Source organism: Lithobates pipiens, unplaced genomic scaffold (genome assembly GCF_037356315.1).
Source record: "Lithobates pipiens isolate NorthernLeopardFrog02 unplaced genomic scaffold, aLitPip1_a1.2 Scaffold_3, whole genome shotgun sequence".
NCBI lineage: Eukaryota > Metazoa > Chordata > Amphibia > Anura > Ranidae > Lithobates > Lithobates pipiens.
In genome coordinates, this window is record NW_027507790.1 from 276,354,748 (window position 1) to 276,498,926 (window position 144,179).

At 44.3% G+C, this 144,179-nt stretch overlaps 1 protein-coding gene across 1 annotated transcript; it reads left to right on the top strand.

The window, feature by feature from the left end:
* The first annotated feature begins 13,160 nt into the window (after nucleotides 1-13,160).
* Nucleotides 13,161-105,352, top strand: LOC143940047 (vomeronasal type-2 receptor 26-like). The gene is made up of 6 exons (XM_077461095.1): nucleotides 13,161-13,446; nucleotides 25,832-26,120; nucleotides 56,539-57,321; nucleotides 79,128-79,346; nucleotides 92,430-92,553; nucleotides 103,969-105,352. The coding sequence occupies exons 1-6, from the start codon at nucleotides 13,190-13,192 to the stop codon at nucleotides 104,859-104,861; spliced, it is 2,565 nt and encodes an 854-aa protein (XP_077317221.1). The 5' UTR covers nucleotides 13,161-13,189; the 3' UTR covers nucleotides 104,862-105,352.
* The last annotated feature ends 38,827 nt before the right edge of the window (nucleotides 105,353-144,179 follow it).

The following is a 144,179-nucleotide window of genomic DNA, read 5'->3' on the forward strand; positions in this document are numbered from 1 at the left end:
GTATGATGATTGACAGAGTTCTAAAAAGGTACAGTACCTGGGGTAGGTGGAGCAATTTGAAGGCTGCAAGGCGGCCCAACCACGACAGTTCAAAGGTCGCTAGTTTGCGGAGGTCTATTTGTAGCTTGTTGCGAAGGGGAATGTAGTTGTGATAGAATAGATCAGTGGTAGTTTTGGTTAGTTGAACCCCTAGGTAGGTGATGCTCTCATCTGCCCACGGATACGGGAGTTGGCTTTGAAGCAGGGAGCTGGTGGGGGCATCAAGACCCAGGTTCAAAACATAAGATTTTGTATCATTTACTTTGTAGTATGACACCCTGCTGAACCTCGCTAGGGTTCTCTGAACTGCCGGGAGGGAGGTGGTGGGGTTAGATAACATGAGTATTACATTATCCACAAACAGACTTATTTTATGTACGCTCTCGCCTACGAATATGCCGGTGATTTGATCATTCGCTCGGATAGACTGTGCGAGAGGCTCCATTCCTAGGTTGAATATTAGGGGGGATAGGGGACATCCCTGCCTAGTGCCATTAGAGATGCCAAACTGAGATGAGAGCGTTTCTGCTGAGTACAGTCGGGCAGAGGGGGAAGAGTACAGGGCCATGATAGCACTATGAATGGGACCCGCAAATCCGAATTTCCCCAGAACTTCTGAGAGGTACCCCCAATGTACTCTGTCAAACGCTTTTTCAGCATCCAGGGACAGGAGTACAGAGGGGGTACCAGTGTGTGTTGCATGGTGAATGATGTCCACCATACGTCTGGTGGCATCAGAGGCTTGACGGCCCTTTGTGAACCCTGATTGGTCTTTATGTATGAGTTCTGGGAGAATGTCCAATAATCTATTGGCGATCAGTTTTGCGTAGATTTTGATGTCAACATTGAGTAAGGAAATGGGGCGAAAGTTTTGAGGTGAGTTTGGCGGGTTTTGGAAGAGTTATCACTATTGCGCTAAGCATTTCATGGGAGAAGGTAGAGGATTTTGTTGCCGAATTGTAAACATTGCATAGTGTAGGGGATAGAATTTTATGGAATTTTTTGTAATATTCCCCATTGAATCCATCTGGGCCTGGGGATTTAGCAATTGGGGAGTTTATTTATCGTGTATTCTATCTCAGGAACCGTAAAGGGTTCATTGAGGCTATCTAGTTGCGTAGGTGATAGGACGGGAAGGTCTATTTGTGCAAGGAACTCAAGTATTTCTGCTTGGGTAGGTTGGATGGTGTCGTTATCTTTCCATATGATGTAAAGGTCGCTGTAGTATGCGCTAAATGCATCTGCTATTTCAGTAGGTTTTAGTACTTTCTCCTTAGTGTGAGGGTGGTAGATATAGGGTATTTTGGATTTGGTTCTGTGGCCTTTTACTCTCAAGGCCATTAGTCTGCCCGCTTTGTTACTCGTGGAGTAAGTAGTCGCTTTTAATTTAGTGTGTGATTTTTCAAATGTCTCTAGTTACAAGGACCTTAGCTCGTGGCGGAGTTTAAATACTGCTGTTTGGGTAGCAGGGGAAGGGTTGTGTTTGTTGAGGGACTCAGCGGCTGCAATATCGGCCGTGAGTCTATCTAGGTGCTGAGATCTCTTTTTTTTTTCTCTGGCTCCTGCCTGAATGAGGATACCTCTAATAACAGCCTTGTGGGCATTCCACACTACCTCTGGATCAGACACTGATTGCGAATTGATAGAAAGAAATGATTCTATGTGTTGTTGAATATGTTTGGCTGTGGATGGATTGTGAAGAAGGTAGCTATTAAGCCTCCATAGATTGGAGTTAGGATGGTGTGATCTAGTGTTAATAGTGATACTAATAGGAGCGTGATCTGACAAGGTGGTAGTGTGGATCGCCGAGGCTGAGATTTTTTGAAGCAAACATTTATCAGTTAAAAACAAGTCAATACGTGAGTAGGTGTTGTGACGCGGTGATAGATAAGTATAATCACGTTCATTCGCATGACAACACCTCCATACATCAAACAAGTCGTTTGATAGTAGAAATCCATTCAGTGGTGATGCATGTCTCTTACAACCTGCTGTAGAGTCCATGTGGGAGTTTGGGACAAGATTAAAGTCTCCACACCAGAGTATATGTCCTTGTTGGAAGGTCTTAACTTTTTTCCATAGGGTCTTGATGAAGGACATTTGGCGATGGTTAGGAGCATACAGGGACACTAAGGTATACACTGTATTGTTAAGCTTGCAAATAAAGATGATGTAACGACCTTCAGTGTCCGTGATGCATTGCTGAAGTTGAAAGTCAACAGTGTCACATATCGCAATTAATACTTCTCTTTGTTTCTTTGTGAAGGATGATTTAAAAACATGGGGGAATAGCCTATGCTGGCATGGGGGGGGGGGGGGGGGGGGAGATTCTTGGATAAAGTGTGTTTCTTCCACACAGAGCACATGGCTCTTGAGCGACAGGGCTGTTTTCCATAGGGATGAGCGTTTAGCTGGGTGGTTCAAACCCTTTGCGATTAGGGACAGTACTGTGAAAGACATGGTAGTGTTTGTCTATGAGTGGAATGCTTGTTGCACTTACAGTTGGGAGATGTCGGGACCAGCGTCCACTAGATGTTGTTGTACCGTGCTCGTAGATGAAGTTGCAATGTGTTTGCAGTGGCGAGACTCACAGTGGGTTCGTCAGGCTTCTGAGGGCCGGTGCTGGAAGGATGGAGGATCACGAGAATTCGTGCCGCTCCTGGGACCGATGATAATGAGATAAAGAAACAAAAGGTATAACCTGGAAAAAAAAAGACAAATGAAGCCAGCAAACAGTGGCTGGGTAACGGGGTGAAAACAGGTCAGCAATTATCCACCGTGGTTGGAAGCTAACTAAACTGGGGGTAAAGTCTAGGCTCGAATTGAAGTAAGCCTGAGGCCGGACCGGATTACATGTGGTAGCTCATACTGAGAACGGGCAAGGGCTCTCACTTCGCTTTAGGTTGAAGATGACCCCTGTGGTGGCCATGGGGTGGGGAGGTAAATCCGTTAGAGGCCGGCGGGTTGTTCTGCGGTGGGTCAGGTTATGCCTCAGGAGTGTAGCAACTTCATTCCCCCTTCCAGAGTGGATATCATATGCGGGATTCTGTTGTATGTTACCATTATAGTGGCCGGATGTCGTCATCTGTAAATCACTTTATGAATTGTGAGGGCTTTAGTGATCGATTTCAGTTGTCTCCTCAGTTGCAGCATGTATTGCGATAAGTCGGAAAATAATTGGATATCTGCATAGGGTGCAGGGAGTGTGACTAGCGCCCTTGCCTTTGAAAGGATCTGCTCCTTTGCTTGATAAAAATGGACCCTCAGTAGCACATCTCGTGGAACCGAATCCGCTAGGTGCTTTGGTTTGGAGATCCTGTGTATGCGGTCTATAGTCGGCTCTATAGGAGAAAGTTCAGGCAGCATGTTAGCAAACATGGTGCTGGCGAAGTTGTGGAGATCTGCGGGGGGCGCCATTTCTGGTATTACGCTTATTTTTACATTATTGCGGCAGGAGCGGCCCTCGAGGTCCGCTATTTTGGATTAGATCCATTCAGCATCCTCTTTTTGGGCCATACATGCATCAACTAGGTCATTGACTGTCTCTGTACATTCCTCCATTTTGTCCTCCATATACTGCACCCTTTCTCCCATATGTCTCATATCAGCTGAAAATTTGTGAATCAGGGAGGACAGGTTGGACATGAGGGATGATTGGAGGGACAACAGCATATCCTTCATGGTTGTGTCCAGTACCGGTTGCCCTGATGTGGGAAAGGCCACCATAGAGGACTGTAGTGAGGATATGGCATGAGCATTATGGAGGTCAGTACTCACTGTGCTTCCGGCCTGGTAAGCTGCATCCAGGCACATCCACGCTTTGGCTGGGCTCTGGGAGTTCGGGGTGAGCGGAGGTGAGTCTGCCCAGGGTGAGGATGGACAATCTCTGGCTAGTTCTCCTGGATCACTGTCCGGAAGATCGGTATAGGCGGACGAGTTCCGTGCTGTTGCTCAAGCGGCGCCATCTTGCCTGAGCCCTCCACGCTGAAAGGAGAGGGCCGTGAGCTTTTGTAGATTCCGTTCTTCCTTGCGCTTGCGGGACGACATACCGGCGTGTTCCGCGGGTCGTCCGGATGGCGGTTAGGGTGTCGATGGGGCTTAAACTTGCCCGTTTAGCGGTGGATGTCCGGTCGGCGTGAGGGAGCTTCAGGCACAAGCTGTCATCTAGATTGCGCGCAAGCCACGCCCATTTACTTCATTTTGTTGTTTCTCCATTAGTCAGTAAAGTTCAGGTTGTTCATACTGCACCAGGTTGGACATTGTTTTCTCAAAAAATATAAATAAAAGGAAAAATTGTAAAAAATAACTTTTCTAAAAAAAAACACAAAAAGTTCTTTAAAAAAACACACACATCAATCAGGGAGATAAGTCACATGTGAGGGGTGGGTCAGGATTTATTCCATACCAGATTAAAACCTGGACTCCTCTGTCACCTTTTCTACAGATTCTCGGTTGACTAGGTTTCTCGGCCTCAACCAGAACAACTAGGATCTTGAGTCAGGTGTGTGGTACATGGGTTCTACCCTCACATCACTCTGTAGCATCCTTTCACCATGTTCACTTTACATATGCATTTTGGGCTGCTCATCAGGTGCCAGCTACTGTCACATGTTTCTTTGTACTACATTCTAGTTTCCCTTCACCTATGAAGACAAGGCTAAACATCAAGCTTATAGACAGTACAAGCATTGGCATTCTACTTAGGCCGTATCAGACTTCAGCTTCTCGCCCCAGTACACCCTAGAGCTCTGGTCCCCAGGTTTGTGCTTAGTGCAGACAAGCACCCGAGTATTGGTTACCTAGCCAGTCACCTCCTGGCTCACCTCAGTTGCCACACATTCTTTTGAGTTTTCTAAATTTCCACTCAACAGTGTTTGACAATTCAGAACGCAATACGGCTTCTTCGCTGTGCCTGTTGTTCCTTTGTTATTTTTCTTCACCTTTTTCCCATCTATGTTTATGTACTCCATCTCTCCTCTTTTGTTCTTACCTTTCCAACTCTTCTTAAACATACAAGCTCCGCCCAGGCTCGGCAGACAGGGTGTACCAATATGGCCGCCGTCACACAGACACACGCGGCCAGCGAGGAAAGGAGTCCTGAGCAGAGGCAAGTGATCCTCCCAGCCACCCTAACCTATTCACAAGTGATCCAGGGCACTCCACATCCCCCTCCGGCTCCTTCTCCGGCCTCCACGGAGTCTCTCTTAGGCCACAGGATGGAGGATTACTCCCTCTCCCCCATGGGGCCTGACCTCTCCCGTCAGCACGCTACTCCATCCCCAGGCTTTCAGGCCCAAGACCAGGCCGCTCCGCAGCAGGAGTTATTCCTCAAACTTTCCGAGTTACTGGAAAAGGGGCTAGCCACTACTGCTGACAAAATCACCAGCAAACTCAAGTCTGATTTTTCCAACTTAGGCTCCAGAATGGAGGCCATAGAACATAAACTGGACTTAATGGTCTCTTTGACCAACCAAAATGCAGCACACATCCAAGTACTCCAGGACCAGCTAGACATGGCTCTTTCAAGGATAGATGACCTTGAGAACCGTTCCAGGAGATACAACTTTAGAATATGCGGCCTCCCTGAATCAGTCACCGACACCCATCAGGCAGCACAGGGGCTGCTCAAGGAACTAATACCCAACATAACCCCCCATCGCCTGGAGCTGGATAGAGCCCATAGAGCCCTTGGGCTCCCCAGGAAGGACGGTTCCCCAAGAGACGTTATCGTCAAACCACATTTCTACAATGTAAAAGAGGAAGTCATGCGACAAGCATGCTCCAAATCGAAAGTACTGTGCCTGGGTCACCAGATTTAAATTTTCACTGACCTTTCACCCACTACCATCCAGAAAAGGAGATCTCTAAAACTGCTTCTCTCAGCCCTAACGCAACAAGACATCAAGTACAGATGGGCTTTCCCATTCGCGGTCAAATTCTCCATTCAAGGAAAACCACACTCCTTTTCCAGTTTACCGGAGAGTGAAAAGCTTCTCTTGCGTTTCAAATTGATATCCCAAGAAGCCCCCATGGACTGCGCCAACGTTCCACCGATTTCTTCCAAACACCTGACCCGACAAGCCCGGTCTCTCCCCTCTGGGACAATGGAAGGTTCAAAAAATCCAAGGATGGAATACCACCCTAAAATAAGGCCCTTCTCCATGTCATCCTTTACCACTTTCTGGGCGACATCCTCGCCAAATAATAGAAACGGCGATCCACCCTGTTGAAGGAACTTTTTGCTCCTAATCCCTGTTGCCATTTTGTTTTCTGGCCTTTTACAGTTGATCTTCAATACTACACCACTCCGGAGGACACCGACGAGATGGAGAATATGTTTTGGGGACTCCTAAACAACCGCACTCCCACGACTGGGGACATCCCTGGCAATATTCCCCCCCAAACGCTAACTCTTCTTAACCTGCCCAGATGCTAGGCCCGAGCTCTGTGGGCATTCTGGGACACTAAGGAATCATGAGCAGCTCCATTTCCCCACCGCACTGGAAGCGGAGGTCTCCCCTTGACGTTGTCTGGGGTGTTGTCCCGGGCGACTTGCCCGGGAAAAGACCCCACACCACACAGAGGCGGACATGGCTGATTGTTTGCTGTGGTTGTTCTCTACTATGTGTTATCCAGTTATGCAAGTTTGAATTTTCTTACATTTGAAAATGCTGTGTTTAATCACGTTTTTTTTTATACGAGTAAGCTAGGCCCTGGGGACACACTGCGCCTCCTCCCCTCCCTTGGATCCTGGTTTCGGCATCTGAGAGATGGGACGTCAGCCCCCTCATAGTGGCGGCGGACGGAAAGTGTTAGGAGTCCGGCAGACCAAGTCTGCGCAGGACCCGACAGGTCTTCTTAGAAGACTCTTGGTATTACTTCCCCCCCTTCCCCTCTCTTCTTTCTAACTCTCTTCTTTTCTCAAGCCACTCAGTGGATCGGAAGGACCCGGAACTTCCGTTTTCTCCTGGGACGGCATTCCTCCTCTCTGTTCCTATGGCTAATCCACACCAAGTAGGTTCTGAGCTTAGAATTGCATCTCACAACATACAGGTATTGAACTCCCCAAATAAACGGAGGAAAGCGCTTGACAATTACTGATCCCTCAAACTAGATATCATTTTGCTGCAGGAAACACACTTTGCGGCCCGGTACAGCCCTAAATTCCTTACACTTCCCAACCTTCTTCTTGGCCAACGCGGAGGGTAAGACCAAAGGGGTAGCTATTTTAATCTCCAAGCACAGTCAATTTACTCTGAAATCCGAGTATAAAGACCCAGAGGGCAGATTTATTCTGGTTAAGGGCACTGTGGCAGGCAAACTGTATTCCCTCCTCTCTTATTAAACTCCTAACAAGGGACAATATAATTTTTTCCAACAACTGTTTCGAACTGTAAACCCCTTACTGGAGGGCTCGGTCATCTTGGGGAGCGATTCTAATCTAGCCTTTGACCAAGGGCTAGATAAATCCAGACCCACAGCATCTCAACTCACTCGTCCCACTAGGACCAGCCTGAACGTAGCGAGACTGATAAACTCTCACGGTCTTACGGATATCTGGAGGGAACTCAATCCCTCCAAAAGGGATTACACCCACTACTTCTTCCCCCACCAACTTTATGCCAGGATAGACCACATTCTGGTAGCACCATCCACCATACCCTTAGCTCGAAAAGCAGCCATAATTGACATTGCATGGTCGGACCACTCTCTGGTTCTACTAACCTTACAGAACTCCAACACCAAATCACCCCTATCACACTGGCGCCTTAACGAATCTCTCCTCAGCATCCCCACTATAACCAAAGACATAGAGGACGCTCTCAAGGAATACTTTTTACTGAATGACCAAGGAGACATTTCCTCTGAAACTCTCTGGGCATCCCACAAAGCCACCATTAGAGGTACTTTAAACAAAAAGGCATCCCAAATTAAAAAGGAGCGGCAGATAGACATACTGAATTTGGAAAAAAACATACACATCCTTGAAAGCAACTCACAAGAAAAACCCCTCGAAGGCCCTTCTAGATAAAGTTGATGCGGCCAGACTGAAGCTCAATCTGGCCCTGACCGCCAAGGCGGAAAAACATTAGATGGAGTGGAGCTAAATTTTACTCACATAGGGACAGGGTGGGCTCTATGCTGGCTGCTAGGCTTGGTCCCAAACAGCGGACCTACACCCTACCCAGAATCAAGAGGCCTGGCCTTCCCCGCACTTCAAATCCTGAGAAAATACTTGCTACGTTTCACGACTTCTATTCTAAACTCTACACCTTGTCCCACAAGGAAGAGGGGTCACCGATAACAGACTTCCTGCCAGACCTACCTATACTGACTCTTTTCACAGAACACAAAAACATAATGGAAGAGACCTTCTCTGCCCAAAAAATTAAAGACGTGATTTAGAAATCTCAAAAATGGCTCCACACCAGGCCCGGGCGGCTTGTCTGTTCCTTATTATAAAGCCTTTGCGGATACCCTAGCCCCACACATGGCCAAATTCTTTAACGCAATGACAGCAGGCTCCCCCCTTGACTCCAAACTTAACACCTCTTACATCACAGTGATCCCCAAACCATACAAAAATCCAGAGGAAGTTGAAAACTACAGACCCATATCCCTCATAAATAAAATTTAAAGATTTTTACTAAGATATTAGCCAATCGTCTCTCCTCCTTTATAAGCAGATACATCCACAAGGACCAGGTAGGGTTTATCCCTGGTAGACAGGGACCAGGCCAAACTAGAAGGGCCATAGACATCATATCTATTCTTAAATCCAACTGGAACGGAGGTCCTAAACAGGAGGGGATGCTTTTGTCCTTAGACTTGCACAAAGCTTTCGACTCTGTAGAATGGAGGTACATATTTTCTATCATGGAACATTGGGGATTTGACCAACGCTTTATGGGACTGCTTCGATCCCTTTATTCGTCCCCGAGGGCTTTGATGCGATTACAAGGACAATACGCACATCCTCTGAGGATCGAGAAAGGCACCAGGCAGGGCTGTCTCCTCTCCCCGATAATTTTCGCAATTGCCATTGAAATTCTAGCGATACGCTCTAACCCTAATATCCAAGGAGTCTCTTGTGGTTCTCAAAGACATAAATGTGGTCTCTTCGCAGATGAAATGTTACTATTTATCACCTCCCCGACCACCTCCCTTCCCAACCTTTGCAAACTACTATCTGAATTCTCGGCGATGTCAGGCCTCAGGGTGAATTACACCAAATCTCATGCCCTTAACACTTCCCTAAAGCCAGAGATGGTTTCCTCCGTACAAAGTGCCTTTGATTTTAAATGGAGCAACTCTTCCATAGAATATTTGGGAATAGCCCCCTCGTCAAAAATTGAACTATTATATTCATGCAATTTTATCCCAGCATATGAAAAGCCCGAAGCCGACTTGCTACTCTGGGCCAGGGGGGATCTCTCCTGGATCGGGAGAATACACGCCATAAAGATGAACCTCCTTCCTAGGTTGTTGTACCTCTCTCGAGCCTTACCGATTAAAATCAGACACGACCACCTAACGACCTTACAACAAAAGGTCAACAGGTTTGTCTGGGGTGGGTCAGGCCACAGATTGCCGCAAAATACCCTATACAGACTTAGGTCCAGGGGAGGCCTGGGCCTTCCCAGATTACTTTGGTACTACCAAGCTGCCAGAATCTCCCAACTTTCAATAATACACGCTAAAACTGAAAAGCCAGATTGGATACAGATAGAAAGGCAGATGGCCCCATTTAATACGCTAGATTTCCTCCTAGGGTCCTCCCCCAGGACGAGACCCCCGATCCTCTCCCCCATTCTCTCCCAATCTCTGTCTCTCTGGGACAGAATGAGGAATAACCCCACCTTAATTCCGGAATGTCAACCCCTCTCACACATCTTCAACAACCCAAACTTTACCCCGGGTCTAGACATCAAGGCATTCAGTGGTGGCTAGATAAGGGGCTGTAACGGATCGGACACTTTTTCACTGCTACAGGGCCAATCACTCTGCAATTTTGTAAAAAAACTGTTAGAGATTCCCCCTATGGAACTCTTTAAATTCCACCAAATACAACACTTCCTGCACACAATATGGAGATCTAAACCCCCCCCCCCCCCAATTCTACACCCTATGAATATTGGTGTGGTCAGACCTCAGAACAGAGAGGGGGAATTTCCATCGTCTACCAGTCGTTAGCCCTATCAAATCCCAAAACCCTGCATATGGCATTCTGGGAGAACGATCTTCTAATAAACTGGCCTTTGGAGCAATGGAGCCTTTTCTAGGGCATTTAAAGGGATACAAAATATATCACTGATAGAATCCAATGTGAAAGTGATGTCCAGATGGTACCTCACGCCGGCCAAGTTGGCTCTCATATACCCCACAGCCAGCCCTTTGTGCTTCAGGGGTTGCCAACTCACGGGCTCTATGGCTCACACTTGGTGGGAATGCCCTAGAATATGATAGTTTTGGTCTAAGGTGTTTGTCATGCTCCAAAAGGTCATAAATCAACGAATTCCAAAAACCCCGGTATTCGCTCTTTTGAATTCCTCTCTTCCCAGGATGTCTAAAGCCACATGTAAACGTATACATTTTATTCTCCTGGGGGAGAAGCTGACGATAGCTAAGTCCTGGAAACAGCCGAGGGTCTCCCTTCTGGACACCAAACGAAAAATCTCTTGGATTATGTCTCAGGAGAAACTGACAAGCGTTCTAATGGACAGAACCCTGGCATTTGAGGCGGTCTGGGAGCCTTGGGCCAAATATGTGGGCATCTCCCTTATACCTGGAATTCAGGCTTAACAAACTAGTAGTGGTAAATCCACTCCGCTGAGAGGCGTTCCGTCCCTCGGTAGTACTTTAATTTCGCTTACTCGTGCTTTGTGCTGGCTTCCCCCCCTCACAGTGGCTTTTCCTTACTACTCTCCCCTCCTCATCTTCCTCTTTGTTCTTTAATATCCCCTATGTCGCAGGCCTTTTGCGAGCTCTTTCCAACCTCAATTCACATTGGACAACCTCCCCAACTAGGGGGAGTCCCGTTGATTACATGCTGATACATCTGGGCTCTACTTGTACCCCCGCTCATGATGATAGTTTGGGCTACAGGTCCGAAGTATGAGTTTCTTTTATTTCCTTTTATAGCGGCCTTGTGGCCAGGGTTTTTTTGCCTGAATACACTTTTGGGAGGGATTGGGGAGACGGTCTCTGTGCACAGCTAGTTCCCCTAAAGGGGTGCCCAGGCTGTCCTCCAGTCTCTCTCAAGGGGCCCTCCAGGAGATGAGGGGATTAACAGGCTTCTGAAACAAACCAAAGTAGGGCTTATAGCCCATCTATATAAATGCCTCATTTTTGCAATTGTCCTTTGTATAGTGATGCTTCTTCAGTATTCTTTTTTTTTTTTATTATTATTGACTGATACTGTTCTTGTCTCAAAATGTCTGTTTCTCTTTGAAAATACAATAAAAATCTTTGAAAGTAAAAACATACAAACTCCACATCAGTCGATTCATCCCAGTGATTCTAATCTATTGCTCAAGATGACACGTTTTTCTTTTACACACATCCTAAGCTTCCACAGCTTGGCCTCCCCCTCAAGGCACCTGCCACAAGCAACCAGTTACTACTCCTACCACTCACTCGTACGTTCGCACACACTCCCTGCTCATATGATGCTCCGGTTCACAGTTCCACCATGAGCCGGCACGTTCTATTCTCATTGACCAACATATGATCACGATATATGACTAGCATGGTCCTCCCCGCACTTGCTCCCATTTCTCTACTTCCTTTTGTTTTTTGCCCCCACACAAGGTTCAAGGCAGCATGCCATTGAAACTCGTCTACCAGCGGCACCGTTACGGCCACTCATCATCTACAGTGGCACATTTTCACAGCCACTCATTCATATGTCTGTCTTTTCCCTCTGAGATCAGTTGGGTTAAGCTTGACCAGTCCATGTCATGTCATGGGCCTTGGATTCTGAACACGGCATGCTCAGTCTCTGAGGGGTTGGAGGCTTTGCTTTCTACAACTACCATCAGTCATTCGCTGACGAAGCAGCAGCCAAACTCTCACAGTTCCAAGCAGCCCCAATTGGGGCATCTTGGACTCCAAACTTTTCTGCCGCCACTTACAGGCTTATGTCCCCTGCTCTGCCCCATCTGCCAATCCTCCACACATAGGATGAATGGGTGTTCCAATGCAGATTCCAGACATCCCCTGACCATCCCCTCTACCTCCTATACTGCACAAGACATGCCTGCCACCACTCTGCATTTGCAGCTGGACAAATCGGGGCAGCCTGCCCAGTCTCTGGGGGAAGCACAGATTTGCAACAATTTCAACTATGCTCTCCCTCGTACAGCCAATACCATCTGCTCCACATCCGCGACCTAGCCATACAGAGCTTCATCAGCACAGGCATGGGCACATGGCTGTCCAAAGTGGACATTTTACATGCCTTCAAACTGTTATCCATTGAGCTGTCCTTGCCCACAATGCCGCTTCTTAAAGGGAAACGTACAGGTACGTTAATATGACTGTACGTGCCCTTCTGCCGACGTACATCGGCGTGAGCCAGTTGGGAATAGGTTAATCTGCTGGAATATTTGGTAGAGTCACACTGTTTTAGGGACAATTGCAGAGTATGGTCATCAATAGGAGGGTGAAGTTTTGGAGGGGCCAGATTACTTTATAGATTGGTGTAGGAGAGCAGTTCAAAATGTTGAGATGAGTCCAAATTGGTAACTCAGAAGTATCGTGACAAACTGCTATTTAAGCAGCCCTGTAATATTTAGAATTGATAGTGTATTAACTTATTCACCCCAACTGGACATTCACTTTCCATCCTGTGATGTAAAAATATATTAACAATATATATTTTTTTTTTTACAGAAGAATATCTTGAAAATGTATAAATATAATTCTAAACTACTGAAAGTGTACTGAATATGGAATAAAGAATAAACCAACTTTATTAGATCAGTTACACTGATATAGATGTGATATTTTCAGACTGATGTTATTATTATTCTGTTCTTTGTTCTGTAGTGTAAATCGGTGTCAGTCGATGTGTATAAAGCTCCGGTGATTGTGTCTCCCCTGAGCAGAGCTGCCGGTGACTGAGAGGAAATGCTGTGTGACATGAAACATGATGTTCTGTGTCTGTTTTCTGCCGATACTCATCCTTCCTATCACATCTTATGGAGTCGCATTGGCCTGGAGATCAACACTTCGTTGTAGACTTAATCTGATAAAGCCAGTGTTTGAGTATGAATATTACAAGGAGGGAGATGTTATTATCGGAGGATTGGTCTCTGCTCACTTGCACAGCATATTTGATACAACTTTAAATGAGAGAAAGTTTGGTTGGCCTAATTCACCTGTAAGCTTTTCCATTTGTGACTTGTAAGTGCCTTTTTATCTTTTTTGCTCTCTCTGTATGACTCAACAAAGAGAAATATAATTCTTTATTTTCACTGTAATATTTTTTGAAAATGTACAAATGTTTCTACTGTTATGCTACATATGTTCACATTGTTAAATTGTAGTCTGTGTTCCACCAATATACAGTGAATACATGGGGCTTCCATAACATTGGTCTTCAGGTCATGCTGGGATTTCAGATAAATAGTCATGTCAGTACCTGCAAACTGAAAATCCATCTGGTTGTGTTTCTGCCAGGAGAGAGGGAGGGAGGTGTGCTGTCATTTAATAGTTGTGTGTGTGATCTTCTACTATTCATGGCTGTTCACAATAATGACTATTCACAGCATAGCAATAGGTCAGCCTGGTGAAAACGTATGGGTACTGTATATGTAGACAATATGACATTCAACAAATATTAAATGCAATTGAATATTCACTTCAGCTAAATGTATTTTACAGTGCCTTGAAAAAGTATTCATACCCCTTGAAATTTTCCACATTTTGTCATGTTACAACCAAAAACGTAAATGTATTTTATTGGAATTTTATGTGATAGACCAACACAAAGTGGCACATAATTGTGAAGTAGAAAGAAAATGATAAATGATTTAGATTTTTTTTTTTTTTTTTTTTACAAATAAATATTTGAAAAGTGTGGGGGCATTTGTATAGCCCCCCCCCCCCCCCGAGTCAATACTCTGTAGGACCACCTTTCACTGCAATTGCAGCTGCAAGTATTTTTGGGGATGTCTCTACCAGCTTTTCACATCTAGAGAGGGACATTTTTGCCCATTATTCTCTGCAAAATAGCTAAAGCTCTGTCAGATTGGATGGAGAGCATCCGTGAATAGCAATTTTCTCAGTTCTCAATTGGATTTAGGTCTGGACTTTGACTGGGCCATTCTAACACATGAATATGATTTGATCTAACCCATTCCATTGTAGCTCTGGCTGTATGTTTGTTGTTTTGCTGGAAGGTGAACCTCCATCCCAGTCACAAGTCTTTTGCAGACAAGTTTTCTTCTAAGATTGTCCTGTATTTGGCTCCATACATCTTCCCATCAACTCTGACCAGCTTCCCCATCCCTGCTGAAGAAAAGCATCTCCCCAACATGATGCCACCACCATGTTTCACGGTGGGGATGGTGTGTTCAGGGTGATGTGCAGTATTAGATTTCCACCACACATAGCATTTTGCTTTTAGGCCAAGAAGTTTGATTTTGGTCTCATCTGACCAGAGCACCTTCTTCCACATGTTTGCTGTGTCCCCCACATGGCTTCTCGTAAACTGCAAACAGGACTTCTTATGACTTTCTTTCAGCAATGTCTTTCTTCTTGCCACTCTTCCATAAAGGGCAGATTTGTGGAGAGCACAACTAATAGTTGTCCTGTGGACAGATTCTCCCACCTGAGCTGTGGATTTCTACAGCTCCTCCAGATTTACCATGGGCTGCTTCTCTGATGATGCTCTCCTTGCCCGGCCTGTCAGTTTAGGTAGACGGCCATGTCTTGGTAGGTTTGCAGTTGTGCCATACTCTTTCCATTTGTGGATGATGGATTAAGCAGTGCTCCCTGAGATATTCAAAGCTTGGGATATTTTTTAAATGCTTTAATCACTTCAGCCCTGAAAGGATTTGCCCCCTTAATGTCGAGGCCATTTTTTGCGATACAGCACTGCGTCACTTTAACTGACATTGTACCCAAACAAAATTGATGTCCTTTTTTACCCACAAATAGAGCTTTCTTTTGGTGGTATTTCATCACCTCTGTGGTTTTTATTTTTTGTGCTATAAACAAAAAAAAAAAGACAATTTTGAAAAAAAACAACAACAATTTGTTTTACTTTCTGCTATAATACATATCCCAAAAAATATATATATAAAAAAAAAAAAAAATTGTTCATCAGTTTAGGCTGATATATATTCTTTTACATATTTTTGGTAAAAAAAATTGCAATAAGCATATATTGATTGGTTCACGCAAAAGTTATCACATCTACAAACTACGGTATAGATTTCGGGACTTTTTAAATTGTTTTTACTGGTGATGGCGGTGATCTGCAATTTTTAGCTGGACTGCGACATTGCGGTGGACAAATCCGACACCAAATGACAATTTTTGGGGACCAGTGACATTATTACATTGATCAGTGCTATAAAATGCATTGATCAATGTAAAAATTACACTGACAGGGAAGGGGTTAACAGGAGGGTGATCAAGGGGTTAAGTGTGTTCCCTCAGCATGTCATAACTGTAGGGGGGGGGGCTGCCAGGAACATGACAGAGATCACTGTTCCCGATCACTGGGAACAGAAGACCTCTGTCATGTCACTAGGCAGAACAGGGAAATACTCTGTTTACAGTTCCCGGTTCTGCCTGTGTCCAAGGTGATCGTGGACATCGAGTCCCCAGGACCCATGGGTACTCTCCTGCTTATCCTTCTTGTACGTCAGTTCATGCAGGAGAGCCGACCTGCCGCGGTATATCTCCGTGAGTAGGTCGGCAAGTGGTTAAACTTCTCTACAACTTGACCTAGCTGTTGTGTTCCTTGGCCTTCATGACTAAGGTTCTATAACAACCATCCTAAGTGCCCGTTCACACTACCGCGACTTGTCAGGCGACTTAGCCGCCTGACAAGTCGCGCTCCGTTCTGTACTATGGAACCGTTCTAATAGGAGCGACTCAAGTCGCTCCGACTTAGAAAAAGGTTCCTGTACTATTTTTGGGGCGACTTCAGGCGACTTGCATTGACTTCTATACAGAAGTCGTTTTGCAAGTCGGCGCTGAAGTCGTGTGCAGGTCGTGTCTGTGAGTCGCGCTGCAAGTCCCTGTGTGAATGGGCACTTAGGGCTTCACAGAACAGCTGTATTCATAGTGAGATTACTCACAGGTGGACTCTATTTGCTAATTAGGTGACTGAATCATCAACAGTGAACGCTTGTGAAAGTCATACTGCTTTATAAATAGGGCTCTTAGGGTTTCCTCATGATTACCATTTGCTGTCACTAGGGATGAGCTAATGGTTCAGTTGAAATTTAGGTTTGGGCTGAACTTTTTCCTGGTTAGCCCCTCTTCTACTGGAGCCAAGCATCACAAATAGAAGTTATATTTCTACAGCTTCTATATAGGAGAGCTTCAAGCTGTGAATATTTCCTAAAGAAGCAAAGGGTGCTGGCATCTGCCACTTCCCTAGGAATGGTGGACATTACCAGGACATTGTTTTCCATGCCCATGCCATGACCACATTTGTTGAATGATGTAACCACCATCCCCGCTCTTTCACCTATACAGCTGAGGAAAGCTCAGGGAGCTGTTATTTAGTGAAGAGTAGCGCCGGGATCCATGTTATGTGCCAGGTCTGTCGGGTTTTCTTTCCATTGTCAGCGAGGATCATGATTAATGATGAATTTACAACAGGGATTTTAATCTTTTTATTAGCCACCTCAATACCGGGCACTTACACCCCCTTCCTGCCCAGGCCAATTTTCTGCTTTCAGCGCTGCCGCTGTTTAAATGACAATTGCGCGGTCATGCTACACTGTACCCAAACAGAATTGTTACAATTTTGTTCCCACAAATAGAGCTTTCTTTTGGTGGTATTTGATCACCTCTGCATTTTTTACTTTTTGCTAAACAAATAAAAAAAGACCTCAAATTTTGAAAAAAAAGTTTTTCTTTTGTTTCTGTTATAAAATTTTGTAAATAAGTACATTTTCTCTTTCACTGATGGGCACTGATAAGGTGACACCAATGAGGTGGCACTGATGGGCACTGAGGAGCACTGACGATGGACACTGATATGCAGCACTGATGGGCACTGGTAGGCAGCACTGATGGGTGGCATTGATATGCAGCATTGATGGGCATTGATAGGCGGCACTGATGGGCACTCATGGGTGGTACTGGTGGGCACTGATAGGCAACACTGATGGACACTGAAAGGCTGCACTTATGGGTACTTATGGGTGGCACTGATAGGTGGCACTGCTGGGCACTGATGGGCACTGATATGTGGCACTGATATGCAACACTGATAGATGGAATTGTTAGGCATCACTGATGGCACTGGCAGGCATTGGGGATGTGGACTGATTAGCAGCTGCCTGGGCACTGATTGACATTTCCATGGTGGTCTAGGGTGGCATACCTGGTGGTCCAGTGTGGTGGCCATCCCTGGTGATCTGGCAGCATCCGGGTGGTCCTGGGTGAGCATCCAAGGGGGGCTGTGATGATAAACAGCACAGACCCCCCCCCTCTCATGAGAGCCTTCCTGTTTACATCGTGATCAGCCATGATTGGATGTGGCTGATCATGTGGCAAAGAGCCTCAGTCAGATGCTTTTTTCCGAGATCAGTGTAGCGGTGTGTCAGATTGACACATCGCACCACCGATCGCTGCGGTGCACGCCCCCATGAGCGTGCAAGAGTGGATGTTCTGGAGGGCCGTCATATGACATCCACCCAAAATGAGAGCCGTGCAGCCCAGCCGTCATCTGACAACCGGCGGGCGGGAAGTGGTTAAAGAAATTGTATAATAATAATGTTTACCTGTTTTTATTTCCTGATTACATTTTCCTTTATTGTGAATGACTGGGGGAGCTATGTACCCCATATTCATTCAGATGGGGGGGTACAGCATCTTGGGGCCCCTTATTAACCTCCGTAGCGGTGATTCCATGAGCGGTAACCCCGAGCCAGACTCGGGATCGTATCGCTGGATGCAGGGGAGGACACAGGGAGACTTACTTACCTTGTCCCCTGGATCCAGCGATGTCCCCCAGCGCTGTGTGTGCGAGCCGTCCTCCACTCGATTCATAGTGCCGAATGCCGCCGAGCTCTGTTCCCTGCGGCGTTACGGCGCACGGGAGCGGAGAACGGCGCCAAATTCAAAAAAGTAAAAAGACACAAAACACACACAGCACTGTAATCTTACAGATTACAGTACTGTATAAAAAAAATACACACCCTCTTTGTCCCTAGTGGTCTGTGCAGGGCCCTGCATGCACTTTTATATTATAAATACTGTTTTTTCTGCCTGGAATTTGGAGATTGTCCATAGCAACCAAAAAGTGTCCCTTTTTCCAGTGTTTTAGGATTTGATTATATTATTGAATAATTTTTATTATTATTTATTATATTATAAACTTTATCATACCCGGGATGTCTGCTAGACTCTGGTTTGAACAGATTTAAGAGAGTTATTCCTAAGAATTACAGGACTACAATATAAAACGCCAAATTTCCATGCAAAATAATTGTACCGCTTTCAGCACCTAAAACCAGAACTAATTATACCGCCAGGGAGGTTAATGGTGGTGGCTAGATAATACCCCACTTCACAAACCCCTAAAACCACCAGGCAAAGATTGTGGGGAAGAGACTCTTCTCCTCATCAACATCAGGACAAATGTTTTGCAGGGGGGGGGGGGGGGGTCCTGGTATGGTAGTTATGGTATAGTTTAGATATAATAACAAGTTTAGGCGCACAATTCAAAAACATCTCTGTGGACGTCTCCCAATGCAATCGTATGTACAAATATGTATACAATTATTAAAATAAAAATATTAAAAACAATATATCTAAAATAAGGATAAAGTTCATAGATCAAATAATCTATATAAGAGGCCAGTCCAATAGATGTAAGAACTCAATCCAGGAATATGCACAACAGGGCAGCCGTCAGGATAGAAATGAAACCGTATTCTGAGACTGTAGAGAAAACAAATGGAGAGGAGCCTCTGGGTGCAATAGTTTTATACAAAGAATTTAATAAGCATCAATATATGCACTCACATGTAGAAGTAAGCAAATAAGCATGGTATGTATATCTCGAATTACGTTTTCCCCAGCGCTGTATTCAGTCCATCTATACAGGCTAATAGACACTTCCGTGTGATGGTAACGCCGGCTTCTGAAGGCGGCCTCAGAGTGAGGATTGAAGCGCAGAATACAGGTGGCTCAGGGGGATGTCGTCATCGGCAGTGGATGCGTTTCGTGAGCATGCGCACTTGGTTGATATCTCAAGTCGCGCTCCTTTTTCAACAATATGAGTTTAGGAGAGAGGTCCATCCCTTTCCTGGCCAACCAATCTGCATACTCAGATTACATATGCTATGCATTTTTTTTTTTGCCTCAGAGTAAAAAGAAAAAAAAATCACGTTCCCTGTGGGATGTGTACTGCATTTATACAAAGAAAAAATGATAAAAATAAATAAATAAAATTGTGGGCAAATTACATTTAATTACCAGCTTTTATTTAAAGCGGGGTTCCACCCTAAAGTGGAACCTCCGCTGATCGGATCCCTCCCCCCCCCTCCGGTGTCACAATTGGCACCTTTCAGGGGGGAGGGGGGTGGAGATACCTGTCAAAGACAGGTATTTACACCCACTTCCGGGCATAGACTCCCACGGGAGTCTATGCCTCTTCCTGTCCTGCCGCGCTGTCTGCTGGGACACACACGGGTCCCAGAGACAGCGCGGACAATTCCTATTGCGCTGCGCGACTCGCGCATGCGCAGTAGGGAACCAGGAAGTGAAGCCGATTCGCTTCACTTCCTGATTCCCTCACCTAGAATGGTGGCGGCAGCAGCCGAGAGCCGAGCGATCGATCGGCCTCGGCATCGCTGGAACCCGGGACAGGTGAGTGTCCATTTATTAAAAGTCAGCAGCTGCAGTATTTATAGCTGCTGGCTTTTAATATTTTTTTTCCCCAGTACAGTCCCGCTTTAAATTAAAACAGCACACAGATCTCTGTGGGTCTGTGTTTTTTTTTTTTTTTTTAAAGAAGAAGTTGGAATGAAATGTCGTTTACCAGCAAACTGAAACACTTTTCTTTTGTAAATGTCAGTGTAAAACTTTATAAAAGTGATGTCATTAAAGTGGTTGTTAAGCTACTATATTATAGTTATACCATCCTATCTATTAAATAACACTGTGGGGGTCATTTACTATAGCCGACCAAATAGTGCTAATTAGCCCCCAAATGGTAGGGATGAGCTGAACACCCCCCTGTTCGGTTCGCACCAGAACCTGCGAACAGACCTAAACTTCGTGTGAACTTTAGAACCCTATTAAAGTCTATGGGACTCGAACGTTCAAAAGTGCTAATTTTAAAGGCTAATATGAAAGTTACTGTCCTAAAAAGTGTTTGGGGACCCTAATCCTGCCCCAGGGGACATGTATCAATGCAAAAAATTTTTTTAAAAATGTCAGTTTTTTCAGGAGCAGTGATTTTAATAATAATTAAAGTGAAACAATAAAAGTGTAATATTCCTTTAAATTTTGTATCTGGGGTGTGTCTATAGTATGCCCGTGAAGGGGCACATGTTTCCTGTGCTTAGAACTGTCCCTGGTGTTGGTGCGTTGCTGGACCAAGAAAAACACCAATGTGATACCCAAAAAACTTGCCACCACCCTCATCTATATCTGGCTATCGCACTAAGCGGAATTGGAGGGCTAAAACAGGTAACAACAAAATCCCGGGGAATGCCCAGGAGAAAACCAAAGCCTACTTACCACCAGCTCGCAGACAACCGAATAAACCTGTCTGAGCCCTTGTACACACGGTCAGACATTCCGACGGAAAATGTCTGATCGGACCGTGTTGTCGGATAATCCGACCGTGTGTGGGCTCCATCGGACTGTTTTCTGTTGGAATATCCGACGGACAAAGTTTTAGAGCTGGGCTCTAAAACTTTCCAACAACATGATCCAATCGGACATACTCCGATCATGTGTACAGAATTCCGATCGGACAAAGTGCCACGCATGCTCAGATCAAATTCCTACACCAAAGCTATTGGCTACTAGCCTGAACGTAGTCCCGTCGTAACGAAATAACGTCGTCACGTTACATACGATTGGATTTTCCGCCAACTTCCGGCAACATACATTTCGGACAAAATCAGTCGGACAAAATCCGACGGATTTTGTTGTCGGAATGTCCGACCGTGTGTACAAGGGCTTACAGTATGCGTTAAAAACAGGTTTTTTTTATGGGTTTTCTCCCAGGCATTCCCCAGGCTTTTGGTGTTACCTGTTTTAGCCCTCCAATGCCGCTTACTGCGATAGCCAGCTATAGATGAGGGTGGTGGAAAGTTTTTTGGTATCACAATGTATGTCCATTACCCCTGATTTCTGGGCTATGGGGATTTTCTAAAGGCAAATAGACTGTGCACTTTGAAAGTGCAGTTTCTCCAGAGCTTAGTAAAGGAGGGGAAGCATTACTTTGCAAAGAAAACACAATCACATCCTCTTGGATGTGTACAGAGGTACATCTCAAGCGGAGTTCAGGCCTGTACAAATAAAATTAAAAGTCAGCAGCTACAAATGTGTAAAAGAGAGGGGTAAACGAAGGCGTGGAACCAAAAATATACTACAAATAATAAATAAATACAACGGCTGTAAGGCCGCGTACACACGAGAGGATTGTCCTTCCAACTAAGTCCGTCAGACAATCCGACAGACAGTCCGTCCTACTTTTGAATGAACGGACTTGACCACACACGATGAACAGACAGTCCGCTGAAAACTTGCGTGATGACGTGTACAGCACGTACGACGGGACTAGAAATACGACGTCCAATACACAGCAATGCAACCTTCGGCCGTGTAAATCCTTTCTGAGCATGCGCCATACTTAGTCCGTCCAACTAGCCTACTCACGAGCGGACTGTCCGCTGAAACCAAAGTTGGACGGACTGTATTACGGAAATTTCCGAAAGACTTAGTCCGCCAGACTGTCCGCTGAAAAAGTCCGCTGAAGCCCACACATGAGCGGACTGTCCGCTGAAACACGTTTCAGCGGACTAAGTTGGACGGACAATCCTCTCGTTTGTACGCGGCCTAAGAAGCCGCCAACGTATAAAAGTGTTCCCACACAGTCAAACATATGAAAATAAAATAGTATGTGGCGTGAACTGACATAAAATAAACAAAACAGGGTGAAAGATACCCTGGGTTAATCCAATACGTCCATTGGCTGTGGGTGCAGGTGCCAGCATTGCAAGTAAGGGAAACTGGCAGTGAATCATTCAGGCTCCACAGCCGGTTTCCTACTGCACATGTGCGAGTTGGGCTGCACTTTCTGAATGGTCCCGTCATCTTCTGGGACATACACAGGTCCCAAAAGGCAGTGGGAGGAAGGAGGAGGGATCAGAAATTATGGAGATTGATGATCTTACCAAGAAGTGGGAGCGGGTACCTGTCAAAAAGTGCCAAATGTGGCAGTGGAAGGGGAGGGTGCAAACAAGCGAAGCTTCCACTTTTGGGTGGAGCTCGGCTTTTGGAGCATAGGATATGGATAGATGTGGATAATCAGAGGATTTATTAAAGGCAAATAGACTGTTCACTCTGCAAATGCAGTTTCTCCAGAGCTTAGTAAAGGAGGGGAAGCTCTGCTGACTTCTATCATCCAAACGTGTAAGTAAAAATTTTTTTTTTTTCATTGCAGATGATTGGGTGTTCTTTGCAAATTAAGCTTCACCTCATTTACTAATTATATTGGTATTTGATCAGCCCTGTGGTTTTTCTTTTTTGCGCTATAAACAAAAATAGAGAGACAATTTTGAAAAAAACGCATTATTTTTTACTTTTTGTTAAAATAAATATCCCCCAAAAATATATAAAAAAAAAAAATTTCCCTCAGTTTAGGCCGATACGTATTCTTCTACATATTTTTGGTAAAAAAAATTGCAACAAGCGATTATTGATTGGTTTGCGCAAAAGTTATAGCGTTTACAAAATAGGGGATAGTTTTATGGCATTTTTATTAATTTTTTTTTTTTTTTACTAGTAATGGCGGCGTTCAGTGATTTTTATTGTACAAAAATTAAAACAAAAAAGTGTGCCGCTTAGGTGGCAACAAACCACATGAACCAGTAAGGCACTAATTCAAGCAAAGAAAATTACATACACTTCAAAAAAAAAAGAAAATATGTGTAAATTCCGTTGTATATCAAGAGATCTTACTCCCAGGTGGAAGAGTGCATGAACCTCATGCACACAAAAGGTTAAGGTAAATAAAATTAATTTAACATATACAGTCCATCAAGTGAACGTCTAAAGCCCCGTACAAACGAGCGGACTTTTCAACATCCAAAGTCTGACGGAATGATTCCGGCAGACTATTCGATCGTGTGTGGGCTGCAACGGACTTTTGATTCGCAAAAGTCTGACAGACTTTAGAAATGGAACATGCTTCAAATTTTTCCGCCAGAATTCTGCCGGACCCAGTTCCTACTGAAAAATTTGCTCGTGTGTATGCTATTCCGACGGACTAAAACCGACGCTAGGGCAGCTATTGGCTACTGGCTATGAACTTCCTTATTCGAGTCCAGTCGTACGTCATCACGTTCGAATCCGTCGGAGTTTGGTGTGATTGTGTGTGGCCAAGTCCGTTCATTCGAAAAGTCCGTCAGAACTCTGTCGGAACTCCGTCAGAACTCTGTCGAAAGTCTGCCGGACTTAAGTCCTGTCGTGTGTACGCGGCATAACAGTCCTTCAAATGTGTAATATCAATCACAATTCCAAAGTTGAGGTGACGTGAAAAAAGGTGAAATTCAACTTCTGATGTGTAGAATAATACCACCACCACCGTGATAAAGAAGGGGAGAGGAGGCTTACCAAATGACGTGAACTCACAAGAAGGCTTACGCCTCTCGAGTCATATGGGCCTGTAGGTTAGCAAACCCGATAATCATACATCTAGTATGTAATCTCCCGCAAGTCTTCAGGTCCCCTTACAGACATCGCTACTTTCTGACTATGTTATTACGATTGAACCAAATGTGAGTGTAATTTTATTATTATTTTTTAATAAATTGGATGTTAAAACGGTATCACGCTATGCTAGTTTTCTACTTCCATGGTCTTTGATACCTGAGCCCCCTATTTTCGTGGGATGAGCACTATAGAAGGATCGCTACGGATGATTTCATGACCTGAAGACTTGCGGGAGATTACATACTAGATGTATGATTATCTGGTTTGCTAACCTACAGGCCCATATGACTCGAGAGGCGTAAGCCTTCCTCTGAGTCCACGTCATTTGGTAAGCCTCCTCTCCCCTTCTTTATCACGGCGGTGGTGGTATTATTCTACACATCAGAAGTTGAATTTCACCTTTTTCCACGTCACCTCAAGTTTGGAATTGTGATTGATATTACACATTTCAAGGACTGTTAGACGTTCACTTGATGGACTGTATATTTTAAAGTAATTTTATTTACCTTAACCTTTTGTGTGCATGAGGTTCATGCACTCTTCCACCTGGGAGTAAGATCTCTTGATATACAACTGAATTTACACATATTTTCTTTTTTTGAAGTGTATGTAATTTTCTTTGCTTGAATTAGTGCCTTACTGGTTCATGTGGTTTGTTGCCACCTAAGCGCCACACTTTTTTGTTTTAATTTTTGTATGTTACTGTGTAGTCTTCAGTAGTGTTGGCAGCTGGGTAGAACACATCTTTTCACAGCGCAGTATTTTTTTACACCTTTATTCCTTAGTGATTTTTATCGTGACTGCGACATTATGGCGGACACATTGGACATTTTTGACACATTTTTGGGACCATTGTCATTTATACAGCAATCACTGCTATATAAATGCAGTGATTCCTGTGTAAATGACACTGGCAGTGAAGGGGTTAACCAGTGGGTGGCAGTGTAGGGGTTAAGTGTTCCTAGGGGTGTGTTACTAACTGTTGGGGGCTGGGCTTTAATTTAGTGAACACTGTTCTCTGCTCCAATCACATGGAGCAGAGATCAGCGTCACTAGTTGCTAGGAAGAACGGGGAGATGCTGTTTACAACGGCATCTCTCCGTTCAGTCACCCCGTGAGATGATCGCGGGTACACCCGCAGCGATCGAGTCCATGGGACCCGCGACCGGACTCACAGAGGTCCCGACCAGCACGCAAGCGCCCCGCCGGTGGCGCGCTTGCGATGGCAGGGCAGCATTAAAGATTGGACATACCTGTATGCCAATATGCCTGCCCGTGCCATTCTGCCGACGTACATCGCCGTGCGCCGGTTGGGAACCGGTTAAAGGTCTAAACCAAATTCTTAGTGAACCAAAAATGTCCACACCTACCTAATTTGATACATGGGGATCAGGTGGGCTTTGTCCCTTGCTTTGGGCCATAACCTAACATCTAACTGAGACATCATTATGGGATTTCCAAACCAGGACATCCACACTTTAGTCGCGCTATCAATTTTAGTTGTTCATATTATTTCTATTCCTTTCTCTTTCCTTTGTTTTCTGTAAAAAACAGTTTGTGTTAGTTTTGTGGAATGTGGCCAAAATGTATTCTCATAATTAACTATTTGGTGTTGTTTGAAAAACCTCTCAATATCTTGCAGCGTCGACCCTGAAGAGTATAAAAGCATCTTGCTGATGAAATTAGTTGTTAATGAAATTAACCAGAACCCCAATCTTCTGCCGAATGTTACTCTGGGCTATCATATATTTAGTACTTGTTCTGATCCGAAGCAAACGTTGGGATATGCCACAAAGATATTGTCTGGAGAAAAGGAAGCTCCTAACTATTACTGTAAGGGACGTGGAGAAGTGGCTGCTTTTATTGGTGACAGTAATTTCCATTCAAGTCATGCGTTGGCCCAGTTACTTAGTCTGTATCGGTATACACAGGTAAGTGATCATTGCAATATATTATATTATATAATATGATGTGTCCAATAGATCACTAAGTACAGTCTAGGAATTTTTTTAGCTTTCATTTTCTATTATGAGTGCCGATCAGAATGAACAGAATTTTGAATAATTCAGCTACACAGAACAAGTGGTGTCATTTTTTGAAGTTGTACCCCTGTGTGGCCGCTGAGTGTAGTAGTTCCACCTGTCACCCTGCTCAGCCCGGAATTCACTTCCAGTCACTCTCCAGACAATGAACAGTCCATCAGCTTTGTTTTTGTTTTTTTATTGAGGGATTAAACTTGGATGGGGTAAAAGGGATATGGAATGCCCAGATCAATAGCATCTAATCAATGAAAATGTAGATTGGAACCTCTATTCACAGTCTCTAAAGACCCAGACTGCTCCAGCACAACGCTTCTTGCATGAATTGTTACTTCCTCTACTGTGCAATACTTGGTTCCTATTGCAGATAGCACATGGCTAGGGATGAGCTTTGAGTTCGAGTCGAACTCATGTTCGACTCGAACATTGCCTGTTCGCCTGTTCAGCGAACAGTGAACAATTTGGGCTGTTCGCAGCAAATTCGAAAAGCCGGAACACCCTATACAAGTCTATGGGAGAAATCTAAAGTGCTCATTTTAAAGGGTAATATGCAGGTTACTGTCCTAAAAAGTGTTTGGGGACCCGGGTCCTGCCCCAGGGGACATGGATCAATGCAAAAAAAAGTTTTAAAAACAGCCGTTTTTTCAGGAGCAGTGATTTTAATAATGATTAAAGTGAAACAATAAAAGTGTAATATTCCTTTAAATTTCGTAGGGGGGGGGGGGGGTATCTATAGTATGCCTGTGAAGGGGCGCATGTTTCTGCTGCTTAGAACTGTCCCTGTACAAAGTGTCATTTGTGCAGGAAAAAAAGTCTTTTAAAATCACTTGCGGCTAAATTTTCGGCTCCCCGTAATACAGAGAACACTCAATGAGAGTTCTCTGTATTAGCCGACAATTCATTCATTCATTGATTTAAAAAAAAAGCGTGGGGGTTCCCCTAAATTCAATTACCAGGCCCTTCAGGCCTGACATGGATATTAAGGGGAACCCCGTGTCAAATTTATAAAAAAAATTGACGTGGGGCCCCCCTAAACATCCACACCAGACCCTTCAGGTCTGATATGGATATTAAGGGGAACCCTGCATCAAATTTAAAAAAAAAATTGACGCGGGGGTCCCCCTAAAAATCCATACCAGACCCTTTATCCGAGCACGCAACCTGGCAGGCCGCAGGAAAAGAGGGGGGACGAGAGAGCGCCCCCCTCCCTCCTGAACCGTACCAGGCCACATACCCTCAACATTGGGAGGATGCTTTGGGGGTCTGTGACCCCTCAAAGCACCTTGTCCCCATGTTGATGAGGACAAGGGCCTCATCCTCACAACCCTGGCCGGTGGTTGTGGGGGTCTGTGGGTGGGGGGCTTATCAGAATCTGGAAGCCCCCTTTAACAAGGGGACCCCCAGATCCAGCCCCACCCCTGTTTGAAATGGTAAGGGGGTACAAAATTACCCCTACCATTTCACAAAGAAAGTGTCAAAATGGTTAAATAAGACAAACACACTTTTGAAAAATTCCTTTATTAAAAATAAAAAAAATAAAAAAAAGATTCCAGCAGTGCTAATCCACTCTTGCTATCCAGCAATGAATCTCCTGGGTCCAGCGATGGATAATCATATCCAGCGACGGGGGATCTCTCAGTCCAGCGCTGTCCATACATCCGTCTTCTGTCTCCACTGCGGAGACTGCAGAGATCCCAGCGCTGACGTTTCTTATATTAGGAGGGCGGGGCCACCCGTCACCTGACCCCGCCCCTCTGACGCTGGAGAGGGAAACCAGGGGTTCCCCAGTGACGTGTGGGTGACCCCGCCCCCTCTGATGTAATGCAGGTTTCCGTTACATCAGAGGGGGCGGGGTCACCCATACGTCACTGGGGAACCCCTGGCTCCCCTTACCAGCGTCAGGGGGGGCGGGGTCAGGTGACGGGTGGCCCCGCCCTCCTAATATAAGAAACGTCAGCGCTGGGATCTCCGCAGTCTCCACAGTGGAGACAGAAGACGGATGCATGGACAACGCTGGACTGAGAGATCCCCCGTCGCTGGATATGATCATCCATCGCTGGACCCCGGAGATCCATCGCTGGATAGCAAGAGTGGATTAGCACCGCTGGAATCTTTTTTTAATTTTTTTTATTTTTAATAAAGGAATTTGTCAAAAGTGTGTTTGTCTTATTTAAAAATTTTTACACTTTCTTTGTGAAATTGTAGGGGTACTTTTGTACCCCCTTACCATTTCAAACAGGGGGGGTGGGATCTGGGGGTCCCCTTGTTAAAGGGGGCTTCCAGATTCTGATAAGCCCCCCACCCACAGACCCCCACAACCACCGGCCAGGGTTGTGAGGATGAGGCCCTTGTCCTCATCAACATGGGGACAAGGTGATTTGAGGGGTCACAGACCCCCAAAGCATCCTCCCAATGTTGAGGGTATGTGGCCTGGTATGGTTCAGGAGGGAGGGGGGCCGCTCTCTCGTCCCCCCCTCTTTTCCTGCGGCCTGCCAGGTTGTGTGCTCGGATAAAGGGTCTGGTATGGATATTTAGGGGGACCCCCACGTCAATTTTTTTTTTAATTTGACACGTCAGACCTGAAGGGCCTGGTAATTGAATTAAGGGGAACCCCCACGTTTTTTTTTTTTTTTTATCAGTGAATGAATGAATTGTCGGCTAATACAGAGAACACTCATTGAGTGTTCTCTGTATTACGGGGAGCCGACAATTTAGCCGCAAGTGATTTTAAAATACTTTTTTTCCTGCACAAATGACACTTTGTGCAGCGACAGTTCTAAGCACCAGAAACATGCGCCCCTTCACAGGCATACTATAGATACCCCCCAGCTACGAAATTTAAAGGAATATTACACTTTTATTGTTTCACTTTAATCATTATTAAAATCACTGCTCCTGAAAAAACGGCAGTTTTTAAAACTTTTTTTTGCATTGATCCATGTCCCCTGGGGCAGGACCCGGGTCCCCAAACACTTTTTAGGACAGTAACTTGCATATTACCCTTTAAAATGAGCACTTTAGATTGTGAACGTTCGAGTCCCAAAGACTTTAATAGGGTTCTAAAGTTCACACAAAGTTTAGGTCTGTTCGCAGGTTCTGGTGCGAATCGAACAGGGGGGTGTTCGGCTCATCCCTACACATGGCTAGGCCCAACTCTGAATTAGGCCTAACTTTATAGATATGTAATTTGCTGGTAGGGGACCCTTGGGCCCCTTTGGTGTAGCAACCAATAGCAATAGAAAATGTCCTTTTTGTGCTAGCTGTATCTAGGTGGACTACTGGTCCCAGTCAGTCCTATGCAGACTCTGCCAGCCCTCCTGGCTGCAGCAGCCCAACTTCAACTCCAGTAATATCACAGTCTCTCCCTCTGACTCTACATCCACTCCTGGCATGCCTCTCCCAGACCTCCCGACTGTGCCTGTCACTCACCGAACAACGGGTGAATCCTTCCTGAAGATTTGCCCTGCAGTGTTCCCCGCTGTCCTCTCCTGCTCCTGTTCAGGACACCCCTTGGGTTGTGTGGGGATCCCTCGCAGCCCCGAGCCCTGGCCCTGGTATAACTTTTCACAGTGGGATTCATAGACCTCTACAGATCAGTGAGTTTGTTTTTTTAAGAAGAGATTGAAATTTCAGGTGCAGTCTATGTTTGTCACTGGGAAATGGTTTACTCTCCCGGGATAGTCTACCCAGAGTGAGAAATAAAAGGAAGTTTAAATGCCCACCTGTGAGGGGGTACATTTAGGTAATGGTAGCTATCTTAGTAAATACATCCCATAAAAAAGATGTTTGCTTAGAGTTAGGGGCATACAGATTACAGAGAGTAACAGCTTTAGAGCCTCACTGACCATTTTATATCATATATGTACCCTCGGTCGAGCATTGTGGGGTTAGGCCTCATGCACTCGAAACGCCGGTGAAAACTCTGCTGGACACATGTTTTTAAAAGCTGAAACCAGCGTTTAGAAACGCCCGTTTTGCCGCGATTTTTACCGCAACTTTGCGGCGTTTTACCGCGTTTGCATCTAGAAGCGTTTAGTTAAGCTAACATCATAGACCCTCTCCAAGCTCAAAAAAACTGTATTATTAACTATTTCAGCCATTTTGTGAGACCAGAGTGAGCAGCAGTGTACTATGTCACTTGCCAGGTCACCTGCCACAAGTTGTGGATTGTCGCATTTTGCCGCATTTTTCATCTGAAACGTGGAAAACTTTTGCGTCTGAACCCATTTTTTTGCTTCTGAAAAAACGAGGTTAAACGCAACTGCATAAAAACTGTAAAAAACGAGATTGTGTACATGGACACATAGGATAACATTGAATGAGTTCAGGGGCAGTTGAAAAAAGTGTCCAACTGCCTCTGAACGCACGTTTAAAAGCATCTCGTGTTCATGAGGCCTAAGTCTACAGTAGTTGAGAGATAGCAAACATCTGATGAATATTTTGAAGGATATCCCTGTGCAAGATGATATTGATGATATTGAGTCATTGTATACCAGCATTAAGCAACAAGATGCTCTACTGAACACTATGCAGCTTTAGATGCTAAGTGTCTTGTACCTTACAGCGAAGTCCAAAATGCTGGGGGTGGCCTCTTGCACGGTTCCGGTCCCAACACTCCTGGTAGTGAGGACAGGGAGTGCTGGGGCAACGAAAGGGTACAGGTGACTGCAGGTTGAAGGCTGGGGCTTAGAGATACAGGATCCTCTTGGAGGAAGGCGTGACGACTGACAGGCAGATGTTGGCAATGGGCTGGCAGCGAGGTAAAGAATAAGGAAGCAGAGCCATAGTAGAGAATCCAAGCCGAGGTCTGTATAATCGATAACAGGCAAGGGTGATCCAGGATTCTGTGGAAAGAATCAGTAGAGAGCTTAAAAGAATGAAAGATATGGAAGATATTAATAAAAAACAATATGTACTATTTTTTTCAGGTGAATTGGAAGAGACGACAATACATTTTTTTAGATTAAAAATTGATGAAAATAAGGGGCACCCTTGCCTAGTTCCATTAGTGATGGGAAAAGGATTAGATAGGAGGCTGGAGGAGTAAACTTGTGCAGATGGAGTGGAGTACAGAGCCATAATAGCCAGGCCAGAAGTCAGGGATCCAAGTAGAGCAACAGCAAGCAGGATAAGGAGCCAGAAGGGATTTCAGCAAGCCAGTCTTTAAACAGAAACACAGGAGATGGTTTCTTGTGATGTGACCAAGACGAAGGCAGAGGTGAAGTGAGCTGGACAGCTTTAAGTAGGCAGGTCAGACGAGCATGATCAGGAACAGCTGGTAACTGTGGAGAGAGATGAGAGCTGGCAATTAGCTGACAGCTGAGCAGCCAGCCCAGAGAAGGAAGGGCTAAGCCAGCCCTGACAACTATTGATTTCCTTATATGGCCCCCCCTAGAGCTAGACCCCAATCCTATTCCCTACCCTCTCTCACTCATTATGCTAGCATTATGCTACTCACTACATAAATTAAACACCACAACGTCCATTTGGCACCCCTTAGCCCACATTTTTCATAACCCCCTTTTCCCTCCAGGGATGGATATCAAGTAATTTAAATGGTGGCTTGATAAAGGTCTCTATCAAATAGGGCACTTCTTTAACTCAAACGGCCCCTTTAAACTAAGTCACTGCACCATAAAAATTGAAATGCCTTCCTCAGAAAAATTTTGCTTCCACCAAATAGCCCACTTTCTACACTCAATCTCTTCCCAGAATTCCCAGAATTCTGTTAATTCTGTTAATTCTGTTCCCAGAATTCACTCCCTTTAACTGTTACCCCATACGAACAGTGGTGTTCCACAGCCATGGATAAGAGAGGGGGAATCTCCCTGATCTACTCAGCCATAGCTGAACTGTCAGAGAAAGCGACATGCATGCAGAGCTGGGAGCGATACTTTGAAATCGAATGGGACTTGGACACTTGGTACTCTCACATTACAAGAGCAATCAAGGGGAACTATCCACAGCTCCCCCGTGCTTCAGGGGATGTGGTCACCTGGGATCTGTTCCCCACACCTTATGGAAGTACCCCAGAATCAGAGGCTATTGGATCAATCTATTTAATCAAATCCGCAAAGTCACCGGTACAGCGATATCCCAACACCCGTCAATAGCCATCCTAAACCATAAAATTCCTAAACTTCCAAAATACATCCAAATTCTGATCCACTACATCCTCATTGGAGCTAAACTAACAATGGCTCGGGCCTGGAAGTCCCCAAAGGTATCCTTATATTTAACAAAACAAAATTTCCTGGATCATGTATCAGGAAAAAACCTCTAATGCCCTCCTCAACAAACTCGAGAACTTCAACCTCGTTTGGGAACCTTGGGCCCAATATATTGGTGTTTCCCTTTAACCCTAGACCCGATCTTTCACTCTGATGGCCCTCCAAAAGTAAGTTTTCTAACATCTTCCAGCTCTCGTTGAAGCCAGCACCTTTAGAAACCACACCCTCTTCCTGCTCCTTTCCCCTTCCTCTACTTAATTCTCTGTAACGCCTTCTCCGTTTTTCTATCGCTGTTCTCTTCATTCCAATCAGCACCTACTGGCGGGATGTTGGGATATGACCGTAACAAAAATTCCTCTTCTTCCCCTTCAATCTCACAATCTTCCTGCATGGGAGAACTTTTGTTACAATATTACTTATCATTCAATAAACCAATTCAAACCCCCCCAAAAAATAACAATGAAGTTAGCAGAAGTGGTGGGTTCCTTGCCAGGTTTAGGCAAGGTGACAATATTGGGCGAAAACATCTTGACGGGATCTCCAGAGGAAAGGATGCTTTAGTGGCTGCTTCCGACAAGAGTTGTTTCATGTACGGGGATACAATTTCTTCAAAGCACTGAGACTGTCTGGTACTGGAGACTTGCCAATAGGCAAAGCTTCAATCAATAGAGCTATTTCAACATCTGTAAATGCATCATTCAGAGATTCTACCTAGGCAGGGGACAGAACTGGGAGTTTAATTTGACTCAGAAAATTATTGATGTCTAGAGATGGGCCGAACACCCCTGATTTAGTTTGCGCCAGAACTTTTGAACATCGCAAAAATTCAAACCCGAAAGGCGAACCTCATTGTAGTCTATGGGACTCAAACTTGAAAAATCATACTGTAAGTCAACATTTTGAAGGCTTATGCAAGTTATTGGCCATTAAAATTATATGGTGGCTCGTCTTCTGCCCTGCGGAACATGTACCAATGCAAAAAACTTTTCAAAAAGATAGTTTTTAAAGGAGCAGTGATTTTAATGATACTTAAAGTGAAACAATAAAAATGAAAAATTCCTTAAAATATGATGCTTGAGGGGTCCCCTTAGTCTGCCTGGAGAGTGGTGCATGTGTACCATGTATAGAACCTGCTACAGCAAGCTGACATTTATACAGAACAAAACTTAATTTTAAATTAAACAAGATAAGAGATTTTTTGGGTACATTCTGGTGTCTCTTTGGCAGACTTTGGATGTGAATAACAAAGTTTTGCGCTACAGGGAGCAATCCTTGCGTGAATAAGCCAAATTATAGTACACTCAGGCCAAGATTAATGTTTTTTTTTTAAGGTCTGGTGTCTCTTTTGCATAATTTGAATAGAAGTAACAGGTGCAGAAAAATTGGGCTTTGGGTGTTCGTGGTGCCTCCACATTGTAGCCCATATAGAGGAACTCTTGAAGAAAAAGCAAGAGTTTACCTTGTAAAAATGTTTAATTTGATGCTCCTGTCAAACAGTTGTGGAAACAAATGGTCTTTGGTGTTGGTGGTACCTTCACCCCGTAACCTTCTAGAGGTACTCTTGGTGAAAGCAAGAATTGGCCTTGATGCTATAAAAAATTCAATTGTCAAACAGTTGAAGAATAATTGGTCTTTAGGTGTTGATGGTGCCTTCACCCCGTAACCTTTTATAGGTACTCTTGATGAAAGCAAGAATTGGCCAGCTGTAAAAAAAAATTTTATTGATGCCTCATTCAAATAGTTGCAGAAAAATTGGTCTTTGGGTGTTAGTGGTGCCTTCACCCCATAACCATCTAGAGGTATGCTTAATGAAAGCAAGAATTGGCCTTGCTGAACGAAATTGAAATGTGATGCCTCGGTCAAACAGTTGCAGAAAAACTGGGCTTTGGGTGTTGGTGGTACCTTCACCCCATAACCTTCTAGAGGTACTCTTGATGAAACCAAGAATTGGCTAGCTTAATATGCCTTCCTTCCTGCTACTTCCTGTCCAGCCTCCCATATGTCACCTTATTTAACCACTTGCTGCCCACCCACCATCAAATGGTGGCTGGGGGGGTGCGGCTCTCATTCTGGGTGCACGTCATATGGCGGCTTCCCAGAAAGACTGCTCTCGCACACCCCAGGGGGCTCTTTAACAATGTGATCGGCTGTATCCAATCACAACCAGTCACATATAATCACGGAGATGCTGATATTCGGCGCTCCTTGCCTCACACTAACAGAGTGTGAGGAAAGCTGATCAGCAGCATCTCCTCACACGGGACAGCTCGGTATGTAATCAGGACACTGATCAACAGTGCCCTAATTACAATTAAGTTCCCACCAGTGCCAGCAATGATTTGTCACCACTGCCAGCAATCAGTGACAATCTGTGCCCACAATTGCCACCAATCAGTGGCCATTAGTGATGCCATTTAGTGCTGGCTATCAGTGCTGCCCATCAATGCCCATCACTGCTGCCCATTAATGCTCATCATTCCTGCCCATCAATGCCACCCATCAATGCTCATAAGTGCCCATAAGTTCCGCCTATCCATGCCCCAAACTGGGCCCAAAAGTGCTGCCTATATGTGCCTGCCAATGCCACCTATCTGTGCACACCAGTGCCTCCTATCTGTACCCAGTGCCCACCAGTGCCACATATCAGTGCCCATAAGTCTGGCATATTTGTGCCTCCTCATCAGTGTCTCCTAATCAGTGTCCATAAGTGCCGCCTCATCAGTGTCCATAAGTGCCACCTCATCTGTGCCCATCAATGCAGCCTATGAGTGCCCATCAGTGGTGCCTCATCAACGCCCATCAACAAAGGAGACAAAATGTACTAACAGAAACTAAGAAAAACGTATTTTTTTCACATTTTTTGTCCTTTTTTTCTTTAAGAGAAAAAAAATAGGAGTGATTAAATACCACCAAAACAGATTCTCTATTTGTGTGAAGAAAATTATAATAATTTCACATGGGTACATTGTAGTATGACCGCGCAATGTCATTCAAAGTGTGACAGCACTGAAAGTTGAAAAATGGCATGGGCAGGAAGGGGGTGTAAGTGCCCTTAATTGAGGTGGTCAGACCAGTTTCTGGTTGCTTGATCAATGCTTTTGAACCCCTTTTGTGCAACCTTTCCTACTTCACATGAACTGATCTCGTGTGTACTGACTCGGCTAGTTCCCTGATTATGTTTGTCTGCTGCCCGTCCTGACCTTGGCTTGTTATCTGGCTGTCCTTTTGCTCCATCCATCCATCCATCCCTTCACTGTGTCTTTGGGTACTCTCCTCGTGAGTGATTTGAACCTGTGCTTTTGAATTTGCCCCAATCACTCCATTTTCTAGACTCCACACATTTCTGCCATGGTGCTGAAAATGAGGAATATTTTTGTCAGTAATGCACTACATACATTAACAACAAAAACAAGATGTGTGTGTAGCAGACCCACAACATAATAATAATAATATTATCTGAAGAAGAGACTGTCACCTCATCTCGCCCAGAAATTGGGTTTTCACTATTGAAGAAAAAGGCCCAAAAAAAAAAAAAAAGCTAGGAGACACCTAAAACAAACCCAAGGAGTAAATGAAAACAAATATTATTGCAGTTTCAAAGTGAAATTTATTTAAAAAATGTCTCTCAGACATTGTTTGGCATATCAATGGCCCCCCTACCTGCAAAGCACTCCATATATCGGTTTCTGACCTCGCAGGTGCTTTGGGGGGGGGGCAAGCCAGGACGGCCTGCTTCAAAGGCCATCAGGTTGGCATGTTCTGGTAATAAGTCTGCGTCAGGCCCAACTGAGGCCACATAGTTCGGAGAGTACTTTTTCCAGAAATTGTGCAGTAGGAAAGCACAATATGATTGCGTTTATATTCCGCCATGTGGATGGGTGTCAAAAATAGGTGGAACCGGCTGGCCATTATCCCGAAAGTGTTCTCCACTACTCTTCGGGGTCCGGGGTGAGGGTCCTCATCGGGAATGGCCACATCAGATGGTTTCCCAGTGCAAACACTTCATCCGCAATGAAGATGAAGGGGAGTCCTTCCACATTCTCTTCTGGAGATGGCAATCCCAGACTGCCACTCTGGAGACGCCAATAGAACTCCACCTGCGCGATCACTCCACAATCCGACATCCGTACATTTTCCCCCACGTTCACATACAGGAAGTCGTATGTCACTGACACCACTGCCAACATCACGATACTATTATACCCCTTGTAATTATAATAGTAGGACCCTGAGTTGGGGGGTGGGACGATGGGGACGTGTTTCCCATCAATTTCACCTCCACAATTGGGAAAGTCCCAACGGTGGCAAAGTCTGCCATTCCTGTGGTGCTGAAGGAAACTGTGGAGTCAAATAAGAAAAAAAAAATTGTCATTTTACACATCAACATTGCAAGCAGATTAGACACAAACATTTTTGTCAGTATAACATTTTTGGAAATTAGTATTTAAAATTAGTATTTAAAGCCAAAAGTATAAGGTCCCCTTATCAGATTCCTCACCCCATCTGATGGCCAATTGCAAAAAATTAGGGGGGGGGGGTGTTTTGGACAGGTAACCCTCTCCACTTCATTGAGAGCTGAATGCATAAATAATGTGTGATACTTTGGCCAGCCCCTCCTTACTTACACTATTGGCAGCCGTCTGGACAGGTAAGAAGTGTCATAATACAAAAAAAAAAAAACAATGAACAAATGGAAGCACATTTTTACATTCTGCTATTACCTATCAAGATAATAATAGGAGAAACAAACTTTAAACAGTAGCATTTGAAAGTATTGAGGCAGGCCCTTGCACTACATGCTTTGGTGAATTCATCCATAAATCTGACCACAAAAGAGGTAGGTATAGTGTGTATTGGGTTTGGAAAAGTCAGCAGAGGATTGCTAACAGCTGACTTAGTGGTTGGGGTGAGGGAGGATTCCAAATGAGTTTGGGCCACCCAAAAAAAAATCCTTTGGCACTCTGCATTAATCGGGGGAGGTGCCTGTGGAGAACTTGAGGTCCTGCAGGCTTCTCCCAGTCGCCAAGTACAGCAACTAGGCAACTAGCCTCTTCTCCGGAGTGATGGCTTGCCACAGTTGGGGGAGGAGGGTTCCTAATGAGTTTGGCCCACCAAAAAAAAAAAAAAAAAAACCTCTGGCACTCTGCAGGAATTTAAGAACACATAACATTTGTACACATTTTAGGAGGTGTATAGGGGAAAGTACTACTATGGAGCTGACAAAATACATTTCTGAGTGACTAGGCTAGAGGTGTATGGGCCCAGAAGAACATGCTGAGGAGGTAAGTGAAGGAAAATATGCATGAAGGACAAAAAAGTAACTTTAAAAGCTTCCAGCATGCATGAGGACAAAGGGGACATTCGCAGCATATTCCAATCATGGTAATTAAGGAATGATGAAAGAAATATAATACATTAGCAAACATTAAATACATAGAATGTGATGTTAAAGGAGAAATCTTACCTTAATATAGTCCTTCTGCAGGACCTATATGATGGCAGAACAGGACTCTGAAATAATGATCTCTAGAGCCTGGGGGGAGATGCCTGTCGAGAACTGTCGAGAACTTAAGGTCCTGAAGACTTCTCCCTGTTGCCAAGTACTGCAACGTGGCAACTAGCCTCTGCTCTGGAGTGATGGCTTGCCTCATGCAGGTATCCTGCCTGCTGATATAAGGGGACAGAAAAGCCAACAGACAGTGAAAAACGGGGTCCGTCATCCAGAGATAATTCCTGAAATCATCAGGATTATTCTCCCGGATCTCACAAAGCAAAGGCATGTGCGAGAATTGGTCACGCTGGAGCAACCAATTCTTGCTCCATGAACTCCTCCTCACCCTGTTCATGGACTGGGCTTGGGTCAAAGCTAAAAGCCCAACACCAATCCCCTGCACAGCAAAAACTCTATGACGAGTACGTACACGCAACATGGCTTCAAAACGGTCGGCTGGTCAGAACGGACTAACAGAAAGCACCGATAAACAGCAAGGCCTGAAAGAGCTAACTGAAAACCAGAAATGAGTAGACAATAAGTGCTGAAAATCAAAGCGTACTATATAAAATATAGGCCCCAATGACAAACAAATGGGAACTGACTATCTGCACTGATAATCAGATACGCACCGACAAGCACAAACTGTAGAACAGTAACGATCTGAAGCACAAGTCTGAAAAGAGCAAATCGTCTCTAACCAAACTTCTACTAACACGTGATAAACACAAGATCAGCAGAAGGAGCCCAAAGGGTGCCGCACGTGGTGCTGAACTTCCATTTTATAGCCCCTTCGTACGCGGTTTACGTCACTGAGTTCTTGCCGATCGGAAATTCCGTCAACTTTATCTGAACGTGTGTAGGCAACACCAGTTTCGGAACAAAATCCGTCTGAAAAAATCTTATGAATTTTGTGATCGGAATGTCCGACCATGTGTATGGGGCATAATAATTGGCCTTGCTGTAAAAAATCTAAATCTGAGATTGTCAAATAGTTGCGGACAAAGTGGTCTTTGGGTGTTGGTATTGCCTATACCAATAAATGACTTCAAGATAAAATTAACACCCACAAAGCTAGACAACCTAGACAGTCTTGCAGAGATTTAAGATCCCAATAACACTTAGTCAGCGACATCAGCATCATGAGCTTCATATCTGCTGCTAATCCAGGACTGATTAATTTTGACAAATGTCAGACAATCAATGAAGTCTGGGGACAGGTGTGCTATTTTATCTGTCCCAAAACCTCCAGAAGCACTGAATGAGCATTCAGAAAGCGGTTTCATACTGGTCAAGTTGTGGTCAGACGGTCTATTCTCATGACCCAGTAACCCAGTGGATCATCTAATGGTAAGCTTTGCATGTCTGTTTTGCCCCTAGATATTTTTGCACCATATGATGCAGACGCTGTCTATGGAATCTTGAAGCTAACAAGCCCTGTCAGCCCCCTTCTCCACTGCTCCTCCTTTGACCAACAGAAGCATCAAAACTAGCTTTTCCATGCAAATGTAACCTACCAGAGTTTGGTAAGGTGTTATTGCACATAAACTCCTCTTTAAGGTGCCCTTGAGATGTTTCATCCTCTGCTCCCTCTGCGAGGGCAGGATGAATTTCCTCTTGTAATGGTAGTCAATGAGGGTTGCCAACCAATAATGATCCTTATCCTAGATGCCACATATTCTAGGGGCCTTTTGCAGGCTTTGAAGAATAAATGAGCCCATGCACTGCAAGTTTGCAGAGGTATGAGAAGTAGAGTCCTTGAGGTCACTGAGGATTATAGTGTCTGGAACTGCTTCCTCCCAGTCACGTAGTATGCCCAAAGTTTCTGAGGACTGAATACTATCTCTTAAGGTTTGACGTATGTCTTCCTCTGTTTCTTTGTATCCAAAACTGCCAAAATCCTCCTCCCTCTCCTCTTGTGTATTCTGTGGCATTGCAGGAATGGTGTCTGCGTAAAGAGTGTCTTGAGAGGAAAGGAAGTCCTCCTCATCCTACCATTGCTCTGCCTTGACTGCCCTGTCTATAATGCCACACAGTATGCTCCAGCAGGAACACAAGAGAGATTGTGTCACTGATGCATGCATTGTCACAGCTCACAATCCTAGTGGCCTCCTCAAATGGTGACAGTACAGTGCATGCATTCTTTATCAGCAGCCATTGGCATGGGGAAAAAAAGCTGAGCTGCCCTGAGGCTGTAAGTCCATGCTCACACAGATACTTGTTCAGAGCCCTCTGCTGCATGTTCAGCTGCTGCAGCATTGTCAAAGTAGAGTTCCACCTGACGGCATGTTAAAAATCAGGCAGTTTACAGGCAGGTGAAATTCCTGCTGAATTTCAGCCAACCGAACACTGGCTGTGTATGACTGCCTGGAATGGCTACAGACTCTTCTGACCTGCCTTAGAAGGTCTTGCAAGCCTGGGTACCCGAAACGCTGCACCACCAAATTAAGGGTATGACACATGTGTCAACTTTCCCTGTCGAAGGGTGGTCAGAAGGTTAGTGTCATTATCGCAAACCATATTTCATGGCTTAAGCTTGCATGGCGAGAACCACCTCTGGACCTGCCCCTGCAGACCTAAAAAGAATCTCTGCTCCAGTGTGAATCTTGTCCCCTAGATAGACCGGCTGAAGCACTGCATGGCATCTTTTAGCCTGACTCACTGAATGGACACTTGAACACTAATGCCCTGTACACACAATCAGACATTCCGACCACAAAATCCATCAGATTTTTTCCGACGGATGTTGGCTCAAACTTGTCTTGCATACAAACGGTCACACAAAGTTGTCAGAATTTCCAATCATCAAAAACGCAGTGATGTACAACACGTACAACGGGACTACAAAAGGGAGATTCAGTACCACCCTTTGGGCCCCATTCTTCTGATCTTTTTTTTATCGTGTGTTAGTAGAAGTTTGGTTAGAGACGATTCACGCTTTCAGACTTGTGCTTCAGATTGTTACGGCTCTTTAGTTTGTGCTTGTGGGTTCATATCTGCTTTTCAGTGCATGTAGTCAGTTCGCATTTGTTTGTCAGTGCGTGCTATTTACAGTACCATATTTGATATTCAGTGCGTTATTGTCCGCTTGTTGCTGATTTTCAGTTTGTTCTTTCAGGCCTTGCTGTTTTTCAGTGCTTTCTGTTAGTCCATTCTGACCAGCCAACTGTTTTGAAGCCATGTTGCATGGGCGTACTCGTCATAGAGTTCGTGCTGTGCAGGGGCTTGGTGTTGAGCTTCTAGCTTTGACACAAGCCCAGTCCATGAACAGGGGGAGGAGGAGTTCATGAATGAAGAATTGGTTGCTCCAGCATGACCAATTGTCGCCTTTGCTTCATAAGATCCGGGAGAATAATCCATGATTTCAGGAATTATCTCCAGATGATGCACCCTGTTTTTCACCGTCTGTTGGCTTTGCTGTCCCCTTATATCATCAGGCAGGGTGCCTGCCTGCGGCAAGCCATCACTCCGGCGTAGAGGCTAGTTGCCGCATTGCTGTACTTGGCAACTGGGAGAAGCCTGCAGGACCTGAAGTTCTCCACAGGCATCTCCCCCGATTAATGCAGAGTGCCAGAGGCTTTTTTTGGGTGGCCCAAATTCATTTGGAACCCTCCCTCCCCCAACCACTAAGTCAGCTGATAGCAATCCTCTGCTGACTTTGGCAACCCATACACACTATACCTACCTCTTTTGTGGTCAGATTCATGGATGAATTCACCAAAGCATGTAGTGCAAGGGCCTGCCTGATTACTTTCAAATGGTATTGTTTAAAGTTTGTTTCTTCTATTATTATCTTGATAGTTAATAGCAGAATGTAAAAATGTGCTTCCATTTGTTCAGTGTGTATTTTTTTTTTTTTTGTATTATGACACTTCTTACCTGTCCAGACGGCTGCCAATAGTGTAAGTAAGGAGGGGCTGGCCAAAGTTAACACACATTATTTATGCATTCAGCTCTCAATGAAGTGGAGAGGGTTACCTGTCCAAAACACCCCCCCCCTAAATTTTTGCAATGGGCCATCAGATGGGGTGAGGAATTTGGTAAGTGGACCTTATACTTTTGTCTTTAAATACTCATTTCAATAAATGTTATACATATGTTGCCAAAAATGTTTGTGTCTAATCTGCTTGCAATGTTTATGTGCAAAATGACAATTTATTTTTCTTGTTTGACTCCACAGTTTCCTTCAATGCCACATGAATGCAGACTGTGGCCTCCCACTTTGCCACACATTGGGACTTTCCCAATTGTGGAGGTGCAATTGATGGGAAACACGTCAACATCGTCCCACCCCCCAACTCAGAGTCATAGTATTATAATTACAAGGGGTATAATAGTATAGTGATGTTGGCAGCGGTGTCAGCTTCTTATGAGTTCTTGTATGTGGACGTGGGGAAAAATGGCCGGATGGTGGAGTGATCCCCCAGACAGAGTTCTACTGTCATCTCCAGAATGGCAGCTTGGGCTTGCCACCTCCAGAAGACAATGTGGAAGGACTCCCCTTTGTCTTCGTCGCGGATGAAGCCTTTGCACTGGGGGACCATGTTATGTGGCCATTCCCTATGAGGACCCTCACCCCGGACCAGAGGGTTTTTAAATTACTGGCTGGCCAGAGCCAGAAGAATAGTAGAGAACACTTTTGGGATAATGGCCAGCCAGTTCCACCTATTTTTGACACCAATCCACATGCCAGAATATAAACTGAACCATATTTTACTTGCCTGCTGCATTCTGCACAATTTTCTCTGAAATAATTCACCAAACTATGTGGCCTCAGTTGGCCCTGAGGCTGACCTTTCAGAACTATTCCAGAACTTTCCAACCTGACAGCACTTGAAGCTGGCCATCCTGGCTTGCCCCCCCAAAGCACCCATGAAGTCAGAAGCAGATACACGGACTACTTTGCAGGTGGGGGGGGGGCATTGATATGCCAGACAATGTCTGAGAGACATTTTTTAAATAAATATGTATTTGGAACTGGAATGATATTTGTTTTCATTTACTGCTTGGGTTTCTTTTAGCTCTCTCCTAGGTTTTTATTTTTTTTATTTTTTGGCCCTTTTTTTTTAACAGTGCAAACCAAATTTCTTTGAGACATGTGGTGACAGTTTCTTCTTCAGATAATATTATTATTATGTTGTGGGTCTGCTACACACACACCTTGTTTTTGTTGTTAATGTGTGTACTGACAAAATATTCAACATTTTCAGCACCATGGCAGAAATGTGTGGAGTCATGAAAATGGCATGATTGGAGCACATTAAAAAGAAATGTGGGTGTTATTTACTAAAGGCCAATCCACTTTGCACTACAAGTGCACTGCAAAAGTGCACTTGAAACTGCACTTGTAGTGCAAAGTGGATTTGCGTTTAGTAAATAACCCCCCATTGTCACAGAAAACACCAACTTTTCTACAAAAACTACTTTGGAGCATTGAAAGAAGAAGACACACATTGTTGATGATAATAAAACTTTTTACTCAAAGCACATTCACTTATTCACACATGCATTTATAAAAGGGTTTTTCAACAAACCAACATATTTGGTGTATATAACATTAATTTTTGGTAACATTAATATAACTAGCCAAGCATAATAAAACAAACACAACTCAGGAACTTACAAAGTTCACCTTTGAAAAGTGAGGGCAATATAAGACATGAGTATGTAGAAACTGTGTTGATATTGCTTTCATCAGATGGGGTGTCACCCCTGTAAAAGCCAAATTTGGAAGATGCACACAAATTTTGATTTTCGATTTTTAAATGAAAATGGATGCTAGCTAGTTTTGTGTGTTTTAGATTCTCCCTAAAACATCAATGATTTTCTTCATTTTTTGTTGAACATCATTGATGTTTTTCTTGAGATTTTCTAAATTGCGATTGCGCCCCATTATCTCCCCGATGAGGATCTGGGCACTTCCACTGGTAAAATGCAATTCTTCTTCCAAAACATCCACATCACATAAAAATAAACAAAAAAACACACCATATATTATAAAAATGCAGGAATACATCTATGACCTGAAGCTGTGGTCTCAGACACTCACCTGGTGCCAATTTCGCCAATTTCAACAACCTCTTCTTCCTCCTCCTTCTCTGCTTCTGGTGTTGGTATTTCCCCTTCTTTGGGAGGTGTGGGGTCCCTGGTGTCCTCAGACGTCCCGAGTCTTCTCTCCCTTATGAGAATGTAAAAAAGGAATACTTAGCACACCGATGAAACATTGCTTGGAAGTGTCTTACAATTGTATTTTTTGGCAGAGTTCAAAGCTGAAAACATTATTTTGTACACTTTCTAAAGCTGGAATACTTACCTGTTTTGTGCAAGTTTGACGGATGGAAACACCCCTATAGTATCCACTGGAGCAAGTGTGTGGGACACCCTAATAAAAAGGGTTTTCTCCCGAGTCCAGATGTGTAAACAGCTGCTGAGTGTCCTCTCCTTTACACTGAATCAAGTTTGCATTTCATTCTAGTTACAAACCCATCTAGACAACAAACTTCTTTGACTAGAAATAGGCCTGAACAAATGTCGTTAACGGCAACTTCAAAAAACATTGTATTTTAGTGGCAGAACGAATGATGTTTCCTGCGACCAATTAAACCCATGAATGAGAAAGTGGCCATTTTAAACTGTACAACACTAAACAAAAGCACATGGAGCAGTATGCAAGTAATAATAATAATATGAACACATGACAAATACTTTTTTGAAGAACTCGCTTGATCATTCTGTACTAATCGTGCTCACTCAGTTTTAGGTCTGACCAGTATTTCCTCAGTTGATCCTTGGATCGTTGTAAACCAAAATTCTTCTGCAGACTCTTCACAACTTTAGTCATTATCTTGGCCTTTCTCATATTTGGGTTTGGGTAAGGTCCATACTTCCCATCATAGTCGTTCCTCTTCAATATGTCCACCATCTCCAACATCTCTACAAAGGACATATTTGAGGCCTTAAATCTCCTCCGGGATCGGGACATTTCAGGCTCCAGTTTTCCTCGTCCTCCTCGTCGCTGTAATTAGCATGCACCTGCTGTATCCCCACCATGTGCTCTCCCCACTGCGCCAAAAGAGAAGGGGCGGGTAATAGACTAGAAAGAACATCGGGCGGCAGAGTTTCACGCATGCGCAGTGTATATAAAATGTAACACGCGTGCGCTGTACGTACGATCTATGAGCGAAGGAAGGAGTAGCAGAAGCACCGATTGTTCTAACGAAGGTACAATTTTAACTTGGTACATCACTGGCCTATACTGCTTCTAGATTGAAGTTTATATTGGGACAAGATTAGAAGAGTTTAGCCTGACATTATTGTTTGTCTTGCAGAGAATATGGATCCATTCAAAGACAGGGGATTTATCCCCATCTTCATTGATATATTCAGGGAGCTGCCCTGCCTTTGGCAGGTGAACCACCCATTTTATAAGAAGCTAAGAAAGAGGCAGGCAGCGCTGGATAAACTGCTTGCATTTGTGAAGCCGATGATCCCCACGGCAGACATCACCTATTTAAACGCCAAAATTGGTGTTATGAGGAGTACATATATAAGGGAGCGCAAGAAGGTCAAGAATTCCCTGAGATCAGAAGCTGCAGATGACGTTTATGTACCCAGGCTGTGGTTCTATGACAGACTGCATTTTCTGGCAGACCAGAGGGAACCCAGGCCAGCACTGTTCACTCTTCTTTCAAGGCTTTCTTCCCCCCAGTTGAGGCTCCCGATGTCCAACCTGGGCCTTCCAGGCAGCAACATGTGGAGGAGCCCAGCTTGAGTCAGGTAGAGCATTGTTCAACATATTTATTGTTGTAAATTTAATGATGTTAACTAGATGTTATTATTGATCAGTAAGTTCTGATTTAACAAGGTGGTTTACATATCAATAGACAGTAGTGACCAAAAATGATTGTGACAAGAATGAAAAATGCTGGGCTCAGATCGATAGTCTGTTCTATTTATTAACATTCAATTTGCAACAGTCATGAGCTCAAAATGGTGTGATTGATGAACAAAAAAATAAAACTGTTCCATTTTCATACACAGGAAGACCTCAGCCAGGAGAAAGCTGTGGCAAATGGCAGCCAGGAGGTCGAACATCACCCTCCTCTTCCTTCATCTCCTGCCACAACTACAACAGCAGAGCCACAGCCTGGAAAGAAGCCTGGAAGGAAGTGTCTAAGGAAGACAAGAGTGTGATGGCCTGGGTTCAGTCTGGTCTGACAAAAGATGCAGGCTGTTATACCACAGCCTAGGGACATAAATGTCATCTGTTGCTGTTCCTAATCTCTTGGACCAGACTGTACTCCCTTATATATGGACTCCTCAGGCCACCAATTTTGCCCAAAAATAGTTAATGTGTGCCCTGGGTTACAAAGGCTTTGCTAATTTCATCCGTTTCTCCAGCGTTGCCTTCCTCTTTATTTTCTTATGACCACCTAATAAAGGTGTATTTATTTTTTGGAAATACTTGCCTATGTGTTTTATTACTTCGAAATCACAGTTTACTTGTGAGTAGGCAGGTACATTTCCTAAATACAATGTGAAATTATCAAAGGACACCAAACAACCTCCTTGAGGTTTCAAAATACAAGATAATAATGGTGTTGTGGAAACTTGACACACAAAACCCACAAAAAAATTATGGAAATAAACCCCCAAAAAATAAAAAATGGAGATCTTGAATAAAAAAACACCCATAAAATACTTATAAATACTAAAATATAAAACTAAAATAATTATTCGGGAGATCTGACAAAAAAAATATTATATTCATGAAATCATGAAAAATAATAAAGAAATAACTTTGTGAGAAGTCTGTGTGATTATGAGCAGCAAAACAACTTCATTCTTCTAGCATTATAAAGAAAAAGAGAATGCGCTGCATTAAACAACTTTTAACATTGCAGCGTGACGAGTGTGCTATATCCATTACGAACGCTAGTTTTACCAGACCGAGTGATACGTCTCGTAATTTATTCTGAGCATGCATGGCACTTTGTGCCTCGGACTTGTCTACACACTATCAGAATTTACGCGATCAGATTTTATTGTCGGAAAATTTGAGATCCAGCTCTCAAACTTTGTGTGTCAGATTTTCCGACAAAATGATCCGATCACACATTTTCCATCGGAAAGTCAGACCGTGTGTGTACAGGGAATTAGTCTTTCTCTGAGGGCTTCACAGAACAGCTGTATTTATACTGAGATTAAATTACACACAAGTGGATTCTATTTGATTTCCTTGACTCCATTAGATTTTAGTTAGGGGTATCAGAGTAAAGGGGGCTGAATACAAATGCATGCAACACTTTTCAGTTATGTATTTGTAAAAAATGTTGAAAACCATTTCTCAGTTTCCTTTCACTTCACAATTATGTGCCACTTTGTGTTGGTCTATCACATAAAATCCCAATAGAAATACATTTACACTTTTAGTTGTAACATGATAAAATGTGGAAGGCACTCTATATAAAGAAAAAAAATACTGTATTTATCAGCATATAACAGGCACATTCATTTCAAGAAAAAATGTAAATTTTAAATAAGGAACTTTGAAGCAAAATAAGGGTCAGTGTCCATCTGCAGCCTCCCCCTTGCCATCAATGCACCCTGATCAATGCCCATCTGCAGCCTCACAAGTGCCATCAATGCAGCTTCATCATTGCCATCAATGCAGCAGCCTTACCATTGCCATCAATGCAGCAGCCTCACCAATGCCATCAATGCAGCAGCCTCAGGGCCATCTTTAAGGCAGGGCAAAAGGGGCCCTGGGCCCTGTCATTGTTGTGGAGCCCTATGCAGCTGCCTCATACTTGCCAATTATCCCAGTTTAAATTCCCTTGTCCCTTGAAGTTTTAGTCCCATGCTGTGTCCTGATATCTCAGTGTGAAGTGTTGGTACTACTGCTGCCCAGCTCTGCCCTATTGTTGTGTATGGATGACTCACCTGCAGACCCTGTGTTTATATGTAAATAAACGGCATTCATATGTAAATAGGGGTGGCATTACTAAGTAAATAGCTGCGTCCGGCAGCATTGCTATGTAAATAAAGGCGGCATTCATATGTACAGTATATCATGCTCCCTTGCAGTGAGGAGATGATGTGCTGTAACCTCTAGCAACCAATCAGTGAGCAGTATTACTGTACAGTAATCTCTAGAAACCAATTAACAAGCAGAATTCATTTGCTGTAACCTCTGGCAACTAATCAGTGAGCCATAATGATGTGTGCTGTAACCTCTAGCAACCAGTCATTAAGCAGTAATGATATGCTGTAACCACTGGCAACCAATCTCAATCGCTGCCTGGTCTAATACAGTAAACTGATTTTAAGTCTAGCTGCCATTTATTGTATGACTCAGAGCAGGTGGAGAGGGAAATTTCATGGGGGGGGGCAAGAATTTTTTTTGCTCAGGGTCCAATCAATATTAAAGACGGCCCTGAGCAGCCTCACCATTACCATCAATGCAGCAGCCTCACCATTACCATCAATGCAGCAGCCTCGCCATTGCCATCAATGCAGCAGCCTCACTATTGCCATCAGTGCAGCAGCCTCACCATTGCCATCAGTGCAGCCTGATCGATGCCCATCTGCAGCCTAGAGGGGACAGAGAGGGGGGAGGAATGAGCACTGACAGATTACGTACAGTGAAAATCTCCTATGATAGATAGAACAGTGGTCCAATGTATCAGTTATCAACCTTAATCATACTCATTTAATCATAATTAAGATGTCTGCCACCTTCTCCCTTCATGTGGAACGAAACTGCAAGGGTTAAAAAAGAGCAACATAAAAAAAAGATTGCGCCTGTTTTCGGCAACATGAGACTACACCCAAGAGGAAGGGGGCTGAGAACAAGACCCTATTTTAGCTACAATAGTTTGCTTTTCCCTTTTTTAGACATGACCCAGCTAAAAAGCTTATCCTTCGTCACAATAATGAATATGTATAATTTGTGGTTTGTACACGCTGTCTTTTATCTCATTTTTGATTTGATAGTAAGATATCCGGCTTATTGTATATCAGCCGGAGTTCAAGAAATAAAAAGGAGAAATATCTGTATACTGAACTGCATGTCAGTGTCTGACTTCAAGTGTGCACACTCTTATATTAAGGATTCATTTGGCCAGGGGGACAGAAACAAGGTACCGAGCTGTTCTAGTTGGGTTCCAAAACAGCTGGCACCCAACGTGGGACTCGAGAGTGGTCCAAGGGACAGCCGAAACGGAAAGAGACCGAAGTAATACCAAATACGGGCGGGCCGGAACCTGATCAACTCTGGATAAAACGGTAAGACATTTTTCTTAATAATTTGTCTACTGTTTAGTCCGCATCCGTATCTGGTTAATTTCTGTCTTGACATCGGCTTTCTGAGGCCTAAAAGACAGATATATATCTTCTCTCGAGTCCATTTATATGAACCTGCAATTGTTTCTGGCCCGCCTGTGTTTTGTTGGAGTTTGTCTGTTTGCCTGTTTGTCTTGTGGGAACCACCTTTTGGGAAGGAGGGATTGAGTATATCATCACGGATGGAGGTGACGTGGTTAAACTCCTCTTGGGGGAATAAATAATTGTACTAAGAAGAGTACGGGAATTGTATGAAGAGTACTGGAGACCAAGAGGGGGCGTCACATATGCCCGAGGCGAGGGCGTGGGGATCTCGTGATAATAGTCAATCCCATATTTCACCTTGGTTGCCACATTGATTGTGTTGATGTCATGTCCTAAGTGTATCTGTGGACTGTTGTTCGGTATTAATGAGAACGGCTGGGGGTTGATTAAAAAGGTAGAACCAGGTTATAACAGAACTCTCCTCGGCTATAAACCCCTGTTCCCAGATGCCCTGCATGTGATGGTATTCAGATTAAATGTGCATTATCCAGTGACATTTTTACTCGGCAAGACATTGGCAGTTATTGAGGCTGAGGCTGAGGCTAGAATAATAGGACAGGGGAGAAAAAGGTGTCCCCTATAACCTCAGAAACCAGAAAAACTACGAGGAGGCAGAGAAAGATAGAGTGAGGAATTTGGGTGTTGCACTGGGACATGTTAGGAATGTTTAGAAAGGCCCATTGAATAATGGTTGTTGATTTTCATTGTATGTTTCCTCAATAACTGTCTTACAAGGGATCTTTTAATTATTATCTGGTCTCTCTCTCTCTGCCTTCGCTAAGTGACTTATTACTAGAGATCTTTTACTTCCTCATTGTCTATATCAACTTCAAGTCTCTAATTTTATCTCTCTCTCTCTCTCTCTCTCTCTCAATCTCCCTTCCTATCTTTCATTTAACTTGAGAATTGTGAAGGATGGGGAATAAACTGATTAGGCCCACAGAGGGCTGTTTAGCTTGTGACTTGGTGTTAGAACAGGAGGGAGAAGATGCCATTAAGAAGGGGAAGAAATTAGCAAAAATATGTGAGATTGACATGCATTTGGGTGGGAGATTACAAGTAGACGAATGGCGCTCTCTCTTGAGAAGGAAAAGAGGCCTGTTAAAAGATCATGGCCTACTAGGTATAGCAGACTCCTGGTTTAAGGTTGTGAATGCTATTGCTGAAGAAGGGTGGATTGAGGAGGAAACAAACCAAAATGGCCGTATTGTGTACGTGTACAAGAAATTAGGAAAGAGGAAGTTGAGTAAGCAGCCACCGCCCTATGATGGCGGCTGTCTTTCAGAAAATGAGTACCGCCCTTCGTCTACCACACCTCTTTCACAGACGGCACCTCCCCTTACTGCCTCTACGCAGCAAGAAATAGACCAACAAGGAATACCTCCTCCGCCATGTTTGACGGTTGGCAAGGCATACCTATCTTTGTACCCCTCAGTCAACTGCCATCACTATAGTACACCTCACTCGCCTGACCCACCAGCACTGCCGCCCAAACTGGAGCCCACACACATATACCCGGTGATAGACCAATTGACCGGAACATACTACAAGGCCCAACTCATCCCTATTTCTGCTCAACCAACCCCACTGATGATGGCAGGTTCCCGGGATGGTAAGGCAAGCCCGGATAGCTCTTCCGTCCATTCTGTGACTGATTCAATGGACCAAACACAAGACCAGTTTGTGGTGGAGATGCTGGGGCCAGACCACACTGATGGGATGGATCAGGCAGCATCGCCAGTTCATGCCAGTCCCACTCACCACAGCCCGGATACCTCGGCAGTTCATGCCGGTCTTTCCCACCGTAGTCCTGACCAGTGTAACCAGACAAATCCCAGTGCACAGAACATTGTGGTGTCCGGGGATATAACTAACATAGACACCAGTGCAACCACGGTCCCACTGGCCCCGAATACAGTCCCACCAAGACATAATGTTACATTCCCACAATATGACCCACATTTCGAGACTAACATGGATTCCTTGTTCAACGACTCATATGTGTCACCACAATACCCTTCCCAACCTCCTCACCCTTCTCAACACTGGCTTCAAGGACTTGATTCACACTGGCCACCTGTACCTGGTGGAAGGGGTCTAACACGACCCCCCATTAGCCAACCACCCACACACATTGGACCACCCCCGGGGGGATAAGTGCGGCACGGGGGACTCCCCTAATGTATGTAACTTTCACTCCCAAGAACGTTGTCAGCCTGGTTGCCGGCCTGCCGGCCCCAGAAAAACAGCCCATGGCTTTTTATAGAAGGATTGAGCAGATCCAGAAATCATATAGGTGTGCATGGCGGGATTTAAAATTTCAGGGGTCGAATTCGTGGCCCGGTTGAAAACATGGGCTCAAGATCGCTTGGCAGATCAAGTGACCAGTATACAGGATATGACACAAGATAAGGTGGAAACAGTTGAGAAATTTCATACCAGAATTACACAAGTGTTCAATGACCTGGGGTTCAGCAAGCAGATCAAAGCACATGTGCAGATGCTGACTGCTGCCTTTGTCTCAGGTCTTAGGGAACCGATCTGGAAGGGTCTGCTTCTAGCACGACCAGAGTACAAGACAATGGAAAGTGATAAGTTGTTGTTGGTGGCAAAGGGTTTAGAATCAACACAGGGTAGTAAAAGAATTACTCCTCTCATGATGGCCTCTGGTACACCCTATTTAGACTGCCCACCAAGACCGATGCCATGCCCCAATGTGTTGCCACGCCTCTGTTACACCTGGACTGTCATGCCCCAAGGTGCGCAGAACTCTCCTACCCAGTTTGCCAAAGCAATGGGACTCATCCTGGACACGTGGATGAAACTCCACCCGGACATTGTCCTCCTCCAGTATGTTGATGACCCCCTGCTGTGTGCGAATACCTTCGGTGACGCCTCCATATTTTCAGAGAGCCTCCTCCACTACCTGGCTGAACAAGGTTGTAAGGCTTCAAAGCAAAAAGTCCAGTAGTGTAGAGAGAAAGTGATTTTACTAGGTCATTGCATCTCCCAAGGCACCCGACACAGAAGCCGCTCCATGCTTTCCTAGGACTAATCTCCTACTGCCATGCTTGGATCCCAGAAGCCTCCCTTTTGATGCAACCGCTCTACGAAGCTTTGAAATCCGACCCCTTCCTGCTTTCACCAGAAGCTGTGAACAACTTTGAAATTCTTTTGACGACCCCCGCTTTGGGCCTACCTGACTATGGAAAGACTTTCCAACTGTTTGTCTCAGAGAGACAAGGACATGCCACAGCAGTTCTAACCCAAACCCATGGCAGTAGACTACTCTGGCCAATTGGACTCAGTGGCGAGGGGAAGACCCTTTTGCCTCAGAGCTGTTTTTGTGGCGCAAATTCTCCTAGACAAGACTGCATACCTCGTTCTGGGCCATCCCTTAACCCTCCTCACCCCGCATGACATCACTGCCATACTGAACCAGACCCAGCCCAGTCACCTGTCTTCACAGAGGCACCTCAGACTTCAGTGTGCCTTGCTTCTCCCCGACAACATTACCATCCTTCGATGTAATACTCTCAACCCATACACTCTGCTTCCCATTCTCGAGGGGGGAACCTTTTTGGAAGATGATCCTCACCAAACTGCTCATGACTGCTTTGAAGTGATGAAGATGGAGACATCACACCTATCGACAGTCAGTGAAACGGCCCTTGAGAACCCTGACCTGACAATTTTTGTGGATGGTTCCAGATATGCAGATGAGGCTGGATGGTACCACACAGGATATGCATTCACTACTGAAGACACAGTTCTCCAGGCCTCGGCATTACCCCCCTCTATGTCTGCCCAAGAAGCAGAACTGCAAGCTCTTACTATGGCATGCAAATTGGCCGAAGGCAAGTGAGCCAACATTTACACAGACTCGAGGTATGCTCTGGGAGTGGCCTGCGATTTTGGGATCATCTGGAAAATCAGAGAGTTCCTGACAGCTGCAGGAACACCTGTGAAACACAGCACAGCTATCAAGAAATTGTTGGATGCCTTACTTCTCCCAACACAAGTAGCCATACTTAAAGTAAAAGTGCATGGTAAATGATCTCCCGAGAAGCACGAGGCAATCACCTGGCAGATACTGCCGCAAAGCAAGCAGCAGATGGGACGTGAGAAGTGGTCAGCAGAGTGAATGCAGCACCTATCCTAGATGACCCGATAGATGATCTCGAAGAGACAATGCAAACGGTCATGACTCTGCAAAACCCTCCTGTGAGCAGAACTCACCTCAAGGAACAGGAGGCAGCTGACAAAGAAGGATGTGTGGATCAAGAAAAGAGCCACAGAAGTTGAAGGAATCATGGAGTTGAACAAGAGACCGTGCCTACCACGGACAATGTTCCCTGCAGTGGTACAATGGGCCCATGGTGCCTCTCATCTTCCGAAAACTCTGATGAATGCCTTAATCAACAAATACTACCTAGCCCCAGGTATCACCCCGCTTACCAACAACTTCTGCAGATCATGTGCTATCTGTGCCAAATGCAATCCTGGAAGAACAGAAAAGGTACCCTTGAAACACTTGGCAAAGGCCCAGTATTCCTTCCAGCGGATACAGATCGACCACATCCAGATGCCAAGAAGTGGCCGATATGACTACGCTTTAACGGTCATTTGCATGTTTTCGGGATGGCCAGAAGCGTATCTGGTTACCAATATGACCACCAAGACTACCGCAAAAAGACTCTTGTCCGAAATAGTGTGCAGATATGGTGTCCCAGAGGTTATAGAGAGTGATCAGGGGCCGGCTTTCATGGCCTCAGACAGCCTTAGGGGTCACACTAGCCTTTCACACCCCATACCACCCTCAGAGTAGTGGGAAAGTGGAAAGGCTAAATGGCACAATAAACTCCAGGATGCTGAAAATGTCTCAGGAAACAGGAATGAGTTGGCCAGACAGCCTACCCATTGCCCTGTTCAGTGTCAGGTACACCCCAAGGGGAAATCGTGGTTTGTCACCCTATGATATATTGTTTGGTTCAGCACCCAGACTGGGTTGTTATTTTCCACAACAGTTGCAACTACAATCTGATGTATTAACTGATTACGTGACTGCTTTATCTTGAGAATTAACCCATATGCATGTGCAAGTGTTTTCCTCTATCCCAGATCCTGAATTAGACATGGGATCACACAGGTTAATCCCTGGAGATTTGGTTTTGGTGAAGAAGTTTGTGAGGAAACAGACCCTTGAACCCAGATATGATGGTAATTTCCAAGTCCTTCTGACAACCTCTACATCAGTAAAAGTGGCCGGAAAGAACTCGTGGATGCACGCCTCACATTGCAAGAAAGTCCCCATGCCCGAAGAAGAAGGAGAGCCTGAGGGGACCAAGCCATGATCCTATTTATCCTTTTTGTTGTGATTTATGCTCAGGCCCAAGAGGTGGCCATAAAACAAAAAGATGGTATGACTCAATTCTGGTATAACTCATCTAACACACGTGTTGCTACATTCATATCCCCTTATGGTAAGATACTGGGCACAGATTATTCAGTCAGAGACATAGCACTGGATCTGGGAACCTTGTATGTGTGTGTCACTGACACCTACTGGGGTGACAACTGTGATTATTGGGGAGCAGTGGGTTGGAACACTGGAGATACAAAATGGGGATATGAGCCCAAAACCGCCAAAAATAGGAAAGACAAGAATGGGAAATCACTTCTAGACAGAATGACAATTAACAAACAACAAGGACGGTATGCTGAAAAGGAGTTTAGACTGACCATTGAAAACCCTAGCCCAGGAGACAGCGGGATCTATGTTTTCGGTATATGGTGGGGAAGTGGGTATTACAGCGATAAGAAACCTTTCCAACTAAAAGACATGTTCAACAATCCAGAGTGGACAGGTTCCCAGTTTGCACCTAACTCTAACCCCCTGAAGCCCCATATGCAAATAATAGGGGACATGGTAGCTATAGCGAACCATACCTTTGAGGATACTATGGCTGCAGAAACCAGATTCTCAGACCTTAACCATCCAGAAACCAGAGAGCTAAAACAGAATTCAGGGCTCACCAATCCCTGGGATCAGTATTTTACCTGGATAAAGGGGGGATGGCAGGGATTGTTGACCCAGATAGGAGTAGCTATCCTGGTAATGGCAGCTATAATCTGCTGCATTCTCCCCTGCATCAGGAAGTGTGGGGAAAAGGCTGTTGATCAAGCTACCCCTACATTGGTGAACCAAGAAACCCCAGACGATGACGACAATGTTTATGTAAGATATGATGATGCCTATGATGATAGTTATGTGTTACGCTCCGTTACAGTCACCCTCCCCCGAGCAGCTGTGTAGGGCCATAGGGATAGACAATACCTGGCTACATTTCACCAGCTGTATCAGGGGGGAGGGTGAGCTAGTCACTGCCCTTTCCCTATATACAGCTTAAAAGAGTTGCAGAGGGGAATGATAAGCCGGTGGTCTTAGGTGGTCTTTTAGTGTGAGGGACAGTTTAGTGAAATAAGCATTTCAAGGGGGGAACTGTAATGGATGTGATCATGATTGTTATAAGTGAAATGCCTATTTCTGGTACTCTTATAGATATAAGTGCTTATCTTTCATTATCAGTTATCAACCTTAATCATACTCATTTAATCATAATTAAGATGTCTGCCAGCTTCTCCCTTCATGTGGAACGAAACTGCAAGGGTTAAAAAAGAGCAACGTAAAAAAAAAAAGATTGCGCCTGTTTTCGGCAACATGAGACTACACCCAAGAGGAAGGGGGCTGAGAACAAGACCCTATTTTAGCTACAATAGTTCGCTTTTCCCTTTTTTAGACATGACCCAGCTAAAAAGCTTATCCTTCGTCACAATAATGAATATGTATAATTTGTGGTTTGTACACGCTGTCTTTTATCTCATTTTTTATTTGATAGTAAGATATCCGGCTTATTGTATATCACCCGGAGTTCAGGAAATAAAAAGGAGAAGTATCTATATACTGCGTGTCAGTGTCTGACTTCAAGTGTGCACACTCTTATATTAAGCATTAATTTGGCCAGGGGGACAGAAACAAGGTACCGAGCTGTTCTAGTTCGGGTCCAAAACAGTACTACTTTTTTATTAGAACAATATATGATGAAGAGACCTTGGTCCATCATTTATAAATTGTATTTCTCATTTTTTTATTGTCTAAATAATAATATCTCATTAAAATATTTCCCAACATGTCAACCAGGTCAGTTATCGAGTCACTGACACTCGTCTGAGTGATGGAAAACTGTATCCAACTTTATTCCACATGACACCAGACAATCGGATCTATTATGCAGCTATTATAAAATTTTTGCAGTATTTTGGGTGGAACTGGGTTGGAATAATACTATCAGATGATGGCAGCAGTGATGATGAGTCCCAAGAACTGAGTAAAATATTGAGCCAACATGGAATCTGCGTAGATTATATCATTAAACTGACACCAGATATTGTACATGATATTGTGGGATTGATGATTATTAGTAAATCAAAAGCTAAAGTTGTCATAGCGTGTGAAACTTTTGCATCACACTTTTATTACTTTTCTCAGTTTATGCCCTCTTCTTTGGAAAATATTACATTTATTTTCCCGCCTTCATGGAGTAAGCTAAGAAGTAAAACATTTGAGGACTTAACAGCAATCAACTGCAGCTTCATATTTCTGTGGGCACAAAAAATATACGTACAAGACGGAAATCCTGAATATGGTGTCAGCTTCTCCCGTTGCCTCACTGACCCAATACTGGAAGATATTTGGATTTCTTTGTTTTCATGCCTTTCCCCTCACCCACGGAAAAATGACTTTTTTAATTGGCTATATAACATTTCTGCAAAACCTTGTAGAGATGTAAAATATTGGAAGGCATTTGATGATTATACATCTCTGCCTGTCTATGCATACAGGGCTGTAAATGTTCTGGCCAATGCTCTACACTGGATGTACATGAAGAAAAATAAATATGAACAAAATGGATTCCAGCACAGAGTAAGTTGGGTATAAGTGTTTATATTACTATGATCCTATCCCCAAAATCTTTGATTTCTCTATACAGGTTTTAAATATAGATAAATAAATGGTTGTTTTTTTTTTTTTTTTTTTTTTTTTATTGTGGAAGGATTGATGGTATTTTACTAATTGCTTTGTTTATGGCACCTTAAAGTGGTTGTAAACCCTTACAAACCACTTTGACCTACAGGTAAGCCTAGATTAAGGCTTACCTGTAGGTCCCAGAAATATCTCCTAAACCTACAACACATGAGGGGAGGTAAGCAAACAGAGGAAGATCACTGCATAACCATGACAAAATGATTGGCAATCTCGTGGGCAGTGAGTGAGTTGGCGGGTGGAGGCAGTGGAGGACGAAGTAGAAAGTTGAAAGTAGAGAAGAGTTGACGGGGACGGGATGATTAGTTGCTAATGAGAGTGATAAAATAGGTCTGCTTGGCAGAGAGGAGGCTGGAAATGTATTTTTGGAGGGCAGATTTATATTGGTTGAAATCTCTCTGAGACTTGGTCTTACATCACAGGCGCTCATGAGCACGACTATATTATTTCAGACTTCTAATAACATCTGTTTGCTGAGCTTGAAGCGGTTGGGGCTTAATTCTGTGTGTAGTGAGGGGGGCCAGTGAGTCCAGTGAGGCTAGAAGTGAAGTGTTGTAGACAGAAGTGGCTAAGTTGGTGCAGGATAGTTGTGAGATTTTGTCGTAGAGGTTGTCGATAGCAGAGTAGAGAATAGAAGGGTTGAGATGACGTAGGTTTCTGCGCGTAACTTTAAGATGGTTGGAGGGAGAGGAGGATAAGGAGAGGGAGAGAGTGAAACTAATAAGGTGGTGATCAGAGAGAGGGAATGGATAGTTAGAGAGGTTGCATGGAGTGCAAAGGTGAGAAAAAATTAGGTCAAGGAAATTGCCTTTGGAGTGAGTAGGAGCGTGTATCTACTGCTTCGGGTCAAAGGAGGATGTTAGGCTAAGAATTTTGGAAGGGGCAGGAGTGTTAGTATTAATAGGGATGTTGAAGTCCCAGAGAATGATTGTGGGAATTTCAGAAGAAAGAAAGTAGTGTAGCCAGGCAGAGAAGTCATCAAGAAATGTTGATACTGGTCCAGGGGGCCTGTAGATCACTGCTATCCTTCGAGAAATTGGAGTGAAAAGACGAATGCCGTGTGCTTCGAAAGAGGAGAGTGACAGAGAGGGAGGTGGCTGAAGTACCTGAAAAGTGCTATGTGGGGCTAGAAGGATTCCGTTACCTCCTCCGTTACGTCCATTGGATCTGGGGGAGTGAGTCCAAAGAAGACCACCGTGGGATAGGGCAGCAGGAAACGCAGTGTCAGATTCGTGGAGCCAGGTGTCGGTAATGGCGAGTAGGTTAAATGAGTTGGCGATAAAGATGTCATGGAGAGAGGTGAGTTTGTTGCAGACAGAGTGGGAGTTCCAAAGGGCACAAGAGAAAGGGAGTCTGGTCTTGGGAAGAATAGAAATGGGAACTAAATTTTGTTGATTGCTGCTGCTGCCAGGGGGTGCAGGGTGATGGCTGCATGGGGTACAGTTTGATGATGGAAGGCCAGGGTTTCGGGATATATCTCCAGAGGTTAAGAGAAGCAGGAGGGTGATGGAGGTAATATGGCAGTGGGATTTAAATGAAGGGACATGACCCAGGATCTTGGAGATTTTTAGTGTGTGTGGATTTAGAATTAGCAGGAGTTGGTGGGTGCAGTAATAAGGAGAGGACAGAAGTGAGGGTGATATATATATATATATATATATATATATATATATATGCTGTGGGGGGGAGAAGAGAGGTGGAGGAGAGATAGTTTTAGGATAGAGGACAAAGCTGTCAAAAGGAGTGGCAGAGAGGGCATGTTACAAGGAGAAAGAGGTGAAGGAGTAAACAAGGTCACCTGATGTCTGTGTGGTGTTTTTCAAAGTATTTTCTTGTGTCCCTTTGCTTTGTGCATTCGCTGAAGTGCAGAGTCAGAAATGCTTCCACTTATAGAAATCGCCACTTTGAGAAAGTGCCCCAGTTGCAAATTTGCCCCCAAAAAGAAACGTATCTTTATACTGAAAGGAGTGGGGTGTGGGTGGGTTCAATTATCACTCAGGAGTAAATAAAGGTTGGCTGGTTAACAGGGCAAAATTCTAACTTCAGAAACAGACTAGCAAGAGGGCACTAAAGTTAGACGGGACATCATTTTGGGTAAGACAATGGAGATAATAAAGCATTGTAATGTGGACAGGTCTACAGGCCTGTTGAGCAAAAATAGCATACCAGCATTTTTAACCACTTGCCGACCGCCGCACGACGATGTACGTCGACAGAATGGCACGGGCAGGCATAAGGGCTTACATGTACGTCCTTGCCTGCCCGCCGGTCGGGGGCCCGATCGGGCCCCCGCCCGGTGCCTGCGGCGGTCGGTATTCGTTCGGGAGCGATCCCGGACGAGGGGACGGCCATTCATTCATGGCCACCCCCTCGCGATCGCTCCCAACGAATGAAAATGTCCCGTGACATCACTTCCTCTCCTGTAATGTAAACACAGGAGAGGAAGTGATGTATTCTCTCCTCCGTGTCGGTATTTTTCGTTCCGGCACCGAGGAGAGAGCATCGGTGAGTTGCACAAGCACTACACTACACAGTAGAACATGCCAGGCACACTCACACCCCCCTTTACCCCCCGATCACCCCCCAATTACCCCTGCCCCCCCAGTCACAGTGACACCAATTGCTTTTTTTTTTTTTTTTTTTTTGCATTGGTGTCATTTGTGACTGTAATAACTGTTAGGGCAGTTAGGGTTATCCCCCTTTAGTTCTAATGTGCCCCCCTAACCCCCCCAATAAAGGTTTAACCCCGTGATCACCCCCCGTCGCCAGTGTCACTAAGGCTGGGTTCACATTGCAGCGGTTTATGAGAACGAATGTGATTCGCACCGCACTGCAGTGCAAATCACATCCGATCTCTGTGCGATTCGAATTCAGCCATACAGATAGTATGGCTGAATTCGTGTTGCACCCGCCGCACCCGCCACAAATTCGCACGGGACCCTTTTTTTGGCCCGCAGCAGAATCGGATCGCATGGGTGTTCACACCATGCGATCCGAGTTTGCAGATCACACTGCGATATGCGAACTGATCTGGGGGTGTCATTAACATTTCACTGACACTCCCAGCAGTTCGCATAGGGCAGTGTGAACTGCCGCCGGGAGGCATGCGATGCGGGAACCCGCCGCGGATTCATGGCGTTCCCGCATCGCTCCAGTGTGAACCCAGCCTAATAAGCGATCATTTTTCTGATCGCTGTATTAGTGTCACAGGTGACACTAGTTAGGCAGGTAGGTATTTAGGTTCGCCGCAGCTTTTTATAGCGCCAGGGACCCCCATATACTACCGCATAAAGCCCCCTGATTTCCCCCTAGTTAACCCTTTCACCAGTGATCACCATATAACTGTTACAGGTGACGCTGGTTGGTTAGTTATTTTTTTATAGTTTCAGGGCACCCGCCATTTATTACCTAATAAAGGTTTAACCCCCTGATCACCCGGCGGGTGTCATTTGTGACTGTAATAACTGTTAGGGCAGTTAGGGTTAGCCCCCTTTAGTTCTAAGGTACCCCCCTAACCCCCCCAATAAAGGTTTAACCCCGTGATCACCCCCCGTCGCCAGTGTCACTAAGGCTGGGTTCACATTGTAGCGGTTTATGAGAACGGATGTGATTCGCACCGCAGTGCAAATGACATCCGATCTCTGTGCGATTCGAGTTCAGCCATACAGATAGTATGGCTGAATTCGTGTCGCACCCGCCGCACCCGCCGCAAACTCGCACGGGACACTTTTTTGGTCCGCAGCAGAATCGGATCGCATGGGTGTTCACACCATGCGATCCGAGTTTGCAGATCGCACTGCGATATGCGAACTGATCTGGGGGTGTCATTAACATTTCACTGACACTCCCAGCAGTTCGCATAGGGCAGTGTGAACTGCCGCCGGGAGGCATGTGATGCGGGAACCCGCCGCGCATTCGTGGCGTTCCCACATCGCTCCAGTGTGAACCCAGCCTAATAAGCGATCGTTTTTCTGATCACTGTATTAGTGTCACAGGTGACGCTAGTTAGGCAGGTAGGTATTTAGGTTCGCCGCAGCTTTTTATAGCGCCAGGGACCCCCATATACTACCGCATAAAGCCCCCTGATTGCCCCCTAGTTAACCCTTTCACCAGTGATCACCATATAACTGTTACAGGTGACGCTGGTTGGTTAGTTATTTTTTTTATAGTTTCAGGGCACCCGCCATTTATTACCTAGTCTCACTAGTGTACCCCTAAATTTAGGGGTGTCTACTTTCCAAAATGGGGTCATTTGGGGGGGGTTTGTGCCATCTTGGCATTTTATGGCCTTCAAAACTGTAACGCCCTTAGAAAGCCTGAAGGCGGTGCTTGGTTTTCGGGGCCACGTACGCGGCTAGGCTCCCAAAAAGTCCCACATATGTGGTATCCCCGTACTCAGGAGAAGCAGCAGAATTTATTTTGGGGTGTCATTTCACATATGCCCATGGCATGCGTGAGCAATATATCATTTAGTGACAACTTTGTGAAAAAAAAAAAAAAAAAAAAAAAGTTTGTAATATTCCCGCAACTTGTGGCAAAATATAAAATATTCAATGGACTCAACATGCCTCTCAGAAAATAGCTTGGGGTGTCTACTTTCTAAAATGGGGTCATTTGTGGGGGTTTTGTGCCATCTTGGCATTTTATGGCCTTCAAAACTGTAATAGGTAGTGAGGAGTGAAGTCAAATATTTACGCCCTTAGAAAACCTGAAGGCGGTTCTTGGTTTTCGGGGCCCCGTACGTGGCTAGGCTCCCAAAAAGTCCCACATATGTGGTATCCCCGTACTCAGGAGAAGCAGCAGAATTTATTTTGGGGTGTCATTTCACATATGCCCATAGCATGTGTGAGCAATATATCATTTAGTGACAACTTTGTGAAAAAAATAAAAATAAAAATTTAAGTTTGTAATTTTCCCGCAACTTGTGGCAAAATATAAAATATTCCATGGACTCAAAATGCCTCTCAGCAAATAGCTTGGGGTGTCTACTTTCTAAAATGGGGTCATTTGTGGGGGTTTTGTGCCATCTTGGCATTTTATGGCCTTCAAAACTGTAATAGGTAGTGAGAAGTGAAATCAAAAATTTACGCCCTTAGAAAGCCTGAAGGCAGTGCTTGGTTTTCGGGGCCCCGTACGCGGCTAGGCTCCCAAAAAGTCCCACATATGTGGTATCCCCGTACTCAGGAGAAGCAGCAGAATTTATTTTGGGGTGTCATTTCACATATGCCCATAGCATGTGTGAGCAATATATCATTTAGTGACAACTTTGTGTTAAAAAAAAAAAAAATAAAAAAATTTTTGTCATTATTCAATCGCTTGAGGCAAAAAAATAAAATATTCAATGGGCTCAACATGCCACTTATCAATTTCCTTAGGGTGTCTACTTTCCAAAATGGGGTCATTTGGGGTGTTTTGTACTGCCCTGCCATTTTAGCACCTCAAGAAATGAGATAGGCAGTCGTAAACTAAAAGCTGCGTAAATTCCAGAAAACGTACCTTAGTTTGTAGATGTGACAACTTTTGCGCAAACCAATAAATATACAATTATTGACTTTTTTTTTTACCAAAGACATGTGACTGAATACATTTTGGCCTAAATGTATGACTAAAATTGAGTTTATTGGATTTTTCTAATAACAAAAAGTAGAAAATATCATTTTTTTTCAAAATTTGCGGTCTATTTACGTTTATATCGCAAAAAATAAAAATCGCAGAGGCAATCAAATACCATCAAAAGAAAGCTCTATTTGTAGGAAGAAAAGGACGCAAATTTTGTTTGGGTACAACATTGCATGACCGCGCAATTACCAGTTAAAGCAGCGCAGTGCCAAATTGTAAAAAGACCTCTGGTCATTTACCAGCAAAATGGTCCGGTCTGAAGGTGGTTAAAGACACATATTAAAATCAGATAGCAGTGTTTCAGTTTTTGGGTGGAGATGGTTCAGTTAGCACATACCTGTAGGGTGAGAGAAGAGATTCTCAGATGATACAGTCAGATAATCAGTTAATGATAAGTGTCAGAAGTGCTTCCACTTATAGAAATCACCACTTTGAGAAAGAGCCCCAGTTGCAAATGTGCCCCCTGCAAATCTCAAATTAATCTACAAATCTCCTAAATATGAGCATTGTGAAATGATCAGCATAGAACGCCCATACATAATGAAAAGTGTCCATATGGCATATCCAAAAATATTATTACGGTATTATGCAGGATTTATATAGCCCCAACAGTTTGCGCAGCACTTTACAACTGGAGTCCTCTTCCACTCCTCCATGATGACACCACAAACCTGGTGGATGTTAGAGACCTTGCGCTCCTCCACTTTCCATTTGAGGATGCCCCACAGATGCTCAATAGAGTTTGGGTCTGGATGTATGCTTGGCTAGTCCATCACCTTTACCCTCAGCTTCTGTAGCAAGGAAGCGGTCATCTTGGAGGTGTATTTGGGGACATTATCATGTTGGAATTCTGCCCTGCAGCCCAGTTTCCAATGCTCTGCTTCAGTATGTCACAGTATATATATGTTTTCCCACTGCAATAATGCATGCAAATGAGATGAAACAAATGTCAATTTAACAAAGAAAGAAAATAATTGCACAGTAGTACACTAAATTAATCTACAAATCTCCTAAATATGAGCATTGTGAAATGATCAACATAGAACACCCATACATAATGAAAACTGTCCATATGGCATATCCAAAAATATATATATGCTCCAACATATGCAAATCAATAATGTAATATAGTCCAACTTAAAGTGATGAAACAATAGTGAAACAAAATCTCTTTGATCCACCAAAATCCTTCACCAAAGAATGTGTGCCAAGTCCACTCCCTTAAGAATAAATCTCACCAGATGCTGTTGCCGTTCACTATCTTGTCTGGCAAATATGGACTTATTATGCCGCGTACACACAATCGTAATTCTCGTCGGAAGAAGCTCTGATGGTTTTTCCGATGGAATTCCACTCAAGCTGTCTTGCCTACACACGGTCACACCAAATTCCGACTGCCAAGAATGTGGTGACGTCCACCATGTACAACGGGACTAGAAAAAGGAAGTTCAAAATCCAGTAGCCAATAGCTTCTGTCTCATAGTTGAATCTGAACATGCATGATTTTTAGCGTGTCGGAATTGCATAAACATGATCGGAATTTCCAATAGAAAGTTTTTCCGTTGGGAAAATTGAGAACATGCTATCAATTTTTGACTGGCGGGAATTTGGACAGCTAAATTCCGATGGAGCATACACACGATCGCATTTTCTGATGAAAAGCTCTCATTGGTCTTTTTCTGGCCGGAATTCCGATCGTGTGTACGCGGCATTAGACGTTATTGAAGAGCTGCTTATACACGTCAATCTCCATCCAGGTTAATAAAGACACTCTCCACATGTGGGAATAGAAATTGATACAGAGCCTCCAATAATGTAAAAACACCTTAAGGTAATCAGTTTATTAATAGTAATAGCTAGAAATGCATAGAAACATACGAATTCACAAATATATACTTTACATCATAAAAGATTCAAAATCACCTTGTTAAAATTCCAAACATTCCAGGTGACTTAGTGTTGCAATCTCCTCGTAGCTTCCGTCATACACATGGAGTCACCATCTCAGCGTTGCCGTGTAGCCACGCCCCGACGTGTTTTGTCACTTCAGACTTCATCACAGGGGGGTGGCAACAAAGTTTAAGTATCCCCCCTCTTTATCACTTTAACTCATAGTGAGAAAATTTGGTGGACTTTTAAGTCAATGGACATGGACCACCACAATGTTGTCCATCTGTCTAATTAACCCACCTTCTGCCAGTTAAAGTTGTAATTATAAATTAAAAATGATAAAATATTCACAACCGGCTATGTGGTTAACAGTGGCAAGCACATTACTGTGTCTCACCATACTCCACCAATATAACACACGACTCATGTGGGAATGAAAATGGACTGACCTGATCGTCCACCCACAAGCCTGGTTTTATCAGCTCCTAATTGAAAAATTGTGATTCTTCCCCCCACATCATCCCTGTAAAAATGTAGCTCATTTCTTGGGATGACTGGCGAGGGTTTGGGCTGGCCACTTCTTGTGCAAAGTGTCACTCCGGTGACAAGTGTATGGCGCTTGTACACGGCACTTTGACTAAGTCACTGCTACAAAAAAGTAAGTACAGATATTAGTGTTCCACACCTATTTTATACAGTTTCCCTTCATCCTCAAACTTTCCTCAGCCTTCCTTCTATTCCCATCTCCCCACCCTCCAGCATGCTCACACTAATCTTTGTAATAACGTCCTCTCTCCTCAAACTCTCATTTCTTTACCTCCCCTCTCCAGCCCCCAACCTGTACATATCTCCCTCTCTTCTGTCCACTCAATATTACTGTACTTACCACCTCCTGCTCATTCCCCGCCCACACAGTATCACCACTTCCACTCCACTGCCCTCCTGTAAATCCCACTCCTGCCTCACCTTCCCAAACCTCCTACTACTTCTAATGTCTGGGGACATTGCACCAAACCAATATCCAATTTCCACCCCCAAAATTGTCTGTCTACCTCATCCAACAGTCGTAACTCCCACCTTCTAATCCCCATTCCCCTGATTCCACAAGTCAGCCCCCTCTTTCATGTGCCATCTGGTCTTCAACAAACTCTGTCTTTAACTAGCTAAACTAGCTTCTGTCAATGACCTTTTCCTCTCCAAATACCTTAATCTATTTGCTATTACCGAAACTTTGCTCCAGGAATTCAACACTACCTCTCCAGCTGCTCTGACCCACAATGGCCTCCTCTGGACTCACTCTACCAGACCCAGTGGACAAAAATGAGATGGCTTTGGACTTCTCCTCTCCCCACCATGCACCTTTCAGGTTTTACCTACACCTCCCTCTCTTTCCCCCTGCTCTTTCGAAGTGCACTGCATTAGTCTTTTCTCTCCAGCTTGTCTGGGGGTCGCAGTCATTTATCGGCCTCCTGGACCAGTGTCACACTTTCTGGATGACTTCTCTGCATGGCTACCCTACTTTCTCTCACTTGAAGTACCTACCATCATCCTAGGTGACTTTAACATTCCAATCAATGTTAATAATGCAACCACTTCTCAACTGCTCAACCTAACCTCCTCTTTTAACCTTAACACAATTGACACAAACTCACTCCAATACTCTCAACCTTATATTCTCCCATCGCTGCACTCCCTGCAACCTATCTAACACTTTCTCTCTCTCTGATCACAACCTTATCTGTTTCACAGCGTCCTTGTCTCCTACCTCCCACGCTAACAACCCACAAACCATTACCCGCAGAAACCTTTGCAACCTCAATCCTTCCTTTCTTCATTCTGCTACTGATGGCCTTTATGACAAAATTGCACCCTTGTCCTGCCCAGACCTAACCACTTCCATCCACAACAACATGCTGTCATCCTCTCTAGATGTAATTTCTCCTATTTCTACATGCAGAACCAAGCCCCATCTGCCACAACCCTGGCATACAGATGGCAATATAAGTCTCCAGAGATGCAGCTGTGCTCTTGAGCGAGTATGGCTTAAATCTAAATCCCTGCAAGACTTTACCCTCTAAAATCTGACCTTCTCAAATACAACTCCTGCCTTCACACTGCTAAACAAACCTACTACAATACTCATCAAAACCCTCACATCCAAACCCCATCAACTCTTTTCTACCCTTAATTCCTTACTTCACCCCCCACTGTCCCCACTCACCAACTTGCTTACCACTCAACAGATTGCCAACCATTTCAAAAGCAAAATCAATACAATTCGCAAGGAGATATCCTGCATTCAACTTCCTCCCCTACCCAACACATCAGGTCCAACACAAGACTCAATACTCTCCTCCTTCTGCCCAGTTACCACCGATGAAGTTGATAAATTCCTCTCCATGGTCCACCTCACCACTTGTCCCCTGGACCCTGTCCCCTCACAATTACTGCGACCACCTTCCCACTTTATCCTAAACTCCTAACTCACATCTTCAACCTCTCCCTCTCCTCTGTCACCTTTCCTTCCCTGCTCAAACATGCACTGGTTACCCCCATACTTAAAAAAAACCTGTTTTAATAATTTAAGACCCATCTCCCTGCTCCTATTTGCCTACAAGCTCATCAAACACCTTTTCCATGACCGAAGGAGTTGCTACCTCACGGACAACAACCTTCTCGACCCCCTACAGTCCGGCTTCTGTCCACAACATTCCACTGAAACTGCCCTACTAAAACTCACCAATGACCTACTAACTGCTAAAACCAATGGCCATTACTCCATACTCATACTCTTAGACCTCTCTGCTGCCTTTGGCACAGTTGACCACCTGCTCCTCCTCAGCAAACTACACTCCAGTGGCCTCTGTGATTCTGTTTTATCCGGGTTCTCCCCCTACCTATCTCAGCACACTTTCAGTGTCCCTTACAACGCAATCTCCTCCGCTCCTCTTCCTCTCTCTTCTGTTGGCGTACCTCAAGGCTCCGTCCTTGGGACCCTCCTATTCTCACTCTATACCTCTTACCCGGGCCAGTTGATAACCTCCCATGGCTTCCAATACCACCTCTACACCGATGACACCCAGATCTATCTCTCCATTCCTTAACTCAACCCCTCGATCTCCTCACAGATCTCAAACTTACTGAATGACATATCGGTATGTTTGTCACTAGGGATGAGCCGAACACCCCCCTCGGTTCGGTTCGCACCAGAACTTGCGAACGGCCCCCACGTTCGTTACGAATGTTAGAACCCCATTGAAGTCTATGGGACTCGAACGTTCGAAATGGAAAGTGCTAATTTTAACGGCTAATATGCAAGATACTGTCCTAAAAAGGGTTTGGGGACCTGCCTCCTGCCTCAGGGGACATGGGTCAATGCAAAAAAAAGTTTTAAAAACGGCCGTTTTGGCGGGAGCACTGATTTTAATGACGATTAAAGTGAAAAAAAAAGTGAAATATTCCTTTAAATATGGTGCCTGGGGGGTGTCTGTAGTATGCCTGTGAAGTGCCACGTGTTTCCCGTGTTTAGAACAGTCCCTGCACAAAATGACATTAAACGGAAATAACATCATTTAAAACTGCTTGCGGTTTTAATGTTATATCTGGTTCCTGCAATATGGTTGAAAATCATTGAGAAAAATGGCATGGGTAGCCCTCCCTGCCCATTACCAGCCCCTTTGGGTCTTGTACGCATATCAAGGGGAACCCTGTACCCATATTAAAAAAAGGAAATGCGTGTGGCCCCCAGGCCCTATATACTCAGAACAGCAGTATACAGGCGGTGCAAACAAGACAGGGACTGTGTAGGTTTGTTGTGTTAAGTTGAATCTGTTTGTAATTTTCAACTGGTACATTTTTAAAGTGTAGCTCCAGTCAAAAAAACTATTTTTAAGCTTTTTGGAAAACATAGGGAAGGGTTATCACCCCTGTATAATTTGTTTTGTCGTCCGTCTTTTTTCATCTCACTTGCTGCTGTCTCCTTGCGTTTGCAAGTAGGAGATGTTTGTAAGTTGGATGTTTGAAAGTAGGGGCCTGCACTATATTATAGCGGTATGTACTGGGTACAGAGCACGCAGACAGCACGCACTATCTCCTAACACTACTGACTGCAAGCTCTATTATTAACCACTTGACCACTGGGCACTTAACCAGTTGCCGACCGCCGCACGCCGATGTACGTCGGTACAATGGCACGGGCAGGCATAAGGACATACATGTACGTCCCTTGCCTCCCGCGGGTCGGGGGCCCGATCGGGCCCCCGCCCGGTGCCTGCGGCGGTCGGTATTCGTTCGGGAGCGATCCCGGACGAGGGGACGGCCATTCATTCATGGCCACCCCCTCGCGATCGCTCCCGACGAATAGAAATCCCCGGTGACATCACTTCCTCTCCTGTAATGTAAACACAGGAGAGGAAGTGATGTATTCTCTCCTCCGTGTCGGTATTTTTCGTTCCGACACGGAGGAGAGCGGATCAGTAAGTTGCACCAACACTCACACACACAGTAGAACATGCCAGGCACACTCACACCCCCCCTTTACCCCCCGATCACCCCCCCAATTACCCCTGCCCCCCAGTCACAGTGACACCAATGTCATTTTTTTTTTTTTTTTTTTTTTTTTTGCATTGGTGTCATTTGTGACTGTAATAACTGTTAGGGCAGTTAGAGTTAGCCCCCTTTAGTTCTAATGTACCCCCCTAACCCCCCCAATAAAGGTTTAACCCCGTGATCACCCCCCGTCGCCAGTGTCACTAAGGCTGGGTTCACATTGCAGCGGTTTATGAGAACGAATGTGATTCGCACCGCACTGCAGTGCAAATCACATCCGATCTCTGTGCGATTCGAGTTCAGCCATTCGCCGCACCCGCCGCACCCGCCACACCCGCCGCACCCGCCGCAAATTCGCACGGGACCCTTTTTTTGGCCCGCAGCAGAATCGGATCGCATGGGTGTTCACACCATGCGATCCGAGTTTGCAGATCGCACTGCGATATGCGAACTGATCTGGGGGTGTCAGTAACATTTCACTGACACTCCCAGCAGTTCCCATAGGGCAGTGTGAACTGCCGCCGGGAGGCATGCGATGCGGGAACCCGCCGCGGATTCGCGGCGTTTCCGCATCGCTCCAGTGTGAACCCAGCCTAATAAGCGATCATTTTTCTGATCGCCGTATTAGTGTCACAGGTGACGCTAGTTAGGCAGGTAGGTATTTAGGTTCGCCGCAGCTTTTTATAGCGCCAGGGACCCCCATATACTACCGCATAAAGCCCCCTGATTGCCCCCTAGTTAACCCTTTCACCAGTGATCACCATATAACTGTTACAGGTGACGCTGGTTGGTTAGTTCTTTTTTTATAGTTTCAGGGCACCCGCCATTTATTACCTAATAAAGGTTTAACCCCCTGATCACCCGGCGGGTGTCATTTGTGACTAATAACTGTTAGGGCAGTTAGGGTTAGCCCCCTTTAGTTCTAAGGTACCCCCCTAACCCCCCCAATAAAGGTTTAACCCCGTGATCACCCCCCGTCGCCAGTGTCACTAAGGCTGGGTTCACATTGCAGCGGTTTATGAGAACGGATGTGATTCGCACCGCACTGCAGTGCAAATCACATCCGATCTCTGTGCGATTCGAGTTCAGCCATTCGCCGCACCCGCCGCAAATTCGCACGGGACCCTTTTTTTGGCCCGCAGCAGAATCGGATCGCATGGGTGTTCACACCATGCGATCCGAGTTTGCAGATCGCACTGCGATATGCGAACTGATCTGGGGGTGTCAGTAACATTTCACTGACACTCCCAGCAGTTCGCATAGGGCAGTGTGAACTGCCGCCGGGAGGCATGCGATGCGGGAACCCGCCGCGCATTCGTGGCGTTCCCGCATCGCTCCAGTGTGAACCCAGCCTAATAAGCGATCGTTTTTCTGATCGCTGTATTAGTGTCACAGGTGACGCTAGTTAGGCAGGTAGGTATTTAGGTTCGCTGCAGCTTTTTATAGCGCCAGGGACCCCCATATACTACCGCATAAAGCCCCCTAATTGCCCCCTAGTTAACCCTTTCACCAGTGATCACCATATAACTGTTACAGGTGACGCTGGTTGGTTAGTTATTTTTTTTATAGTTTCAGGGCACCCGCCATTTATTACCTAGTCTCACTAGTGTACCCCTAAATTTAGGGGTGTCTACTTTCCAAAATGGGGTCATTTGGGGGGGGTTTGTGCCATCTTGGCATTTTATGGCCTTCAAAACTGTAACGCCCTTAGAAAGCCTGAAGGCGGTGCTTGGTTTTCGGGGCCCCGTACGCGGCTAGGCTCCCAAAAAGTCCCACATATGTGGTATCCCCGTACTCAGGAGAAGCAGCAGAATTTATTTTGGGGTGTCATTTCACATATGCCCATGGCATGCGTGAGCAATATATCATTTAGTGACAACTTTGTGAAAAAAAAAAAAAAAAAAAAAAAGTTTGTAATTTTCCCGCAACTTGTGGCAAAATATAAAATATTCCATGGACTCAACATGCCTCTCAGCAAATAGCTTGGGGTGTCTACTTTCTAAAATGGGGTCATTTGTGGGGGTTTTGTGCCATCTTGGCATTTTATGGCCTTCAAAACTGTAATAGGTAGTGAGGAGTGAAATCAAAAAATTACGCCCTTAGAAAGCCTGAAGGCGGTGCTTGGTTTTCGGGGCCCCGTACGCGGCTAGGCTCCCAAAAAGTCCCACATATGTGGTATCCCCGTACTCAGGAGAAGCAGCAGAATTTATTTTGGGGTGTCATTTCACATATGCCCATGGCATGCGTGAGCAATATATCATTTAGTGACAACTTTGTGAAAAAAAAAAAAAAAAAAAAAAGTTTGTAATTTTCCCGCAACTTGTGGCAAAATATAAAATATTCCATGAACTCAACATGCCTCTCAGCAAATAGCTTGGGGTGTCTACTTTCTAAAATGGGGTCATTTGTGGGGGTTTTGTGCCATCTTGGCATTTTATGGCCTTCAAAACTGTAATAGGTAGTGAGAAGTGAACTCAAAAATTTACGCCCTTAGAAAGCCTGAAGGCGGTGCTTGGTTTTCGGGGCCCCGTACGCGGCTAGGCTCCCAAAAAGTCCCACATATGTGGTATCCCCGTACTCAGGAGAAGCAGCAGAATTTATTTTGGGGTGTCATTTCACATACGCCCATAGCATGTGTGAGCAATATATCATTTAGTGACAACTTTGTGTAAAAAAAAAAAAAATTTTTTTTTTTGTCATTATTCAATCGCTTGAGGCAAAAAAATAAAATATTCAATGGGCTCAACATGCCTCTTATCAATTTCCTTAGGGGGTCTACTTTCCAAAATGGGGTCATTTGGGGGGGTTTTGTACTGCCCTGCCATTTTAGTACCTCAAGAAATGAGATAGGCAGTCGTAAACTAAAAGCTGCGTAAATTCCAGAAAACGTACCTTAGTTTGTAGATGTGACAACTTTTGCGCAAACCAATAAATATACAATTATTGACTTTTTTTTTACCAAAGACATGTGGCTGAATACATTTTGGCCTAAATGTATGACTAAAATTGAGTTTATTGGATTTTTCTAATAACAAAAAGTAGAAAATATCATTTTTTTTCAAAATTTGCGGTCTTTTTACGTTTATATCGCAAAAAATAAAAATCGCAGAGGCAATCAAATACCATCAAAAGAAAGCTCTATTTGTGGGAAGAAAAGGACGCAAATTTTGTTTGGGTACAACATTGCATGACCGCGCAATTACCAGTTAAAGCAGCGCAGTGCCAAAGTGTAAAAAGACCTCTGGTCATTTACCAGCAAAATGGTCCGGTCTGAAAGTGGTTAAACACCCTTAATAACCAGACCAATTTTCAGCTTTTGGTGCTCTCACATTTTGAATGACAATTACTCAGTCATGCAACACTGGACCTATATGAAATGTTTGTCCTTTTTTTCACACAAATAGAGCTTTCTTTTGGTGGTATTTAATCACCTCTCAGTTTTTTTTTTTTTGTGCTATAAAAGAAAAAAGACCGGAAATTCTGCGAAAAAATGAATTTTTCTTTGTTTCTGTTATAAAATTTAGCAGATTAGTAATTTTTTCTTCATAAATTTTTTTTTACTGGTTACATGTTTTGAGTTGCAGAGGAGGTCTAGGACTAGAATTATTGCTCTCGCTCTAACGTTCTCGGCGATACCTCACATGTGTGGTTTGAAAACCGTTTTCATATGTGGGCGGGGCTTACGCATGCGTTCGCTTCTGCATGTGAGCACATGGAGACATGGGCGCTTTAATTTTTTTTTTTTTTTTTATTGTTCATTTTACTTTATTTATTTTAGTTTGACATTTTTTTCCCCAAAAATATATTTTTGATCACTTTTATTCCTATTACAAGGAATGTAAACATCCCTTGTAATAGGAATATGGGGTGACAGGTCCTCTTTACAGTGAAATCTGGGGGTCAATATGACCCCACATCTCACCTCTAGGCTGGGAAGCCTGAAATAAAAAATAAAAAAAAGATTCTGGCTTTGATCGTACTGGCGAGTTGGTAGAAGCACCGGAGGGCGGTGAGGGGTGGGGGGCGTCTATGGCTGGGTATTTCAGGGTATCACCGAGTATGGCTGGGTATCTCCGAGTATGGCTGGGTATGGCAATTTATGGCAGGGTATTGCAGAGTATTGGCGGGGTATTGGCGGGGTACTACAGAGTAATAGCAGGGTACTGCAGAGTATTGGGGAGTACTACAGAGTAATGGCAGGGTACTGCAGAGTAATGGGGGTTACTGCAGAGTAATGGGGGGTACTGCAGAGTAAAGGCAGGGTACTGCAGAGTAATGGCAGGGTACTGCAGAGTAATGGCAGGGTACTGCACTGCAGAGTAATGGCGGGGTACTGCAGAGTAATGGCAGGGTACTGCACTGCAGAGTAATGGCGGGGTACTGCAGAGTAATGGCGGGTACTGCAGAGTAATGGCGGGTACTGCAGAGTAATGGCGGGTACTGCAGAGTAATGGCAGGGTACTGCAGAGTAATGGCAGGGTACTGCACTGCAGAGTAATGGCGGGGTACTGCAGAGTAATGGCGGGTACTGCAGAGTATTGGGGGGTACTGCAGAGTAATGGCAGGGTACTGCAGAGTAATGGCAGGGTACTGCACTGCAGAGTAATGGCGGGGTACTGCAGAGTAATGGCGGGTACTGCAGAGTATTGGGGGGTACTGCAGAGTATTGGGGGGTACTGCAGAGTAATGGCAGGGAACTGCAGAGTAATGGGGGTTACTGCAGAGTAATGGGGGGTACTGCAGAGTAATGGCAGGGTACTGCAGAGTAATGGGGGTTACTGAAGAGTAATGGGGGGTACTGCAGAGTAATGGCAGGGTACTGCAGAGTAATGGCAGGGTACTGCAGAGTAATGGGGGGTACTGCAGAGTAATGGCAGGGTACTGCAGAGTATGCACTGGTATTGCAGAGTATTGGCAGGGAATTGAGGGGTTAAATTCGGTGAGCAGCGATGTGGGCACTGCAGATGCAGCCCACATCGCTGCTGACACCGATCTCTTTCCCCTCCGCTGTACCGATCGGTACAGAGAGGGGAGGGAGGAACCGACGTCATAACATGACGCCGGTTTGTTTACAAGTGATCACTCCGTCATTTGACGGAGCGATCACGTGGTAAACGGCCGCGACGATCCGTGACCCGGCGGTCACGGATGCTCTCGAGTGCGCGCCCCAGGGGGCGCGCGAGAGCAGAATTCTGGGAGGCCGTTAACTAACGGCCTCTCAGAGTTAAACAACCGCCCTGAAGCCGTTAATCGGCAATGGGCGGTTGTTAAGTGGTTAAAGATAGATCACTAGCTAGCTATATAGGTGAGGTGAATATAGTGTAGTGGTGTATACTGCGGTCAGGGCACAGACAATAACCACTACACAAGAGCAAGATAGGAAATCAGCCAAAAACTATTGGTGTGTAACTGTGTTGAAGGTACACAGAACACCCACTGCTTCAGATGCCAACACACTACATGAGGCCGCCTCAAAGGCGGCCTTATATAGTGTGGGGCGTGCACTACACAGCCTGAGCTATGATTGGCCACAGGCAGGATGCCTGTGGCCAATCATGGCACTCCTCGCTGCTGGCGCTGCGATTGGCCAAGCATGCGGGGTCACAGTGCATGCTTGGCCAATCATGAGCCAGCAATGCACTGCGCCATCGCAGTGCATTGTGGGCCGTGCGCGCCATACGAATTTTGACGCGAACGGACCAAGAGTTCGGATTTCGCCGAACGGACGAACAGCCAATGTTCGAATCGAACGTGCATTCGACTCGAACACGAAGCTCATCCCTATTTGTCACACCACTTTGTCAAACTCAATCTTTCTAAAACTGAGCTTGCAATATTTCCTCCTTCCCGGCCCCCCCCCCCCCATGACTTTACCATTAAGATCAACAGCACAACCATTGGTCCCTCCACACATGTCAGGGTCCTGGGTGTAATCCTTGACTCTGACCACTCCTTCAGCCCCCACATCCATTCACTGGCTAAATCCTGCTGCCCCTATCCTCCGAAACATCTCCAGAATTCGACCCTTCCTGACTAATGACATAACAAAGCAACTTATTCACTCCTTATTTCTCACCTTGACTACTTCAACTCTCTCCTTAATGGCCTACCCTTATGCAGGCTATCCCCCTTCAGTCTATTATGAATGCTGCTGCTAGACTAATACACCTCCCTAATCGATCCATGACTGCTGCCCCTCTCTGCCAATCTCTTCACTGGCTTCCCCTACCCCTCCATATAAAATTCAAAATGTTAACCATAACATACAAGGCCATCCACAACATCATCCCCAGTTACATCACCAATCTCATCTGCAGATATTGCCAAAATCGTTCCTTCCGCTCCTCCTAGGACCTCCTGCTCTCTAGCACCCTTGTTACCTCCTCTCCTGCTCACCTTCAGGACTTCTCCAGAGCCTCTCCCATCCTCTGGAACTCCCTGCCCGGGTATATCCGATCAGCCCCTAACCTGTCCACCTTTAGGAGAACCCCTAAAACTCACTTATTCAGGGAAGCCTACCCCACACCTGCCTAACAACTGTCCCCGAGCCACCCCCATCAAATCATTCTTCGCATCTATATCCTTCTGTACCACCATGCCCTCCCTTAAGAATGTACACTCTGAGCAGGGCCCTCCTGTCCATTCTGTATTGCATGTACTGTAATTGTGCTGTCCCCCTCTAAATTGTAAAGAGCTGCGTAAACTGTTGGTGCTATATTAATAGTGCATAATAACAAGCATTAAAAAAATTACTGCTCCTGAAAAAAAACATCAGTTTAAAAAAAAAAAATGCATTTGTACATGTCCCTGGTGCAGGACCCGGATACCCAAACACTTTTTATGACAATAACTTGTATATAAGCCTTTAAATTTAGCACTTTTGTTTTTTCATGTTCGTGTCCCATAGACTTTAATGGTGTTCCAGCTGCTTTTGAATTTGCCCGAACACTGCATATTGTTTGGTGTTCACCCGAACATATGAACAACCAAAGTTCAGCCCAAACTTATGCTCGGGCCAAACCATTCACCCATCACTAGTCTTACACTGGTTGGCCTATGTGACATATATTCTACACATTTGTAAATATATGCTTTTAAGTCCCATTCTTTGCTTTTGCAAATCTTTTTATTTTGTATTGTACAAATAAAATTTATATTTTTTATACATTGCATGTGGTCCAACTTGCCTTTAACCACTTCAGCCCCGGAGGATTTTACCCCCTTCCTCACCAGAGCACTTTTTGGGATTCGGCACTGTGTTGTTTTAACTGACAATTTTGCGGTCATGCAACGTTGTACCCAAACAAAATTGATGTCCTTTTTTCCCACAAATAGAGCTTTCTTTTGGTGGTATTTGATCAACTGCGTTTTTTATTTTTTGCGCTATAAACAAAAAAAAGAGCGGCAATTTTGAAAAAAACGCATTATTTTTTACTTTTTGCTATAATAAATATCCCCCAAAAATATATAAAAAAAAATCTTCCTCAGTTTAGGTCAATATGTATTCTTCTACATATTTTTGGTAAAAAAAAATCCCAATAAGCGTATATTGATTGTTTTTTGCGCAAAAATTATAGCGTCTACAAAATAGGGGATAGTTTTATGGCATTTTTTTTTTTAATTATTAGTAATGGTGGCGATCTGCAATTTTTATTGGGACTGCGACATTATGGTGGACACATCAGATATTTTTGACACTATTTTGGAGCCATTGTCATTTATACAGTAATCAATGCTATACAAATGCATTGATTACTGTGTAAATGACACTGGCAGTGAAGGGGTTAACCACTAGGGGCAGTGAAGGGGTTAAGTGTATCCTAACTGTTAGGGGGCTGGACTTAAACACATAGAACATTGATCACACTCTCGATGAGAGAGAGCCGTGAGCTCTGTCCCGTCACTAGGCAGAACAGGGAAATGCTTTACAAAAGCATTTCCCTGTTCTACCTCTCTGTGACATGACCATGGATCCTGCGGACATAGAGTCAGGACCCGTGGTCACAGAGACTGCTTCTTAAAGGGGACCTACCTGTACGCCTTTTTGGCTACCAGCGCCATTCTGCTGACGTACATCGGTGTGTGCAAGCGGTTAAAGTCTGAACCTTCAATGTCTTCTTCCCTTTTCTTACTATATATCTTACCAATTATTGGATATTAAATTGTGTATGTGTGCATTAAGATTCATTAAAGTGTATTTTTTCCTACAAAATTGCATTTGAAAAACCACTGCACAAATATCATGTAACATGCTAAAAAATGCTAAAAAAGTATAATGTTTGGAGGTTCTAAGTGATTTTCCAGCAAAAATACAGATTTTTACTTTAAACAAAAAGTGTCAGAAGAAGGCCTGTTCCTAATATGGATAATGCCTGAAGGTGTTCTTTGGATATTGGACCTCTCTACATGGCTAGGCTGTAAAAAAGTCTCACACATGTGGTATCATCATAAGAGGTGTAGCAGAATGTGTTTGGGGGGGTAGTTGCAAGACATTTTTGTGAAAAAAAAAAAACACTTTTTATTTACTTTCTTCATTTTCCAAAGAATCGTGTGAAAAAAATTACAACTTCCAAAAACTCCCCATGCCTCTTAATAAATACCTTGGACTGGCTTCTTTCCAAAAGTTTGGGGCATATTTGTACTGTCCCAGCATGTTAGGGCCTCAATAAATGAGATAAGCAGTCAATATATCACAATTGATTAATTTTCAATGATAGGTACCATAGCTGGTAGACTTCATAACCTTCACACAGACCAAATAATATGCACTGGTTTGGGTAATTTTTACCAAAGAAATGCAGTAGTAAACATTTTTGGTCAAAATGTATGATTTTTTTTATTTTTTTTCATTTATAGTGCAAAAAAATAAAAATACCCAGTGGTGATTAAATACCACCAAAAGGAAACTCTATTTGATTGAAAAAAGTGATAAAAATGTAATTTGGGTACAGTGTTGCATGAGTAATTTTCATTCAAAATGTGAGAGTGCTGAAAGCTGAAAATTGGCCTGGGAAGGAAGGGGGTAAAAATGTCCAGTGCCGAGATGATTAAAGAGGTCACAGAGCATTTTAAAAAATAGGTATAAAGGATGGGAAAATTGAACCATGATCATGGACAACTTCATAACCATATACAGGTAACATACCGGGGGGGGGGGGGATTTTGAGGTTATTAACCTCTCCTCATACTCCCTTACAGCAGTTAATATCTGTTTTTATCCCACTAGTAGATTTGACAAGTTTGAATTTGTTCAGTGGAAAGTTGAAGGATAAATTCACATTTAGAAAAAATGCACATATTTTTGCAGGTAAAAAAATATGAATTTATTTATATTTTCTTTCCTAGGAGACTGGAAAGTACCGACAGCTGCTGAGGCTGTCGGTACTTATAGTCTTCCCATTCACTAAATACTGTGAAAGAATGAAGCGTCTGGGCAGGCCGAACCCTTTTTTAAATAGTGACAGCTAGCATGGAGAGAAGATCCCCTGTTAGCTGTCAAAATGGGGGGTCAGGGGAAGCGGGGGCCGGTGCATCTGTAATATGTTAAACTTAAGAAAAAGGTTAACTTATCCTTTAAATTGGTGTTATGGTGATGTGGTAAACTTTGTATTTCTGTCTTCCATGAAAAGCTGCACAAATATGTGAGAAATGTTCATTACATGGAACCATCCGGTGTCGAGATCTACTTCAATGAGAGAAGAGAAGTTCCAACTGATCTTATTTTAGAAAGCTGGGTTTATGTTAACAGTACATCTTATAACTATAAAGAAATTGCCATTACAAGACCAGACGTTGTGCCTGAAATACTTACCAATCTGAGTAATCCCATCTTCTGGAAAAAAGGCAAAGTAAGAAATTAGTTGATTGTTTTCTGTTTGTATTGTTAGCTAAGGAAATTTACAATTAGAATATATAGTGATTGTTTCGTTTCATATTATGATATACTTGTAAATATACCTGTAAATGAAAGGGGTAACTCATGGAGAAATTTTCTATAATGTTGCAGTTTGAACTGTTTATATAGTATAGGAGATCCACCCGAGAAATCCTCATCTATGTTGTCAACATTCCCATAGGTAAATGGAAAAGAGGTTAGTATCCCCCAAGAATTTAATGGGACTTTAAGGGCAATTCACAAAAAACAGCTTCCGAATTTATATAAAACATATAATTTTATTACATCCATGTAAAAAGATATAACACCATTGATATAGGTGATACATATATATCATGGATTTGGGGGTAGGTCTGTACCAGTTTTTTTTTTTAATTTTCATACACATCGACATATATTACATATTTGTCATGATCACATTTCCCCCTTTATCATAAGGTTTAATCGTTAATGAGTGACAATTAATCAATTTATTAAGGGCTTATTTTTCTTAGGTCATGAGATTTGGTGACGGGATGTTGGTTTTCAGCTTCTTAACCTCATTTGGTTAGGGATAAAAAGGCACTTAAGTTGGGATTGATTTTTGGGGAATAAAATGTATCTGACTTGTTTTCTTTAATGTGGATGTGATAGGTGTACTATCTACCTTGCTGTCCAAGTGTTCTTGTAGGAGTGATTCAATATCGTACTGATCAATCGGTTCGACAGGATGTTGTTCCTCCAAGAGTGCTAATAGATTATCTAAAGCCTCATCGTGGTGTGCCCTAGTTTGATCTTGTTGTTGTGTGTTTTTAGTATACATACTTTTAAGTATGAGTTTCCTTGCAACTAGGTATAGGTTTTGTATGATTTCAAATTTGTCCCTGTCAGTCAGAGTCTGGGCAGAAACTTAAAACTTTTGAGAGTACTTGGACTTCCTCTGGGGAGAGTTTGTAGCTAGAGAGATTGATAATGTTAAGTTCATTGATCATCTCAGGAATGGTGTCCATTATTTCTTAATTTTCTATGTTTCGTGTTGAGTATTGTGAGCAGGATCTAAAAAATCTGTATCAGGAAGTGTTGTAGTGGAGGAAACCCCGTCATGTCCGGAAGGCCACCAAGGAGAGGCAGGTGCTCACAGGCCTCTAAAAGAGAGCAAGCAGGCTCTGTGTCTACAGTCAACAGTGCTGGTTGTGGACATGGTGCATCCTCTGCAGGTGGCCGTGGGGCATGCTTGTCCTTTTTTTATGCTGCTAGGGCAGGGGCAGACAAATTGGGCCTTTGATGGTGGTGGTGACACAACACTGTAACCCCTCACAGATACTCTTGTTGGGCACAGGAATGGGCCCTGCTTTGAAATATTAGATCAACAATTGTAATTACATGCCCCTGTTGTACCAAACATGGAACATGGGTCCAGTGTCCCTATCAGAGGGTGAAGAGAAGGTTGGTGTCATTGTTGTATACAACCATTCCTGGCTGACGCTGGCATGGTGTCAATCACCTCTGAGCCTGCCCCTGCAGAGCTGACAGAGTCTCTGCCCCAGTTTGGCCCCTGCCCCCTAAGCAAACCAACTCAAGCACCATATGGCATCCTTTTTGCTTGACTGCTTGTGTAGCCCCTTGAATGCTTATGGAGTACCGCTGGAGGACAAATCTGCAGACGAGGCCATAGAGGAAGAAGAGCATTTTGGAGGTATGGTGGCGGAACAAGCTCCAACAACACTGAACCATGTCCTGTATCCTTCACAGCTGCCAGCAGAGTTACCCAGTGCACCGTGAAGGAAAGGTAATGTCCCTGCCCATGCCAGAATGGCCTTCCATGAAAAGAAATGGCATTTTGGAACCTGCTACTGAGGTACAGAACATTCTACAAATTCACAAAAGGGGCAGAGTCTACCAGCTGAAAAGGCAGCAGTTGCAGTGCTAGCAATTTGGCCAAGCTAGCATTTAGACACTGAGCATGTGAATGGCTGGGACTCAATTTCTTTTTACGTTCAGCAACTGGTAGGGCAATTTGCCTGCTAAAATCAGATGGTGGTGTACTGCTAGCAGATTGGCTGCAAGTACATTCCTCTCAGTGCAGGTTTTTGAGAGGACTGGAAGTATAGCAGGGTTGGAGATCTCAGATGAGGAGCAAGGAAAAGTGCACCTTTTACTTTGATGTGGGTCTTTCAAGTGCTGTTTCCAACAGACTGCATGACAGGTCGTCATATGTCTGGTGAAGCATGTGGTGTCCAAGCCGCTGCTGTTCTGACCACGCTTGATCTGCTTCAGACATAGGTTGCAAACAGCAACGGTGTGATCTGCTGCACATGTGTCAAAAAAGGCCCACCCCAAGGAACTTTTAAAAATCAACGGGGATTCAGCAGTGCCCAGCAACTGCGAAGCTCTGCGCTGTGATGCATTTGGGTGGCTGCCCTTAATCTGCCCCCTAGAGGACATCCTGCCTCATTGGAGTTGTGCCTCCTCCTCCTCCTCTCTTCTCTCAGGCACCCAAGTACAGTCAGTGACCTCATTATCTCCTTCCTAACCTAACCTAAGAACCAACATCAGAGCCTTCAAATTGCTGCACATCCTCCAACAGAATGTACTCGACACTGTGGTCGAATAATTCTGGGGACTCCTCCGTACATGATGGTGGGGCTATGGAAGTAGTGACTGTGGACAAGGAGCTGGTGGAATAGGCCACTTTGGCAGGTGCATTGGAAGGCAAACTACTCTAAGCCTGGGTGACAGAGGATGAGGAGGATGAGGAGGGGTTTGTTATCCACTCCACCAATTCTTATGCATGTTCTGTCTCAATAACATGATGTCAGGAACTTGGTATGAGGCCGAGATGCTGGGAGGGCTCTCCTTGCGGCTGAGCAAAGCACAAACCTGAAGATGACATGGGGATATGGTGCCTACAGAAGCAGGGGTTGCCTGGTTGGTGAAGCTGGTTGCCAGGAGCTTGGTAGGACAGACAAAGTTACTGGAAGCAGGCGTATTTAGGAAGTCCAGCAGATGAGGACCAGTGGGGTATTTAGGTAGCAAAGTCAGTAGTCATGCCAGGGGTCAAACACAGCAAGACAGTCCGAGATCAAGAGCAACTGGGTCCTTAGCACAGGAGACATGATAAATGGAGTTTGTTAGCCAGGCTGGGGTCACATGCAGGAAGCAGGCAGGAGGAAGTCAGGTACAAGCCGGTGGTCAAGCCAAAGAATCAGAAGGGGCAGGTCAGACAAGCCAGGTTGGTACACATGAGATCAGATAAGCAGGAGATAGGAGACACAGGAATGTAGGGGAAGCTGAAGATAAACCAGCAATGCTCCATTGTCAGGAGCGAGTTTAAATAGGCAGTGGCGCCCCTATCACTTTGTACGTATGCTGTTACGCATGTGCATTCACCTGATCATGATGCCGCATGTCTGTCTGGTTGTGATGCTGCTCATCCTTGTATTCTGATGCACATCAGCGTGTCCTTGCCTTTGCCGGTTCATCCTCCTTGTAGTATTGTACAAAGGGATGTACCTATTTCCATGACAGTGCCCACCCCAAGGGGCAGCCTCCGGATGCCCAGACGTGCCCTATTTTCTTTATTTGAACATCTCGCCATCTTCTTCCTCCTCTTCTACTCGTATATACAATACATTATTATACCTTATTAGAACTTCTCCAAGATGTCCAGACAATGCCCCATCAACATACTCTTCTGTATTGGCAAACTGCATGTTCATGTAACCATCCACAGATAAAAAAGGTATCCCTTGTATTCCATACTCCACTTCAGTTTCACCAGTAAGGTCATTAAGGAATAGTTTTGGGTTTAGTGACAAACTCATTCAGCCACTGAAGCCACCGCTGATCTACAGACCAGTGAAAGGAAGAAGAAATTTCCCTTTTCCGAGAACACACCGCAGGAGAAAACAGGAAATGGCTAGCGGTACTCTTGATGAAACCAAGAATTGGCATTTCTAAAGAAAAAATAATAAATGATATACACCTGTCAAACAGGTGTGGAAAAATTGGGCTTTGGATGTTGGTGGTGCCTTTACACCATCACCCTATAGAGGTACATTTGATGAAACCAATAACTGGCTTTGCTGTAAATAATGGAAATGATGTGAACCTGTCAAGCAGATGCAGAAAAATTGGTCCTTGGGTGTTAATTGTGCCCATGAAACCTATACCAAAAAAAAAAAAAAACTTAAAAATAAAATCAACACCCTATAACCAAAGCTAGGCAGCCTAGACAGTCTTGAAGAGATTCCAGATCCTAAAAAAATATTTAATCCGTGACATTGGCATCAGAGGCTTGATAGCTGCTGCTAATCCAGGACTGATTCATTTTGACAAATGTCAGGTAGTCATTGGAGTCTGTGAACAGACACACTCTTTTATCACTCTTTATACTCACACTATACTCACACTACACTAGCACTACACTGACGTGCTACACTGACACTACACAATACTTACCCTATACTCAGACTACACTAACACTACACTGACACTCTACACTCAGGGTCACAAGAACACACTAGCTCACTAGTAGCAAAACAGAGCCCTGCTCTAACTATCTCTACTTCATCAACACACTGCAAAATGTCCCTGTGGAAAGGAAATTTTTATAGTGTGGGGTGGGACTATGAGCACTGAGCCATGATTGGACAAAGTCATCATGACTTTTCCCAATCATGGCTTTGAATGTGCTCTGTGCCTTGATTGGGCAAAGTCTTGCACCTGATCTGTGAAGTGCATTGCTGCATCCAATTAGGGAATTGTTGGATAAGGAAAGATGGACTTTAACAGCACATTTAGATAAAGATAACACATTTTAATAGTTCACATACATTAACTACGTATAGTGTATACATTCAATAAAATACATTAGAGTAAGAACTACAAAGAAAGGACATTTTTGATCAACCCAAAATTGGAAAAAGCCACTTGTATACTTCATGTGGGGCTGTACTTGATATGTATCGAAAATAACCCACATTTGAAAAGACTGCTTGTACTATTGGGGTGTTCAATGATCCTGGAAAAATGTAAAAATTGCTCAACATGTTTTGTGACCTAGTTTGTCACTTCTTCAGGAGCTGTGTCTCTGTTTGAAGAGATGGATTATAATAAGAACATAATATACATATTTTGATACATGATGTATATTTCATGTATATTTGTGAATACCCATATATGCATATTATGGTATATGATCTCACTCAAATGGTGGAACACTGCCGCTGACCAAAGAAGTTCCTCTCCTGATGGATGGGGAGAGGAATACCACAGGGCATCTCCCCAAGCAATTCAGGATGCGTATGTGTGTTGGTCTACGTTGGTTTGCACATTACTTAATATATATATATATATATATATATATATATATATATATATATATATATATATATATATATATATATATATATATATATATATATATATATATATATATATATATATATATATATTGTAGCAGAGAGAGCCAGGAAAAGTCCTGTTCGGGGTTTATACGTCTCCCAGGCTCCTCTCATACACATTCAGGGATCTCTGATCCATGGTCCAGTTCGGGTCTTGGCTCTCTGCCTGGGACATACACACAAAGTTGGTCTGTGGAGAGAGTAAGGTTGGTTAAACCTGTTAAACAGTTTTTGTAGAGACTGACAAGCGTTAGGCTTGTTCAGCCTGGTAGTGAGGGTCTTCAGATTGTATAGTTAGAGCCATGACAGGGCTAGGATTTGTGTTTTGCTATTTTGCCCTTTATTTTGTTTTCTGGAACACTGTACAGCACCTGTATTTGGACTTGTATATAATACAAATAAACACCGCACTGTTTGTCTCTTCATCTCTGCATATGGTATCTGTGCCTGAGAAACTGCTCATCCCAGGGAGCTTTGTGCCTGCTACCTGTCCCCCAGGTTACATATGGTGGAGAATGCGGGCAGCTGTAGTAAGTTGCTACTTAAAAGGCCAGTACCTAGAGTGACTAAAACATGGAGGAAATCCTAAAACAATTGATGATATCCAACGCTGCACAACAAAAAGCAAACGCTGCACAGCAGAAAACAAACGCTATACTCAACGCTGCACAACAACAAGCAGACGCTGAACAGCAGAAAACAAATGCTATATTATGGAAAATTGTTGCCCATATTACCGTAATTTTTATTTCCTCCCCATGTCAGTCTACTATGGGTCAGCTCCGCCGCCTCTGACCCCTCCAGGACCACCTTTTTCTTAGCCAATAAAGGGCGGCTGTCTGCCCACACCAGTGTTCAAAAAATACTCGCCTTGCGACGGATAAACTGGGTGGGAATCCTGCGGCTGACATGGGGAGGATCCAGGAAAGGGAAATTATGGTAAGTATGGGCAACAAATTTCCTTATTCCTGGACCTCCCCATGTCAGCCTACTATGGGATGTAGCAAGCAATATTAAAAATGGAGGGAAGACAAAAAATAAGTCAAACGCTCAATGCTACTCAAATTGTTAATGGGCAACAGTCGCCATAATAACCTTAGAGCCAAATGTCTCCTCAGGCGGGCAAGCCAATTAAGCCTGTAATGCCTAATAAAATGTGTTGGGCGCACTCCAGCTTGCTGCTCTGCAAACTACCTCAGGGGCGGCCTTTGTGTATGCTGCCCAGGATGCCGCCATACCCTTCATCGAATGTGCTTTGATCTCTGAAGGAGGAGGAAGGCACAGCATTTTGTATGCAATATGCATGGTCTTTGACAAATCAGGAAGAAAAAACTCTGGATGTTGCCTGCATACCCTTTTAGGCCCCATTGGGAAAAAACTACAGCTGATCAGCTTTTAGACCATTTCAGGTAGGTTGAAACCGCAGAGCCCAGGTCTAACCTATTCCACTCATCACCAGCTGTATCCGCCGGAAAGGCTGGGAGAATGACCTCCCAGTTCATACGAAATCACATGAAAACCATAGGTATTAAGCTTGGAATCGGCCTAAGGACTATCATGTCTGGGAGCACCAAACAATATGGTTCTTTAGTTGAGAAGGCGAACAACTCGGAGACCCTTCTGGCCGAGGCAACGGCTAGTAAAAAACAAAATAAACTTTTAGACCATTTCAGGTAGGTTGAAACCGCAGAGCCCAGGTCTAACCTATTCCACTCATCACCAGCTGTATCCGCCGGAAAGGCTGGGGGAATGACCTCCCAGTTCATACGAAATCACATGGAAACCATAGGTATTAAGCTTGGAATCGGCCTAAGGACTATCATGTCTGGGAGCACCAAACAATATGGTTCTTTAGTTGAGAAGGCGAACAACTCGGAGACCCTTCTGGCCGAGGCAACGGCTAGTAAAAAACAAAATAAACTGTTAAGAAGTAATGAACAAGAGAAAGCTTGATCAAATGGAGGAACCAGCGATGTTCCCAAGACTAGTGTTAAGTCCTCTTTTCGAAAAAAACGATTTCAATGGAGGTCTGATTTCTATGGCTGCCCCTAAAAATCTGATCACCAATGGATGTAGAGCATATCTTGTACACGACATAGCCAACAAAGTGGGGATTTGACCCTTCAGGGAATTATAAGTTAACCCTTAGCCCTTGTACACACGGTCGGAGATTCCGATGGAATGTGTCCGATCGGACCGTTTTGTCAGTTATTCCGACTGTGTGTGGTCTCCATCGGACTGTTTCCATCAGAGTATCCAATGGACCAAGTTTTCCAACTTGTTGGTAACATTTTCCGACAAAATGCTCCGATTGGACAAAAATGCTCCAATCATGTGTAGAGAATTTCGATCGGACAAAGTGCCACGCATGCTCAGATCAAATTCCTACACCAAAGCTATTGGCTACTAGCGTGAACGCAGTCCCGTCGTAACGAAATAACGTCATCACGTTCTGAACGATCGGATTTTCCGACAACTTTGTCCGACCGTGTGTATGCAACAGTTTCGGACTAAATGCGTCGAACAAAATCCGACGGATTTGGTTGTCGGAATGTCCGACCGTGTGTACAAGGGCTGAGAGACCACTCTGCAGAAACTCCAAAATGTTAGACACTGAAGGAGATCCAAGGTCCCAACCCCTTTCTGTAGTATTCCAGATCTGGTGATAGGTTACATTCGTGGACCTCTTACAAGCCTGTAATAATGTCTCCACTACACCGCCCGAGAGACCCAAGCCAGTTAAAGCCTCCCTCTCACTTCCAAGTTATTAACTTCATCCTCCTGCAGTTTGGGTGTCAGGCCCAACTCCGCAGAAGGAGATTTTGACAAGGAGACAGTGGGATTGGCAAGCCCAACTTTATCCTCCAAGCCAGAGGAAACCACAGCTCCCTGAGCCAGTAAGGTAAGACTACTATTGCTGTGATCTTCTCGCTGAATCTTCAGCAGGATTTTGAGAGCCAATGGAAGCAGCAGGAACACATAAACCAAGGGGAAGTTCTAAGACCTGGACAGAGCACCCTGACCCAATGCCTGTGGATGCCAGGTCCGGGAGAAGAAGCAAGGCAGTTGACAATTCTCCTCCAATGCTATAAGATATATCGATTCAGGCCCCATTCGTTGTGATTCTCAAAGCCTCGACTCAAGTGATCTGCTAAAACCATTCCCAGGCCCTGGGAGATAAGATGCTGTAAGAGAGCAGAGATTCTTCTCTGCGCATAGGAAGATTGACATGTCACCTGAAGGAGAGGGTGACTTCTTGTGCCCCCTTGAGACACATAAGCCACTGTAGTTGTTGCCCAAGAATCTAGACAGCTCGGCCTCGCAACATAGGTTAGAGCACTAAGAGAGTGCGTCTGACAGCATCTAATCCTAGGAAATTCACAAAATTTCCATTGGCCTTAAACCTGCTGGCCCAGGCAGTGTGCCCCGCAGCCTGCCAGACTGGCATTGGTCATCACCACTATTGGTTCTGAGGCCTTCAACGGAAAGATTCTACTGACCACCAAACCAGGGACCAGATTATCGGAACTGGCAGAATTTCTGGTAGAAGGAGTGATGATCCCACTGAAGAAGAAAGTTCCTTTGAAACCTCCTTCTGCGCCACCTGCCCCATTGGACTACTGGAACTGTGGCTGATAGAACCCCCAGATACTGCATGCACTCCTACACCATCATGGAAGACCTTGCTATCACTGCTTTTTTCTAAGACTGGATCTCCTGGACCTTCCTCTGAGGAAGAGAAACACCACCCTGATCTGTGTTGAATTGTACTCCTAAATACTCCAACATTTGGGTCGGATGCATCTGGCTCCGACCCAAGCAAAACAAGCTAGTGTTTGCAGGTGAAAATCACATGAAGTAGAAGGAGCTCATTCTTGATGGACCCAGAAGTAGCATGTCATCTAGATAATGGAATATTTGAAAATGAGAGCCTTCCATGGGAAAAACTGAGAAAGCGATGCTGAGATGCATCTATGGAAACAAGAAGATACGCATCCGCCAAATCGATGGAAACAATCCAGTCTCCTAAGTCCACAATGGAAATGATAATTTCCCCTGACTCCATTTTGAATGGTGGAACCTTCATGAAAGAATTCAGGACTTTGAGGCCAAAAAAACTGGTCCGAAACCCCCTGAATCCTTTGGGACCAAAAACAGAGGGGAACATACTCTTTGACCCAATTCATGCCTTGGAACCGGAAGGATGGCCCTTGCTGCCAACAGCTCCCCTATATATCCTCTCAAACATCTGTAGGAAGCCCAGTTTCTACGAACATGGTCTGAGGGGGCCTTGTTCTGAACTCGAGACATCCTGTAATTTGACTACCCAAACCCCCCCGAATTAGGCTAGTCTTGCTCCTACTTGAGAGGGTTAAGTGGAGACACCTTCAGAAGGACTTATTTGAAGCCTTAGAAGCTTCGTTGGCACTGGGCTTGGAAGGTTTCTGGAAGATTGAACCGGCTCCCTTCCATGAAAAACTGTAAGTACTGGCCTAGCTGAATCCTTCTTTGGATCTCTTGTTAAACTGAAAGGGCTGCTATTGTCTTTTTCTCTTCTGCAGGATTGGGCTAGATCTACCGCCAGAAACCCGCTGAATTGCTGATTCTAAGTCTTCCCGAAGAGTAGCTTCCCGCTGAATGGAATCGAACATAGACTGTGCTTGGAAGCCTTATCGGCCGACCAATGCTTCAACCATAAGGCTCTGCGGCTGTGATGGAATGAGCCATTATGTTTGCTGTCATCTTTTGAACCGGCTCCCTGACCTGGTCAACAGCCACTTAAGCCACAAACTCTACAGCAGTCCTGAAAATTGCAAAAGAGAAGAACTGCCACTTCCCAGACTTTCATCTGAACATCCATCCACCAGCTCCACTACCCACAGCCTAAGGCAGGATTCAGACTCATGCACTCCCAGTGCTCCCTGCATTCCGCAGATCCGCACCACCGAACATGCCCCATAGGAGACCATGGTAAATTAACAATAGCGCAAAACCGCAAAAAGCACCAAAAACGCACAGGTGCAAATCCAACCCAAGTGCTGCTGCCACAGAAGTGAGCACTACCGCCAGCCTGCAGGCTGCTTCAGCCAAACTATACAACCTATTTAGGTCTGCGTTTATTCTGCGATCCATAGGATCCCTAAAGGAGACCGAATCCTCCAGCAGAAGCGGAATGTGGCAGGTGAATATAGGTAATGAAGCATACACCTTAGGCGTAGTGTCCCAAGGGTTACAGCTTCGATACTCTATTATGCACATTGAGCTTCTCAGGCCCTGCCCAGTCATAGTCAAATAATTCTTTAATTTCAGAAATGAATGGGAAGGAAGGTAAAGATTTCTTTAAATACGGGTAGTATCTCTGCTGTTTCTTTGAGGTGACAATTCTTCCTGCCACTTCATCGCATCCTTAACAGCCTCCACCAAGAGGAGAACCAGTGTAAAAATCAAACGTATGCAATTCTGAGACCATCTCAGCCTCAGATGGATCTGAATCGCTATCGACATTAAAGTTAAAAACGCACTGAAAAGACATGATCTGAATCTGCAAATGCTGAAGATACAGCAGGATGAGCAGGATTCCTTAAAACACGGTTCAACCCTTCCTTGACTGCGTGCTTAATGTAGGATTTAACCTGGCGTGCATTTGCAGCATTGTCCTGAGCCACCTCCTTGAAGCAGGATGCACACCCACTTTCCTCTGATGACCTCAGCTGAGCAAGCCCAACAGGATCCTTCTTCTCCCTGGGCTGGCGATGAAGACCTATCTGAAGAAGAGGATCTTCTCTGTCTGCGCCCAGATTCGCTCTTCCTAGAGGCTTTCTGATGTCTTGACCTCTCTTGGCTCAGGTCTGAGTGACTAAAGTGAGGTAAAGGGTGAGGGAGATCTGGAATGCTGTGACAACAGGCGTCTATCCACCTGCATGCGACTCTGCGACTTGTCATGTCTAGCCTTTTACTCCTTTGAGGCTGGAATGCTGAGTAGGAACCTCTTTTAAATAAATAAATAAAATAAATAAATAAAATAAACTTCTCCATCTGAATCTTCAGTGCTAAGGCAGCTAGGCAGGCAAAACTCCCCAGATCTAAAAAGGCACAGGATAATAAAAACAGACAAGTAACACAACAGTAAGAAAAGAGAGTCCTGGAAATCAGGCTTACCAGAGCAGAGTAGCAGATTGATCAGCTGGAGACTGAGATTAGCCCTGGAGTACAGAGCCTGCTGCAAATCAGCAGTGAGCATTCTGGTGTTTGCTAGGCAATCCAAGAGGAAGCTACCTCTGACCTCACCTGCTCAACTGAGCTTCCTGAAAGGAATAAATGTGGAGGTGGTGAACTACAAGTCCCAGCGAGCCAAATCACTGCCTGTATACAAAAAAACATGGAAGGAGAGAGTGCCAGCACCTGCCTAAGGAAGGTATATACAGTCATTTATACTGCCAGTGACCTTTGCCAGTAATACACAGTTATTTATACTGCACCTTTTTATTCCAGCACCACGGGAACCCACCTCCTCAGGATATTTACTGCCTCTATGGGGGGGGTCGTCTGATACGGGAGAGGCTGAACCCAAACAGGTGGATGGAGAAAAAAATAAATAAAAACAAAATAAAAATAAATAAACTTTAAAAGGCGTCCGGAGCGAGGACAAAAAAAGAACACTGGTGTGGGCAGGCAGCCTCCCTTCATGGGCTAGGAAAAAGGTGGTCCTGGAGGGGTCAGAGGGGGGCGGAGCTGACCCATAGTAGGCTGACATGGGGAGGTCCAGGAAATATATTACTTTTTGCTATAATAAATTATCAAAAAAATGTTAAAAAAATAAATTTCTTCATCAGTTTAGGTCAATATGTATTCTTCTTTAGTAAAAAATAAGTGCATATTCATAGGTTTGTGCAAAAGTTATAGTGTTTACAAAATAGGGAATAGATTTATGGGATTTTTATTGTTATTTTTTTTTACCAGTAATTGTGGTTAGTGATTTTTTGCGGTACTGTGACTGTTAAAGGGACCCCTGTATAACTACAGCGATTTGTGGGAACGAGCTGACCTGCCATCGTATAACCATCGGATAATGACACCGGCTGGTTGGCAAGTGGTAAATATGCCACAGAGGATACAACAGGATAGTTTTATTAGGAATAATAGGCCTAATCGGTGTATTCCTCACTTTTATTTTAACTAGGGGGATGGGGCTAATGTAAATGTGAGGCATATACTGTGAGGTGGTTTAGGTGCCTACTATTCTTATATTTAGTTTATCTTTCTTTAAATTTAAATCTTTCTTTCATCCTTATTTAAAATATTTAAAGCCCAATCAACATAATCTAAAAATACCAAAAACAACAAGAGAAATTCTGAAAACCCCAAAACACCAGCCCTGAAACCAAAACCCTCAATTTTTAAAGCATTGCCTTGAAATAAAAGTGCAATTTAACTGAAAACAGAGGCCACCATACAATTGAGATGAATAAACACCCAAAGTGAATGAAACCCCCCAAAATATTGTACCTTGAATGGATGTCAAACCTGCAGAATTCACCTTGAGCCCATTGTAGAGGCAAACCAGAACCTCATTCATATTTGTAACATTCAGTTTGTATAACCTTATGGGATATGATGGATATTTACATAATAATAATATGATCTGATTTCAGATTCCGGTATCTCGATGCTCAGATTCCTGTTTACCTGGAAGTAGAAAAAATTTTGGATCTACAATTCATAAATGTTGCTATGAGTGTGTCCCATGTCCAGAAGGAGAGATATCCAACATTTACGGTATGTTTTGTATTTGCTAGTAAGTTATTAACTAGACACAAGTTACTACTGTAGTTAAATGTCAGGGGGTAAAAAAGAACATCTCTGCAATGTGTGTAGCCTCATTGTATTTTGCTACTTTTACTACTAGACATGTGCACTGCCAAATATTTTCTGACAATTCGCTTTTTTTTTTTTTTCAGATCATTCGTTATGATCAATATTCATTATTTAGAATACATTCAGAAATTCGGATACATTCAAATTAATTACATTTAGTTATATATATATATATATATATATATATATATATATATATATATATATATATATATATATATATATATACATATATATATACATATATATATATATATATATATATATATATATATATATATATATATATATATATATATATATTTTTTTTTTATCATTCCTTACTTCTGATCAATTCAAATTTGTTACATTCCATTAATTTGTGGTATTCATTATTTTGAAAATGCAAAAATTGGAAAGAACAAAAATCTGAAATTCAAAAAAATCAAAAAAACTGAAAGAACGAAAATGAGAAAATCCGAAAACAATAACAAAAGTCCGAAAAATCAAAAGAATGAAAATCCAAAAATAAGAATGAAAAATGTGAAAATCCGAAAGAACAAAAAATATTTTAATATTATCTATTATAATTAAAGTATTACATTTATTAACCATTATTATAGTTTTGTATTATTATTATTTATTAATATATAATAATAATAATAATAATAAAAACTATAATTTCCTTTCAAATTTGGCTGTTAGTGAACATAACAAATACAAATTTATCCAAAGTTATCGGGAATTCGTTTTTTAACTTCTGATAAATTTGTATTTGTTATGTACACTAACAGCCAAATTCGAAAGGATTATAGTAAGACAATCAAGTATCATAATGATATCATCTGCGAATAGGCTGATTGTATGGGTAGATTTGGGCAGTGGGAATCCTTTAATATCTGGATGGGAATGGATATAGATGGCTAGGGGTTCCATTAACACATTGAATATTAAGGGAGATAAGGGACACCCCTGGCTAGTGCCATTGGTAATGGTGAACGGTTTGGACAATACTCTGGAGGTGTAAACCTGGGCTGAAGGCTTGGAGTAAAGGGCTAATATGGCCTCCCGTGTAACTTAGCAAGATGGATAATGGTCGTCAGTCTGCGGATGGCGTCAGACGTTTGGCGTCCCTTGGTGAATCCTGTTCGAACAGGGTTAATGATAAGGGGGAGCAAATCTAGCAGTCAGAAGGCAACTATCTTAGCGTAGACTTTTAAATCGATGTTGAGAAGTGAAATAGGTCTAAAGTTAGGGGGAGAGTTGGGTTCCTTCAATGGCTTCAGCAAGATCACAATAATAGCATTAAGCATTTCAGGGGAGAAGGAGGCCAAGGCAGCAGCAGTGGTGAAGATTTGTTCCATATATGGTGTCAATAGAAGTTTAAAAGTTTTATAAGAATCACTAGAGAATCCATCTGGACCTGGAGATTTATTAAGTGGAAGAGAATCAATTGCTTTGTGTATTTCTGAAATACTGAAAGGCTGATTTAAAGATATCAGTTGCTCCTGCGAGATATTAGGAATATTTAATTTTTCTAGAAATAATTTGATTGCATCAGTATCTGGTTGGATAGTATGTAGAAAGCTGAAAGCATCGGCTATTTCTTGAGGGTGGTAAAGTTTGTTTTTGGTGAGGGGATGTATTATGTATGGGATCTTAGTTTTTTTTGTGCACCCTTAATTCTATGTGCTAAATTTTTGCCTGCTTTGTTTCCCGTGGCGTAATAAGTAATTTTACGTTTTTTGGATGCTTTTTCAAAGTTTTCCAATAATAAAAGCCTTAAGTCATATCTCAATTGGAAAATTTGGTTTGAGATTGTGAGAGAAGGTTTTTGTTTGTTATGAGTTTCTAATGCAAAGATTTTATCTGTTAATTCTTTAAAGTGCCTACGCTGCTGCCTCTTGGCCCTCGCCTCCAACTGCAGGAAAATAAATTCCTTGTGTGCATTCCAAAGCACAAATTTGTCCTGTACAGAGGTTTCATTATTTTGAAAGAATTCCATCAGTTGTTCTTCGATAAATAGTGTAGCACTTACCCCCGAAGGAGCGGCTGGTTTAATTTGGCTGACCGTTACCTTCTTGACCTTGTGTACGTCTAGGGAAATCCCCGAGGTAGATGGCCCAAAGAATTGCAGAAACTGACACTGGATCCACTTTTGGGATACTTATTTGATAACAAGTAGACAGAACAGTCTCTCAGTGAAGGATAGAGGGTTGGGTAGGAAGTTCAGGTACTCTTGGAAATGCAAAAGAGAGGAAGTCTTTCACTATAGAAATTCAGAGATTTACTGCTCGCAACTAGATTCTCACGGCTACCGGATAGACCTCCTTTCACTAGGCCTAGCAGCCGATAGAGTGATTAAGTAAAGCAAAGTCTCTGCCACAGACTTTCATGTAGAACACTTGAACAAAGTCTTTGCCACAGGCTTGGATGTAGAACACTTGTGAATAAAGTCTCTGCCACAGACTTGAATGTAACTAAAGGATTAGGTAAATTTAGAGAGGTATCATATGGTACCAGTATCTCGCAGCCACTCCGGTGATACTGTATGAGTGTAGATTCACTTGGTGTCTTTCAACTGAGCCTCCAGGCTCTTTCTGAAAAGCCAGCCTTATGCGTGGCCTTCTCCCAAAGAGTCCTCCCTTGGTTGCTTCTCCAGTTGCTGGGTCTCTCCACAGATGAGACGGCACCGGACCACCTTTGAATCCTACTTCCAGTTACTTTGCCTTGGGCTAGCCAGCCCCATGACTTGGAATTGGATGGATCCTCACCCCAGGCCATGAGGGCCATGGGGGCTGGTCAGAAGGACCAGGACCAAACAGACAGAAAGATCTTCTGGACCGGAACCCAGAAGCAAGTGATGTCAGTACCTTAAATACCTTCTCCCAGAATGCACAGCAAGATGACACTCTCACTGGGTTGGTTCTGAGGAAGAATGGCACCCAATACGCCTAGCTAAACTGCGTTCTCACACTTGCCAGTGATGACAGCAACACCTGTGGCCAAGCAGAACCCAGTGCAATTCAGCTAGACTGGCACTGAAACCATAATTTGGTATAATTGACCCTAAAAACTGTGGCTTTAGGAATTTTAAATAGAAAAAAACTAATCGCGCGTGCTCCCCACTCCCATTTAGACAATGTCCTCATTGTCTGGGAAAGAAAGGAAAAAACTTACAATCCTAGAAAAATTAAGTACCTGAACTTTAGGGTAAGAAAAGGGAAAGGAAAGAAAAAAAAAAAAACATTCAACCATGTAAAATATTTAATAATTTGCACAGGCAGGTTACATGTTATACAACCCAATTCCTGACTATCTATACCGCCCACTCTCCGGCAGCTTGATAGATGCTCTTGATGACTCCTGGAAATAAAACACACACAACAAAAACACAACATAACACACTTTGTTTCTATGTTTTCTTTAGAAGGCAGGATCTCATTCACAAATAATGAGACTCTCTCTCCTAAACGTAAAATATCTAACAACTAGTGAGCAAGAAAGACTAAACGTTTTGTGCAAACCCACACCACCTAGTGGCGAGAGTTATTAAGTGTCAGTCCTTTCCTTGAGATAAAGCAGTCCCACTAATAAATAAAAAGGAATAACTGAAGCATTCCCACTAAATATATTCTTTTTTTTTTTTTTTTAGGTCCAAAAAGGATACTATATTTAGGGAACATTTCTTTAATTTTTTTTTTTTTTTTTTTTTTTTTCCCGTTTAAAAGAGTTTTATTGAAAAAATAGTTGGCATTACAGAATTGAGGCTCCCACGCAGGGGAAAGCCATAAAAAAGATGAATAGATAACACAACAGGTTATAGACATGAACAATAAGGAGTTAGTTCCTTACTCCGGCATCGGGTAGAACTCTACAGGGGTATCAGCAGGGAGGACCTAGTACCGGGGTGGATCAGGAGTATAGATTAACCTGCACAACCAAAGTGAACAAAAAACTCCTGAAAAAAAAAAAAGAACCATGGTAGAGATATAAAAAGGAAAAGGAACCAGTAGTACTAGGTGTGCTCAATAGGAAAGACAAAGTAAAAAGTAATAATCATAAATGAACCCCCCCTCCCGGCGGCCTAGTGCCCCGACACCCCGACAGGGATCTCACTGTGTCGGAGCCCCATGGCTCACCCGGGACCGAGGATAAGCTAGTGTCAGGTCCCATCATACCCCGTGTAGCATAAACTGAAAATATGACTCACATAAAAACTAATGGGAAGAACCTGGGAAAGACCCCAAGGGGGTCCTGTTCAATGGCATAGCTCTCAGCAGGACATGAGGTCCGGCCCCTGGGAGAGCCTAGTAAACAAAGGATATTGTTAGAGATACATGCCTAAGTATAATTGTTAAACCAGAGCTTGTTAAGGAAAACGTCCCCCACCCCCCCTCAGCCTGGCCCGACCAGGGGGAGGGGAGGGGGAGGGACAAGAGGGGGAAAGAGAGAAAAAGAAAAAAGAGAGGGGAAGAGGGGGAGGGAACAACGCTAAACTGACGAAGCCTGGGTCAAGGAGAGCCGGACGCTGTCAGAAGGGGGTGCAGCTCTATAGATAGGGCAATCATTAGGCCAAGACCCCGGGATCAAAAACTAAAGAAGGATCCCAATGTGACTGGCCCAGGGCTCCCAAACCCTTTTAAATTTACTCATTTTGTCCAGAATAGTGTAGGAAATTTTTTCTTGAAACATAATCCAGGTAATTTTTTGTTTCAGATTCGGGAAGGAAACCCTAGGGGATTTCCAGGACCTGGTTATAGTCAATTTAGCACCCAATAGGATGAAATGAATCAGAGATTGAGTATATTTGGAGATGTGGGGGATTCCTTCATTTAAGAGGGCGAATGTTGGGGATTGGGGAGCTGCTTGGCCGGTCACCTTGCGGATTAGTGCAAAAGTCTTATTCCAGAAATTTCTAATCCTGGGACACTCCCACAAAATGTGAATGAGCGATCCCAGGTGCCCACACCCTCTGAAACATAAGGGGGAGAATTGAGGGTAATACTTAGCAAGGCGTGTGGGTACAAGGTACCAACGTGTAAGGACCTTGACGTCCGCCTCCACCAGAGATGTGTTGAGGATCCCCTTAAATGCAGTATTGAAATGGGTGTGCCAGGAGTCCAGGTCCCACTCGATTCCTAGGTCGTGTTCCCAGCTCAGCATGTACTGCGCTTTATCCATTGGTTCAGCAAATGCCGAATAGATCAGCGAAATCCCTCCCCTCATGTCTATGGCTGAAGAACACCAAAGTTCGTAAGGCGAAACTGTGAGGGGAAGGGGGTATTGGGAAGTTAGGTTGTGCAGAAAATGGGATAATTGATGGAACCGGAACCGTTCTGTAGGAGGCATCTCCAACTTAGAGATGCATTGTTTCAACTTAAGTGGTCCTGCCGGATTAAGATAATGTCCTATTCTGTAAAGACCTTTGTCTGTCCACCATTGGAACGCTTTGATATTCAGCCCCGGCTGAAATGAGGGATTATTGAAGATATGTGCGAGAGGTTGCCACCTGGAGGTAAGGGTATTGGACTTGTAAATCTTGTCACAAAGAGCAAGGGAGTGAGATAGGGTAGGAGACATGACTGGGGGTCTGGATTTTGGGGGGCGCCATAAAAGGAAATCAATGGTAAATTTAGGGATAGCCTGTCTTTCCATCTCTATCCATTCGGGTTTGGGCCCGCTTGAGTAAACATTAGATATCTGGCAGAGTTGTGCTGCTTGATAATACCACCAGAGATTGGGCAGCCCTAGACCGCCTTTTCTTCTGGGTCTAAATAATGTTTTCTTGGGGATTCTGTGGTTGGATCTGCCCCAGGTAAATTTAATAATTGCCGATTGAAGGTTCTGTATAAGAGACTTAGGTACCGGAATGGGTAGAGAGCGGAAGAGGTATAGTAACCTAGGAAGAAGGGTCATTTTTACAGCGTTAATTTTCCCTATCCATGATATCTTATGGAGGGACCATTGTTCAAGATCATTTTTAAGTTTTTTGATCATGGGTGGGTAATTCTGGTGGAACAGCTGGCCAAAGTTAGATGTAAGGTGAACCCCTAGGTATGGGATAGAGGGAGAACTCCAGGCGAAGGGGAATTGTTCTTTTAGCCTATTTACTACTTCAGGGGTTAAGGAAACATTGAGGGCCGTTGACTTGGCCATATTAACTTGGAGTCCTGAGGCTTGTCCAAATTCTTGGAGGAGTTGAAGGACATGAGGGGTTGAGACTGTAGGGGAGGTAATGAAAAGGAGGACGTCGTCCGCGAACAGAGCGCATTTGTGAATCGTGTTGCCGCAACGTACTCCCTGAATGTCCGGATGATTCCTGATGGATATAGCTAACGTTTCAATACCAATGGCGAAGAGGAGGGGGGAGAGAGGGCATCCCTGTCTGGTTCCTTTACTGATTAGGAAGGGGTCTGAGAGGTGGCCCTGGAGTCTAACTTGTGCCCGAGGGTGAGAGTAAAGAGCCCCTAGGAGGTGAATGAAGTGGGGACCAAAACCCCATTTTCGTAGAACGCCAAATAAGTAAGGCCAGGTGATAGTGTCAAACGCTTTCTGCAAGTCTATAGAAAGGAGGAAGCCCTCCTGAGGAGGCCCTCCGTCCCACCCTGAGTTGAGAAGGGAAATAATATCCACCGCTCTCCTTATCTGGTCCGGTCCCTGCCTTCCGGGAATAAATCCCACTTGGTCCTTATGGATATAGTTGCTAATGAAAGATCCCAGTCGGTTGGAGAGAATTTTGGTCATTATTTTCAAGTCGTTGTTGATTAAGGAGATGGGCCTATAGTTACTAACTAGACTCTGGTCTTTCCCCGGTTTAGGGATAACCGAGATATATGCCAAATTTGCTGTGTGATCTAGGGGTGAAGTTTGGGACAAGGAGTTGAAAAATCGGGCCAGATAAGGAGATAATATGTCAGAAAAGGTCTTATAATAATGTGTTGAAAATCCGTCCGGGCCTGGGGCAGACCCCTTCCTAAGGTCTTTAATGACTGCTCTAACTTCTGTTTCCGAGATGGGGGCCTCCATGATCGAACGATGAGAGTCCGATATCTTAGGGAGCGGGACGCTGTCAAGGTAGTTTTCGGTGGACTGAGAGCTAATATGGTTCGGGCCGGAGTAAAGCTTAGCATAGAATTCGTGGAAGGCCTTCAGGATATGTTTGGGGTTTTGTGTAAGAGCACCAGATGGTGATTTGATTTTTGGGAGGGCCTGAGCTCTAAATTTGGGGGAGAGTTTCGCTGCGAGGAGTGGTCCAAATTTATCTGAGTTAAGATAAAATCTACCACTCACCCATCGGGTATGGTTCTCGGCACTGGATGTGAGGGCGGTGTTAAGAGCGATCTTGGCAGCATCGAGGCGAGCAAGGGAGGAAGCAGAGGGGTGTTTTTTGTGCGCTTTACATAGGGTCTGGAAGTTTTTCTCCAAGTTGACGATGTCTGCTTGTTTTTCCCGTTTAAGGCGGGAGGAGAGTTGTATGAGCTTACCCCTCATAACTGCCTTATGTGCCCCCCACAGAACACCGGGGGAAGTGTCCTCAGTGTCATTAATACGGAAATATTCCTTAAGGTCAATTTCGAGGCTAGTGCGATGTGCTGGGTGAGAAAGCAAGGACTCTTTTAGCCGCCATTGCGGAGGGGTTGATCGATTCAGGCACCCTGAAATTTTCAAGGAGACTAAAGCGTGATCAGACCAAGGGACATCAGTTATAGCGGCATGGGAGGTTAGAGGAATGTCAGTTGAGTGAATAAAAATGTGGTCTATGCGGGCGTAGGTACTATGGGGTGCAGAAAAGTGCGTATAGTCTTGGGCTGAGGGATTCAGCTCCCTCCAGGAGTCTATCATACCCAAAGCATGAAAGAGCCTTGCAATGCGAAGACTCTGCTTGGGAGGCCTCTTCAGGAGAGACTTTTTCGAGGAGGACTTGTCTAGCACGTGATCGAAGGCGACATTAGAGTCGCCACCCATAATCACCTTACCCTCCAGGTGGGGGGAGAGGGAGGTCAACATTGAAGAAAAGAACCTAGTTTGGCCTTTGTTAGGGGCGTAATAAGAAATGAGGGAGAATAGAATACCATTGACATGTCCCTTGACAAGAATGTAACGTCCTTCTGTGTCCCTAATCGTATGAGATAGGGTAAAGGAAGTGCGTTTAGAAATGAGGATAGCGACCCCTCTTTTTTTATCGTCAGCGTTGGCAAGGTAAAAGGTGGGATCCCACTAAATATATTCTATACAATAATATGATAAGTACAAATCATTAAATTGATTAAATCCTGTGCCTTTTATGTGTTATAAAAAACAGTCCAGGCAAATGCAGACATTGTTCACAATTAGGGGATTTCATTTAGTAGGAAAAACGTTTTCCCAGGTATATCACACGGCCCACTGGTATCAGCGTAGACCACAATACAAGACCCATGGGATATAGGTAAAATTCCTACTCACTGGACATTGTTGACCCTCTCTGCTATACAGCAGGAGGAGAAAAATTAGCTTAATGGTCTCCGTGACCGGGAAAGGGGCGAAAAAACAGCCGACCTATCCTCACGCTCTCTCCTCGCGATCACGACCAGTTCTGGCGGTAAAAACTCCTTAAAATGTGAGCAGTAAAAAATGAGGGTGAAAGATCCTAATAGTGTAAAAAGTTTCCAAATAGGATTTTATTTTAAAAAAACTGACAGCAAATATTATAAAAAGATGTATGCATCACAAGCCAATTATAGGGGCATAAATTACACATTTAATTTCCTGACTACCAATCACATTTTTGAAGTCCCTGGATTACCAATACAATGGTAAAATTGACCCTTTGAAAAACAAATAACCCAATATTTATTCTATGAGAATAATGAGCCTTTTGAATATGTTATATTTTCCAAGTTTATGAAAAATGTGTAAAGACAATTAAAACATATTTTATTTTACACAAAGTTGTCCATCTAGAAACTCATTTCTAACAAACAGCATGGACATAATAAGAATTACACCCGAAAATACATTCTTCTACTTTTCTGAGTATGGCAATGTGTGAGACTTTTTCACAGCCTAGCCACATAGAGAGTAGAATATCCACCTCATTACTTTATACCCGAACATATATGAATTACACAGGTTCTGAGACTAATTTAATGCAGATAAGGCACCAAGGGAGTTTAAATACCACCTTAATCAGCCACAGAACCTTTGGAATTCATATGTGTTCAAGTTTTAGGAGATGAGGTAGTAACCCCAATAGAGAGGCCAACATTTAACCACTTCAATACAGGGCACTTAAACACCTTCCTGCCCAGACCAATTTTGAGCTTTCAGCGCTGTCGCACTTTGAATGACAATTGCGCGGTCATGCTACACTGTACCCAAATGAAATTTTTATCATTTTTTTCCCACAAATAGAGCTTTCTTTTGGTGGTATTTGATCACCTCTACGGTTTTTATTTTTTGCGCTACAAATAAAAAAGTACCGAAAATTTTGAAAAAAAAAATGTTTTTTTTTGTTTCAGTTTCAAAACTTTGTAAATAAGTATGTTTTCTCCTTCACTGATGGGCACTGATGGGGCTACACTGATGGGCACTGATAAGGTGGCACTGATGGGCACCAATGTGGCACCAATGAAGTGGCACTGATAGGCGGCACTGATGAGCGACACGGATGGGCGACACGGATGGGCGACACGGATGGGCGACACGGACGGACACTGATAGGTGGCACAAATTGGCACTGATAGCTGGCACGGATGGGCGGCACGGATGGGCATGGATAGGCGGCACAGGTGGGCATGGATAGGCAGCACAGGTGGGCATAGATAGGCGGCACAGGTGGGCATAGATAGGCGGCACAGGTGGGCACTCATAGGCGGCACAGGTGGGCACTCATAGGCGGCACAGGTGGGCACTCAGGCGGCACAGGTGGGCACTCAGGCGGCACAGGTGGGCACTCATAGGCGGCACAGGTGGGCACTCATAGGCGGCATCGGTGTTATAGTAATGGATGCCAATCAGTGCCAAACAATAATGCATGCCAATCAGTGATGCCCATTGTGGCCACTGATTGGCATCCATTATGGGCACTGATTGGCACCCATTGTGCTGACTGGCACCCTGGTGGTCTAGGGAGGATTATGGATTGTTATTACCTTTTCCCTGGTGGTCTAGTGGTGTCCCTGGTGGTCCAGTGTGGGCATCCTCGGGGGGGCTGTGCTGATAATCGATCAGCACAGACCCCCCCCTGTCAGAGGAGCAGCCGATCGGCTCTCCTCTACTCGCGTCTGACAGACGCGAGTGAGGGAAAGCCGATCACCGGCTCTTCCCATTTACACTGTGATCAGCCGTGATTGGACACGGCTGATCACATGGTAAAGAGTCTCCGTCGGAGACTCTACCGAGATCGTAGTTGCCGGGTGTCAGACTGACACCCCGCAACAACGATCGCCGCGATGCGCGCCCCCGGGGTGCGCAGCGGCTTATTATCCTAATCACGTCATATGACGTCCGGTTAGGATAATGAAACCACTTTGCCGCCGTCAATTTGTAATAGGGCGGGCGGCAAGTGGTTAAGGAGCACTTATAGGTGTTTCAGGGCCATACATTACAAATCTAATTTCCTGATTACCTATCACATTTTTTGAGACCATGGAGCACCAGGACCCACAAAATAACCACATTTGTAAATGAAACACCTACCGGTAGTTTTATTAGTGAGATTTTTGGCAGAGGATGAGTGGGGCTGGTGTCTCATAGGAACATGGTCTATAAACAGGCCAAAGTCAGTACAGCAGCAGGCTGACATGCAGGAAGCAGGCAAGGAAATGGTCCATAAACAATCCAGGGTTATTGCAGGCAGCAGACAGGAACATGATCCATAATCAGGCCAGGGTCAGTACAGGTAGCAGGCAGAGACATGGCCAACACAGTAAAGTATTAGTCCAGGCAGCAGGCAGGAACATGATCCATAAACAGACCAGGGTCAGTATATGCATCAGGCAGAGGCGTGGTCAGTTTTGGTGGCAGGCAGAGGTATGGATAATTAACAGGCCAATCGGAAGGATCAATCATAGAGCCCATCTGCTGATCAGTTATGTGTTGTGTCCAAGGGACATGGGCACCGTAGGAGTGCACCAATAAATTATATATTTAGGTCATATATTAGATTATAATTTATATTTTTATTATATTTGTATTATATTTACAGTATATTATATTCATTATATTCTCTTTTGCTTTCCCACAATGCACTGATAGAAATCCCATTGCTAGCTGTGAGACAACATAAAACAATTCATTTTCTCAGAAGCTCTGACCCCGATGCTCATTGTGTTTGTATTGTTCTTTCTGCAGACAGTGAAAACTGCATGAAATGTCCTGATGAAGAATGGCCAAATGAGAAGAAGGATCGGTGTGTTCCAAAATTTATAGAATTTCTCTCCTACACTGATGATCCCATTGCTGCCGTATTTTCAGCTGTCTCCATCCTCTGTTGTCTTCTGACTGGTTTAATATTGGGGATATTTATACATTACCAGGACACCCCCATTGTTAAATCTAATAACCGGAACCTGAGCGATCTTCTCCTGGTCTCCATCATGCTGAGCTTCCTCTGTGTCTTCTTGTTCCTCGGCCATCCAGTAGATGTGACCTGCATGCTGCGTGTGACCTCTTTTGGTGTCATCTTCTCAGTTGCCGTCTCTTCTCTACTTGCCAAAAGTATCATGGTGTGTATTGCTTTTAAAGCCACCAAACCTGGGAGCCTTTGGAGGAGATGGATGGGAGCCAAACTGCCAAATGTTATAATTTGTGTCTTCTCATTGGTTCAAGTCATAATCTGTGTCACTTGGATGTCTATTTCTCCCCCCTTCCAGGATCAGGACACTTACTCTTATCAGGGGAAGATCATCATTCAGTGTAATGAGGGTTCAGTTATCGGCTTCTACTCTGTCCTGGGATATATGGGGCTTCTGGCAGCTGTGAGTTTCATTATAGCCTTTTTAGCCAGGACATTACCGGACAGTTTTAATGAGGCCAAGTACATCACCTTCAGCATGCTGGTGTTCTGCAGTGTCTGGATTGCCATGATCCCGGCCTATCTGAGCACCAGAGGGAAATACATGGTGGCTGTGGAGGTTTTTGCTATAATGGCCTCAAGTTCTGGAATTCTTGGCTGTATATTTTTCCCAAAATGTTACATAATTCTGTTCAGACCTGATCTGAATACAAAAACAATTATTCGCTAATATGTATGGAGCAACACTGGATTACCAGTAGTTATAGCATTATCTCCATCATTGGTATTTTTTGTATTTTCCTAGTATATTTAGAATGAACACTGTTAAATATAAACACTTAATACTTAGCCTCTCCAATGGATGGTAAATCTATTTTGTTGCTCTGCACACCGCTGGTATCGCACAATTCGGGTTTGTTGGAAACCTTGTCTCATGCTGGGTGTTGTGGTTCCTCCCACCAGCCGTTACTTCACTGCAGAACAATGTAGTAACCTAGTGAGGAGGAACCACAGTGATCAGAGGGGGGAAAATTATCCAAATCATCCTAATGTGTCCGATACCAGAGCCACCCATCACTCTTCAAGAGAGGGAAGATTTCACTCACCAACTTTCCAGAAGATAAATATTAAACATGTTCTTTTATAAGCTGCTTGTTATGTATTTTTAGTGTCAGGATCACTTTAAATATATTGTATGTAGATGTATCAGCTATATGAATAAATACATTTTGCTGGTGTAGTTAAATATATTAGTAAAAAAATCCATACTAGTTAAAGTTGATGAGAGCATCTTCTTAGAAAGTTCACATTTTAAATGATAAGTTGAGTTCGTTTTAAAGAATATGTTCTTTATAGGACCTAATAAAAAATGTCTCCTTGTATAAATGTCTTTATAAACTGCTGCCACGAGGTAGTATTTGGCTTCCCCATACAATGCTGCAAAGACAACACTCCTACCCCAGACCTTGCCAGATCCTGGGTATGAAAACTTTTAAAGCTAAAACAGGTTCCAGGTGCTCATTGATCAATCATAAGATGTATTCTGAAGAAGACATTAAATGTTAGAATTATGTAAGCCTAATATAGTTACATAGTAGATGAGGTTGAAAAAAGACACAAGTCCATCAAGTCCAACCTATGTGTGTAATGGTGTGATTATACTGTATGTCAGTATTAGATTGTATATCCCTATATGTTGTGGTCGTTCAGGTGTTTATGTAGTAGTTTATATACTATAAATGCCCCTCGCTGATACCACAGCCTGTGGAAGGGAATTCATTGATCTCCAATGATTTAGCATACAAAAATTCATCAGACAATAAAAGTGCCAAAGAATGTGCAAAACAATCAAATTTCCTTAAATCAACATGAGAAAATCTTCAAGTGATCTCTTCATGACCTCCCCAATCCATCATTTACTCACCTTATAAGTCTGATCTCTTCAATAGATAAGTTGGTCATTAGGGATGAGCTTCGTGTTCGAGTCGAACGTACGTTCGACTCGAACATTGGTCGTTCGGGCGTTCGCCGAATTCCGAACGTTTGGGCCGTTCGCGGCAAAATTCGTGTGGCCCACAATGCACTGCGATGGCGCAGTGCATTGCTGGCTCATGATTGGCCAAGCATGCACTGTGACCCCGCATGCTTGGCCAATCGCAGCGCCAGTAGCGCGGAGAGCCATGATTGGCCACAGGCATCCTGCCTGTGGCCAATCATAGCTCAGGCTGTGTAGTGCACGCCCCACACTATATAAGGCCGCCTTTGAGGCGGCCTCGTGTAGTGTGTTGGCATCTGAAGCAGTGGGTGTTCTGTGTACCTTCAACACAGTTACACACCAATCGTTTTTGGCTGATTTCCTATCTTGCTCTTGTGTAGTGGTTATTGTCTGTGCCCTGACCGCAGTATACACCACTATATTCACCTCACCTATATAGCTAGTGATCTAGCTTTAATAATAGAGCTTGCAGTCAGTAGTGGCAGGAGTGCGTGCTGTCTGCGTGCTCTGTACCCAGTACATACCGCTATAATCCACCTACATAGCTGTCAGTGTTCTCTATTTGAGCCCATTTGCCATCTGCAGGAGTTATTGGAAGTTGTGTGTGCCTCCAGCACAGCACAGTATACATCTGTATATACCCCTTTATCTCTGCTGTTTTCTGGTTATTGTCTGCGTGCCCTGAACGCAGTATACACCGTGATATTCACCTAACCTATATAGCTAGTGGTCCAGGAGATAGTGTGTGCTGTCTGCGTGCTCTGTACCCAGTACATACCGCTATAATCCACCTACATAGCTGTTCTCTATTTGGGCCCAATTGTCATCTGCAGGAGTTATTGGAAGTTGTGTGTGCTTCCAGCACAGCACAGTATACATCTGTATATACCCCTTTATCTCTGCTGTTTTCTGGTTATTGTCTGCGTGCCCTGAACGCAGTATACACCGTGATATTCACCTAACCTATATAGCTAGTGGTCCAGGAGATAGTGTGTGCTGTCTGCGTGCTCTGTACCCAGTACATACCGCTATAATCCACCTACATAGCTGTTCTCTATTTGGGCCCAATTGTCATCTGCAGGAGTTATTGGAAGTTGTGTGTGCTTCCAGCACAGCACAGTATACATCTGTATATACCCCTTTAACTCTGCTGTTTTCTGGTTATTGTCTGCGTGCCCTGACCGCAGTATACACCGTGGTATTCACCTCACCTATATAGCTAGTGGTCCAGGAGATAGTGTGTGCTGTCTGCGTGCTCTGTACCCAGTACATACCGCTATAATCCACCTACATAGCTGTTCTCTATTTGGGCCCAATTGTCATCTGCAGGAGTTATTGGAAGTTGTGTGTGCTTCCAGCACAGCACAGTATACATCTGTATATACCCCTTTAACTCTGCTGTTTTCTGGTTATTGTCTGCGTGCCCTGACCGCAGTATACACTGTGGTATTCACCTCACCTATATAGCTAGTGGTCCAGGAGATAGTGTGTGCTGTCTGCGTGCTCTGTACCCAGTACATACCGCTATAATCCACCTACATAGCTGTTCTCTATTTGGGCCCAATTGTCATCTGCAGGAGTTATTGGAAGTTGTGTGTGCTTCCAGCACAGCACAGTATACATTTGTATATACCCCTTTATCTCTGCTGTTCTATAAAAAAGGCATCTGCAGGAGTTAGTGGGTGTTGTGTGCCTCCAGCACAATATAAACTACCCAACTACTGTTTTACCCAACTCCCTTCAGGCCATTACCATGTCTGGAAGGCCAGCAAGGAGAGGCAGACAGGCGCGAGCCGATAAAAGAGGGCAAGCAGGCTCTGTGTCTAGAGACAACAGTGCTGGTTGTGGACGCGGTGCATTGTCATCAGCACGTGGCCATGGGACATGCTTGTCCTTCTTTTCTGCAGCTGGACATGTTGAACCGCAACATGCCAACGACTTGGAAGAGTGGATGACCAAGCCCTCTTCATCCTCCTCATCCTCTCTCACCCAGTCTCAGGGTAGTAGCAAAGCAGCTGCCAACGCATCGTCTTCCCTCCTCTCAATGTCATCATCAGTGACTCCTTCCCTAGACCCACCACGTCCTCCTGAGGAGTCTCCTGAACTCTTTGAGCACAGTGTTGGGTACATGCTCCAGGAGGATGCCCAGTGTTTGGTGGGCTCTGATGATGACACTCAGCTAGAGGAAGGCAGTAGCGTGAGCGCAGAGAGAGGGGGTGCTCAAGAAGGACAGCAATCTGGCAGTCATGTTCCACAAGCTGCAGCATACTGCCAGGTTTGCTACAGCGATGAAGAGGGAGGGGATGATGAGGGCACTGACTCCACGTGGGTGCCTGGAAGGAGGGAGGAGGAGGAGTAGGAGGAGGAGGAGGAGGAGGCACATGTCCAACGAGGCAGGATGCCCTCCGGGGGCCAGCTTAGGGGCAGCACACCGACTGAATCACACCGCAGAGCTCCGCCTGCGCAGAGCGCTTCCTCTGCGCGTTATTCTAAAAGTTCTTTGGTGTGGGCCTTTTTTGAGATGAGTGCATCAGATCGCACCGCTGCTATTTGCAACATATGTCTCAAGCGTATCTCACGTGGCCAAAACATCAGCCGCTTGGGCACCACATGCTTGACCAGACATATGTTGACCTGCCATGCAGCTCGTTGGCAAGCGTACCTCAAAGACCCACACCAAAGAACAAAGCGGACCTCTCCTTGCTCCTCATCAGCTGGCATCTCCAACCCCTACTAGACCTTCAGTCCTCTCTGAAACCTGCTCTGAGAGGAATGAAGGTGTAGAATTAGGTGTGTCACAGCCAAGTGCTTCCGGGAACTCTGCTAGTGGTACATCCACATCCGATTATAGCAGGCAAATGTCCCTGCCCCAGCTGCTGGACCGGCGGAAGAAGTTTACTCCCAGCCATCCACATGCCCAGCGGTTGAATGCTAGCTTGGCTAAATTGCTAGCACTTCAACTGCTGCCTTTTCAGTTGGTAGACTCAGCCCCCTTCGGTGAGTTTGTACAATGTGCGGTTCCTCAGTGGCAGGTCCCCAAACGCCACTTTTTCTCACGGAAGGCGATTCCGGCTCTCTACCGGCATGTGGAAGGCAATGTCCTTGCCTCGCTGGACAGGGTGGTCAGCGGTAAGGTGCATATTACCGCTGACTCATGGTCCAGCAGGCATGGACAGGGACGTTACCTGTCTTTCACGGCCCATTGGGTCACTCTTCTGGCTGCTGGGAAGGATGCAGGACAAGGTGCAGTAGTGTTGGAGGTTGTTCCGCCACCACGCCTCCAAAATGCTACTATTGGTTGTGACACACCTCTCTCCTCCACCCCCTCCTCTTCTTCTTCCTCCATGGCCTCTTCCAGTGCTCTGTCCTCAGAACCAGCGGTGCTCCGTAGGCGTTGCAGGGGCTACGCAAGTACGCAGGCAAAACAATGCCATGCCATGCTTGCGCTGGTTTGTTTGGGGGACAGGAGCCACACTGGGGCGGATGTTTTGTCAGCTCTGCAGGGGCAGGCCGAGAGGTGGTTGACGCCACCCCAGCTTAAGCCAGGAATGGTGGTTTGCGACAATGGCACCAACCTCCTCTCCACCCTCCGACAGGGACAACTGACCCATGTGCCCTGTGTAGCTCACGTCCTTAACCTGGTGGTGCAGCGGTTCTTGGGCAGGTACCCCGGCTTACAGGATGTCCTGAAGCAGGCCAGGAGAGTCTGTGTGCATTTCCGCCGATCATTTAATGCCTGTGCTCGGCTGGCTGAGCTCCAAAAGGAGTTGAACCTGCCCAAGAACCGCCTTATATGTGACATGCCCACCAGATGGAACTCAACATTGGCCATGCTGCAGCGGCTGCACACGCAGCAGAGGCCCATCAATGAGTACCTGTGCGACTACGGCACCAGGACAGGGTCAGGGGAGCTTGGTTTTTTCTCACCACGCCAGTGGGGCATGATCAGGGATGCATGCACTGTCCTGTCACCATTTGAGGAGGCCACAAGGATGGTGAGCAGTGACAGTGCATGCATCAGTGACACTGTACCTCTTGTCCACCTCTTGGAGCATACGCTGCGTGGAATAATGGACAGGGCACTTGAGGCAGAACAGAGGCAGGAAGAGGAGGACTTCCTTGCCTCTCAAGGCCGCCTTTATCCAGACAGTGTTCCTGCTGTGCCACCCATCACACAGGAAGAGGGTGAGGAGGAGGAAGAGGAGGAGGAGGATGATTGTGTCAGCATGGAGGTGGAGGCTGGCACTCAGCATCAGCAGCAGCAGTCTTATAGGGATGATTTACAGTCCCAAGAAAAACGTGGACTTGTACGTGGCTGGGAGGAGGTAGCTGCGGATCATGTTGTCCTTAGTGACCCAGAGGACTCCGGACCGAATGCCTCAGCTAACCTACGCTGCATGGCCTCCCTGATCCTGCAAAGCCTGCGGAAGGATCCTCGTATTCTTCGGATCAAGGAGAGAGACCATTACTGGCTGGCCACTCTCCTTGATCCACGGTACAAGGGTAAGGTTGCCGACCTTATCTTGCCATCGCAGAGGGAGCAGAGGATGAGACATCTCCGGGAGGCCTTGCAGAAAGCTCTGTGCAACGCGTTCCCAGAGACTGGGAGGTCACAAACTCCTGGTCCTGGACAACGTGTTGCTGAGGCATCAGTCAGAAGGAGCGGTGGAGAAGGTGGCCGTCTGACTGATGCTTTCAGACAATTTTTTAGTCCGCAGATCCAAGGTATGATTGGTTCCAGCACCCATCGCCAGCGTCTAATTTACATGGTGCAGGAATACCTAGGGGCAAGGTCAGACTTGGACACCTTTCCCACTGAAAATCCTCTGGCTTACTGGGTCTTGAGGATGGATCACTGGCCAGAGCTTGCACAGTATGCAATTGAGCTACTGGCCTGTCCTGCATCCAGCGTTCTTTCGGAACGCACCTTCAGTGCTGCTGGTGGCTTCGTTACCGATCACAGGGTGCGCCTGTCCACCGAATCAGTTGATCGACTGACCTTCATCAAGATGAATCAGTCTTGGATCACCCACAGCTACCAAGCACCTGAAGCTGATGTAACCGAATAACTTTTTTTTGAAATACCACATCCCTTCAAGACTGCCTATACTGATTCTGAGTGACTGTCCTGTTATGTTGATTGTCTATCCTCTTCCTCCTCCGCTGATATGTTGGAAGAACATTTTTGGTTCTGGGTGATGCCAGCAGCCCAATTTTTCTGCCCCTGTTTAACAGGGGCGTTTAAGTACAATTTTTGATGCAATGCTTTGCAGCAGGGCTAATTCCTGCAATAAAACTAGAGTATATGGCAGAGGTTGCAGTGTGATGGCACCAGTGCCGAAGGCCCAATTTTTCTGCCCCTGTTTAACAGAGACATGTAATTACGATTCTTGATATAATATTTCACAGGAGGGCCCCTTCCTGTGCCCACCCAGAGTAACGGTGAGGACTTATAGTGTTGTGGCACCAGCACCACAACCACCAAAGGTCAATTTTTCTACCACTGTTCAACAATGGCATGTAATTACAATTCTTGATATAATCGTTCACAGCAGGGCGCTCCAGCGCCCACCAAGAGTCACTTTCAGGGCTTACAATGTTGTGGCAAAACCAACACCTTGTTCCGCCATTTCTGCAGAGCATATAGGGCAGGCCCCTACTTTCAAACATCCAATTTACAAACATCTCCTACTTGCAAACGGAAGGAGACAACAGCAAGTGAGATGAAAAAAGATGGACGACAAAACAAATTATATAGGGGTGATAACCCTTCCCTATAATTTCCAAAAAGCTTAAAAATAGTTTGTTTGACTGGAGCTACATTTTAAAAATGTACCAGTTGAAAATTACAAACAGATTCAACTTAACACAACAAACCTACACAGTCCCTGTCTTGTTTGCACCGCCTGTATACTGCTGTTCTGAGTATATAGGGCCTGGGGGCCACACACATTTCCTTTTTTTAATATGGGTACGGGGTTCCCCTTAATATGCGTACAAGACCCAAATAGGCTGGTAATGGGCAGGGAGGGCTACCCATGCCATTTTTCTGAATGATTTTCAACCATATTGCAGGAACCAGATATAACATTAAAACCGCAAGCAGTTTTAAATGGTGTTATTTCCGTTTAATGTCATTTTGTGCAGGGACTGTTCTAAACACGGGAAACACGTGGCACTTCACAGGCATACTACAGACACCCCCCAGGCACCATATTTAAAGGAATATTTCTTTTTTTTTTCACTTTAATTGTCATTAAAATCAGTGCTCCGCCAAAACGGCCATTTTTAAAACTTTTTTTTGCATTGACCCATGTCCCCTGAGGCAGGAGTCAGGTCCCCAAACCCTTTTTAGGACAGTATCTTGCATATCAGCCGTTAAAATTAGCACTTTCCATTTCGAACGTTCGAGTCCCATAGACTTCAATGGGGTTCTAACGTTCGTTACGAACGCGGGGTCCGTTCGAAAGTTCTGGTGCGAACCGAACCGGGGGGTGTTCGGCTCATCCCTATTGGTCATAGAGCGCTTGTTGTGTATAAAGAAATTCAACCGGGTAACTCGAATCCACATGCAGTCAGTCACACATTAACAAAAGCACACTTTTCTATAGAGAAGCCCTGCTGCAAAAAAATCAGTTCAGTATAAAAGAAAGGCCCTATCATCACAAAATAAGAATCAACATACCTGAAAATAAATGCAAACACCAAACTGACCCCCTCCTGAAACAAGAGCTGTAAGAAAGGGGAGCAACGCAGAAAAAAATATTGATACTTGCCTAAGTTGCCTGGCAGAGGTGAGGGCTACAAGGAATAACACCTAGGTGAGAGTAGAGAGAGGGATGTCTATAATGAGTTACAAAGACCATTTCTGAACGCCAGAGCGCACCAGATTTCCATGGATAAACTGATTAGTGGACCCTCTGTTCTATCTGCACATTGGAGGGGCTGGGAGCCCTTAAAAAGACCAAGGCACAGAGTCTAAACACAAACACTAGATCCTCACCAAAGACCCCCCCCCCTGCAAAAGGAAAAAAATTTGACCTTTGAAAATCTGAGAGCCAAACGCTGGTCCAGACTCCGTCATTTCCTTACCCGCCATCACTGTTTTGGTACGGTTTTATCATTTTTTAAAAATTTTCAATAATATTTTTATAATTTATCTTTTTAATATATTTTTTACATTATTTTAACTTTTTTGGTGTAAGTCTGTTCTTGCCTTGGTCAAGCAAACCATGGCTGGGAAGGTCAGGCTACAACTAAAAGGATTTCAAGTGATCTTTGGATTAGAGAGGGCAAGGATGTACCACTGGCTGGAGATGACCAGTAGGCACTTGAGATACTAGATTGCCCTGCTGCACATGTCATGTCATGTCATGTAATGCTCTGTACACACGTGAGGACTTTTCGTCAGACTGAACTCCAAAGGACTTTTCGACTGAGTTCTGTCGGAGTTCTGCTGAAATGGACCTGCCTACACACGATCACACCAAAGTCCGCCCGTCTAGTACGCGGTGACGTACACCAGGTCCGACTAGACTATAAAACTGAAGTTCAATAGCTTGTGTGCCACCCTTTGGGCTCCTTCTGCTAATTTCTTGTTTACCTTGTGTTAGTAGAAGTTTGGTGAGAGATGATTCGCTCTTTTCAGATCGTTTAACTGCTGTTCAGTTTGTGCTTGTGAGGTTTGTATCTGTTTTTCAGTGCGTGTCTGTATTTTGCAGTGTGTTCTGGTCTGCTCGTTGCTCATTTTCAGCTTGCTCTTCACAGGCCTTGCTGTTCTTCAGTGCATTCTGTTAAGTTCGTTCTGACCAGCTGACCATGTTGCGTGTACATACTCGCCGTAGAGTTCGTGCTTTGCTTTGACTTGGTGTTGTAGTTCATTCTTCAACTCAAGACCAGTCGATTTCATGAACTTTCTCAGGATGGCGGACCCCGTTTTTCACCGTCTGTTGGCTTTGCTGTCCCCTTATATCAGCAGGCAGGATACCTGCATGAGGCAAACCATTACTCCGGAGCAGAAGCTAGTCGCCACGTAGCGGTACTTTATGACTGGGAAAAGCCTTCAGGACCTCAAGTTCTCGACAGGCATCTCCCCCCAGGCTTTGGGGGTCACTATCCCAGAGACCTGTTCTGCCATTATTCAGGTCATGCAGAAAGACTATATTAAGGTAAGATTTTTCCTTTAACATCACATTTTATTGTATTTAATGTTTGCTAATGTAGTGCCGGCTTCTGAAGAGCATGTGTTTTTGGCATTTAAGATTTCTAGAAACGCAGTTTGGTTTTGGGTTTAATTATTCTAAATTTTGGCCTCAGTATCAGTGTGGCTGGATTGCTTTGTGTTCTGCTTGACCATAGGTGGCATTGTCATCCCTGGCAGATGCTAGAATGTAATCCACTTGGGTGCATTAAGTGCCAGTTCTCTTTCGGAACCAGCCCAGTGGGAGTGTCACTCTTGCTGTGCATTCTGGGAGAGCGTACTTAAGGTGCTGATGTCACGTGCTTCGGGGTTCCGGTCCAGAAGTGCTTTCTGGCTGTATGGTCCTGGTCCCCCTGGCCAGCCCCCAGGGCTCTCATGACCTGGGGTGCGGATCGACCCGATTCAATGTCTCGGGGCTGGCTAGCCCGAGGCAAAGTAACTGAAAGAAGGATTATAAGGTGGTCCTGTGTCATCTCGGTTTTTGGGGAGGCCCAGCAACTGTGAAAGCATCCAGGGGAGGACACTTCGGGTGTAGGCCACACAAAGGTTGGCTTCTCAGAAGGAGCCTGGAGGCAAAGTTGAAAGACCCCAAGTGAATCTAATCTTACGTGGTATCGCCGGATTGGCTGCAAGATACTGGTACTGTATGAGGATTCTCTGAGTTGTCTACATCTTTCAGTTTTATTCAAGTGCTCTACAACAAGTCTGTGGCAGAGACTCTGTTTGATTTAAGCACCCTGTTGGCTGCTAGGCCTGGTGAGAGAAGGACTATCTGATAAGGGTGAGGATCCAGCTGTGAATGGCTATTCTCTGGATTTCTTAATGTGAGAGACTCCTTTGTCTGTTTGATTTAGTTCAAGAGTATCTGGACTTTCCTACCTAAACCCTCTAACCCTATTTTGAGAGACTGTGTTTGTTAATTCTTTTTGCAAATAAAAATCCCTTAAGCGGATCTGGTGTCAGTCTCTGCAGTTCTTCGGCCATCTACCTCGGGAAACCCCTAGACATACACAAGGTCAAGAAGGTAACGGTAAGCCCAATCAATTCAGCAGCTCCTTCGGGGGGTCAATGCTACACTAATGTATTGTATTTCTTTCCTCAATCCCTAGTTACCATGATTGCAATATGCTGTGAATGTCCCCTTTGTCCTCATGCATGCTGTAATCTTTTAATGCTCCTTTGTTGTCCCTCATGCATATTTGCCTTCATTAACCTCCTCAGCATTCTATGCTGGGCTCATATCCACCTAGTCTAGTCACTTAACAATGCATTTTGTCAACTCCATTATAGTGCTTTAGCCAAACACACCCTTAAAATGTGTCCAAATGGTCTGTGTGTCCTTAAATTAATTTGAAATTTTATATTTTAGTCTTTAACCACTTCAGCCCCAGAAATGCTATGGTCAGCCCCTCCTTCCTGACCATAGCAGTTTTTGCGATTCGGCACTTTAACTGACAATTGCGACGTGACTCCCAAAAAAAATTGATGTTCTTTTTTTCCCACAAATAGAGCTTTCTTTTGATGGTATTTGATCACCTCTGCATTTTTATTTTTTTGCGCTATAAACAAAAATAGAGCGACAATTTTTAAAAAACGCATTCTTTTTTACTTTTTGCTATAATAAATATCCCCCAAAACAATATGAAAAATAAATGTTTTCCTCAGTTTATGGCTGATACATATTCTTCTACATATTTTTTTAATAAAAAAAAATCACAGTAAGTGTTTATTGATTGATTTGCACAAAGTTATAGCGTCTACAAATAGGGGATACTTTTATGGCATTTTTATTAATAATTTTTAATTTACTAGTAATGGTGACGATCAGCAGATACATCTGACAATTTTGACACATTTTTGGGACCATTGTCATTAATATAGCGATCAATGCTGTAAAATTGCATTGATCACTGAAAAAATGTCACTTCCAGTGAAGGGGTTAGCCACTAGGGGGTGTGGAGAGGTTAAGTGTGTCCTGGGGGAGTGTTTATAACTGTCTGGGGGGATGGGCTAGCAGTGACATGACACTGATCGCTGCTGCCAATGACAGTGAGCAGACGATCAGTGTCCTGTCACTAGGCAGAATGGGGAGATGCTGTTTACATCGGCATCTCCCCGTTCTTCAGCTCCGTGACACGATCGCAGGTATCCCAGTGGCGATCGAGTCTGTGGGTCCCGTGGGCAGGCGTGCGTGTGCATGGCGGGAATTTCAAAGTGACGTACGGGTATGTTACTTTGCCCAGCCATGCCATTCCACCAACGTATATTTGCTGACAGCGGTCGACAAGTGGTTAAATAATAATTTGCAAAAATATTAGACTGATGTTGTTCAAGAATGATTTTTGTGTAATGTACTTGCAATGTTATGTGCAAAAGTACTTATATATTGCTTTCTTGTTTGACTCCCCAGTTTCCTTCAATGCCACAGGAATGGCAGACTGTGGCATCCTATTTTGCCTCCCATTGGGACTTTCCCAACTGTGAAGGGGCTATAGATGGGAAGCACATCCACATTGTGCCACCACCCCATTTGGGGTCATACTATTTTAACTTTAAGGGGTTTCATAGTATCATGTTAATGACGGTGGTGTCTGCACAATATGAGTTTCTGTATTTGGATGTGGGGAAGAATGGCCGGATGGAGGAGTCTTTGCACATATGGAGTTCTACCAGCATCTCCAGACTGGTGGCCTGGGATTGCCACCCGATGCCAAGAATGTGGAAGGACTCCCCTTTGTTTTCATCATAAATTAAGTCTTTGGTCTGGGACGAGCACCTGATGAGGCCATTCCCCCAAAGGACCCTCACCCTGGAGAGGATGGTTTTTAGCTACCGGCTGGCCAGAGCATGAAGAGTTGTGGAGAATACCTTTGAAATAATGGCCAGCCAGTTCCGCCGTTTTCTCACTCCAATCCACATGGCGGAATACAAACTTAATCATATCGTCCCTGCACAATTTTTTAAGAAACTAGTAAAAAAAAAATATATATATATTTGTTTTCAAAACCTTTTGATATTACTTTTTTGGTTTTAAAAAGCTTTAATATTTTTTTTGTGTTTAAAAATATTTTTTTTTGGTTTTTAAAAAACAAACAAACACAACTTTGGAACTTACAAAGTTCAACATTGGGGTTCAGATGTGCACATCTAACTAAAAAGGAAATGAAGAGCATGATTGATCTTCTGGAGAAAGGGATAAGATTCTCCCCAAAATATCAATCATGTTCTTAATTTCCTGCATTTCCTTCCTTGCTGCATATTGTTCAGCCGATTCCGCATGGCATCTATCTCCCCATTCCAGGCCATTATCTGGCCAATCAGCCTTTGGGCGCTGTCTGAAGTAAATGGGTCCCTTTCCACAACCAGCACATCACCTAAAATAGATAAAAAAACATGTATTTAGAAATATTCAGGCATACATAGATTACCTGAAGCTGGGGGTTCAGACACTCACCTGGTGGGGTGCACACCTCAAACACTTCCTCCACCTCTCCTTCCTCCACCTCTCCTTCCTCCACATCCTCGGCAGGGTGCTGGTGCTTGTAAATAGATCCCTTTCCACAACATCACCTAAAATAGATGAAAAAATATGTATTAAGAAATATGCAGGCATGCATAGATTACCTGAAGCTGGGGTGTCAGACACTCACCTGGTGGGATGCCCATCTCCACCAGTTCCTCCACCTCTCCTTCCTCCACCCCTCTTTCCTCCACATCCTCAGGGGGTGCGCTGGTGCTTGGAAATGGGTCCCTTTCCACAACATCACCTAAAAAAGATGAAAAAAACATGTATTTAGAAATATGCAGGTATGCATAGATTACCTGCAGCTGGGGTGTCAGACACTCACCTAGTGGGGTGCCCATCTCACCCACTGAATTAAATAAAAGGTCCAGAACCAGGAATATGAAACATTGCTTACAAGTGATGTATAATTGTCTGTTTAGGAAGGGATCCAAAAGTTGAAGACATGATTAAAATTCACTTTGAAGACAGCTGCAATACTTACCTTTTTTGGCCAAGTTTCACAGATGCCCCCCCCCCCCCAAGAATTCACTGAAGTTCCTGTGGGTGTTACCCTAAAAAATGTTCTCTGGTGTCCCACACTAGTGCTCCTGAGTCCAGGTGTGTAACCAGCTGCCAAGTGTCCTCTCCTTACATTCCACTGAATGAAGTTTGCTATTCATTCTAGTTTCAAAGACATCTAAACAACAATGTCCTAAACTTCTTTTAACCACCTCGCGCCCGCCCAATAGCCGAATGACGGCCGTAAAGCAGGCGCGTTCGTCCGGGAGGCCGTCCCTGGACGTGCTAATGTTTACTTCCGCAATGCGCGCTGCCGCGGGCGCGCATCACGGAAGTTCTGTGTTCGCCGTGTCCCCCGGAGACAGGCAAACACAGATCGCTGTAAACGGCCAATCACAGCGGCCGTTTACAGCGTGATCGGCGTGTTCAATGGGAGATGATCTCATATGTAAACATATGAAATCATCTCTCAGCGCCGCTCTCCCTCCTTACACAGACAGTGTGAGAGGGGAGAGATGAACGGCTGCAGCGGCAGCCGTTCTGCCTTGAGTTGAAAAAAAACAAGTAAAAAAAAAAAGTGCCATCCTCCCCCAGCAGTGCCATCCGCCCCAGTGCCATCCGCCCCAGTGCCATCCACCCCAGTGCCATCCACCCCAGTCCTACCTGCCCCCAGTGCCATTCACCCCAGTGCTACCTGCCCCCAGTGCCATCCACCCCAGTGCTACCTGCCCCCAGTGCTACCTGCCCCCAGTGCCACGTATAAGTGCCATCTGTCATCAGTGCCACGTGTCATCAGTGCCACATAGTGCCATCTGTCATCAGTGCCACGTATTAGTGCCATCTGTCATCAGTAAAAAATTGAAAAAAAGGGGGAGAGGCCCAGGCGCTACCTGACGTAGCTAAATGAAGTATGTAGATTATAAACTATATAAACTGTATGTATGTGAGCAAAGTAGTGCCTCCAGCAAGAGGGAGAGAAGGGAAGAGAAAACTCCAGGTAAGTAGTAGTTATATCACCACACACAGGAGATCACAGTAAAAGATCTTATAGAGAATATCTCTTATAAAATTATATATAGAGCGGGCTGCACAGAGGTACTAAGGACAGGTGACTCTCACGGAGGAGAAAATTGTGCCCAAATCATGCGTAAGTGTATAACCGGTGAGTAGATAATAAATATAAAAATTCCAGAGAAAAAAGAATAAAGATTTACAATACTGACTAAGCGGTGTATAAGTGCAGTCTAATGCAGGCCATACACGGTCGAATTTCGAACAAATTTTCTTTTCAAAATAAGAATATTCGGTTTTTTTGTGATCCGATTATGCCACCATTGATTTTCGAAATTCGGCCGACCAAGCCTTCAATTTCACCTCATGTTGCTACAGAAAATAATTTTCTTGGCTGGGAATCTTCTTTTCTCTCCGTACATTTTCGTTTATCTACATTTTTCGTTTCTCGCACGATTCTCCCATCATTGATTAGAAAATCATTAATTTTTCTAAAAATGTCCAACATCTCCGATTCCTCAAATTTTATTTCCGCACAAAAATCGGCTGTTGGTGCAGCCCACTAATGGTGCGAAATTCATACGAAAATTCTTAGATACGATTTTCGAAAGAAAATTCTTTCGAAATTCGAACCGTGTATGGCCGGCATAAGTACCACTATAGGAGGTCATAAATGTGTTTAAATACCAGAATGTAACTGTACTCAATATACCATAGGTGCTATAAATATATATGAGAAATGTGCAAATAAAATATATATGTGCAAAAATTTTATATATGTGCAAAAGATATAAAAATGTGCAACAAATAATATATTATGTGCAAAAATAGCAAACAGTGTGCACTGTTGTGCAAAAAATGCAAAAAATGTGCAAAAAAGTGCAGAAAATGTGTAACGATTAAGCTGAATACATAAATTAATCAAAGGAACATCCTACACAGACAATGGATACAGTCCTTGTGAAAAACAGAAAACATAAACCCGGAAAAAACCAAAGGAGCCAAAATATTATTATATAAGACCTGGAACAAAACCAGGAACAATAGCAGAGGACAAAACCATATCAAAGAACAAAAATAAAAGTAAAAATAAAAATAAATAGCAAAAATGCAGTCCAAATAAAGTTTCAAAATCCTCCAATGGTTGCAGATAAAGGTGACTGGTGCTCAAACATGAAAAAATTCAGGTGACTTCCGTGCTCGCCCCCTCAGGTCCCCACTCACCAAAACTCTATGCCCACACGGAGCGATCAGGCCTTCTATATTGCACAATGCAGGATCTGGTTATTCCATGAGTAAGCACGTCCGAAGGGAGCACATCCAGCGAAAAACCCGACTTTCCAGCTATATCTCCTTCCTTGGTATGTGGAATAATTTGTACTCAATAAGTAGTGCTGTATCAGGGGATCCTCATACAAAATAAAAAAGGTCTCATAGTGAAGTATCTTCAGACTTTCAAAAAATTACAAAAATTACAAAAATAAGTTCAAAAAATTGTAAACTTTATTACAGCAGCAGATTTAAAAAAATAAAATAAAAAGTATATATATATATATATATATATATATATATATATATATATATATATATATATATATATATAATAAAAAATCTTGTTAAAAATAATCAGTAACAAAACAGAAGGAGACAAAAACAAAAACAAAAACAAAAATATTTTTTGTACAATGTCCCAGGAGTCACAGTCCCAAGCAGGTAACTCAAAACATAAAAAGTCTATTTAAAAGTTAATAGAAAAGGTTGTTTATTATCATAGACCAGGGCAGGAGCATTTACACACCCCTCTAGGTAGCCAGTGTGACCGAAGGAGCCCTTGAGTGAGATATCCCCAGGACCTTTGGGGTCACTATATAGCTGCAGAGCGTGACACCCTAGGGGAAGGGGAGTTTACTCACCGTTGGTCTATGTCAGAAATACAACCTGAAAAAAAATGACCTAAACGGTCTGCAGATGCCGGTAGAACGAGCGAGGAAACGAGCGGGGATCTGGACGCGGAACTGGCGTGCGTTCCAGCCTGCGCTCCGTCTCAACTCGTCAACCCGGAAGTGGTGTGCGTGGTACGTCAGACGCGTTCCGTCATAGGACGTCTTCAGCGACGATACCACGCCACCACACACACACCTTAAATATTCATAAGCAAAGCCGGCCTTTGGCTCAGGGGAACAGACCAGGGGGATGGATCAGCAACCAGAGGATTCTCCACCTACCCGGTACGCAATATAGGGCCGTCTCCTAAATTTATAATGTATTTACGCCCACATGAATGTAACTATACGGGGGATGGTGCAGAGCCCGCATATCATTGTAGGCGAAGATAGGGAAGGGACCATATCTCTTAGTAACCCCAACTTGGCTCAGTTCCAAAACAGTCCCCAAAATAGTAATATTACTAAATATAAGGCAAATAAATAAAAAAATAAAAAAAAGAATCACTAAAAAAGGTCCTTATTAAAGGAAGACCATTTGATATAAAGGAGAAAGAGAGAGGGAGCCGGGGAGGAAGAGAGCCCTCTGGTGGATAGAAGTTTTATTACAGAGCCATGTCATATATATAAGAGTAATCCAGCTATTACCTTGTAAAGGTCATGAAAAAGATTCTTAAGAAAAACTACAAATATAATTGCAGATACGAGTTATTTACCCCTATAGGTAATACAAAAAATTATAAATGAGAACTAAATATCAGCATCCTATTAGTAAAAAAAAAAAAAAAAACATCCTAATAGTAAGAACTTGGCGTGAGAGGGCTCGTTATTATTGCTACTAAGGGGCGGCTATCCCCAAAGTAGAAAAAACATTAGTTCAAAAGGACAATCCTGTTTTTAGTTGTTATTATGATTTACAGAGAGTCATCAGGGTGTAGGCCATGCCCATGACAAAATATATGGCAACAAATAAACAATAAAAAAATATAAAAAATGTATGAAAATATATAAAAGAAATATACAATTAGTACAAAACCTTAGACACAAGATAGCTACCACAAACGGGGGGGGGGGCTTAGGAGAAAATTAGAAGGAATTAAGGGGCACGAAAAAACCTATATGAGAAAGCAAGAAAAGGTGGTAAGTGGGGGACATCAATCATCCCAAGCACTCATATCCCCAAGGTATACAGCCTGTATCACATGATGGGTCAGGCGTAATCAATTGGGTTTGCATCAAATCCATGGTGCTCCTTACCAAAAAGCCCCTTATCAAAAAAGGTGGAAAGGAAGGGGCCATACCCTATGCCATATATAAACCAAAGGGGAAAAACCCTATGGGTTGGCTATAAAGCAATTAAGATCAATATCCAAATTCAACCCCTTCGGGGCCAGAGTGTCGAGACGGTATATCCAGGATGTTTCGTTTTGGGATATAAGTGTAGTATTGTTGCCGCCTCTCCAGCTTTTCGTGATACAATCGATCCCAAAGAAGACGAATTGAGTTGGATCTCTTTGATGGAACACGTCAAAATGGCGGGAAAGGTTATGGTTAGGGAACCCTTTTTTAATGTTGTTTATATGTTCTCTTATTCACACAAATAAGGGGCAGGTGGTTCTCCCTACGTATTGCAATTTGCACGGACATTCAATCACGTAAGTGACATGTGTACTCCTGCATGTGATAAGGTTTCGTATTTGGTATTCTTTGTGATTTGTTCTGGATTTGAACGATTCACGTTTGCGAGGTTGGGTCTTAATGGTTCTACATGGTAGACATCTATTACACCTGTAGAAGCCCTTAAGGTCATCAAAAATCCTAATGGGCCTGCTGTGTCTCCGCCATGCTGCTCCTACTGCGCACCGTAGAGAGAAGGGGTGGGAAATATTTGTGAAAAAGAACAACATTGGCGGGTGACGCATGTGGAGTTTCACGCATGTGCACTGTATATAAAGTAATCATGCAAATGTTGTACATACTTACATTCTTTGTGTAGAGAAAAGGGCAGGAAATATTTGTGAAAAAGAACGTCGTGGGTGGGCAACACAGGCAGACTTTCACGCATGTGCACTGTATATAAAGCAAACATGCAAATATCGTACGTACGTTCTGTGCATAAAGAGAAAAGGGTGGGAAATATTTGTCAAAAAGAACGTCATGGGCGGGGTGATGCAGGTGGAGTTTCACACATGAGCACTGTATATAAAGCTAACACGCAAGTGTCATACGTGCGTGGAGGAAATATGAGCGGAAGTTGTGAGTGACCAAAACGAAGGTCATTTTTATACAAATTTACGAAAAATAGTGGCCTATACTGCTTATAGATTGAGGCCTATATTGGGCTAAGATTATGAGAGTTTGGGCTAACATTAGTGTTTTTGTCTTGTGTATTGTCTTACAGAAAAAATGAATAATAAGACATTTATTAATTTATTGATAAATACAGGGAGCCAAGAAATCCGTGGGAGGTCAAGCACAGTGCTTATTATAACAAACAAGTAAGGAAGGCAATGCTGGAGAGACTTCTGGTATTTGTGCAGACTTGGATCCCAGAAGCAACCTTGGAGATTGTGGACAAGAAAATTGGGATCTTGAGAAATATGTTCAGAAAGGAGCACAATGAGATCATCAATTCCCTGAGATCAGGAGCATCAGCAGATGATGTATATGTACCCAGGCTGTGGTACTTTTACAAACTGCGTTTTCTTGACGACCTGACTGAAGCCAGGGAATCATTTTCAACCCTTCCCTCCACTCTTCCCTCCACCCTTCCCTGCAGCCTTCCCTCCACCCCAGCAGAGGCTGATGAGGAGCATCCTGGGCCTTCCATCCTTTAAGAAGTGCATAAGCGTGCGCACAGAGTGTGCCGGGTGTGCCTTGGCACACCCTAATCACCCCATGCTGTCTCCAGAGATTTGCTCTAAAATGCTGCATCCAACAGAGTATGTGACCCACGCTGCCTGTGAAACTGTTTCACAGGCAGCAGATCATGAGAATTGCCAGAACTGTTCAGTGTATGAAACTGTTAGATAATAACACTGCATGCAGGGAGAGACACCAGCTGTCAAAAGTCAGTGGTGATGTCGGGGGTGGGCGGGACCAAATGGCCATCAAACACCAGCCAATAATAGGGGTTCTGGGCGGGCCGCTACATTTATGTGGCCCTGCCCCCTCTCTGAAGCAGCTCAAACATTGGCTGGTGTTTATAGCTCTTGGTCCCGCCCACCCTTGACATTATGGCTGAGTTATAAGTCATCACAAATCAGCTGCAATGTCGGGGTGGGCGGGACTAAGCTCCAACTCAGTGCCACCCAGTTCCAGTCAGTGCTGCCTATCAGTGCCTACCAATGTTATAAATCAGTGCCAACCAATGCTGTCAATCAGTGCCAGCCAATGCTGCCTATCAGTGCTGCATATGAGTGCCCATCAGTGCTGCCTATCAGTGCCCATAAGTGCTGCCCATCAGTGCCACCGATCAGTGCCAATCAGTGCTGCCTGTCAGTACCGCCAATGAGTGCACATCAGTGCTACAAATTAGTGCCCATCAACGCTACCCATCAGTGCTGCCATCAGTGCAGCCTATCAGTGCCCATCAGTGCTGCCTTAGAAGTGGTGGTGGAAACCCCTCTACAGATAATTGCAAGACAAATTACCTTTTTAGTTGGGAGGTTCACACCATTATAGCATTTTGAAATTTTTATTTTTTATAGTGTTACACTTAAATGTATATGTTTTAGTTACAGTTATAATGTGAATTATTGCACTTGAAGTTAATTTCCCACCACCCCTGCTAAGTCCATGTCTTTATGGACCTTGCTTTGTGCACTGGTGCGCAGTCATGTTGGAACAGGAAGAGGCCATCCCCAAACTGTTCCCACAAACTTGGGAGCATGAAATTGTCCAAAATGTCTTGATATGCTGATGCCTTAAGAATCCCTTCACTGAAACTAAGGGGCCAAGCCCAACCCCCAAAAAACAACCCCCCCCACACCATAATCCCCCCTCCACCAAATTATTTAGATCAGTGCACAAAGCAAGGTCCATAAAGACATGGATGAGCGAGTTTGGGTTGGAGGAACTTGACTGACCTGAACAGAGTCCTGACCTCAACCCGAGAGAACACCTTTGGGATGAATTTGAGTGGAGACCTTGAGCCAGACCTTCTTGTCCAACATCAGCGCCTGACCCCACAAATGCCCTTCTGGAAGAATGGCCAAACATTCCCATAGACACACTCCTAAACCTTGTGGAAGGTATTCCCAGAAGAGTTGAAGATTTTATAGCTGCAAAGGGTGGGCCAACTCCATATTGAACCCTATGGACTAAGACTGAGATGGCATTAATTTTCATGTGTGTGTAAAGGCATGTTTCACAATACATTTGACTATATATATATATATATATATATATATATATATATATATATATATACAGACGTATGCTTTTGCGTGCACACCCTAATGCAATAGAGTGCGCACGCCTATGAAGAAGCGGCTGCGCCCAGCTTGAGCCAGGTATATTCTTTATATACATATTTAGTGTCCTAATATTAATGATGTAAACTAGATGTAAATCATTTATTAAATATGAATGATTTTATCAAAAAAATGAAGTATACATATCAATTGACAGTAGTGGCTAAAAATGATGGTCACGAGCTTAAAAAATGCCGGGATCAGAATGATACTCTTCTATATGTATTAACATAGAATTTAAAAGTCATGAGCTGAAAATTGTACAGTATGTGATTGATGAACCAAAAAATAAAATAATGTCCCTTTTTTATACACAGGATGAGATCAGCCAGGAGGAAGTTGTGGAAAGTGGCAGGCAGGAGGTGGCCGGGCCCAGCAGGAGCCTCACCCAGTCGCAGGTGCCTCCCCTCCGCCTTCAGACAAAAAGGCCCAGAAAGGGGACAGTCACAGAGGAGGCATCATTGTGCCTCATTAGAGAGGCTACAAATGTAATAAGGAGCCCCTCTGAAGCTGAAGTGGCATATGGGTGCTATATAGCCAGCAGGTTTCATAGTTTCATAGTTTCATAGTTAGTAAGGTTGAATAAAGACACTAGTTCATCCAGTTTAACCTGAGTGAGTGTCTACCCCTATCCCTGTACATTGCACACTCACATCAGTCCCTACCCTCAAGGAGCCCACAATCCAAGGTCTCCATTCATATACTAGGGCCAATTTTGGACAGAAGACAATTAACCTACCTGCATGTCTTTGGAGTGTGGGAGGAAACCGGAGTACCCGGAGGAAACCCATGCAGGCACAGGGAGAACATGAAAACTCCAGGCAGGTAGTGTCAATGGTTGGGATTTGAACCACTGACGCTTTTTACTGCTAGGTGAGAGTGCTAACCACTACACCACTGTGCCGCCCAAAGGTTGCAGGAATTGGAGAAGGGCCAATGCCTCCAATGTGAAAGAATTATTTTTTTGGCCCCTCAGAAGGGGATGAGTTGCGAGTTAACTGCTAACAGACAAATGTGTGATCAATCCCCTCCTCCTCCTGCCACAAGTCCACCACCTGAGCCAGAGCCTCCAAATCTGCAGGCAAGGCATTCAACCGCTGGGCATGTGGATGTCTAGGAGTGAACTTCTTTCGACGGTCCAGCAGCTGGGGCAGGGAAATTTGCCTGCTACAATCGGACGTGGGTGTACTGCTAGCAGAGTGCCCGCAAGCACTTGGCTGTAACACACCTAATTCTACACCTTCATTCCTCTCAGTGCAGGTTTCAGAGAGGACTGAAGGTCTAGTGGGGTTGGAGATCCCAGCTGATGAGGAGCAAGGAGAGGTCTGCTTTGTTCTTTGGTGTGGGTCTTTGAGGTAAGCTTGCCAATGAGCTGCATGGCAGGTCAACATATGTCTGGTCAAACATGTGGTGCCCAAGCGGCTGATGTTTTGGCCACGCGAGATACGCTTGAGACATATGTTGCAAATAGCAGCGGTGCGATCTGATGCACTCATCTCAAAAAGGGCCCACACCGAAGAACCTTTAGAATAACACGCAGAGGCAGCGCCCTGCACAGGCGGAGCTCTGCGGTTTGATTCAGTCGGTGTGCTGCCCCTAAGCTGACCCTGCCTCGTTGGAGATGTGCCTCCTCCTCTCTCCTACCAGGCACCCACGTGGAGTCATTGCCCTCATCATCCCCTACCTCTTCATCGTTGGAGCAAACCTGGCAGTATGCTGCAGCTTGTGGAACATGACTGCTAGATTGCTGTCCTTCTTGATCATCCCCTCTCTCTCTCACTCACGCTACAGCCTTCCTCTAGCTGAGTATCATCATCAGAACCTACAAAACACTGGGCATCCTCCTGGAGCATGTACCCAACACTGTGCTCACAGAGTTCGGGGGACTCCTCAGGAGGACGTGGTGGGTCTAGGGAAGGAGTCACTGATGGTGACATTGAGACGAGGGAAGACGATGCGTTGGCAGCTGCTTTGCTAGTACCCTGAGCCTGGGTGAGAGAGGATGAGGAGGATGAAGAGGGCTTGGTCATCCACTCTACCAAGTCTTTGGCATGATGCAGCTCAACACGTCCAGCTGCCAAAAATAAGGACAAGCGTGTCCCATGGCCACATGCTGATGATGATGCACTGTGTCCATGACCAGCACTGTTGTCTCTAGACACAGAGCCTGCTTGCCCTCTTTTATCGGCTTGTGCCCATCTGCCTCTCCTTGTTGGCCTTCCAGACATGGTAATGGCCTGAAGGGAGATGGGAAAACCAGCAATTGGGTAGTGTATATTGTGCTGGAGGCACACAACACCCACTAACTCCTGCAGATGCCTTTAATATAGAACACCAGCAATAAAGGGTAGATACAGGTGTATATTGTGCTGTGCTGGAGGCACACAACACCCACTAACTCCTGCAGATGCCTTTATTATAGAACAATAGGAATTAAAGGGTAGATACAGGTGTATACTGTGCTGTGCTGGAGGCACACAACACCCACTAACTCCTGCAGATGCCTTTATTATAGATCAACAGGAATTAAAGGGTAAATACCGGTGTATACTGTGCTGTGCTGGAGGCACACAACACCCACTAACTCCTGCAGATGCCTTTATTATTGAACAACAGGAATTAAAGGGTAGATACCGGTGTATACTGTGCTGTGCTGGAGGCACACAACACCAACTAACTCCTGCAGATGGCAGATGGCTCAATTACAGAAGAGCAAGAGCCTGCGCGGTCGGTATTCGTTCGGGAGCGATCCCGGACGAGGGGACGGCCATTCATTCATGGCCACCCCCTCGCGATCGCTCCCGGCGAATGAAAATGTCCGGTGACATCACTTCCTCTCCTGTAATGTAAACACAGGAGAGGAAGTGATGTATTCTCTCCTCCGTGTCGGTAGTTTTCATTCCGGCACCGAGGAGAGAGGTTCGGTGAGTTGCACCAACACACCCCACATACAGTAGAACATGCCAGGCACACTCACACCCCCCCTTTACCCCCCGATCACCCCCCAATTACCCCTGCCCCCCCAGTCACAGTGACACCAATTGCTTTTTTTTTTTTTTTTGCATTGGTGTCATTTGTGACTGTAGTAACTGTTAGGGCAGTTAGGGTTAGCCCCCTTTAGTTCTAATGTGCCCCCCTAACCCCCCCAATAAAGGTTTAACCCCGTGATCACCCCCTGTCGCCAGTGTCAAACCGCTGGGTTCACATTGCAGCGGTTTATGAGAACGAATGTGATTCGCACCGCACTGCAGTGCAAATCACATCCGATCTCTGTGCGATTCGAGTTCAGCCATACAGATAGTATGGCTGAATTCGTGTCGCACCCGCCGCAAATTCGCACGGGACCCTTTTTTTGGCCCGCAGCAGAATCGGATCGCATGGGTGTTCACACCATGCGATCCGAGTTTGCAGATCGCACTGCGATATGCGAACTGATCTGGGGGTGTCATTAACATTTCACTGACACTCCCAGCAGTTCGCATAGGGCAGTGTGAACTGCCGCCGGGAGGCATGCGATGCGGGAACCCGCCGCGGATTCATGGCGTTCCCGCATCGCTCCAGTGTGAACCCAGCCTAATAAGCGATAGTTTTTCTGATCGCTGTATTAGTGTCACAGGTGACGCTAGTTAGGCAGGTAGGTATTTAGGTTCGCCGCAGCTTTTTATAGCGCCAGGGACCCCCATATACTACCGCATAAAGCCCCCTGATTGCCCCCTAGTTAACCCTTTCACCAGTGATCACCATATAACTGTTACAGGTGACGCTGGTTGGTTAGTTATTTTTTTATAGTTTCAGGGCACCCACCATTTATTACCTAATAAAGGTTTAACCCCCTGATCACCCGGCGGGTGTCATTTGTGACTGTAATAACTGTTAGGGCAGTTAGGGTTAGCCCCCTTTAGTTCTAAGGTACCCCCCTAACCCCCCCAATAAAGGTTTAACCCCGTGATCACCCCCCGTCGCCAGTGTCACTAAGGCTGGGTTCACATTGCAGCGGTTTATGAGAACGGATGTGATTCGCACCGCACTGCAGTGCAAATCACATCCGATCTCTGTGCGATTCGAGTTCAGCCATACAGATAGTATGGCTGAATTCGTGTCGCACCCGCCGCACCCGCCGCAAACTCGCACGGGACCCTTTTTTTGGTCCGCAGCAGAATCGGATCGCATGGGTGTTCACACCATGCGATCCGAGTTTGCAGATCGCACTGCGATATGCGAACTGATCTGGGGGTGTCATTAACATTTCACTGACACTCCCAGCAGTTCGCATAGGGCAGTGTGAACTGCCGCCGGGAGGCATGTGATGGCGTTCCCACATCGCTCCAGTGTGAACCCAGCCTAATAAGCGATCGTTTTTCTGATCACTGTATTAGTGTCACAGGTGACGCTAGTTAGGCAGGTAGGTATTTAGGTTCGCCGCAGCTTTTTATAGCGCCAGGGACCCTCATATACTACCGCATAAAGCCCCCTGATTGCCCCCTAGTTAACCCTTTCACCAGTGATCACCATATAACTGTTACAGGTGACGCTGGTTGGTTAGTTATTTTTTTTATAGTTTCAGGGCACCCGCCATTTATTACCTAGTCTCACTAGTGTACCCCTAAATTTAGGGGTGTCTACTTTCCAAAATGGGGTCATTTGGGGGGGGTTTGTGCCATCTTGGCATTTTATGGCCTTCAAAACTGTAACGCCCTTAGAAAGCCTGAAGGTGGTGCTTGGTTTTCGGGGCCCCGTACGCGGCTAGGCTCCCAAAAAGTCCCACATATGTGGTATCCCCGTACTCAGGAGAAGCAGCAGAATTTTTTTTTTGGGGTGTCATTTCACATATGCCCATGGCATGCGTGAGCAATATATCATTTAGTGACAACTTTGTGAAAAAAAAAAAAAAAAGTTTGTAATTTTCCCGCAACTTGTGGCAAAATATAAAATATTCCATGGACTCAACATGCCTCTCAGCAAATAGCTTGGGGTGTCTACTTTCTAAAATGGGGTCATTTGTGGGTGTTTTGTGCCATCTTGGCATTTTATGGCCTTCAAAACTGTAATAGGTAGTGAGGAGTGAAGTCAAATATTTACGCCCTTAGAAAACCTGAAGGGGGTTCTTGGCTTTCGGGGCCCCGTACGCGGCTAGGCTCCCAAAAAGTCCCACATATGTGGTATCCCCGTACTCAGGAGAAGCAGCAGAATTTATTTTGGGGTGTCATTTTACATATGCCCATAGCATGTGTGAGCAATATATCATTTAGTGACAACTTTGTGAAAAAAAAATTTAAAAAAATTTAAGTTTGTAATTTTCCCGCAACTTGTGGCAAAATATAAAATATTCCATGGACTCAAAATGCCTCTCAGCAAATAGCTTGGGGTGTCTACTTTCTAAAATGGGGTCATTTGTGGGTGTTTTGTGTCATCTTGGCATTTTATGGCCTTCAAAACTGTAATAGGTAGTGAGAAGTGAAATCAAAAATTTACGCCCTTAGAAAGCCTGAAGGCGGTGCTTGGTTTTCGGGGCCCGTACGCGGCTAGGCTCCCAAAAAGTCCCACATATGTGGTATCCCCGTACTCAGGAGAAGCAGCAGAATTTATTTTGGGGTGTCATTTCACATATGCCCATAGCATGTGTGAGCAATATATCATTTAGTGACAACTTTGTGTAAAAAAAAAAAAAAAAAAATTTTTTTTGTCATTATTCAATCGCTTGAGGCAAAAAAATAAAATATTCAATGGGCTCAACATGCCACTTATCAATTTCCTTAGGGTGTCTACTTTCCAAAATGGGGTCATTTGGGGGGGTTTTGTACTGCCCTGCCAATTTAGCACCTCAAGAAATGAGATAGGCAGTCGTAAACTAAAAGCTGCGTAAATTCCAGAAAACGTACCTTAGTTTGTAGATGTGACAACTTTTGCGCAAACCAATAAATATACAATTATTGACTTTTTTTTTTACCAAAGACATGTGGCTGAATACATTTTGGCCTAAATGTATGACTAAAATTGAGTTTATTGGATTTTTCTAATAACAAAAAGTAGAAAATATCATTTTTTTTCAAAATTTGCGGTCTTTTTACGTTTATATCGCAAAAAATAAAAATCGCAGAGGCAATCAAATACCATCAAAAGAAAGCTCTATTTGTGGGAAGAAAAGGACGCAAATTTTGTTTGGGTACAACATTGCATGACCGCGCAATTACCAGTTAAAGCAGCAGAGTGCCAAATTGTAAAAAGACCTCTGGTCATTTACCAGCAAAATGGTCCGGTCTGAAGGTGGTTAAGCAATGTCACTGCATAGAGGCCCAGGTCAGATTCCTGTTATTTTCAGATTGTTCCTTCTTGACCTGTCCTCCATGTCTGCCAGCTTTGCCTTGAACCATTCATTCCCACTCTCCTTCTTATCATGGGCATCAACCTGATTGCTTATGGTAGAGGCGTATTCTTCCATTTTTGCCTCAATGTGATCCACTCTTGTGTCCCTTGTGTCCTCCTCTGAAACCCCTGAGCTGTTATTGGAAGGACGAATGTCTTTTTTCGAGGTCTCTTTTTGTGATAAGGCTGCTGGGGGTTAGTAGGCCTCGGCGCCATCTTGCCTACCTCCACACATGTTCAGTGAGAAGAAGTCCATCAAGACTGGGGCTTCCAATCATTTTGCCGTTTTTTGGACATGGTCCCAGAAGTGTCCAGCGCACTCCTGCTAAGGAATCAAGGTGTATGTCACCTCGGATGGGCTGCCTTGTGCCGATGTGTCCTTGTATCGCTGAAGCTCCAGGATTATGTGACCATCCTTTCTGATTTTTTTTTTTTTTTCATTGATACATGACCTGATTCTGCAACCAGTCAGCACCATATATTTTCCAATTTATTCTGGGGGGCCTGGAGGTAGGGTAGTGGCTCTTTTTCCTTAACATCAGGAAAATGGTACTTTGCAAGGGGAAAAGACTTTGCTGCAATCCCATCAAAGTATCGCAATATTGAAAGGTATGTGACCTGATCTGGTATAGGAAGTGGGGGCTGAGCGTTCACTGTCTTCTCTTTTCTAAGGGTCTGGTTGGAGGATTAATGGGGGCCTCATTCCATTTTTCCCTTATTATAGCAACTACTGTGTGTGAGCTAAGTGTAAAAAAAAAAAAAAATCCACAGCCAATATATGTATACTTCTATATCATAATGACATGTGTAAGGTGACATTAACCTTTTGTATTATACCTATGTTACCGTTAAATTCATTAATACAATAAATAAAATAAAAAATCCACAGCCAAATATATTGTACTGTTCCAAAAAGCTTTAAGGTATCCCCCAAGCATGTCATTTAAAGGTTTGTGCTTTTCAATTATGTATTCAAAGACAAAAGAGAAGATCCTCTTCCTGCTTAATGATTGATATGAATTTAGTATCAACATTCACGTCCCATAGACTTCAATAAGGTCAGAGTTTGAGAGCCTCCAGCGAACCAAATCTGGTAAGATTCACTTCTTAAAAAAACAACAACACATAGTAATGCACAGAAAGCCAGTCACGTTATTTTATGTATTTTATTTTTTCTTTGACTTAATGTGAAGTAATGTGTGTTGATCTGTATTATGTGTTGCACCTCATGGGGGTAAAAGGCATAAAAGCAGCAATAACTGGATGTTCAACACCAATAGCAAACTAGGGCTGTGATGTACACATTGAACATCACTGTACAGTCCTATCAGTTATTTGTATAATGTTAGTTATAAAACAAATATGTATAACTAAATACTGCAATGTCTGAAATGTTGTAATCATATGGTAACCATCCTTCAGAATATCACCTATCAGGGGAATACAACACAACAGTGATATGAAAAGATTTTTTTCTGTAAAAGACACAAGAAATACAACATTCTAAATGTGACTTCAATGATCAGGTGAAGAATAGTAAATTCAGATTCTATCCCCTGAGAGATTGTACAGAAACTTTCATCCAATAGAATAAACTCCGGCTGTTCCCTGAAGAAGATGTCTAATAATACTTTACTAAAGAACAGCTTTCCAGGATCAGCAATGCCGAGGAATAAGTTATAAAGATATTGAAAAAAAGTTTTCCAGGATTTTGTGTACTTTCACAGGGTGACACTGCGGGTACACGGGTAGCAGTGTGCCAACGTCCCAATAATAAAAATTCATGAACTCTGTATCGGTAGTGGGGCATTTAATACAGAGTTCAATTTTTTTGTATGTATTTATATGTAACTGTTTTCAATTACATTTATATTCAATAAATGAATCTAAATATTTTTAGACAGTCTACCCGTGTGTCTTAAAAGTCCACTCTCTTAGTCCAGTCTCTTAGTTTCAAGTTATAATGATGAATAGTTTATTTTGCTAGATATTCAGTCAATATTACATTTAAAACTCAGATGCAAATAAAAAATAAATATAATTGTTATTAGCATGTAAAATATGAAGAAAATGTAGATTATAATTAAGCATAACATCCTGTTCAATAAAATATCAATAATAATAATAATAATTATAATAAATACTATGAATAATGGACTTTGTGAAGAAGTGTTATTTTATGTAATATACATGGACGTTTTGTTCACTAAATGCATCTAAAGGGATAAATAACTTTTATCTTTTTAACCACTTCAGCTCTCTCACCTGTACACCGCCTATGGACCAGAGCAATGTTTACTTTCCTCTATGAACCTATTGATTCAGCAATAACTTTGTAATAACAAAATAATCCATATATTGTTTTTTTTCTTAGGACAAAAATATACTTTTACTGCTGATATTGCCTTGCAATTTTTTTATGCAATTCCCAGACAAAAAAAAATAGCCAACCATAAAGTCCTACTCCAGGATAAATGTATAGAAGTGGTAGAAATTACATTTCTATATATGATGCATTTCTCCCACCAAACAGGGGGCTGAATGGGCAAATTTCAGGCATTTGGAATGTACACCTGAACAACCAAAGTTTGTTCCAAACCTAGGTTTGGACCCAAACATTGGCTCACCCATGAACCTATCACTGCACTCCACCATCATGTGAAAGGTAAGTCGCTTCACCATGTGATCAAAAGGGGGGCAACCTGACCACAGACACATGGTCCAACAAGTAATGGTAGATATGTTATATATTGTAATCCGTGACCTAAGAAATCACATGAGTGGTAAGTGTGGACAGGAAAATGAGTGGTATAAGTGGCGTCTGAGAGCTTGCGGCAAGAACCGTCAGGGGGAGGTATTGTAGCAGAAGCTCAGGGTGCCTGTAAAATGGGTAATGAGTGGTATTAATGGCAACTGAGAGCTTGTGGCAGAGAACCTTGAGAAGTAGGCCATGTAGCAGAAGCTCATGTGGCCTGTGAATGGGTAACAAGTGGTATTACACACTGGAACCGACAAGGAACACAGGTGAGTGGGCTGCTTAAATAGCCTCCCCCTTGGGCTTGGAGGGAACCACCCTTGAGTTTTAGAAAAGTGAACCAAAGTATCATGGGAAACATGATTCAGAAAAAGCTTACTTCTTTTCTTAATGATACGCATTTAAATCTCCTTGAAATCTGGGCACAATGGAGAACATATAATGATGTTTTTGACCTTGATAACACATTACTTTTTTATTTAAATCCTTAGTAACTAAGGGTAAAACAAATGTGAACGCCTGAACACAATTTTTAAACTTGGAAATATGTTAGTAAAATCATATGTAGCCAAGAGTTGGCTAAATTGCCTGCATTGTCAGGGTACACATTACAGTGGGCCTGTTCCCTCTAGCACTTAGCCTGGACCCTGCTTTGTCACATCCTGAATGCAGAGTGAGTGAGAACTTACAGAAGAGCAGACAATCTTGGGATATGTAGTCTAGAGAGCCGAAATCTGCACTAGGGGTAGACCATAACAGACTACAAGTTCCAGCTGGCTGAGGAGGGAGAACATAATGCTGGAAGAGGGAATAAATGGCTTTGGTTGGGGAGGCATCAGTCTCTTGGGACCACAGGCTTCAGCTGGAAGCAGTGACCCCAATGGTTGGAGGAGAGCAAGTTGTTGCTGCAGCCTAGGCAGCAAGGAATGCCTCTGCGGGAGTGTGTGGATGCATCGGTCATCAGCAGTTATGGTCAGTCTGGTGACAATCAGTAAGTTGCCCTCACCACCCCCAATACATATCCAACTGAATCAACATGCTGCAGGGTGTGCGATTTTGTGCCCTTCTCTGATTACAGCACCTGCAGAAGCCTGTTCCAGGATCTTCTTGTCATTCCTTTGAGCCTGGTATCATCTGGATTGGTGAGCAGGCAGAAGCCCACCCTCTTTGCACCCCAAGAGACACTACATGAACACTCCTTTACTTTGCTTCTCTCACTAAAGCCCTATTAAGGAGACACTTTATATTTGCTGTTACACCATTGGATGCTCCTTATCCAGGAACTATACTGGGCCCTTGTTTAAGCTAGCTGAATATACAGAACACCTGTAATAAAAAGGACTCCTCTGCCCCCGGCACCAAAGGGACATTTGTGTACCAGACCTGTCTATACCACTAAGGGACTCTTTTCAGAAACCAGTGTTGATATCTTGTGTATAGTCGGTTGAAACATTCTTGAGTAGCTGTGTTTAAAGTGGGGCTGTGGCATCAGGGGCAAGAAGGGAGTAGTCTGACACAAAATTGGTCATCATCTTTGCCTTTTTCTTACCTGTGGCCATTAGCCTTATTCAGGTTACTGTTTGCTACTCTATTTCCCCATTGAAGCTCTATGGTCATAATGATTCTGTTTAATTTTGCCTACGCTACTTTTTGTTGATTTGTTTATTTACAGAAGTAAAATAATGACTTCATTACTGTGTCATACTTTGGTGTCTCCATAATTGCACCCAGAAATGTCAGAACCCAGGGTGTCAGAGGTGTTGGGAGACCTGCAAGGTCAAGCTAACCATTGGGGTCAAATATATCTAAGTGACCCTCATGGGGGTAGTGCTACATCTGGGGGCTTGTCCAGGATACCCCTCATGGCTTTCTCTAGCAAATCATATGATGAGTCAAGAGTGAATTGAAGGATGGACTCAGCCGCAGCAGCTGTTTGGAGACAAGAGCAAGGGGCCAGTTAGAGTTGTGCAAGGTGGTAGAGACACCCAAAGTTAAGTGGACCAAGAGGGACGTGTGGCAGTTGGTAAGAAAGGCTGTTCAAGAAAAAGGGGCACATCTTGTGGATATGAGAACCAAGCCTCATCTGCACATACACTCTGTTGGAATGGAGACCAGCTATACCGACTTTTTTTAAGAAGGATGTTGTGAGTTTGGCGGAAGGGCTAGAAGATCAAGTGATACCATTGCTGTCACCTGGAGACCTGGATGAGGATCGCTCACAGTTTGGGTCAATAAGCCCAACATCAGAGGAAACCGAAGTACCCACAGCCCATCTGTCACCTGCATCTTTCTATGATGACATGAGCAAGATGTTTGAGAGTCTGGTAAAGAATAGTACAGTTTCAGATCATCAAAGATACAGGAAGCTCCAGTTGTTCTCAGCACAAATTATCACCCTTTGTGGAGAGGAAGAATTTGAAAGCTGGATGGATCAGGCCATACAAAAAGTGGAAGAGTGGAGTTTTACAGAGTTGGAAAAGACAGCGTGACAGCAAAAACCATGCTGGATAGCCTAAAAAGGGGGAAATCAGACTTTGTGGATTACATTGAATACCTGTGCACTGTCTATGGTAGATTTGTGAAACTTCCTGATCTAATGTAGAAGTATCAACACACCCACCAGTACAAGGGATAGAGACTGTCTGATTAAATTGTCAGCGTAGATCGAAACTTGCATTCGATCATCCTAAAAAAGGGGATTGATCCCTGCAATTCTGACAAAGTTTGGCTAGAGCAAATCCTGCAGGTTGCTAGGCCCAACCATTCAATTGTGTTGAGACTGTTACTGAAAAACACAAGTGGTCCCTACTTATCCCGAGTTGGTAAATGTAGTGCGAGAAAAGGAGGCCTTGCTGGGTGAAAAGTATTAAGAGTCTAAAGAAATGACGAGATCTAATATCAAGGCGGAGAATGTGTCAACTCTAATGACTCAGGTAGAGAAGAGTACACTTGAGGGGAACAACAATGATGAGAGAAGGAGGCAGGGGAATACTCCACCTCTCTTATTGTCAAGTCTGTCACTGAAGCAGCCCCAGTTAAGTTACTTACACATGCTGTTCAAACCCAAGATAAGATACAGAAAACTTTGCTATGACCAATGGAAGTCCAGACTCATAGGCAGATGGTGAAACCAGACTCAAGGAAGTGCTTTAGTTGCAGAGAGCTTGGGCATTTCAAAGCACAATGCCTCAGAAGTAGACTGAACCACATGTCAGTGTTGAAGGTGTTACTGAAACTTATCTTTGCTCAAAAGGCAGGAAATGTCAAAGAGTCTCAGAGAAGGATCCAACTGAGAACTCTAACAGAGCCAAGAGCTCCAAAGATGGAAAGAGTAAAAATATTAATCTGAGGTGCTGGAAGAGAGCCTGAGGGTGTGACCACAGCAGAGATGGCTGGGAGGGAAGATAACAATAGATCAGAATAAACAATAACAAGAGAAGAGCTCCCTACTTCCTCTGAAATGTTACATCCTGTGTAGTAGAGAAGAGTTTGAGACCAGCTATCCATGTAACAGAAGATATTTCCTCAGAATTATTTTGATGTAGTGTGAGCTAAGAGTGCTCAGCATCAGATTTGGTTGCAGGAAGATAAACCGTTTCAAGAGAGGGCCAGGCAAGTACCACTTATGCCGCGTACACACGGTCGAACTGTTTGACGTACTTAGTCCGTCGAAACACATTTCAGCGGACAATCCGCTCGTGTGTGGGCTTCAGCAGACTTTTTCAGCGTGCAGTCCGGAGTACTAAGAATTTAGTTTTTTCCAAAAATCTGTCCGTCGTACTTTGGTTTCAGCGGACAATACGGTCGTCAGTATGCTAGTTCGACGGACTAAGAATGGCGCATGCCCAGAAAGGATTTACACGGTGGAAGGGTGCTTTGCTGTGTCTTGGACTTCCTATTTCTAGTCCCGTCGTACGTGCTGTACACTTCATCGCGCAAGCTTTCGACGGACTGTTTGTGTATCCGTGTGTGGTCAAGTCCGTTCAGTGGAAACTACGACGGATTGTCCTTCGGATTGTATGACGGACTAAGTACGCCATACAATCGGCTCGTGTGTACGCGGCATTAGTGATCTGGAAGAACTCAGAGAGAAGAATGCTGAGCTGAGTCATCCATAAGTTCAGTAATTTTTACGCTTCCCCTATTGTGATAGTGAGGAATAGGGATGAGCCGAACACCCCCCGGTTCGTTTCGCACCAGAACTTTCGAACGGACCGATAATTTGTGTGAACTTTAGAACCCCATTGAAGCCTATGGGACTCGAACGTTCGAAACAAAAAGTGCTAATTTTAATGGCTAATATGCAAGATACTGTCCTAAAAAGGGTTTGGGGACCTGGCTCCTGCCCCAGGGGACATGGGTCAATGCCTAAATGTTTGTAAAAATGGCCGTTGTTGCGGGAGCACTGATTTTAATGACGATTAAAGTGAAAAATATTGTGCTTGGGGGGTGTCTATAGTATGCCTGTGAAGTGCCACTTGTTTCCCGTGTTTAGAACAGTCCCTGCACAAAATGACATTTAACGGAAAAAAAGTCATTTAAAACTGCTTGCGGTTTTAATGTAATATCTGGTTCCGGCAAAATAGATGAAAATCATTGAGAAAAATGGCATAGGTAGCCCCCCCTGCCCATTACCTGCCCCTTTGGGTCTTGTACGGATATTAAGGGGAACCCTGTACCCATATTAAAAAAAGGAAAGACGGGAAAGGCCCTATATACTCAGAACAGCAGTATACAGGCGGTGCAAACAAGACAGGGACTGTGTAGGTTTGTTGTGTTAAATAGAATCTGTTTGTAATTTTGAACTGGTACATTTTTAAAGTGTAGCTCCAGTCAAAAAATCTATTTTTGAGCTTTTTGGAAAACAAAGGGAAGGGTTATCACCCCTGTATAATTTGTTTTGCCGTCCGTCTCTTTTCATCTCACTTCCTGTTGTCTCCTTCCATTTGCAAGTAGCAGACGTTTGTAAGTTGGATGTTTGAAAGTAGGGGCCTGACCTATATGCTTTGCAGAAATGGCGGAACAAGGTGTTGGAGTTGCCACAACATTGTAAGCCCTCAAAGTGACTCTTGGTGGGCACTGGAGCGCCCTGCTGTGAACGATAATACAGGACACCCCTGCCTGTGACAGAGATCCTGTGGCCGTCTGTTGGATGCCTGGAGAGATGCCAGCATTTCAGCCTAAGAGGTGAGCTCCGGCGGCCATCTTGCTACACCCAGGGCCTGCTGCAGTTTATCTGTTCACCCCCTCCAGCTTCTAGCTTGTTACCCCCTCAAGCAAAGGCATTAACCCCTGCCTCAGCGGAGCCTGACTACCCCTGAGTGGCTGCCTGCCCACACCATACGCCTCTCCGCACCCTGAAACTGCCCTTGGCCTGGCCAGCGGCCATCTTGGATCACCCAACTCCTTCTTCTGCTCCCTGAGGCCTTCATTTGCCCACTCTCCGCCCTGGCCCTTGCCTTGGCTCTCTCTGCAAGCTAGTGGTGCTGTGTTTCTTGGAGTCCCCCCCTCGATTGCTTGGGGCTGCTACTGTCTGTTCACCCGCTCTCCCCCCCTGTTGGCTTGTGATCTCTACCCTGCAACAACCTATTTCGGGGTCACACCCCGGGTCCCCCTGCTTGACGGACATGTGATCATTCTACATGGGCCTTAGCCGCCTTCCAATGCTCCCGTGCTGCTCACAGTCGCTACTTCCACATGGGAAGCACCACATGTAACTGAATATATGCCTAGTCCCAGCGTCTCATGGTGAAATACGGGCCGAAACACCTTCCTCAGTCTTTGTCTCAGGATCTGCGGCCCTCACAGACTCTAGACCGCTTTCTGAGCGGGCCAGCCTCCCCTTCCCCATCTCCAGGTTCTTCCACATATGCACAAGTGGCCTCCCAATTGTCAGTACAAGACAGCTCAAGATCTTTGCCAAGCGGCCACTCGGACACAATGTCCGCCCCTGTAACAGTTGAAGTACTTGATGACAAGCTGCGAGTTCTCCTGCAAGACTTGACAAGCAATGTCTCTAAGGAAATGGGTAAACTTGCTCATGAGTTACGGGGGGAGCTTGCTCAGATTGGTGAACGGACTGACGTCCTGTAAACCAAATTTGATGACTTGATACAGTATGTGCACGTCTTAGAAGAAGACAACGCCGGTTTGAAGCAATCTGTCTCTCAGCTCCCGTCCCAACAGGAAGACCTGGAGAACAGGGAACGCCGCCAAAACCTATGCATCAGAGGAGTTCCCGAGGCCGTTAGTGAGGGAGAGATCAAACCGTACCTACTCAGCCTCTTCAATGTTGTCGCCCCTAGAATCCCGGATATAGACTGGAGATTGGATAGAGCACACAGATCCTTAGCCCCAAAATCCCCTGCTGGAGCCAACCCTAGAGACATTATTGTACGCTTCCACTACTACGACAGCAAAGAAGCTTTGACCATGGCCACCCGTAAAAAATCTCGTTTGGAATTTAAGGGGGCCAAGATACAAATTTTCAGTGACTTATCCCCTATCACCCTCGCTAAACGTCGCAGCTTCCACCCTGTGACTACACATCTGCAGAATCACCAGTTCCCGTATCGCTGGGGTTTCCCCTTTCGCCTATCGGCTACTTAAGACGGGACTCAATACTCCATGAGGGACCTCCAGGAAAGTGAAGCTTTCATCCGCAACCTGGGTCTACCACCGTTGCCAGACGAATATCCCACCCCGCTCCCGACGACACCCAGACCCTCATCCATCCCGGCACGGATTTGGACCCCTGCTCGCCAGAAATCACAGAAGTCCTTCTCTACTCCCCAGCGTAACCCGCATCCCAGGCTCCCTCCTTGAAGAGAACTTTCATATACAGTGTTTGGTTGGCCCCGGCCTCGGCCCTTATCTCACCATGTTTTCCCCATGACAGGGGGTGTTTCCACCCTTATTTATGGGTTGTAACTTTTCTTCTATCCCTATTTTTGGTTGTTGGGACTACAGTATACCGTTCTTACTACCTGTAACTATTGCTGGAAGGTGGCGGGGTCTCTCCAGATTTAGCTGGAACCCCTGATGTGCCTCCTTTTGTTCCACGGCTGCGGCTGTGGACTGCTGGGTGGTTTTCACCCCCCAGGCTTTTTTTCTAATACTTATGGTTTATGGGCCTTTTTTTCAATTTTTGCTCATTTTGGATGTTCTCTTTTTCACTCTTTAGCTGCATTGTTGTTATTATATGCTTTCACCTGCTTTCCATTCCTAGGATACACCACGGAACCCAGTATTTTCTTGGTTTGTATGGTTATATCTGTTTACTGTCTGTTTATTATGGATACCTTAAGCTTAAACTATTTTGTACACAATGGCTTTGAGGGTACTTACTTACAACGTTAAGGGCCTGAACTCAATTCATAAGCGCTGGTTAGCTCTGAAGGAGTTCAAGTCCTCAAACGCAGACGTGGTCCTAGTCCAGGAGACCCACTTCCGCCCAGGGGGCTCTCTTAAATTTGCCGCCAAGCATTTTCCAGTCTCTTTTATGGCCTCTGACCCCTCTGGTAAAGCAGGGGTTGCGATACTGATTAAAAAACATGTCCGTTACGGGTTAAGTCTTTATTTATTGACCCACAGGGTAGATACATTCTCCTGGACTGTGACTACCTATCCCGCTCTCTTACTGTAATTAACATTTACGCTCCCAACTCGGGTCAGATTCAATTCCTCACTGAGATCTTGGGAAATCTGGGCACATATGCCCAGCCATTCATGATCATCGGCGGGGACTTCAATATGACCATGTCCGCTAGGAGGGACAGACAAACCCTGTTCTCAGATAACCCCTCCTCTAAAACAGAACGTCAATCTCCTGCATTTCGCAAACTCATTAGGTCCCATCATTTTTTAGACATTTGGAGGATTAAGCACCCTACACACAGGCAATTTTCCTTCTACTCTCCCCCACACAAGATGTACTCCAGATTAGACTATATCTTTGTTACGGCACCTCTACTAACGTCTGCAGTGGCCTCGGAGTTGAACCCCATGACGTGGTCGGACCATGCCTCGGTCCAGCTCGACCTCACTCTCTCCTCCTCTACACCCAGAACCTGGCACTGGAGACTCAATGATTTTCTCCTATGCAATCCGGTTACTGAAACTCATCTGTCCCAAAGTTTAGCCGAATTTTTTCAACTTAACGAAGGGTCTGTGCGGGACGTGTCCACCCTTTGGGAGGCCCACAAGGCCTTTTTTAGAGGATTGTGTATTTCAGCCGGCTCCCTGCCTTAAGCGGGACTCGGCTGCGCAGAGACTGGACATTCTCTCGCAATTGCAAAAAGCTGAAGCTCTGCTCTTGTCCTCCCCTTCGGTGCCTCGTCTTCACACAGTGACCTCCCTACGCGAAAGGTTAAAATCTTTCGATATGCATAAATGCTCTAAAGCCCTACTTTGGGCGAAACAGAAATTTTATGAGTTTGCCAACAAGCCTCATAGGATGTTGGTGAATAAGCTCAAACCCCGCCCGTTTCACTCCTATCCTGATCTCCTTATTCAGTCGGATGGCACTCCAGCCTACTGCCCCTTAACAATGACTAAAGTCTTTGGTGCTTTCTACAAAAAATTATATAACTGCCTAGCTTCTGATCCCAAACACGTGTTCTCTCAAGATAGCTTTAATGATTTCTGTACTTCCTTGAAATTACCAGTGTTGTCCTCATCCCAAGTAGATTCCCTTAATGCTACTGTCACGCCAGAAGAATTGGCAGCGGTTGTAAAAGAACTCCCATCCCATAAATCCCCAGGACCCGATGGACTTCCCTATATTTATTATAAAACTTTCCTTTCCACACTAAGCCCCCACTTGCTAAATCTTTTTACCTCCCTACAGAAGGGTATCGTACCCCATTCCCAGTTCCTCCATGCACACATTACAGTTATCCCGAAACCGGGTAAATCACCTACTTTACCGGACAACTACAGACCCATAGCCTTACTTAACTCCGATTATAAAATCTTCACAAAAATTTTAGCTAATAGACTTTCCTCAATGATTCCCGCCTTGGTCCACAACGATCAGGTGGGGTTTGTCCTGGGTAGACGGGCTGGTGACAATACCAGACGTACCATCGACCTCATAGACCTGCTCGATAGGACGTCCTGCCCTGCCATTATCTTAAGTTTAGATGCACAAAAAGCTTTTGACAGGCTGGGATGGCCTTACATGTTTGCCACGCTTCAGCGTTTTGGTTTTTCTGGTTCTTTTCTGTCAGCCCTGCAGGCTTTGTACTCACTTCCTACGTCCCAGGTCCAATTGGCATCTT

Coding starts and splice junctions, on each gene's coding strand:
- LOC143940047 (XM_077461095.1), top strand. CDS start 13,190: ATGATGTTCTGTGTCTGTTTTCTGCCGATACTCATCCTTCCTATCACA. Junction 13,447..25,831: donor AGCTTTTCCATTTGTGACTT/GTAAGTGCCTTT, acceptor AATATCTTGCAG/CGTCGACCCTGAAGAGTATA. Junction 57,322..79,127: donor AAAATGGATTCCAGCACAGA/GTAAGTTGGGTA, acceptor TTCCATGAAAAG/CTGCACAAATATGTGAGAAA.